Here is a 144,179-nt window from a genome sequence, read left to right on the forward strand (position 1 = left end):
TTCCTGAATGACTGCTATGATAAAACCCAGCACAGTATAGATTAATTTTACTATATGTTCACAGGATTATTCTTATAAATTTATGAAGCACCTCAGTTCCAGTTGCTTTATAGAGTTATACGGACGACCATCAGGCATCAAACCAGCCTTTGAACTATCTAGAGAGCTCCAAAGATGCCTGCAGTGATGTGAAATTTCTTATTTCAGAGATTCAGTATCATCACGCTTCTCCATTACACACACTCACAAATGTCCTCAAGTAAATTGCTTAACAACGCAGTGTGCATACAGTATTTTTATACAGAATATATTTTTCTCATGGTCGAAAAAAAGATAAAACGATCAACCTCAGTCGGACAGTGGTGGTTTGCCCACTGTGTAGGTGTTTTAATGTTTTAAGGTAAAATTTGGATGTAATTCTTTCCTTATTCCTTTTTATTATTATGCATTCCTTACCTAAAGATATTACATTTTCTTAATTGGAGTATCGAAAGTAAAAACAGGTATTTTCTCATTTCATTTTATTCTTTCTGATGGTCAAACTCTGATAAAACTCAAGAAAAGGTTGTGGAAAGCTTTGAAACAAAAGTAGTTACATTAGTTAATTTGATTTAGTTTTGGATATTTTAGTTATCTGTATATTTTGATTATTATTAAATAAATTATTACTTTTATAATACTTTAGGCATTGTTGAAATACCAGTCCAATTAATTTTGCACAGTCGTGGCGTGTTCTTCACTAATGGTGCGTCACCACTAGAGGACGCTATTACTCTGTACCTTTAGTCATCACAATCAACGTCTTTCTTGTATTTGTAAACCTGCTTCAGGCGAATGGAGTTTCTCCGTCAAATTTTCCATTAACAATGAATCCATTATTTTTAGTGCCATTATATTATGCAATTTTTCCATAATGTTGTGTTAAACAAAGTTAAAACACGAGTTCCGTACAGGTAGAATGAATCCTTCTGATTTGATAGCTTTCTTAAATGTTTTTATTTGTACTTTTTGTGTATAGTTTCAAATTCAGTCAGTTTTCTTTGACAATGTTTCATTCCCACTACTGGCTCTTCCTAGTCTCTTTATCTCGATATTATCACACAGATCTATCTAATTTCGATTTACCTATTTTCTTTTGTCTCTCTTTTCAAGACAGTCAGGTAGAGTTAACAGTTATGAGGCTCCTCCTCACAGTCGTATGATTGGTGTAGTGTTACGCCAATCTTCATGTAGCCTGCGCTCTGATTGGATGGAGGCGTGGCAGTAGTAGGCGGGGTTTACAGCTGTCAGTCCCGCTGGAGTGAAACCGTGCAGTTTCAAGGCGCGAGTGGACGAGTGGAGACAATTGGCTGAAACACGGATTCGGTAGTAAGAAAAACATCTGTATAGTACTGAAGGATACAGTCGAAACGTTTCACATGGGGTTCTAAAGAACAAAATGACGTGTATGCGTTATACTATGTTACTGTTCTCAGTTTTGGAGTTACTGTTGTTTGGATACACAGCTGGTTTATTGAACGATGAGAACGCGTCTCCAGGCGCGAGACTCCCGCGTGCTGTGTTGGATGATACGTTGGAGGCGACCACCATCCCAAATCACTTACAGGAGGACGACAGGGACTCCAGGTTTTCACCTTTCACCTCCACACTGACCATCACATCCAGGGACTTCAGGACCACTGTTGAAACTAACAAACAACAGTTCTCTTGGTTGACCACCACGGCTGCGCCTCAGACCAAAACAATGGATGCTACCTCCAAACGCAGTAAAGTTAAAGAAAACTCCACGTTTACCACAACACTAAACATTACAGTTAAACCTACTACTTCCTCTCCATTAAGTAGCACAAAAACCTCCACACCACCTGCTCTGGATACTGGAAACAGTTCATGGACAGTGAAAAGCACCTCAGAGCCTCCTGTCGTGACCACTGAGAGAGGTAGGGTCAGTTCTCATTCTGATCAGTGACATGATGTCATCTAGTGTGCAAGTTTATAAAACGCATATTTTCCAAATGTTTGTTCAAACTGGACTGTTCCTTTGCCAGATACAAAAAACCAGGCCACCTATAGTGTGTCCTTGAATTTTGAGGGGTTGCAAGAGGTTTGCACCTGTACCCGCTGTGCTACATTTATTATTGTGCGTTCATTACAGTATACAGACAGAATGTTGCTTATATTTATTCCCTAGGTCACTGAGTGCAGATTCACACTAAAAGTGTTTACATTCACAATATGTTGTTCGTGTTCACTGCTTCCTAAAGATCAGTTTTAAAACAAACCAGTACCGTCTTTCAGTACACTCCTTTGTTTCACTTCACTTTGTAGGTCTTGTGTTAGTGCTGATGATTTGATCAGCTGTGTCATAAAAATGAATTGACAGATAAAATAAATCCTTCCCACAAACCTCAGTTCCTCAGTACAGCTGTGTATATGAAGGACATTTGAGATCAGGCCAGTTGCACAGACACAACCTTCTTAATTGCTTTAATGTGATTAATTACCATCTGACTGCCAAAAGAGGAAAACAGTGATAAATCTCAAACCCTCTACTCATTTATCTTGAGTTACATGATGCCAACCTGGCTTGGAGAATAAGGATGATTAATTTTCATTAAGGTCATATCTTGTAGTCACCTTTATGTCTGCTTTATCTGTTCAATAGAATGACACATTAAAATGTCTGCTTCATAATCTTTCATCTTGACAGTTTCTTTCTTTGGAAAAAGGGTGTGAAATTCCTCATGGTACCATTACATTTTCTTCCTCTGAACTTGGACATATTCAGTGACAGCAGTGGGATTAAATGCAGTTAAAAGAAAAGTGAACCAGCCATATGGGGTATAATCAAAGGTTCAGTTAAGTCTTTATATGATCTGCAGCCCCTTTGGAGTTCATTGGAAGTGATTGTACTGCAGGGGGACAGGTGTTTGGGATTACAGTAAATAAAATCCATCTCATTCTATGTAGTAGCCCAAAGGCAACTGGCTCTGTGTCTGTTTGGGATTTGTTTCTGGATTTTTGCCCTTTGCTGTTTACTGCAGGTCTTAAATCACTTCTGCAGAAAAGATATGTGTCACATTTAACCAACTGATGCAGCAGCTTAATATACATATGAAGAGAAAATCAGCATCATCATATTTTAAGGCCTTTGTTGCTTTATTCTGTTTTTTTGTCTGTTTGTTTTTTTTTGCCTTGGAACATTTGTTGCGATTTATATATTTTATGAGTGAAGAGAACATTTCAGATGCTGACTACAAAAATAGCTGGTGTTTGACTTTTGTTTCCAGTGAGGCAAGTTCAGTGCCCTTGTTTCCCCAGACATCTTTGACACCGTAATTTCTGGGAGCTCTTGTCTTTGACCCGGATAACATCTTATTAGAAAGCTTAACCTAAAATAATGACTGGAGTATTCTGGATGCTCTTTCAAGTCATTGTGGTGTTAAGCAAATGTTTTGTTGTAAACGATTGCACAAGAACATTTTTGGGATTCTGTTCTGGCAGCTGCTCTTTTTGATCAACTGTTTGTGCATGTTTAATGTTAGCAGTGATTTGAGGAACCCTTAAAACATTCACCTCATTCTGTCACAATATTAATTCAGACTCAGAAAAAACACCTACACAAGTTACTATAGAAGCAAGAATCAGAGCGTGACACCTTAAGTTGCTTTAACAATGTGAATCATCCCACAGACCAGACTTTTCATTATTACAGATTTTAGTGAATTGTGTTCTTTGTGTTCCTTCCCACAAAGCATGATCATTAATCAGATCCTGTAAACCCATTGATGCTATATTATAGCTGTTGGACACACTGGTAATTGTCTCATTTCAGTTCCCTCTATTATGTTTTCTTCTTAGCTCTGTAGGTCTATTTCTGGAATGGTGTATAACAGACGAGCAATAAAAACAGAACTCCGATTGTGTTTCTGCATTCAAGGAGCATCAGACATTATGTTGTGCAGAAATCAAGTTCATCAGAGAAGTGGGCATTAAAGGGGTGATATGATGCTGCTATAAATAACATTATTTTGTGTATTTGGTGTGATGAAATGTGTTTATGCAATTTTAGGCTCAAAAAACGCATTACTTTCCACATACTGTACATTATTGTTTCTCCTCTATGCACCGCCTTCTGAAACGCAGTAATTTTCACAAGGCTCATCGTTCTGAAAAGTGGTGTGCTGTGTGCTGTGATTGGCCAACTACCCAATGCATTGTGATTGGCCGAATACCTCTAGCGTGTGACGGAAACCCCATTATAAACGTTATATAAACATGATTTCTAGTCGTGTCCTCTTTTGGAAGGAAGTTGTTTCAAACAAAGTAGTTTCACTTTCCTCAATGAAACAGTGTCACACAACACGGCCTTGAGAGAGCAGAGGCGCTGGACGCCTAGAGTGAGCGGAGGCCGGCTTGAGAACGACACGGAGAGCCGATTTTACGAAGGAGCTTACGGCAACCACATGTGACACCCTTCATTTTCTGCCAGACTGGACACGGCTTTGTCCATGATGAAAGCCAATCCGGCGATCCATAGTGCAAAGTTGATGTATTTCCTCAGCGACCAGCATGGATCAGCTCCAGGCATGACAAAGCAGATCGTCTTTCGTCATCGTCTTTTTTTGGAAGGCCAAACAAAGTAGTTTCGCTTTCACAGTGAAACATACAGTGTCTGTACGACATGGTGGCGGTGGCAACAACAATACTACAACAAGAATAAAAGGTACGCCTTCTTTTTTCGCTTGAACATCTTGGCGGCGTTATGCAAATCTTCTCACAAAGTGAAGCAGAGATGTGGGGGTGTGTTTGAATGAGCCGTTTTAGGGGGATGTGGACGAGTCTTACATTTTATAAAGAATATCTCTTAAGATTTGAGACTTTAGTCTTTGCAACTTTACAGATCTTCTTTTTGGAGTGTTACAAGAACTTGTAACACTCCAAAGAGAAAGGAAAAATTTAAATCGCATCATATGATCCCTTTAAATTGCATCACAACTACAGTTGTTAGTTTATCTTAGAGACAGTTTGAATTTAGCCTAGAAATGCGTGACAAAAGTGGGGTTAATACAGTGTGTAAAAAACTATTATCATATAGTCTACTTTAGTTATGCACAGAACAGTATGTAATGGGTTTTTTTCTCAAAGATTTTGCATTCATTTAATTTCAGACATTTTTATTGTTGAATGTCAACCACCCTATTAAAGATGACTAACAATTTACAAGAATGCAGTTTACAAGCAGATTTAAAGATTAAATAAGACTTATAAAATTGACACCTGCATTGACGCTTGTTTACAAGGGCAGAATTAACAGTAAGACAAAACAAGAAAATGAGCTAGTATTTTTCCAGGCAGAATTTTTCATTTGGCCTGTCCCAATTTCAGAGACTCCTGTAATGTGTTGCTTTTATTGCAATGCAGTCAGAGAAAATCATTTCCCAGTGATGTTTGTTCAAGCTGTGGTGGTCGTAGATGGGAGTCTTTGTAATAAACATGAAGGCACTTCATTTGGTCAAGAGTATGTATCATAAACATCAAATGTGTTGTGAACAAAACAATTAAATGAAATACCTTAATAAGATTGGTTTATTGCTTAACTAACTCAGTTATTTAGCATACTGATAATGTGGTAATTTTTATTTTTTGAATTGCCAACAGATCATTTGTTAATTGCAGTCCATCCCACACCACCAGACAATACCTGAGATTCAGAGTTACACTGTAGCTCATACTGCATGTCATATTGTGCTCTGTGTGTGAGCAGTGTGTGGCTTATTAAAAACACAATTCAGACAAGGACAGTGAAAGTCATTTCATAAATCCCTAGCACTGGCGGACACACAGGCCTCGTCCGATGGCTGTTTTTCAGCTACCGCGCTGTCCTTGCTCAGCAGTTTCATGAACGGGTTTGAAGTAACATGAGCTCAAACTGATTGCTACCGTACACAGATTATGGACTTTTAAAGTCTTCATCTATGTGTTACTATCTCTTACTGTCCAGTTTTTGACTAGATTTTTGTAAGACATGCTGTAGTAAGTTCAATATGTGCTGCATTTGCAAGACAAAACCCGTTGAAACAGTTAAACATTGAAAGCCTCTATATCATGTTCTGAATGGAACATATTCCGGTGTGTTTTGCTTGGGTTTGGCTGTTTGAACATTTCTGTGTCTGTTGATATTAAACTTCAAGTAGTTTGTTTGATAACAATTTGTCTCAAATGCCAAACTAACACCATCCAAATTAAATGAATTGCAATGGTACAGTATGGTGATTGTAGTAGTGACTAAATACTATAGCTATTAATTTAGTTTTCTAATGTGCTCTGTAGCACATATTGATTTGCACCTTTCCATGAATTCCCATCTGGGAGTTTTATAAAAGCACTGCACTGCTATTGCTTTAACTGCCATTCTTAATAGAGCTCTGGGCCTACAAACAACGTAAATCCAGGTCCTTTGTGAGTAGAAGACACTTCTAGACTTCAAAGATTTATTTTTCTGGCTGATTAGAAACTCTCTGGAGTCCTAGAGCTGTAATACACAGATAACTGCCCTTCTGCTTGTGCTTGATAGCCAAGCTATCAATATCTTCTCCCTGAACAATTTGAAAGTCAAATAATTATAATAAAATAATGTAATATTATAATTCATATATAATGTACTGGAATAGCAGGCATGCAGCATGAGTCTGTGTTTGGTTTGACATTGCTAAAACACAAAGCATGTTATAACTAAATATCCTGAAATTACTTCCCTGTGCTATTTCTTTTATACTGTATGCAAATAGTATGCTAACTCTGAAGTTTATTTTGTCTATGGTATTAATCTAGTCATTGGAGCTTGTCATTGTTATAGCTGAATTTATCTGCTGCAACTCTTATATAAAATATGCAACCCTAACCATCCAACACTGTGCATTTCTGTGTACTGTACATATTTATTCATTCATGCATTATAATTAATTTCCTTTCTACCACCAATCAGATGAATATCTAACAGTGCACATGTAGATATTACTTAGCTGTTTATCTCCATCTCACACTCTGCTCGTCAGCACACTTAAGTGCTCTGATGAAAATGAAGAGTGTCAGTTTGTGGACTAAGCACGCAACAAAGAGCAGGAGCAAGAATATCAGCACATGCTTAACTCAGTGTACATTTACAGAGCTTTCACAATGTGTGCTTGTCTTTGTGACTGAACTGATACCACACCCATGCATCTAGATAATCCACTTCCTCAGAAAATGAAGTTTAGGACACGTTTATACTTGTCAATGTCATTTCTAATCACTACTAATTCTTATTACAATAGTCATGCAGTTTCTATCTGATAAATTAGTTATTTTTAGCAGATTAGCTTTCTCACGGAACATGTGACCGTATGACATGTTTTCCTCTTCTCTCTGTGAGATGAAGCCAGAGCTCTCACACTCTCAGTGGTGCCACACAATCTGGCATGTGGGTGGCAATGCAGGGTGACAGTGGTCTCATCACCCATAACAACATGCTGCTCACCCTGAGGGTCAGTATGTCGTCCCACAGGCCTGTACACTCAATATCGTTATGTAAGTGTCCCATAAATTTCCTATGTAACTATGCCAAAGCTACTGAATCTGATCATGGGAATTTGCCCAAACATGTTGCAATTATGTGTGACATCCCTACATATCACAAACAAGGGTTCACCTTTATTGGAAATATACATCTAATGACATCTAATGATCTTTTTTTTGTCATTAATCACTTAACCCCATGTCGTTTCAAACCCGTAAAAGCTTTGTTTTTCTTCGGAACACAATTTTAGATATTTTGGATGAAAACCGGGAGGCTTGTGACTGTCACATAGACTGCCAAGAAAAATACACTGTCAAGGTCCAGAAAAGTATGAAAAACATTGTCAGAATAGTTAATCTGCCATCAGTGGTTCAACCACAACGTGTTATCTCACATTTGCTTTTGTTAAAACAATTGGTTAGGTTTAGGCTGGGGTTTAGCGTAGGTTTATGTTATTTTTAAATGTGACTCCCTGGACATTTAATTTAGAAATTGCTGTGATGCATACAATACTCAATGTAACAAAACATTCCCAGATTCATGGCCATCTGTTTCAGATAAAACTGAATGTGCTTGTAGCTCCATCACTGGACATTTCACTTTTTAAAAATCTCATGAAACATCCAAGAAGCACATTAAAAATTAGTTTGCAGAAATGTCACAATATGCACGTTTACAATGAGCCTGTGCTGAATGAACAAAAGTTACAATATTTTCTTTTTATGTTATTTTTTTACAGAATTTATTCGTCTTTGTTTTTTCAAATTCTAAGATCAGGGAGCAATGTGTGATTTAGCACAGCTGATCGCTTCATTTACCATCTCTTTGTCAGCTCATTGATTAAGATGAGTCTTTAGCACCTTCAATGATAAACTTCATGTCTGGAGCTTACCTGCAGTCTGCCATTAAAGGGGTTATATGATGTGATTTCAAGTCACAATAGAATGTGTATTGGGCAGCACGCCAAATACACATTCTATTCTTCTCACTTTATTATCTGCAAGGCGAACTTATGAACGTGGTGTCTGTTACTATAAAGTAGGACAGTTCCATATTTGCAAGGACAGTCTGGGCTTCTTACTCACAGTATGTAAGTACGTTTACATAATTAAAGGATTTGCCCCTGATGATGTTTACGCAGCGTGATACGCAACGCTTAATAATACAGAGTCATTATAATCAGTATTTATGTCCTTACTGGATGCATCAGATGCCTCTTTTGTAATGGGTTTTATTGTTTTTGTCTTGTCATGTAGGGACACACGTCATCACATTATGACGAGGGGCGTAACATTTCCATCACACGATTGAGCCAATCAGCCAATCACAACACGCTGGATAGCCGGCCAATCAGAGCACACCTCGCTTTTCAGACCGATAAGCTTTGTAAAAAAACAGTGCGATTCAGAAAGGCTGGCATAGAGGAGAAACAATAATGTACAGTATGTGGAAAATAATGTTTTTTGAGCCTTAAACCACATAAACACATTTCATTTCACATACACCAAATGCACAAAATAATGTTCTTTTTAGCCACATCATTTAACATATGACCCCTTGAAGGTGTTAAAAATAGTAACTTGATGTCTATCCATATTGCCACAGTAAGACCCTCGTGCAGATATTTAAATCTACTTAATATTTGGAGCAGGAATTCCCATGAAGGTGTCAAAGGTCAATTTAGGTCATTGCTCGCAGCCATTTAGGATATGTAGCCAGTAAATGAAAACTTTAATCCTTGTTCAACTGTAACAAAGCTGTGACCTTTACATGTTTGTGTAAAGAAAGCCAATACCTCATTGTCAGGTTTCTTGAGCTGACTTGATTTCCTGCATGCACTCAATAAGGGAGGATCAACCTGTCAATGTTCTACCACAAACAATTAGAGTCTTTTCTTACCATGTTTATGATTGTGTCAAGCAGATAGGCTTTCATTTTTCATCATTTTGTCCATATAGACCATAATACTACCATGAAGAAGGGATTTTTTAAAAGAGATGTTTGTTATACTCACCAAATCTGCAATTATTTGATCAAAACTACAGTGAAATGTATTTTTTAAATATTATGTTATATATTATTGCAATACAAATATATATTTTAAAATGCAATTTATTCCTGTGATGGCAAAGCTAAATTTTCAGCAGCCATTACTTTCAGTGGTCAGTTTAATCATTGATCCTTTAGAAATCATTCTATTTCGCTTATTTGGTCCTTGTTTCTTATTATTAATGCTTAAAAGCGTTTTTCTGATTAATAAATAAATAAATAAAAAACATATAATTATGCATTTTTCTCCCAGGAGTCTTTTGTTGAAAAGTGATTTCCAAAGAACAACATCTTTTGTAACGATGTACAGTTGTAATTGTCATTTTTGATGAATTCAGTGGGTCCTTGCATTAGGGAAAAACAACAACAAGAGAAAACCCGCGAACCTCAAACTTTTGACCGGTAGCGTATCTGTATTTCTATTAAATTATGCCTGCCCTCACGGGACTGTGGGAAGTAGGCTAGGAGTGAATCTTGTAAGACGATACAAGACCGATAAGATGGATGCTTGTAATTGTTCCATTAAGAGACAAGTAAAATGTTTTCTTTTTGACTTTGTCTGGCAGAGCTCTCCTATTGTGTAATCTGATCTTCAGCAAGGTCACCTCTGATTCAGATCAAATTGCCCCCAGTCAGCTATGGGAACTGTACACGCTGAGAGCTTCTGCTAAATATATCACAGCGCTCTATTTCTCTCACTGCGTCAGTGCACATGTGTATATGTTTTTTTCACATGTTCACATTCACAGGTCCGATGGGAGGTCACTGTAAAACAATGATGTGCTGCAAGAATGGCCCCCTCTGGATTTAGCCATGCAATATGTTATACAGCCAGAAGAAAAGGAGTGTTTTCTGTTTTTAAACCACCAGATGTGCTCCCTTATGGAGCAATGTTATTTTAACCCATCAAAATGTGGTTCTTGAGATTTGACTAGTGATCCAGGGCTTGCCTTTGGCATTTTGTCAGGTAGGCTGTACAAAGAGAAAAGAAAAAAATATTTTATCCTTAATTTTTTTCCTTACCCTCCCTTTTCCTCCCTCACTCACATCTCATTGAATCTATCATCATCGGAAATCACAGCTACTGTGCTTCTCCTCAGGGAGAAAGGACCTGCTCCCTTTTTATTTAGAAAAAAAACCCCACAGATACACCAGATCTGAACACTGCATGTATGTGATATAGTTTCTCATCAGACAAGCTCTAGGGTTGCTACACAACACGCTACTATTACAGCACAGTCAGAAGAATGGCGCTTTAATAATGAGGCTTCTTTGTTTCCGCTCTGTTTTCGACTTCTGGGAGCAAATAATTTAGCTGACAGCCTCTCAGTGACCTTTGTAATATTGCTGATCATATTAGATGTGTAAGGTTACTGCTGCTGTAGGTGCTGGAGGCTTTCAAGTTACTGAGCAGACTGTTTTTATAATAAAAAACTGTTTACAAAGGTGTTGACGTACACAGGAGAGAACAACTTGTACTGCAAGAGCTGATAACAGGACAGGTCCGGCTCAAGTCCTCTCTAAATCCTACAGAACATTCCTTGAAATAGTCCTTGAAGGCAGTAGCTAAGCACAGGCTGTATTCATCAAGCTGCTGTATTTCAGTGTTCTCTGTGGCACCCCTGAGGTGCAGTCGCCCCACTGGTTATGTGCACTTTAAATATCATTTCCATTAGGTGCACTACTTCAATTATAATGTTACTGTTTTGCTCACACAGTTTGTTTGAGAGAGATTTTCAGCACCATATTTTCTGTTCTCAAGCTATTCCCTTATTGTGCCAGCACTGGAAAGTAGAGATATGATGGTATAAAAGTTTCATGTTGCAATTAATTGCTAATGCTTTTATCACAGTATACAGAATTATCACGATATTGGCCTTAATACAGTATAACAGGTTTAATAACTTTTTTATTATAACAAAAATAACTGAATATTTAAATACAATAAAGCAATACAGAAAAATATTTAAAGTTTTACACAGATTAAAGTCCAAAAGAACTACCGTATAAAGACCAATAGGTATCATTTTACAATAAGACCTCATTAGTTAACCTTAGTAAATGCATTAACATTGACACTGAGCAATAGCTACATTTTTTACAGAAGTTATTAATATTTGTTAAAAAATACAAGTCTTAGTTCATGTTAGCTCATTAAATAACACAGTTGCAGCTTTCGTTTTTAAAAACGTGTTATTAAATATTGGAATGCCTAAGATTGATGAATGTTAAGAATAATTTTTCATTGGCAGTTCATGTTAACTAATGAATTAACTAATGTTAACTGATGAAGCCCTAATGTAATGTGTGAATGAACAATAAAGAATTAAAACACTAGTCCAGATTAAATAGAAAAAGTTTTTTTAATTTTTTTTGAAAATGAATAGCCTATTAAGTCTAAATATTTAAGTATTTGGCGCTGTGAAGAGCACCATAGCAAATCCACGAATCTGAATGGCTATTTAAATCAATTTCTAAATAAGAAAGTAGCAGCTGCTTTATTTATGGGGTTTCCAGGGTAACGGCTGCATTTTCTGTGGTTTAGCTGCTTTCATTTAGCTCTCATGTGTTCCCCCAAGTGCTTCTCATGTGTGCTTGTTTACATCAGAGCGACACACGTGTCTTTCAAGCAGCATACAGCGGTGTTGTGCATTTTGACCAGTTGATGGGAAAAGTATTCTTAAAATGCATCCCAAATTCGGGATAATTTATAATGTATTTAGGTGTCCACGATAAAAATATCGTACTTATTCACTACCATGAATTTTCTAAACTTAATTGTGTTTATGGGGTGCAGTCTAGCATGTGTTCATGCTTCATAAAAAAACATTGTTTTTCACATAATTTACCTCTATTCCACACCAATCTGTCCTTTTTCTGACAAACGCTTCAATTTATTTCCTGTTATTAAGAAGCCACTCCCTCAGAAATACACGATGGGCTGAGATTGGTCAGCTGGCTCAGTGTATTATCATTTACTAAACCGGGTCGAGCGCGTCTGAACATCCCGCCCCTCTCAAGCTCAGAATGTGCTCCGGTTGTATTGTAAACAATGACGTCCTCTGTATTGCTTATCAATTTGAGCCTGATTGAGACGCAGAGAATATTGAAAAAGAGGATCGCACAGAACCTGTACAAGCATGGCTCTTAATGGTTTGTTTTTTTGTTGTTGTCTCATACTTTTAGATACACTGTTGTTTGTAAATGCTACTGCTTCTGTTAGCTTTTTATTTGGAAACATATTTTTATTGAATTTTACAGCACATTTAACAAACAAATATAACAAAACGTACATTTCAATTCAAACATACCTTATTCAAAACCCTCCCCCTCCACTATAACCCTGGCAGTCTTTTAATAAGTATATATATACATATATATATATATAAACACATAATATATATATATATATATATATAATATCTCCCAAATATCATAAAAATCAGAAGTCTTCCCCTTTATTACATATGAAAGCTTTTCAAGGGCCAAACTGGCTATTAAGTTTTTTAGCCAAAGCCCAAGGGATGGATGGCCAACACTCTTCCAACCAAGGGACAATCGAACGCCTTGCCTGTAGCAAACACAGATCCACCAGTTTTTCTTTCTTTGGCGGGCAGAGAGCAACTATCCTCATACATACCCAATACACATATTAAAGGGTTTAAAGGAATAGCAGAGGAGGTAAATTGAGATATATACTGAATTACCTTACTCCAAAACATTTGCATCTCCTCACATTCCCACCTACAATGAAAAAATGTACCCTGAAGCTTATTACACTTAAAACATAAGTCAGGAATACTAGGGTTAAATTTATTTAGTCTCACAGGAGTGATATAAGTTATCATTATCCAATTATATTGTAAGAGTCTCAATCGAGTGTCTATAGTTTGGGTTTGCGCTTTCAAACATATTGTACCTCACTCATCCAATGAAATGTCTTTATTTAAATCTTGCATCCATGCTTGCCTTTTGTTTTCAGTACTTTCTTTATAATTCTGTGCCAGTATTTTGTATAACTGGGCAATTCGCCCTTTACTGAAACAGTCATGTGTAGAAAGAGTTTCCAATGAGGATAATGAAGGGAGTTGTACAGAATTTCGAAAAAATAAAACTTCTAAGCTGCAAGTATTTAAAAAAATGTTTGCGAGGTATATCGAACTTCGACACCAGATTGTCAAATGACATTAATCTTCTGTTAGCTTTTAATATAAAGTTTTATTCTGATTAAAGCTTTAATACAGCACAGCAACCATATGTGTGTCCATGTAACACTTCTCATTGCTTTGTGAAAATGAGTGTATAAATGGAACCGAGCTGGAGCTGGAGCTGATCTGACGATCTGAATGAGAGAGAGAGAGAGATGCAGAGCAGGGCGACATGAAGAACAAGATTGAGAACCGCTGCTTTAGAACATTGGTTTTGAAACTTGTGAATCTATTAGAATCGTTAGAAGACAGAATCGTGATTCATATATGCACAGAATTTTGCATTTACCCCCCCCCCCCCCTAGTTTTCTCTTCCTCTTCTCTAAAGCAGCAGAACATGTTCCAGGGCAGGGTTTATCTGGGTTTGTGATGTAACGGACCTGGGTAGAAGCTTGTTGTTGTCCCTAACTAGCCATATTTGTAGGCATTAAACTGCCAGAATAAAAAAAAAAACACGATATCTCCGTTTGCATTGAACTTTCAGCGTCTTAACTTTTTTCAGATATTGTTTATGCTCAAACAGCAACATTTACAAACTAATTAACGTAAAAAAAAAAGTCAAATCGCAGTCAACCACCCCTTTAGTAAACAAATGTTATGCATCCATGCTGATAGTTTTAGTATATATAAAAACAAAAAACTTACTGAATTCCCTTTTAAAAACCAGTTGTTGTCTCGCATGATTCATTTCAGCATCTGCTGAGAAAAATTGTCACCAAGATTGAAAAGAAAGAAAAATAAAATAAAAAATAAATAAAAGCTAACATGTTAATCTTTTTTCTTTCTTGCTTGCAGGACATAAGTGCAACTGTAGTGCTGAGGGTTCGGAGGACCAAGATACCTGCGACTCTGTCACAGGCCAGTGTTTATGTCTAACTGGATACACGGGGCAGCGTTGTGATGAATGTGCCGATGCATATTTCACCAATGGAACCGGCGGCTGTCAGGCCTGTAACTGTGACTCCCTTGGAGCAGTGAGTCAGCTCTGCAATAGGTGAGTATCTGCTCTTCTCACATCAATCACATCACCCTGGTTTCATTCAGAACTATGGATATCATGATGACTTGGTGGATAATTTCCTCAGCAAGGATTTGAATAAAAGCATTTAATAGCATTATTCCCTGATTTATAATATATTCCTTATATGTCAAATGTGGTAATTGGCATACACTCATAATAATTCAGCCTGTTAGATAAGCTTCACCTATCTGAACTATGAGCTGTTGTCTAGTTGCATTTCATGTTTTGTTTCTGATTCTGGCTCATAGTGTAAAGCTGTACTTTCCGTATGCCTCATGTTTGTCCTTAATTTGACATCTACATGAATGCAGTCAGCAGGCATGGAGAAATCATTCTCTGCACTGCAGTAGAGTAGCTGCTAGATTTTCCCTACCCCTCGACTTTGTCAGCTTCCTGCCAAACTGCTGCAACCATGTCACGCTTATTGTATCATCGTAACAGGATGTCACCTGTCAACCGTCTGTGGTTTTTCCCAGTGAGGCTCTTTATGATAAGAGTCTCTAAGTAACCTTCCCCGACTACATTCCCCTGCATGTATCCTGTATGAGCGTGTTTGTGGGTGTGTCAGTCTCGTACCTTGTCATTGACTGTGTTATTTTGTGCACCTGTTGTTCGTATTAGATGGTAGAAATACAGTTGGGGCACAGCAGTGTTTATTTTGTAGACATAATCATAAAAGCTATGAGTTTGGAAATTTTAGAGAAACATCATTACATCACACTGTAACTAAACCCATAAGATTTTAGCCAACTAAACTTACTGTAGATTTAGTCTAATAAAATCTTATGATATTAATTAGACTAAAACTAGACTAAAACTAAAAACAGTTCAGATGACTAAAATATGACTAAAACCAAAGATCATTTTAGTCAAAAGATTATGACTAAAACTAAATCAAAATTAACACTGTGGCACAGAAACCAGATATTGTCTTAGCAGACCGACACACATTCTTATAAATATGACACTTTTTAATCGACAACATTACACTTCATCATATTACATAACCAACACGGACAAGGAAATACAAATATTTGAAATATCTATCTATCTATCTATCTATCTATCTATCTATCTATCTATCTATCTATCTATCTATCTATCTATCTATCTATCTATCTATCTATCTATCGCACCAGCTGACCCCCCTAATGATGGCCCTGTGAGACAGTGTCTCACTATGTACATAAATCCGTATGTGTAAAGCAGACTTGAGAGTGCAAGGGTAAAGTTAGTGACTCCACACGCTGAGTAATTATAGCTTTCCCACAGCAGACGGCTGCGGATGGAAACGGAATAGCCGCAGTTGTGCGAGAGTCAACCATCCGCTTGTGTTTGATTTGGAGTGGGCTCAAAGACTGCAGCCCCCCTCTGCTTCCCCTGACATGGAGAAAGGCATCATAATTCACAGCATTCCCACTCCCTCTCTAAGCACTGTCTGTAGAGAGCTTCCATTACAGTACCCAATCTGTCATTCATAAAAGCTTGCTGTGTCTACTGTGTTTAAGTAGCATGTGTTTTTAAGGGTCAGAAACATGCAATTGTGACAAGCTTGAAGGGTCTAAAATGTTAAGATATTCAAGAAAATTGCATATGAATGTTTGTGTCATTTGCTACATAGTGATTAATGAGTCCATGCTGAGAATACTTTGGCGTACTTAATCACAGATCACAGCATCCATCAAAATACAGAATAAAAGTGACAGGTCATTAACCCAAAGTGCTATAGATGTATATTTCATGCTGTAGACTTTGATGTTACACACACAGACATACAAGACACCCTAGAAGCCCCACAATGAATGGGGCCCCTGACCCTAAGTGCCACTCATGACCAATTTTATTATGCTGTAATTTGCTATGTAGAAGGATTCTGCTTCCCATAGAAGTCACATAAAAGCATCAAGTACACTGTATGCAGCCTAAATGCATTTAGAGTAGCAAGAAACAATCAATACATCACACATTTTAACGTTTATTATTGATTCACACAGAAAACAAGAACTACACTGAACGACATGACCACGCGGCAGTGTGAAGACAGCCTTTGTCAGTCCAACTGCTTCCCTGTGAAGCAAAGATTAGAGAACAGCGTTCCATTCTAGGATTGTGTCCGTCTTGTTTGTATCATGTTTTTTTTGAGTGGTTTAACATTTACATCGCTTGAGCATGACGTCACTACTTGTGGATAGGGCCCCATCTCATGGTTTGTGGAGGAGGGGGAGCCCACGATTTGTGGTACACTACACAAGTCTAGATGTTACCATATGACAAAGGAGCTGTGTCTAGTTTAAGCTCTGCATTTTTGGACAAATTGTCGCAAAACCGCATATTATTGACCAGTAGCTGCTGAAAATGTTGCTCTTTGTCTGAACACGCCACTTCACTTGCTCCCTCATGTCATATCAATAAGCCTTTTATATTTTGGCCATTACATCAGGACATTTTCTACACACTGGCATTTGTTTTTGCCAGAAATACTTTTTGTTTTTATCTCTTCTTTTCATTAAGGCTAATGCATGTCATTAAGTTTTTCTGTGTTTTTTTTTAAAAAAACATACCACAACGTACTAGTGTGTAAAATGTTTAGAATAGCAACTTATGTGGCAAAAGTGAGTTGCCACTCCACATTTACTCATGACAAAATGACATTTACTGTTTGTAACTCATGACAGAATTGACAGAATTTGCCGAAGCTGAAACTTTGTTTAATATCAAAAGTAACAAAGCACAAAACTTATTCCGATTATTTGATGGCATGCACATGCACAAATAATGTTTAGTGAAGTTCTGTTCTCAAATCAACAGAAAATTGCATAGACCACAGGGCTGATCTTATAGATTATCGATATTGGGGTAACACTTTAGTATGTGACCAATTCTCACTATTAACTAGTTGCTTAGTATCATGCATATTACTAGCTTATTGGCTTTTTATTAGTACTTATAAAGCAATATTTTGCATAACCATACTATACATCCTTAATCATACCCCATACCTAAACTTAACAACTACCTTACTAACTATTAATAAGCCGTTATTATGAGTTTACTGAGTCAAAGGCCATAGTTAATAGTTAGTTAATAGTGTGAATTGGACCTTGAAAAAAAGTGATGGTTCATCAAAAAAAGCTTGAACAAAATTAAGAAATCAGTGTTGTCAATCCATGGCCTTAATTTATTATTATTAATAAAATTGGTCATAATTAGGAAAGCTAAATAGCAGACAATCATAGCTGTGTACAATTTTCATTCTGCATGTAATGTATGTGTGTATGTATCATGTTTCTGTGTTAGTCATTTGTTCTGTTGCAGTGACTGAAGGCTGTATAGCTTTAAAGAGCTCTGCTCTGGTCATAGTCCAAACCTCAAGCTATTTACTGAGCTGTAAGACCAAAGGCAAGCTGAAACAAAATAAAGAAAAACTACTAGCCCTGATTTGGATGTGGAAGTCTAATCCTGTGGAAATTGGTAGTTTTCACATTCCTGGCTGCCCCGGAGCATTTAGGGAATGCTGATTGAACCAGAGCTTGTGCTTTACTGCCACTCACACTGACTCTGGACCAACGTCCTCATCCCAGTCTGTGATTTCCACCATTGTGAGAAAAACCACAAAACTGCTCTCTTATCAGCCTGTATTTAAAAGAAAACTTACAGTGTGTTGTTACTACTGTACTTGCAGCGCTCCACTTTCTAACATGCATTGCTGCCATTAGGTTATAAGTGACATTTTTAACCACAGTGAGCCTCAAGTCATTATATTAAACTCTACTGATATTGTAAGGACACACACTATAATTAGATGTAGCCCATATAGAGCACAGACAGAGGAAAATCTGCTATCCGAGGGGGCTGTGGTATGCTGTTTACCAGACAGATTAAGAAAGTAAAGAAAACCTCCCTGTAATTCGGTCACATTGACAGCTGTAAAGCTGTGTTCTCTATAAAAAAAAAAAGTCTCTGGACTGAAAGTGGTTGTTGTTCAGTACAATCGAAGTAACTTTAGATTTTCAGCAGTCCTCTCTGCAGACATTATTTTTCAATTGATTTTTTTCTTCTCTCTCTTTTTTAAAATATAGCCTATCTGGGTCTGTTATGCAAAAAACTATGCTGTTGTTGATATGTTTTTTTTCCCCTCTTTGGCCTGTTTTACCACAATTTAGCCTGCTACTGCAGTTGTCAAAGAAAAAACACCATTCAAAGCTAAAAAATGTCTTGTATCAAAACCAGTTCAGACATTTAGTAACACTAAGACGTTGATGTGTCACATCTTATTATTTTTTTTGCTTCACCGACAAGTATGCCAGAACTCCCTGCTTTTTTGTTGCTTATGCCAATGTCTTTCTGATGGCAGCGACCCTTGTTTTCCTCTGATGAAGGTGTCTTGGGACATTTTTTAAGTGCCAATTCACATTTGCCGGAACTGACTGACTGTTAGTGGTATTGCAATAACAAAAGCCTTCGAGCCATTTGTTCTCATATCCTTCTGCATTCATTCCTCCCAGATGTTTACAACCACTGAATTATTTCCTAAGTTTCACTTATTAGAGTATACATAGACAAACATTGAGTCTGTTTGGCTGTTTCTGTAAATAGCAGCAGGGGAAAAATGGTTCTTCTGAAGCTACTTAAGAAGAAGGCAACACTCTCAGGAAGTTGAGACACACATACACACACACACACACACACAATTACTTACTCCTAAGATTTATGTACATGCAGATCCAGAAACATATTCATAAATCATCATTCCGTATTATAATAAACACAGAAGTAGCAGAATTCAGTGTGTTTAATCCCCAAAAAATAAATTTTTATTTATATAAATGACATGCACAATTAAGTCCCGCCTGATAGCATGGAGTGAGTAAATGAGATGAGACCTGCTCAGTATCGCCTTTGGCACTTGGAGAGACTTCCTTGGCCCATTATGTATACAGCTTACCTGAAGCCAGACTTCAGCTGAAAAAACACCATAGAAGGCATTTGTGAAGGAGAGTTTGTGCGCTGTTTTATCATGTGTGTCAGGGGAGAAATGGAGAGAAAGATCAATGATTGCAGTGCATATTTGGACTGTATGTTTCCTAATTAAAAAGTATTGCATATGATTTATTGGCACAGGACACTTAATATCGGTAGAAACGCATTTGTTGAATAGCAGCTGAAAACCCTTCAACCCGTGAAAAAGATTCAAACAGGAATAGAGTGGAGGTCACCATCTATGAGAGAAGTATTTTCAGCAGTGTTTGGCAGATTGCGTTTGTGTGTATGCATCTTATTGAGGAATGGAAAACAGGAACTTGAATGTAAATAAAATCTGGGCCAGAGAATGAAATTCTAACATGGTTTGGCGGTTAATCGCAACCCCCCTACCCCGAACGCCACAGAAATCTAATGATCGCGTGCAGTTTGTAAATTAACATGGAAATTAATAATAATAAAACAGTCTGTCTTCTTTATTATTAAAATAGCAAATTATATTAACAATAATTAAATAAAATTACATTTATTTATTTATAATGGAAGAGTTTTTGTTTTCAATTTGTTTTGTTTCTTTAAGTAATCATTTAAAGCTTTCTATAGATCAATTTATCATGTCTGTGAGGCATCTCTTCAATGATTTTTGGTTCATTTTTGTTTTCTGGTTAAAGACAAGATGGAAGAAAGTGCAACATGTTTGTTTCCTTATTTTATGAAACAACAACGTTTTGTTGATATTATGAGTGCACACAAATAAAAGTAGACCCTTTGCAGTTACAAATGATTACTTTTACTTTTATGAGCAAAAATGACAGCATATCCACTGAAAAAAATGCAAGTGATCACGCTGGCTCCATATCATGCAAAGTGTCCCTGCACAAACTATTGGATATAGTGCACATTTATCTTGGTTTAACGTTTAAACATTGTTATATGCTTGAACTGTTTTATATCTATAGATTTTATTTAAGGGTAGTCATGATGATTTGAGAAGGCTAAATTGATCGAATATAGGTTATGATCAGCTCTCTGTCTGCTGCTGGCTGCTTGGTCGTTACTTTAAAAAAACTAAAACTTATATTTAACGATCAAAAAATGCTCCAAACGTTTTTCTAAATTAACTTAATAAAAAAATAGAAATACAATCACTTTGCTATTAGATACAAAACTGAACTATTATAATAGCTGAGACAGTAGTATGAGCTGTTTAGGGAGAAGGGGAAAAAAGGACGGGCTTGGGCCAGTAATCCTTATAAGCTGTCGGACATTGACCAGGCTAGGGCCTGAGCATCTCAGGCATAAATTTGAGACCTGTGCAGGGCTCTAAGCCTGATTATCCCGCCACCAGGCAAGTGGAACAGAAGTGCAGATCAAGGGCTTCCTCCTGCAAATACCTTTAGGCTTCAGTGTCTGCAGAGATTCTTTTTGGGACCGGATTGGATAGATTTTGTGTATTTATTGAACATTATCTGTTGACATGCTGAAACCTAGCCTGGTAATTAATAACAATCAGACACACACACAAAATAAACCTCCCAAAGCTTCTATATATTTTAACATGCCTGTGAGGCAATTCCCTGAGTTTAGGTTCATCACTGTGAAGTGCTACTGTTCAAGCCAGAGACAGCAGAAAGCATTTGTTTTCTTTATTTTATAAAAGCACAATGTTTTGTTGAAATTGTGAGTGTACACAAACAAAAGTAGACCTTTACAGTTTGGAATGATGTGTTACTCTTACCTTTATGAGCAAAAATGACTGCCTACTTTAAGCTGTTTCCACTGTTGGAAAAAAAAGTGATAGCCATGTCCTGCAGCTTGGATATGCATCTAACAGCGCACATTTATCTTGGTTAAATGTTTAAACTAACATTGTGATATGCTTGAACTGTTTTAAATCTATAGATTCTATTTTAGGCAAGTTGTGATGATTTTAGAAGGCTAAACTGATCAAAACATAAGCTTACTGTCTGCCGCTGGCCACTTGGTCATTATTTTAAAAATCAAAAACGTTCGTTTAATTAACAAAAAATTGCTCCAAACATTTTTCAAAATTAACTTTATAAAAAAACGAAATAAAATATAATAACTTTTCCATTACATGCAAAACTGAACTATTTTAATGGCTGAAACAGTAGTACATAAGCTGTTTTGGGAGAAGGGGAAAAAAGACTGGCCTATATTTTAGACCCGTGCAGGGCTCTAATCTACTTCATTCAACGCTGTTTTGTTCTCTGTTGTTTTCTGTGAGCATGCTCTTGATATAAGCATTTATATAACTTTCACTAGCAAAAAAAACAACAACAAAAAAACAAGTGCGGTGATGACCTCAACACCATGGTCTGCATCTAATTACTGCGGTTATGTGGTAATGCGGTTATCATCACAGTCCTACACTCAAGCATGCAGTTGGGAGTAAAACATGCTAAACTCTTTGATCCTATACTTTAGTTGCCTCTTTCTTTGATACTGTTTGATAAATCTGATGGCATGTTGTGAATTTAAGCTTTTGCATTGTTACATTTTTCAGCTTATGAAGTTTGTCATATCACCAAAAAAACGGTATCTGTATGCTTAAGTCAAATTAAAAATGTATGAATTTCTTTGTATTAAAAACAAACTATTAAAGCAAGTGTGCACATGATTCTAGACCATTTTCCAGAACAAAGTTTGGTTTTCTGGGCCATTTTGGTTTTGACCTTTTGAATAACTGGTGTAAAGGGCATTTAAGTAGTTGTGCATAGCTCATCATACAGTATCGTTTCCAAGTACACCAAATTCAAATGAACACCTAAACTATAACTCTATTTTATAGTCAGTATAAACTTTTTTATGCCTGAGTTTAGCTTGAAGTGTGTATGTCTCCCTGTAAGAATATAATCACCACTTGTTTTTCTGTTTTGTTATAGGCCTAAGGCTTATACAAAGACATTCATACATTTTAAGTGTGGTGTTGAAAGAACTAGTGCTTTTTCATGCTTACATGTTTGAGTATAAGAGTATGTGTATTTGAGTCAAATATTATCACAGTGCAATATTAACATACTGTATTGACAAAATCAAAGACTTTGAGGTTATTATTATTAGGTTAGAAATTTCAGGTTATAGAATATTGAATTTATATGTTGTTTAGTATGTGTCTCCATCATGTTTTAAATGCACGTATCTAATTTACTATTATTAATGAATGAATTAACCCAATTTACAGTTGAAGTCTTGGGTGATTTCTAATTAGTGTAAGCAAACGTATAAATGTACAATGACAAGTGAATACGAGTATGATCTCCTTGGCTATTCCACTAAACACAAAGGGGTCAAATGAGACTCAAAGCGTGTGTGAGCGTGTGTGTGCTCTTGTTTTTGTGACATATCAGGACACAACTCCGTATAATGACATGGGTATGACACAGGTATTACAAGGAGAGGGTGACTTATGGGGACATAACCCATGTTCCCATTTTTCAAAACGCTTCTAAATCATACAGAATGAGTTTTTTTTGAGAAAGTAAAAATGCACAAAGTTTCCTGTGAGTGTTAGGGTTAGGTGTAGGGTTGGTGTAGGGCAATAGAATATACAGTTTGTACAGTATAAAAAGCATTATGCCTATGGGATGTCCCCACTTTTCAAAAACAAACGTGTGTGTGTGTGTGTGTGTGTGCGTGTGTGTGTGTGTGTGATGCCAGTGATTAGCTGGGCATGACACATCTCTATGCTTAGACAGATGTCCAGACAGTGGACAGAATCAACCGCCCATGACCCACATTCACACACACAGCCATGTTTGCCTGTGGGTATCCTGTGGGGAGAAAGTCTGCATGTTTGAGTGAATGAATGCACTCAGTGTTTCTGGTGTGGATTTGAGTATGTGTGTGTGTGTGTGTGGGTTTGCATTAAATGTACAGAAATGTTCTCAAATCATGAAAAGGAACTTTGAGGGTTTTTTAAATTTCATTTAGTGTTTATCTTTGTTCATATAGAAAGCTTTATTTCAGTTCTGTTTGGTATACTTCCTGTGCACACACACAGTCTGATGTGGTTAGCTGCAAAAGTACCAAAAAAAACCTTTGCTAGGACCAAGCTAAAGTTAGAAAATCTCTTCTTTTTTTTTATTCAGTAAAATGTTAGGTGATCTCCACTACAAGATCATTGCAATTATATGCTATTATACAGTACAAATATATTAAAAAGTATACTGATAATAGTGCTGGGTAAAAATATCTTGATATAAATCGATTCTCTTTTTTACAGAATGATATAGATTCTTCCCATCCAATATATCGCAATAAGCATTGTGCTTTGATAATTTTAATATGAAACAAAGTCTCAGATTTCAAATTATGTCCATTGTATTGCAGTATTCAAACAAATGCCATTTTGGCGCTATTTAATGTGGAGTGACAGATCACTGTAGCGCCTCAGTTCAACACGTGAACCAATCATCTCCTCCACATTAATACCAGTTTAACATCTAAAGGTAAGTTAAAAGAAAGAGTACAACTTTATGGCATTTGTTTGAATATATATATATTTACATCATATTTACATTATATTTACATCCAACAGTCATAATTTACATCATAAGAAAATTTGGCATGTACGGTACCTAATATATATTTTTAAATAATCTGTATTGAATCGAATCGAATTGGCAAACAAATTAATTGAAATTGCATTATATGTAACCCTGGGCCACATAGTTTTTTTTATTGACTTATACAGTACAGACCAAAAGTTGGGACACACCTTCTCATTCAAAGAGTTTTCTTTATTTTCATGACTATGAAAATTGTTGATTCAAACTGAAGGCATCAAAACTATGAATTAACACATGTGGAATTATATATGGAATTATATACATAACAAAAAAGTGAGAAACAACTGAAAATATGTCATATTTTAGGTTCTTCAAAGTAGCCACCTTTTGCTTTGATTACTGCTTTGCACACTCTTGGTATTCTCTTGATGAGCTTCAAGAGGTAGTCACCTGAAATGGTCTTCCAACAGTCTTGAAGGAGTTCCCAGAGATGCTTAGCACTTGTTGGCCCTTTTGCCTTCTGTCTGCGGTCCAGCTTACCCCTAAACCATCTGGATTGGGTTCAGGTCCGGTGACTGTGGAGGCCAGGTCATAAGGCGCAGCACCCCATCACTCTCCTTCTTGGTCAAATAGCCCTTGATGCCTTCAGTGTGACTCTACAATTTTCATAGTCATGAAAATAAAGAAAACTCTTTGAATGAGAAGTTGTGTCCAAACTTTTGTCTGTACTGTACATCTAAAAATAAACGAATAAATAAGCTTTCCATTGATGTATGGTTTGTTAGGATAGGAAAATATTTGGCTGAGATACAATTATTTGAAAATCTAGAATATGAGGGTGCAAAAAAATCTAAATATTGCGAAAATAGCCTTTAAAGTTTGATATACTGCATTTACGGTAGGACATTTACGAAATATCTTCATGTAAAATGATCTTTACTTAATACCTTAATGATTTTGTCATAAAAGAAAAATGTTTAATTTTGACCCATACAATGTATTTGTGGCTAATGCTGAAAATATACCCAAGCGACTTAAGACTGGTTTTGTGGTCCAGGGTCACATATGACCCCTTTAACACACTGCTGGCCCATCTGGATATAATGCCTAAATCCTAGTGTGATAACTACTACCACACTCAAATGCACAAGAGACATTTGTGTTTACTTGCCATGATTTATTGTGTTGCATTGCAGAGAAACTATACTCACACAACAGAACATTACATCAACTCATCTGTTTCATGTATTCATTTGGAGGGAAATCAAACTGTCTAAAGACAGAAAGTCCTTAGTCATTCTCTCTCTGTGCTTTTTTCCTTTTTGGATAAATGGGCTCATTTTTATGTGAGGCCCATCTCACAGTTTTCTCCGCTCCAGCAACACGTGCATACACACGTCACACAATACATTTAAAAACCTCACTGTAGGTAATCCACACTTCCTACTCTGCCTAGATATTCCTGAATTCCAGCTTAGCCTTCGCCTTCACTTCCTAACCTCAATGGAAATGTATCTTCTGAAAATAAGAAGCCAATTACAGGAGCCTCACTCAGCCGTAGCTCATATGTCAATCATCTCAGCCACCCCAGCAGACTAAAGTCATAATAATATATCACACTGGCCGGTCTTAAATGGGGAAATTTTGTTAATGCAGACCTTACTCTCACATATCTAAACTTCAGTTTATCAACGTAACCTCTTGTCCACAACATTCTGTAGTTTATTTGGTTCAAAGCCGCTCACTTAGACAGGAACAGGCATATTAAGCATTCAACCATTACATTTATTCATTTAGAAGAAGTTTTTAATCAAAATTGGAGACGTTACACAATAACAGCCTGGGGTCTCATTTATAAGTGTGGTGTACGCACAAAATGGGCATAATATATGCATACGCAATTTTCCACGCACATATTGTGATTTATAAAAAATAAACTTGCCGTAAACAATGATATTAAACTCAGTTTTTTATGTGAATATACACATTTACATTAAATATTCCACTCACATTAAAGGAGATTAACACTGAAATAACATAATTTTACAAACAATATGATTACATAATTTCATTAACAATAAACATAATTTTCCTGTGATGTTATTTTTTAATGACAGCGAGGAGTGCTATAGGTGCACAATAATTAATCTTTAAACTAAACTACAGATTGCAGGTGAGGTTATGCATAGTAAAACTAGGCTTTGTAAGCTCCATACTGTATATGGTAATTTCGAGGAGAAGTCAAGGTGGAGATGCACGTACGCGCACAATCTTCCCCTGACTGGAGTTTATAAAGAGATTTTTGAGCAGGTTCTGGTGTACACATGGTTTTATAAATCCGAAAACTTCTGGGCGTACGCAAAATCTAGCTTTTGTGCTTACGTCAAATTATAGGATGAAATCTATGGAGAGTTTTATAAATGATACCCCTGGTACTTTATATACATTACTTTAATTCCTGACCTCTCGTCATGAAATTGTATTATCAGGTTTTAAATTTGCATTTGAATCTGAATCATAATCATGTTGCTGGTAGGACAGAAGCCACATGACATATTATTTATTGTGTGATGGACCAAAGTGTAGCTAATTATGTTAGTTTGTGGGTTGCAACATAGTTCCTTTTTTATAAAAGTAGGTTATATGACTGTATCTGACTCTGTTCATGTGAAAAAGGAAGCATGTTTTTTGAAAATAAAAGCTAGTGAGTCTAATTTAGTTTATCTCTTTGTAGAACTGAGAAGACACCGCACGTGAGTTCAAAAATATATTTTAATCAGGGGATTTAAACGACAACTCTGTCCTGATATAATCTTGTTAGGTTAAGAGACAATAAAACATCATCTGAGAAATGCTGCAATGCACAAAACAGCAGCTAGTCCCCAAGCTGCACATTGAGCTGATGGATGCTGAAGTATGACCGATTACCCACAAAACAGGATTACACATCTTATAGTCTCAATGTAAGAACGGCTGCTCAGAGGGCTTTCTAGTAGAAATTACTATGGCTAATAGTCTATTCTGATTTCCATTTGCCCTTTTAGGCTTGCCTTCAACATGATGATTTATTGATACAATTAATGCACAATGTTGGACATTTCAAATAGAAACTGTGGGTAATCTTTTATTATTTTTATTACAATGAATCAACTTTTCAATTTTTGTATATATATATATATATATATATATATATATAAAATATATTTATTTATTTATTTACTTTTTTTTTTTTTTCAGAAAAAGAGCTTTCCCAAATTTAGGAAAGAGTGGCTGAAGTTTATTTTATTATTTAACCTGGTAATTTTTGTCTGACATTTGTGTGGTGTAGTTAACATGCCTATAGGTTGTTTTGTGTATACCACGGGCATAGCAAAAATGGATAATCAATAATAATAATAATAATAATACAACAAAATAAAACAAGACGGCAAATTACAGAGAAAGTGAAGCTGAAAGTTTCTTAAAAATTGTGTGGAGTAGTTCTGGTTTGGTTAATGTGAGGAAAAAGTTCATAATTCATGACAATTCCTGTTTGTGACTCCAGTCTGATGATAGATTTTATTGCTGTTACTGTATGGCTCTCTGTGTGTGTGGTGAAGACTGAAAATAAGAAAGAATGTGAGGCAGTGTTGTGGTGAGTTTTTGTGACTGTGCATCCAGTGTCGCTCTAGTATTTATAGCAGAGGTCAAGTCTCTGCTGCCTGATAGTATGGTGTCACTTCTCGAGTAACCGCTCAAAAAGTTCCCTTTAGCGCAACACCACATCCTGTTCCCTTCTTATTACTTTTCGTTCTGCTTCTCTCTTCCAATTTCTCTTTCCTGTACTCTCTCTCCTTGTCGTTGGTCTGCTTGTAAACAGTGGTTTGCCTTTTTAATTAGTTTTTTTTTTTCATTAAGCTTACTATCAGAACAACAATATGACTGAAAAGTTAAATTAAAAACTTACCATGTAATTATTGTATTTGGTAATGTGTTTGGGTTGTCAGCTTTTTGATTAAAAAAAAAAAGCTCCACTCAAGCTACATTATATTTGTGTCTGGTCATCATGTTCTTCAGCATAATTTGGGATGAAGAGCATCTTGTACTTCAATGGAAGCAGGACCATCTGACCATCTGTACAAAGAGTCACATGATCAATGTTACAAATGTACTTAGTTCATTAGTGAGTTAGAGAATCATATATTTCTTCTCTGTTTTATGTTTAACTTTTTTTACATTTATTTACCGGTTTAAGCTTGATTTTGAATGCTTTGATTTGGATTTCCAGCCCTAATCTGCTGAAGTACACAGGTTATATTAGACTTTTACATAGAGGACAAATATGTCACCCTTGTAGTGAATCAGCTCTCCCTGCCGTTCCCCAGCAAGTGCAGCCATCAACACAACACATCCCCTTTTTTTCTCTCTCTCTCCAGCCAGCCTTGTGCTCCAGGCACTGCAGAAAAAGCAGAGGGTGGGTTGGAGATTTGTGCTGATCGGTTACCTGGGGATTATTTTGGAGATTCATGCTAAATCTGTGATAAATCAATCAGACTCTGGGAAACCCAATGAGATCTCACTTATTTTGTGCTGGAAGCACAGTAGATGCACTAGACTGGAGGTAATACGGTAGGGATTATATCTGACAGCAAAGATCAAGTACTGAGGTGGATGCACAAGTGGATTGTGGGATAGCAATAGACCATTTAGAACCTCTCAGCTGTATAGCCATTTCAAGACACTCAGTTAATATGGTAATACATTTTCTTTATCTTTAATGATTAAAGCCACCCTTAATATGTTTGGGGTCAGTGAGACCGAAATAAAAAAAATACTTTTATTGAGCAAGAATGCATTACATTAATGAAAAGTGCCAGAATTACATTTAATATAAATGCTGTCCTTCTGAACTTCAATCAAAAAATTCTGAAATATACACAACATAACTGTTTTCAACATTTTTTTAGTTTTTTTTTTGATTTCGGAAGGATCATGTGACACTGAAAATTGCAGTGACAGATACTGAACATTGGTGACTTTTGAGGGGGTGGTGTGAGAGTAAAAAGAATGACCGCAGCGTAGACTGACCTAATAGGAGTTTGTTGTGGTTTAACCAAAGCCCACTGTACTGCCACTGTCTGGCAGATAGCAGTGCAGATGTCTGCTGTCTGTTAAACACTATTATCAGACTTGAATTTCACACATACTGTATATTGTATTTAGAGTAAATGTTTTGGAGCTTAGTCGTAAGATGTTTTTCAACACATATCACCTGAGATGGGGAAAAACAGGACTGCTTAACGACACTAAACAACAGACGCATTAGCCTTGTGGTTTATAGTGTAGGTATTACAATGATGTCATATGTTGCTGATTTTCCTGCTCTGCTGCTGTTTCCATTCAGTGGAATATCTCTTCCTATGAGCCACATCCTTGAACTGCATCATTTATCTAGCTCTATGACCAGCTAAAGCACCTTTGATGGTTTTCTGATGTTTCTAGAGGCCATTCTGGCAGCAGGTCATGAATCCATGACGGTTAAAGTGGATCATCATGGCCTGGTTTTCATGGACAAATGTCTCATAAAGCACCTTGACTTAAATCATCAGTGTACCTCTATCTGCCTGTAAGTAGCTGTGACTAAATCAGTTTGCTTTGATCTGATTTATAGACTTATTTCAGGCACAACTAATCTTATAATCAAGATTATACAGATTATATCATCATATAAAAATGAATAATGTTGATTTAATCATCTGCTGTGGCAGCTAAAGATTTTGGCTAGTGGAAATGATGGCAGAGGCAGTCACAGAGGGTTTAATGGAGAACTGAGCACAAAGACTGGCACAGCAGAGAAGACTGAAATCCCTCCCACATAATGCCCCTTCAGCAATCTGTCCCCATTCTTCTGCAGCATTGGCTAGTCATGCTCCATCAGCATGTGGTTTATTGGAAGAAAGAGGAGAGGAAACAGAAAAATAAGAGTGAGAGAAAGCATTAGATGCTGTGTGTGATACCATCTCTGTGTCTGCTGGCAGGATCTAGTGCTGGTGCTTCTACACAGCAGGACAGCAGGAAGCCAAGCAAGAGTCTTTGAATACAACACAATATACATATACACGTGACAATGCTGAATTAAGACTGCTCAATTCAGAAATAAAATATAATGCATTGATAAAAGGGTTTTGGATTAAAAAATAAAAAATGCAGGATTTTAATACAAATTTAGAACTAACTGCAGTGGGGGTTTTTTTTTTCTCAAATGCGTTTCATTTTATCAGTATGAATTACCCATAAACTTGTAATTTGTTTATTGTAAATTTGTAATGCCACCTTATAGAAATGTGTTATTTAATTAATATATTTACATTTAAATATTTATTCATTTTTAAGCCACTACCCCAAATCCAACTATTAATTAATATTAACTAGCCCATCAAGGAAATGATGTCGATAATAATGTTATTGAAGCCTAAATATAACCCTAATACAGAACCTATCTGTGAAATCTATTTGTGTGAAGTTGATAGGAATGTTGTTCCAGGACCAAAACGAATGTTGATGCAGGAATATGTCCTGCTTAGTAAAACCCTTTAAGCACTGAAGGAAATGAAGAGGAATATGTCCAGTAAAGTGATTAAATCTGGAATTCCATTACACTAGTCACAATTGCAGTAATGTTTTTGGAATGACAGCCTCATCATTTCTTGAGGGCTTTACATGTTTTCTGCATGTGTCCTCTCACCCCTTTCCAGTTTTTGACATTCTGACCAATATAGGGCTCACTTTTCCTTTTTGTTATGGTCCTACTATATATAGACATAAACCCTTTCATCACATAATGTGCACATGTTTGATAGAGTGGCTGTTTCTCAGTCAAGTAAGAACAGCATGCATGGCACACCAGGTGGAAACATTAGAGTGCGGATGGTCTGTTTTTTTCTTGTGTGTTCTGTGGGAACACTGACTGAGATGCAGGTGCTCTGTGCCGGAACAGAATTGAGGCATTATACCCAGGAACACTCTGTTCTTCTCTTAGAGGTTGAACCTCTATTTTTTCCCTTATTATCTCTGTTGTTCCTGAAAAGATGCAGGGAGTAAATCTAGTGAGGAAAAAAAATCTCTTTCAGAAAATAGTTCTTCTGCTCTTTGTTTGTCATATAGACATGAAGAGTCTTATTGAACAGCAAAAATATATGTATTTTAGGTATATGTTATATATACGATATATCTAAACATACAAAATATAAATTAAATTAATAAATACATTTATATAGAAGTATTTTTTTTCTTTTAAATCTTTTTAATATTTTCCAAATAGTTCATCAGTCATAGACATATTTACATATAAACAAATTTGTCTGTAATATGATAATATAATGTCTATAAGAATAATATCATTTATATTTGCATTTTGCATTTACCCAAAATGTATTTTCTTGCTTCTTGAAGTACATTTTGTACTATATTTTGGCATTTGTAGGTTTAATCCAATATACTTTCAATTAGAAAAATTAAAATAAAAAGTAAATAAGCCATGCTGGTTACAACACATTCATTATTTATATATATATATATATATATATATATATATATATATATATATATATATTATATATATATATATATATATATATATATATATATATATATATATATATATATATATATATAAATATATATATATATTTGTTCAGTATTTACCTTGTAACTATTTTTGGTTTATTTTCCACTTGACAATCATGTTACATTTGGAAATGAGCAGTAATAATGTCCACATCTGGTAATCCACAATCATGCAAAGTCTCTTGAAATGAGTCTATGTCAACTAAATATATTGGTCTATCAGTTGTCAGCATCATGTCTATTATTCTTTCTCTCCCTGTTTCTCCCACTATTAATTGTCCATTTTGGTTCAAACTGCAGTGAGGTCTAAAGACTCTATTCATGAGCCATAGAGCGGTAATGGTGTGAAGTTGTATGATGGCAGCTCCAGCCCCTCGTCCTACAGCCTGGCCTCTTGCCGGCAGCAGCTCTCTGTTCTCTGGGTGTAAGCGATTGAACAAGCCCTGTTTGATAGAATCTGAAAAGGCTTTATTCATGCTAGAGGACAAAGAGAAAGGACTGGTCAAGACATGACCTTCCAGGAATTGTCATCCAATCAGAGGGCCCTGTGTGCATGGCTTCAGAGGATGCGATCCAGGCAAGACGTACGGGGCCCTGGTGGGACGATGCACTATTATGCCTCAGTTATTGCTTAGAAAGTTCCAGAAGTATGAATCATAATGCATGACATTTTTCATAATTAAATCCATTATTTTCTGTGTTACAAATGATTTAATTTTTCTCGTTGTTTCGCACTATTGTGGGCAAAGTGTTTTATCTTTCATTGAGCCATCATTAGAATTTCTCCTTCAGATAATCAATATATGACATAGTCAGACCTTCGAGAGCTTTTAAACAAAGAGCAGCACGTTGTTTAACTCCATGTGAGTTGATGACTGATTACTGGAGTCTGTTGTTCTACTGTAATTATAGAGATGAGAAGTCAGTTTGTGTCTTAACTACACGTTGACATAAGACAGACCTTATATTTGGGAGAATTTTGTGACCTCTAACTAAATCAAATGTAACTGTCTGAAGTTCTGGACAGATTAAACCGATATTGTAGTGCCAAAGCCAGTCAAGATGGCCATTGGTATAAAATCAACACTGCCAATATGCAAGGATGCTTAAGGCTTTCTGTTCCTTCACATTCCACATGCAGACCAATATTTGATCTTGTGGGTGCATGAAATAAGATTTCACTATTCAATTATTCAAATGATATTGACACAGTTCTTGCTGGCCTGTCAATCATTTTCAAAACCTCAAAGATTTCTTACTATATTGCCATGCTCTACTGATAAATTTTGGATGTTGCTGTTGATCTGGTTCAGATCAGGTTGTGGCATAATGAATTGAGCCATCACTTAGTCCAAAAGGGCAATGTCTACCCAGGGTGTGCTGAAAGATTCATAATTATAATTTATACCAGCCTCTCTTCACATTTGATTGGGCTTTTATGTTCAAATGATTTGTCAGTAAATTGCTTTCACTGTATTCCAGCTTTCCAGACTGGCTAGCCTGTGTATGCAGATGATATGAAATCAGGAATTACTTTGAATGAAAAAATACAAATAAAAAAGGGTAAAAAGGAACCTGTCCTGACTCATCGTAATGCATATCATATAATACTCCACTATAAATAACACAAGTTTATGTAATGCAAACTATCTATCTATCTATCTTATGGATATTCCTTTCAGTTATTTTTCCTAACTCTACAACCGGCACTCATTAAAACAATTATTAACCATTGACCAACAATTTTATTAAAATTAGAATTGAATTAAATTAGAAAGTATAAGTGTCTGTGACCTGTAAAAAATATTAACAACAGAACATGAGGATTCACATCGTCATCATACCAGATCACGCACCTTCAGTGCCTCAGCGAGCAGAGAAAAGCATAATAAAGCAATAATTAGGAAAAAACACTAAAAATCACACTAGTAAAATCTGTACCATTAAGCATTATCAATGGGATTTACGTGGATATTGGAACATAAGTAAAGTAAGTTTTTCTTTATTTTTTTTACTGACTTGTTCACTTGCCTTTACTCATGTTTGAACTTACTCAAGACTATAGTTTTTGCTGTGGTATATAAAGAAGTACTTAAAGTGTATGTAAAGTAGGGCTGCAACTAACGATTATTTTGATAATCGATTAATCTGTCGATTATTTTTACGATTAATCGATTAATCGGTTTATGTACTTATATTTTAGTTTTTTCAATTTTTTCCCCAAGTAAATTATTAATAAAGGGTCTTTATCATTCAGCATAGATTTTTAAGAGATTTTAACCATTTTGCATTGTCATATCCTCATCAAAAATATACCTGGAGTTGTTTTATTATGTTAGTAATCCTTTGTCGAACTCTTCTGCAATCAAAACACTGACCCATACTCTAGCAAAATTCACAAGGAGATTTCAAATATTGTTTTCACCATGGCAGTCCTTAGAGCTCCTAAAGTAGTTTAACATCCCAAACAAAGCTTAAGGAATCTTTGAGAACATATTTTCACGAAGTATAAGGATAAAACAGAATAAAATTGCAGTGCATTGTATTTTATTATTTACTGGGAAAAAGCTTTATAGCTTATGCTGTGAAATTGTAAACAATCCTTCGAAAAAAAGTGCCAATGGCATGAAACCTGAATGGAACTCACAATTTAAAGTAAAATCCATCAGAAGGTTGTCCAGAAAAAAAAAATTGGGACACACACAAAAAACCTGCTGTGTGAAAAAGAGCAGTGAATACTTAGAAAAGAAGTGCATTTTAAATATACTCAAACATTTACCTCTCTCATTCAGTCATAATTAGGCTGCAAGTCTGAATTATGAACTGGTAAACGACAAACTGATCACATAACATGTTTGTAAAGCTTTAAATGTTAACTGTTAAAAAGCAATGTTATCAGCTTTTACGACTAAACATTTGCAAACAACCTTGTACTGGAGAATCTGCACAAATAAAATTCTTAGGGGCCGTTCACATATCGCACCTAAAAACGCGTGGAAAACGCTAGTCGCGCCGCTTTCTCCTTCTTTCCAAAGCGCTCGGGCAGAAGCGCCCCTGAGGCGTCTGCCTTTGCTAAGTAACTATGACGTGCTCTCCATGACGTGCCCTCTCCATGGAGACCCGGAAATTTCAGCAAAGGATAAATGGATGCGGTGTGGACGCGCCTGGAAAAACGGGCGCATCGCACCGCGTGCGTGTCGCGACCGCGTCGCTTCCATTATGAGAGTGCATACTGCGCGCCTACATAGGAAATAACGAACTTGAGCACGCAAAAGACACGATATGTGAACGGCCCCTTAAACAGTTCAGTAGTGCAGAGTTTACAGGTTACTCTTCATTTTGAAGGCTCAAAGTAAAGTAGTACTCCCACTTCCCGCTGAATGCTGCAGAGACGCTGTTCGGGAAGCACGTGACATAAAACGAGGCCAGCTATTGGCTATTCGCTACTTCACCTGCTGTACTGGCTGAGTAAATCCTCCGGTGGCTCATTACTGCCACACTTTGGTCACCGCAGATTTGAAATATGCACGAAATGAGCCGCTTATGGCAAATAAAATTTATTTAGCGACGAATCGATTACTAAATTAGTTGACAACTATTTTAATAATCGATTTTAATCGATTCGTTGTTTCAGCTCTAATGTAAAGCAAAGTCACAATGATATAATATTAACGTCATTCATGTTTATTCACATTGATGTTAAAATTACATTTTCTGATTTGTGACATTACTTTTAATGTACTGCTAAAACACTGCTTGTCACTTTCAGAAGTTGTACTGATTCTTTCTTTTCCAAGAAAGAATGTGAAACAAGTTGGTTATATAATTATATAATTTTTAATTTAATTACCGTGTATCACATTTGTTTTCAGTATCGCACAGCCCTAGTGTGTGTGTGTGTGTGTGTGTGTGTATAATGTCTAACAAGACAAATTGGACACACTGAGGCCTGATAGTCTGTGAAAAGGGTAATGGGAACTGAAGTCCACAACAAACAGTCTAGAGAGAATGGGCACACCAGCAGATGGCTAAAAACATAACCCCCTCCTTTAAGGAGCAGATTCAATAAGCTCCACCAAATGCCTCCCTGGGGGAGGTGGAATGGAGGTGGATCAGGGGAGGGATGGTGGGCCGGGCTGTGTGGTACATGAGACCAAAGATCCCCACGGCAGAGCAGATGACCACCACAGCAAAGCAACAAAGTGGAGCTAATGGAGCTGAGGACCACTTGAGTGGAGCTGAAGGTGGAGTAGACCACCAAGATTTCTTAGATTGGGTTAGAGAACACAGCGAGGTTCCTCTGTGGCCGTAACAGGACAAACAGAGAGTTCAGGAATGACCTCTTTGTCCATGACAGGGCACATTGAGAGTTCAGGACTGGAGCAGCCTCCTTGGCTCTGGAGCGAACTCCTAAATGGGAGCGAAGTCTGGAATGCCCTCGTAGACTTGAGTGGACTCTGGACTCAGCAACTCCTGAACTGGAGCAAGCTAAGAAATTAACTCATAGACTGGACTCTGGAGCGTACTCGTAGACTGGAGCGGGGTCGGGAGTAAACTTGTAGACTTGAGTGGGCTCAAACACTGGAGTGGGCTCTGGAGTGGAATTTTAGGGCTCCTGCACTGGAGCGGGTTCATGAGTTGGTTCATGAGTCCTCCAACTCTACCTTCACTTCTCAATTGGAGTAAGAAGGCCAGGGCTGGTGGGAAAATCCCTGCAGAGGGCTTCTGCTAGGCCTGATGTTGCACTCTGATTCCTGACAAAGACCCAGAAGTCCAGGATCCGCAGTCAGAGGAGACTTATGTATATTAATATAAATAAATAAAATCAAATAAGGTTAACTGAACACAGCTGAAAGCAATGAGGCCTGAGATTCACTTATAGTCTATGCAAAGGGTAATGGGAACTGAAGTCCACAATAAACAGATAACAGTCAGGGAAGAGTGCCCTCTGGTGGCTGTCATGGGCACACCAGTAAGTTCTGCTGTGGCTGTATATGTTATATTTTCATTGGCAAAATTGAGCAAAAACAGGCAATACAATGTCTTAAATATAAGACAATATTAAATTCTTATTTATTGAACTGTATAAAATCTATATCAAATTTGTACTCCTATTGGGAACACAAACAGCACTTCTGTGGAATTGGACTTGTTGCTTACGAGGTATATTGCATAACTATATATTATATGTTCTAAATTTGAGACAAAAATGTATATAGGAGCTTTTTTGCCCCAGTCTTTTGAATTTTAGGGGCAAATAAATCCCGGGACACACTAAGCCAACTGTCAGCCGTAAGGCAATATCAAGTGATTTTTAAGTTGATCGGCATTAGTGTTTTTGTTGTGTTCTGCACATCGGCAGCTATATTTTGGCCGTTTTTTTTTATGTTGAATAGCAGAGTACATTGGTGAGAAAATGAATTCTGATTGGCTATTCACCTTAGCGAATGAGCATACAAGAAAAAAATATGAAATTATGAGGTTTGGGAATATCAGCTGTGTGTGCTGACACCAGCAGTGGATCCTCCACACTCGATGCCAGTCTGGGATACTGAAGATACCTCGAAGACATGGCTGCAACAGACAGGACAGCTGTGGCCTGAGGTGACTCTGGGATGACCCTTGTGATTCGACAAGGCTCTAGATCAGGGATCCTCAAATCTGGACCTCGAGATCCACTTTCCTGCAGAGTTTAGATCTAACTCTAATCAAACACACCTGAGCATGCTAATCAATGCCAATGAATGTCTTTGGGATCATTAAAGAATCCCAGGCAGTTGACTTTGATCAGGGTTGGAGCTAAACTCTGCAGCGCATTGGACCTCCAGGGCAAGATTTGATGAAGGGGGCTCTAGATGATCAGCTGTAACTTGACTTGACTCAGGAAGATCAGCTTTAGGAAGATCAGCTGTGTCTCAGGGAGATCAGCTGAGACTAGATGAGGCTCTAGAATGGCAGATACTGCATGAGTGCCGTCTTCCTCCTCCACAACACCGACAGTATATGCAGAGCCGCTTAGTTGGAGTGCCAGATCAATGTAAAACTCCAGAGTCCAGTGAGGATCATGCAAAGGCATGAGTGAGCTGAGTGGCTCAGATAAGCCACCACAAAAAAAATATTAGGCATACCTTGCCATGCTAGTCAATTGTGCTAGCTCAACAAAGTCCATCAGCTAGTCCTCGATGGGCAGATCTACTTGATGGAGACACATAATTTCCACTGCTGCTGGATCCATATTGGTCAGTCTTTCTGTAACAAGTCAGTGCAAGGAAGAGACTAGGTAGGATCCAAATGCAATCAGTGGAAGTTTTAATAAAACAAAAGGTAATCCAAATCCAGAAACAAAGAACCAGACACAGAGAGAACCAGGAAACAGAAACAACATGACACAATTTAGCAAAGACAACGACAAACACCGGCCTATTTATACACAGAGAAGATAACGGGATGACAAGGTAACAAGAAATACCCGTGAAAGCAATCAAGATGACTTATGAAACAATAGGACTACAAGTTGACTACAAATGTCACTCAAACAGGAAGTCCAAACACAAGACAGGGGAACATGAGCCAGATCATGACAATATCAGTCGACCACTATACCACACACAATGGTGGTAGAGCCCAGTTGCACTTCTTAATAATCTTGTTACAGAGGATTTAATTCCCATCCAACCAGAAGTGTAAAGAAACTGACACCCAGCAGCTTGAGCCTAACTAAACAAAGCTATAGCACACCGTTAGAGCACTGTTTAGTTTAGTGTATGAGATTACTTTTTCTTTTTTCCATTTGCCATTTTCCAGTTCTGTTTTTATTTGGATAAGTTAAAATGACTTGGCTGCTGATATCTCTAGCCTGTGAGGAGGATTAGTTTAGCCTGCTGTGTGGCCTAATCAAAAGCCAGGCAAAAAAAAAAAAACATGATGCTTGCCAAAGGAAAAATAAGATCTCTGCAATGCAAGGGTTTATATTTGATTGGGAGGAAAAAGCACACCCTACTAAATGCTTCTGTTCACTTTTGTAGAAATAAGTTTTAAAGTGGGTGGGAACAAAAGTGTTTAACTTTCTTCTTGTCTAAGCCTAGTTGGTTCCTCAGTGTGCTCTGATATCTGGGCAGACATTAGAAAATTGTGGAGAGAGAAAGCACTTATTCTGTCTGTGGGGTTTGCACAGATAAATGGGTTCAGATCCAGCTCATTCACTGTCCTATTCAGCTTTATGAAAAGCTGCCGCCCCTCAAACCAGCAAGAACCTCAAGAAGTCGAGCACTGTGGCATTAATGCAGAGCACCCAGCAGACTTTAATCTCACATAAATTAAACATTCAAATAAAGGTCCCCTCACTGAGTGCCTCCAGGTGAGTGCAAATATTAGAATGGAATTTATAATACAAAGTTTTTCAGGGAGAAGAAATTTTAACTTTGTTTAACTTTCTAGTGTGATCCTCTCAAATTGTATAATGTGTAATATTTGTGTGTGTGTGTGTGTGTGTGTGTGTGTGTATTATTATTATAATTATTATTAATATTATTAAATATAATTTAATTGCGTTCTATGACCCAACACAAAAAACTATTTGCATTTTTTAGATAAAATTTAAAACATTTGATAATAGGTTTATCAAACGGTTTATTCATTTATATGCTCTTGATCATCAGTAAAAGTCAACTTCGACCCCCATTTGATGATCACTCATCCACTTCCTTTCTATAATTGCTTTTTAGTCTTCTCATTCTCTCCTCGGCGGCTCTTTGTGGTCATTCTCGCCAGCTCTGGCCTGTAAGCAGAAGAGGTTATTAAAAGTCTCCAGCTCTGCTCCAAGCACAGTGTGGCTTTGTTCTGTCAGGCCTCCCTCTGCCCTCCACACAATCAGCATTTTCACTGTGTAAACAAGGATTTTTAAATCTTTCGCTTTTTTTATCAGGATGGTTCCTGTACTGGAATATCTCACACTCCCAAGTCTCTTGGCTTGTTACTTGTATTTCTGCTGGTTGATGGTGTTTTCCTACTATTGGACAAACAATGTTTGGCTCTTGGTTGTGGTCCAGAAGCTTGGATTTGTTGCTTCAGATCAAATGGCTAATATTTTAAAAGAGATAAACTGTTAACTGTTAAAAGAGATAAAATGCAGTTTTCGTTGAATGAGGAATAAATGACTATATAAAAAAACAATTAAATTAAACATAAAGTGGGGCCATGTGCTTTTCCTGTAAAGCATATTCTTCTTTAAAGGACAAAAGATTTAGGCTATTGTATTTTTCTTTTTCATCACTTTTAGGGATTTTTATAAAATAAGAAATAAGCTCTTTATAAAATGCACAAAACATTTATGTATATCAAATTTTCCCAGCAGATGTTGTTAAAAAGGAAGTTATATTTGTTATTGTGTGTTTGGGGAGGGCTTATAGACCACATATCAGCATCACAGTGGCCGAGTCCATGTATTTTATGTAACTTTGGCCTTCTTTTTTTGTTAAGTTGCGTTTTTTGGGCTTATTTTAAAATTTGTTAAAAAAAACTTGACAAGCAACTTTGTTTCCTTACATTTATGGTCACCCCTCTTTTCCCAATATATTGTTGACACTGTCTGCTCACAGCTAATGGCCAATCAGTGCAATAATAAATGTGCTGTAGTGTTATTATTCCTCATTGCATGTCTCCTCCCCCTCATTGGAGTAAAATAGTGATTAACGTGCAATCCAAGAGAGGATGGATAGTAGATGTAAATAGACAAACAAGGCCACCTACAGAGATGGAGGAAACTTGGGAGAATGTGCAAGGGAGGAAAGGGACCTAATTTAATTTTTTTTATATTTTTATAATGCATTAATCATTAAATAAGTAAATAATTGAGCAGTAATAGCCTACTAATAGTATAGGCATATGGTTCGAGTTTATTTTATTATAAATATGATGCTATTAAAGCTCCCCCTTAGTGCTCGTTTTGTTTTTTTTCTTCTTTTCCATATCCAAAACTATTCTGCTCGCAGGTAATTGGATATTATGTGTCCTCCCACTTTGTCGCAATTAAAAATGTTATAAAATAACTTCTGTTTTTGCTCTTCAAACTCAGAGTGGTTTCAGTTTACTGTATTGCATGCTCATTTTTTATAATAAATAATATAATAATATTGGGCTTGTTTTTGAAGCTGCGTTTGCTTATTTATCTTGGGAGAGTTGGCAACACCGATCAGCGTGATCTTTCGGTATTTCCTTATCAATTCTTATGTATGCGTGGCTGTAGTTTGTGGACCAGAGAGAGTTGTCTGCGATTCTTCCTTTTTTAAAGTCATGCAGTGTGTAAATTCCTGTCACCGATCCATCGTGCAATCACTGCCTTGTGATCACAGCAGCAACTGAATGCTACTCCAGATAGTTGTGCAGTGTGAAAACAACGATGATCAAATGAATTTGAAAATCATGCAGTGTGAACTCTGCATTTTTATTTCCAGAAACTCAAAGTATTTTTGGAAGAGATTGTGGCAGGATAATGGCATTCAATGGTGAACAATCACCACAGTCAATAACAGAGTCAATTAAACAGTATTTAATTTAAAGGAGATGTATTATGCCACTTTTTACAATATATCATATAAGTCTGCGGTGTACCCAGAATGTGTCTGTCAAGATTCAGCTCAAAATACCCCACAGATCATTTATCATATAATAAAAAAAGCCTTTTTTGAGTGGAAGCAGAAACACGCTGTTTTTTATTCCTGTTTCTTTAAATGCAAGTAAGCTGCTGCTATCCGCTCCCTTTTCCAGAATAGAGCTGTGCCATTACACCTCAGACCTGCTAAAAAACATCTGTTTTGGTTCTGATTATCACGTTTATCATGCTGAAATCATGCGTTTTAAACCATATTAGTTTAAACTTCTGATATACGGTTTTCTGAGTGCACACATAAAGAAAGTGTCTGTCATAGCATGTGAGCACTAAACTAAAGCTGCATTTACACTAGCAGAGACTTTTGTCGCTGAATGTCGTCATGGGCTGGCGATGAAGTTGCTAGTGGGCGTTTTCAGTACTGGTTGTCTTGACTGCAAATCAGGTTTCTTGCTGCAAAGTACAAACATTTTGGAGGCAAAAGATTAAATATAATCTAAATTAAATCCATACATACAAACAATAATTAATGAGAATCAGATCCTAATTTTTTCCATTGCGTATGTTTATCTATGCTAAGAGGAGAACGATCACATGAGCTCTACCGTCTTCTTTACTATTGGCTGTCACTCCTGAAAGTCGTTCTTCATTTGTATAAAGTTGAAGGATTCTGAACTTTGTACATCACTGGACATGCCCTATTCGGTCGACCAATGGTTGCTGTCGCTCGTGTCTCCATTGAAATGAATGGGATTGTGTCGCTTTGTTGTTGAGTGTCGTTTGTAGTGTGAATGGGGCTTAAGTGCCTTCCATGGCTGACACCACAGCCGTCGGTGTATGAATGAGTGAGTGAATGGGTGAATGTGAGGGAACTTGTAAAGCGCTTTGGATGGCCATTGGTCTGTTGAAAGTGCTATATAAATGCAGTCCATTTAATCATTTACTAATATTACTACTACATCACTAGGGGAGCGAAACCCTATCTTGAAATCACCCTCAGTGAAGCTGAAAAGCTTTTCTTATGGCATGCCCGACAAGGATGCACTTCAACTGAACATGACAGTCTGCTTTAGCACCACTGAACCATAGGACGCCAAGAGCTTTCAGAAGGTTGTTTGACTGCACTGAAAACCTTTCATATAACCACCATATAATTCAGAGATCAGCATAACCCACTACCGCAATAAAACTGGGTTATACATTAGAGGTTCCAAACCACCCAGGCCTCAAGCCACACTGCCCTTAAATAGTCTGGAAGGAAGTAGCCAAGTGCTAAAGCAGTGACCACCATTAGTTTTCCCTGGATAGTGTGCATGAATGTCAGCTACAAACTAAATGGTATTGCACAAATGGATTTCATTAAAAAAGCACTTCCCTTAATAACCAACATGAGTATAATGATGCACAATAACAGTGTGAGGATTCACAAATAATTGCACTGCAGCTTTTTAATAGTTAATATATATTGGCTATTCTCCCCATAATGAGTGGGTATGAACTATGCTGTGCCATTGTGCCATCATCATTTCCACAATTTGCTAAAACGATTCATTAATTAATCTTGACAAGTGCAAAGGCCGCATTATTTAAGAAAGGTTTTAAATTTGCTTACACAGCATGGTAAATGCTTGTCTTTTCTTAGAATTGTTGCCCTGGTGATTATACTGTAATAGACTTTCAGTTAAATCACAGTGGGGTACTTTCTGGTGATCTGAGGTGTTGTTGCCAGGGAAACCTCAACATTCTTACAGCCTCAGGGTGAAGTCGGCTAGTGTATTCTCGCCAGTTTTTCAGAGCTTGAGTTTGCGACCAGTGCAGTTCTAAATTGTGTGATTCGGCATTTTTAATGTTTCCTTTTGTTTTCGGTAGGAACATCTCATTTGTGTTGCTTTTGTTTTGCTTGTTTCCAAGAGGGTTTTTTAGAAATATATTCTCCATCTTCCATTGTTTAGGAAAGCAGAGAAGATAGTCATTTACTGAGCAAAAAGTAGACATTGGTTGACTCATTTACTTATTTTGGGAAGACATTGAAACTCATTGAAATTCACAGGACATTATACAGCCCATGACAGAAGTGTGCTTCTCAAATGAGTCTCTTTTTCTTCCTAGACATTAGATGGGTTACAGTCATGGCTCAGTTCTCTCTAGACATGGCTGTGAGGCCAAACATCAAAGTTATTGACTTGTGCTGTGGAGGATCATGGTGTCAGCTTACAGCTTAAAGAGGCAGAATGAAAGTTCTTTGAGATGCTCTTTCTCAGCACACAGGGTCTGCTCTGTATGATGCTTGCTTTTACTCTCTCTCTCTCCCACTCAATCGCTTCTTCTCTTTTTGCACATTGCACTTCAACAGATTTCATCCAGTAATAAAAAAAAACACATCAAGACTTTTGACCATTTAGTTTGTGTCTTAAGTCATAGCTCAAGGGTTTTCATTCTTAAAGTGTGTTTTAATGAATGGCTGTGCATGTCAGCAATTAGAAAACAATGCAGACATGGAGTGACGAGGCATGATTTTGTGGGAGTGTGTGTAGTGCATCCAAAAAAAGTTTAATTTGCTCAATACTTACATGCTGTCCCCAGAAGTTGATGGGACACTTAAAGTTGATACTTCAAATAACATGTAATAAAAAATGGTAATCCACTTTTCAATTCATGAATGCGTGTATAACAGTTGGCCAGAAGTAATGTGATTTTGAATTATTTAATTTATTCATGCATGCATGTATTTATTTACTTGTTTACTTATTTACTTGCATACTTCCTGTTTATATGGTGGGGTAAGCGAAAATGTCTGCAGAAATCCTGATAATATTTTGGGAAACACATGGTCTTAGGTCTAGTTGCAGTTGTTATGTGCTTTTTAAAATTAATTTTAGTGTAGTGGCTTTTGCTCTAAATTATGTATCCTAGTGGAACCGGTAGGAATACTGATTTGATTTAAGAGGTTGAGTTCAACAGAACCGACATGTCAGGGTTATTTATCTCAGGAACTGTGAGTTCAGCATCAGTCAGAATAACAAGTAGTCTAATTAATCTGAACTTCTTATTGTACATGTGGAGAGTAAAGTTACTGAGAGTGAATTGAGTGTGAGTGTCTGTGTGAAAAAAATAATTGCAGATATATCTTCATAGGTTTCACAAGCCTTTCCCAGAAGAAATCATCCTTCTGCATTTCTCATTTGCGCTTCAAAATCAGAAGTTTTCTCATCTCAGGGAGTTTCGGTTCCTTTTCATTTTAAATGCTCTGATATTGTTACACTTTAATTTCTAATGTAGAGCATATTTACCCTTCTCTGTTTCTCTTCTAGCAGTACAAAGAAATTGCATTACAAGCACAGGCACTAATGACATTTTTCATGTAACCCAGGACAGGAAAGGGTCTGGTGTACTGTATCCTACCTGCTGCGAAATCCAATGCAAAGCAAATACATTTAGGTATTTGTTGTTTTGTAAACCTCATTTCATATTAGTGGTTAAACATATTGTAATTGATCTGTGATCCGTACGGACCAAGTCCTACAGTTTGGCACGCACAGGCCACACACACACATGAAGGGCGCACATGCGTTTCACAGGGCGCGTGAACACCGAACTGAATCCTCTTCTTTATCCTCTTCTTAATCCTCTAAACAGACATATAGACAAATAATTATGACAAAATACCCATCTCGACAATCATTCAGGTAAACACAGTCAGTTATGCCTCAAGTGAATGAAAACAGCTGAGAAAGAAATCAAACTTAATGTGTATCATAATATCGGATCCGTGCATCAGGTCTTAAAGGGACAGCATCCTATAATTACTGCTGCTATCATAAATGATCATCAAACAATAAAACAGCTGTAAAAAAATCTGTATTTAGTTTATACAGTGAAAATTCTGCAGTGTTATTTTCCCGAATTATTAAATTTCTGTATTTTAATACTACCATCCTTATTTTATTTGTAACATTCTGTAGAATTTATCTAAGCTTGTAATTTGTGTATTTGTTCTTATTTTTACTGGCTGTTCTCTTGTCTCTTTAAAGGGACAGTTAACCCAAAAATGAAAATTTGATGAAAAATTGAAGTCATTTACCGCCAGGGAATCCAATATGTAGGTGAATTTGTTTCTTCAGTAGAACACAAACAAAGTTTTTTAGCTCTAACTGTTGCAGTCTGTCAGTCAGTCAGAGGGCTCTATTTTAATGACCTAAACGCAAAGTTTAAAGTGCGCGACGCAGGTGCACTCAGGACGTGTCCAAATCTACTTTTGCTATTTTAACAACGGAAAAACGGTCCGTGCCCCGGGGTGCATTTTTGGAATGGGTTGCCCCTATTTTCTTAATGAGTAATGGGAGTAAAGTTCAATACACCAGTCAGAGTGTCATCTCCCATTCCCTTTAAGAGCGAGATGCGCTCGCACCATGGCGGATCGCTATTTACATGGCGGAATTTGTTGGCGGAAAAGCTGAACGCTTCTCGAGCCATGAAACCGATCTGCTCTTGCGCACAGTTAAAGCTCGTGAGCAGATCATCTACGGGACATGCAAGAATCCACCAAAGCTTCCCGAAGTGAAGAAGGCGTGGGATGAAGTAGAATTTAATTCATTATAAGTAGTAATATGCTGAATTGCAAATAGGTAGCCTAATTCGAATACACGCAATTACTATCCATCATTACATTTTTATATTTATTTAGATTAGACAATAATATTCTTTTACACTGTAATCCTTTTGTTTTTAATATTTGGTATGTTGTATGTGTGTAATAAGTTAACGTGCACTGTGAAACCGCCCAGAGGTGCATTTTCTACCAACAAAAAAATATTGCGCCATTGATTTTAGACTTTAGACCAGGTTTGAGTTGGTCTGTGGTCTATGGAGAGTATGTCTATTTTCAGCTCCTTAAAATAGCAATGCCTCTGGACACACCTCTTTTTTAGACCAGCATGCCCATGGGCGCACAAATAGGCACAAATGCATTTTTTTACGACTAATTATACGACATGGCGCTGGATGGGAAAATGCGGACAGTGCCGGACTGAAACGAGCAAACACACTTGCGCTACATCTTGAGTCGTTGTTAACTAAGAAGATGCGCAAATAAACGCTGAAAATTAATTTGGATTTGCGCAGCTTCTCAGTTAACAATGGCTCTGTGTAGTAACAGCTGCTAGATGTGAAATCACGCACCTGATGGAATTTACCGCTGATTAGAGAACCGGCTTTACTGACGAGATGCGCATAACGATCGGCCGATCGTGATCGGCGCACCCCTAACCTTGTGTCACATTGCGCCGGGTGAATGATAGGGTCCAGAATCAAAAGCCGTAATGTGATCCGAAACAAGAGATTAGTGATCCATTGAACCACTATTTCATATTATTTATGCCTAAGTGTTACTATAATTGATAAATTTGGATTTTCATCAAAGATCAATGCATCCCAATGTTTTTACGCCTCTAGTTTACAGTATTACTTCTAACAGATGTTGCTTCAGCTTTCATGGAGTGACTCTATTAACATGTGATGAATGGGAAGGAGCAGCTATTCTGGCAGTTCACAGGAAACCTGGTGTTTGATGTGGACAGAGGTTGTAACCTCTCTGGGTCTGGCTTTGGAAGGATACTGTACGCTTTTTAAGGAACAATGTGTCTTTCTTTCTGTGCCTCTGTAACTCTCTCTAACTCCATGACTGTTTCTCTGTATTTTTCTGGCAGTTCAGGCATGTGCATCTGCAAGAGTGGAGTCCATGGGGACAAGTGTCATGACTGCCGCCCAGGCTTCTCGCGGGCGAACAGCACTGGGTGCCAACCATGCCAATGTAATAATCATAGCAGCTACTGCCACCCACAGACAGGTGAGCCACCCACATGCACACAACAAAAGTAGTAAAAGAAGCCAGAACACTGTTTGCATTCATTTATCACACAGAGATCTCTGTTTGGAGTGTAGTTGAACCTCAATCTCCAGAAACTTCCTGTTATCTATCTAATTAGTCATATAACTGATGCTTTTATCCAAGTACATTTATTACAGTGGCAAATCCCAGAACCCCTGGAGCAAATTTAGATTAAGTGTGAGATTAAGTGTGTATGTTCACGGATCGCCCCTTGCAAGGATTTAACTAGTAATGTATTGACTAATCAATGGTATCAGCTGATTTATGGTCATTTACTGTGCAGATTGCAAATTTTCTAAAAACATACATTGATCAGATCTGAGTATTTTTTCTGTATGTACAGGGTATACAGATTTAAGCATTTACTAACCTGGGAAGTATGACACATGTCCTTAAACAATTACTAAACAAACTGAAGAAGAAACACACACACACACACACAAAATTAATTTGTTTTAAATGAACGGATTGTTTCTGACAGCACTACAATAGCTAGTGTACTAATAATAATACACCAATAATACATCTAGCAGCTGTCAGCCAGTTTAAAATTCAACACCTGTCAAGTGCCAAATGCAAGTAAAAAATTGGTTGTTGGTTAGTATATAAAGGAGTATTACTCACCATTTGGTCCAATTATCAAATTGCATGGTCTGCGTTTTAAATAAAGTATACACTCTTAAAAATATGGGTGCGTAAAAGGTTCTTAATAGTAATGCCATAGAATAACCATTCAGTCAAAGTATCTTTAAAACAATCAGAACCTTTTTTTGCCACAAAGAACATTTGCAAAACAAAGTTTCTTCAGATGTTAAAGGCTCTTTATGGATCCATTTAGACAAAAATGATTCTTCTTTGGCATCGTGAAGCACCATGATTTCTAAGAGTGTACAATCTGATGCTCTGCATGCTTTAGAGTAGCATGCGCCATTGTGTTACTTGCGAGGAGCTCATGAACCTTTGATTTAGTGTCTCTGAGTGTCTAAATGAGTTTGGGACATTAGAGAAAATCTTTAAGGTCTCCAAACGCTTTTATACGTCAAAATAAAAGTTTGTTTAACATTTGAAAGCAAGAAACTGAAGAAAGCCATAAAAATTAACAATTGTAATTTTACTGTAAAATAAATTAATATTAACTTTTATTATTTTTTTATACAGTACAGTAGATGGTGGTTGGTTAAAAGTGATAGCAGAGTTCCAAAACATAACTTTTATAAAGTATGCATAAAAGCGAGCAATGCAAAAATATTACAAGCCTCCAATTCCATTATATTTGTTGTTATATCACAAGAATTGTTTGCATTGTTTCTTACACCACCTTTGTTGCCCCTAGAGACTGTTCCTATTATAAATTATAAACCATTTATATAAAGGATATAAAAAGGCTTTTGTTGTGTCAATCCACTGCAGTAACCAAAGACGAGTGTTGATGCTGATGCGCAGCAGCCATGTCATCACTCTCACTAATCAGCTGCACATAAGCACTTCCTGCTGCTGTATGCACTGACAGCACTGCAGAGCTTTAACCCATACTGTATCTCTCTCACCACACAAGCTCTTCAGTTTTCAAACACACAGGGGATTTCAAACTTATTTTCTAAAATGTAAAGGCAGGGATTTATTTTCTAACCGGGATTTTTATAAATATGTGCCTGTGGCTTCATTTCTGCAAAATATTACATGGCTTCTTGCACGTTTAACATACTTTCAAAGTGAAATGTCCAGTGAGTGGAATACATATGGAGCTGATTATGTGATGATTCAATGCAGTCTGGTAAATGCGTTTTGAGAAAAAAATGGAATTGCATGAAAATTTGTCTTTATTTATTGATAATATGCCCTTTAATCAATATAAAGAAAAAGGTATATGTACTATTTTGGAGTTTTGAAAATATAGGTATAGGTATGTATTTGAGCCTGGGTTAGTACAGAATAAACCCCCTCCCTGAGTCTAGTGGGTCCCTGGACTCTAATTTGAAAATCCCAGTCTTCAGATACTTTCTGTATCCTCCAGGCAGTTTTCATATGTAATGAAGATTGTCCAGTAATCGCTCACTGTGTTTTTAAAGGCTTTTCTCTTAAATATATATATATATTGTGTCATCATTTACTCGCCCCTCATATCATTAAAAACCCCATCATTGGCAAACCATGAGGGTTCATATATAATGACAAAATTTGCATATTTGGGGTGAACTATCTCTTTAGGAAAGACATGTTGGCTGATGAGAGGTTTGAGCATTGCTGTACAAGAATCCATCAAGTGTCATTTTGCTGATGTATTTTTTCACTCTCTCTTTCCATTAGCTGATTTTCTGTCAGATATTTTGCTGTTCAGTGTTCGCTTTACCAGTCTGATATAATTTTCTAATTTTCAGTATCTAGTGTTACCTCTAGAATTAGCTTTTTCCCCAAAATTCTGGTTAAGTAGGAACATAATTTTTATAATGACAGTTTGGAACAGAAGCCTTACATCTAATATATATATATATATATATATATATATATATATATATATATATAGCTATAGCTGTCTGTGCTTTTTCCCTAGCATCCATTTGTGCCACTCCAGCAGTGTTTAATGTTCCTGTCAGCATGCCCTCTGCTTTCTAAAAGCCAATAATGTACATACGCAGACAAGCACGGAGAGCCTCCATTACCTTTCTGCCATTACGTCAGATACCACAGCAGGAGTCAAACTGTCCCAACCAGTGCCTCCGAGCCAGTGAATCTTGCCAGTCGTATGTCCTTGCAGTGAGACGAAGGGATATTGTTACATTAGTTCAGCACAATTTGAGCTATTGAGGAGAACCAGGACCTCTGAATGTGTATCTTGTCTCTCTTTGGTCTTTTCTGCTCATCATTCTTAGCTTAAACATTTCATCTTGTTACACCCTTTAGACCTGAAATAATCCTGTTTCCTGCCTGGTTTCTCAGATCAGCCATTGTCAGTACATTGGTGCATTCAATTTACATTTCAGCAGCAGATGTTTCATCTTCAAAATTCAAAATCACTTTCCTGTTCACTGCGATGCAAAAAGCATTCACTGCTAGTTGTATTTGATATGGCATTTGTGACCCAGGACCACAAAACCAGTCTTAAGCACTATTCGGACGGGACTAGTTTTCTAAACTACGTTTGAGTTTTGATTCTTACCACCTGACGTCTGTGATTTTCATGTACCAATTCGGACGGGACTAGTATCTCCGTGTTTATTACAGAGGTGGGAGGGTCTGATTTGTGCATCTGGGCGTCACAGATCACGCGCTCTGTATGCGTGCATTGCATTCATTCAGAATGATTGCCATTAGTATTATTACACAATAAATACTAAATGGCTAGTATAACAAAACCATGTTAATGTGTGATTCCTTTAGTTTAACTTGTTTTCCTTCTTTTTTTTTTTATTAAATGTAATTAAAACATTATGTAACTGAGTGCATAAATGAACGTGAGTAATCTTACCTGATGCTGATATTACAATAGCCGGTATTAACAGTTTACGCGATCTTGCACTTGATTTTATTATTTGTATTATTTTTTTATTATAATTTATTTGCCGCTAAGCAAATATATCAAACATCCGCGCGGTAAGATTATCTACGGTAATTCACGTTGGCCAAAACACACAAGGAAACGCGTTGTGAAATAAAATATCACCCGCAATCACAGACATTCGCATTCGGACGGGATTAGTTTTCTAATCTTCACTGAGTTTGCTGAAAAACGGTAGGTAATTTGCTCTGGAATTATCACAGAGGTTGTGTGAGAAAAACACAGACGTGGCAGATTCAGACGGGATTAAAATCACCAAGTACGCCTGTGAAACGCAGATTTCTCTAACGACCCCCTGTAAAGCTAGTCCCGTCCGAATAGGGCTTTACAGTAAGTCACTGGGGTATATTTGTAGCGATAGCCAAAAATACATTGTATGGGTCAAAATGATTGATTTTTCTTTTATGCCAAAAATTAATAGGATATTAAGTAAAGATCATTTTCAATGAAGATATTTTGTAATTTTCTACTGTAAATATATCAAAACTTGATTTTTGATTGGTAATAATATGCATTGCTAAGAACTTAATTTGGACAAATTTAAAGGCGATTTTCTCAATATAGATTTTTTGCACACTCAGATTCCAGATTTTCAAATAGTTGTATCTCAGTCAAGTATTGTCTGTAAAAAATATTTATACAGCTTTCAGATGATGTATACATCGTAATTTAAAAAACAAAAAATACCTTTATGACTGGTTTTGTGGTCCAGGGTCACATTTGTCAACAGCATGATAAACATTTATATTTTTAGCTCCCTCAGGTCTTCTGGTGAAGTTGGGGGATTAACCACAAGGCTTTTAAAATTGTAACAAATGCTGTTGATTATATGTTGAAATTTTTTTTAGATTTAAGTTGAACAGTCGAGCTCAGGCTTTGTGCATTTATCTACAGACCTCTCAAACATGAGGACTTTCTGTGCTGACTAAATCTAGCAGGTGTGGCCTGTACTTCTCTCACTAAGTTTTCAAACAAAGCTGTGTTTAGTTCAATCAATAGCTGCCTGATCAGTGAAATTATTCCATACAGCTTGTAACTACAGTGTTGACCCATTCAATTCCATTCATTCCAAAACACATTTTCACTTTCAAACAGTAAAAAAATATATATATTTTTTTTTTTAGTTTTCAGTGCATGTCGCAGTATAGAGTCTGCTCTTCTAAGAGTCTTTAAAGATCTTTTTGTTGTCTGTGAACTCTAAAATCTTTTCTGGACCTTAACATTGCTTTCGACATAATCATTCATGCAATTCATTGTATTGTGATTGACATTCATTTGCTCCACTGCAATAATCCAACATTACACCTCTTGAGATCTTCAGACAATCCCAGTTAGACTTGAAGAGTGATTGTGTCCTTGCTTCAGGACTGTGAAGCATTTCAGAGTATTTTGCCCATTGCTATTGATTTATCTAAAACCCTGTCTATGGATAACCTTCACTCTTTGGTCTGTGCAAGAGCTTTACTATTGAATTGAATGTGTTATGTGTAATACTTTGTCTTATTGTTTGTTTTGATTTTGACTTATTGTTATTTTTGTATACTGTAAATATCATAATATTTATTGATGTTTTGAATTTGCTTATTTTATTATATTTTGAGTTATTTTTTTGTTTATTTTTGTTGTGTTTTTGTCATTTAGGCTTTTTTGTTTTTATTTATTTATATATCGCTTTAATTGATGTTTATTTAAGTTTTGGTTTTATGTATATCAGTTCTTAAACTTACATTTATTTCAGTTAATTGCAGAGGTAGGATTTCCCATTTTCGTTTTAGTTTTTTAAAGGTAAGTTTGTAGTGTAATAATATGGTTTTAATAAATGTACAACATTTTATTTCAGCTTTATTTCAATTACCAAAAACAATTTAATAGTTTTAGACCCAGTCTATCCAATTTCACTGTCAGACAATGAACTACACTTGGGTAATTTCACATGTGCATTGCTTTTGCTCCGTGTTTTTCCGATTTCTTTAATCTGACCCATTAAAGGTGTTCAGTCCAGGCACGTGTTCTTAGGTTAATTAGGTTAATTGAACATTCTAAATTGTCCCGGACGTGTGTGTAAAGACAAGACTTGTGTATGGATTGACTTGTGTAACTGGTTCTCAACATGAACATAGCCATAAATGCTGGAATGGCGTTAAGAAAGAAATAAACAAGCAAACAAACTTTTACTTATTTACAGGCTATGCATGTGTTTGATTTTCTCACACTTGTCTTCATAATCACACTCATGCATACACCGACACTCAAACTCATTAATGCGGCTCATTATTCCTCCTCCGAGTTCAGTGATTTCCTAGCCAGCGTCATAATGGTGATTTGTGGACTCACACTGTATATTAACAGCTTTATTTCACCAGTGTATCCTGTCCGTCTATTCAGTAACAGTGCTGCAACTGCCGAAGAAGTTGTATTTGAGCTAAGTTGACAGTTTTCAGGCTTAATTGAGTGTGATGAGATAAAACCGACCAGATCGCACACAACAATACAAAGCAATAAACCGATAACACTCTTTCTATTGTATTGTCTTTGCTTGCTACACTGCAACCAGTGTAGTATGTATGATTCACAAACCACCAGCTATGAGCCAGTTAAATGATCAGCCAGTCAAAAAGACGAAACAAATGACTTTGAATCAGTCAAACTACATGCTCAGTCTGTGAGAGCAATTACTATTTATCATCTGACACACTGACTAAATGTGTGTGGTTTTTAGTTAAAGATACACATCCACAAATAGGTTTTATTATAATAAATTGTATTTTAATAGTATTGTTGGTTTATTAAGGCTGCAAAACACTGTAGGAAACATTGCATATATTCTGTTCATGATAATTCATCTGATTCAGCTATCGTGTTAATGTAAATACTTTATCATTGATTGTTTTCCTGACTTTCTGCCCTTGCTCCCTCTGACCCCTGTGTCAGTCTCCTGTTATGAAACGAAAGAGGAGTTAGAGCTGGACCAGGGGGATTGTTTGCATAAGGCTTCATCTGTGGACACACATCCTTCTTCAATACAGGGAACAGCATTTGAACACTAATGATCCTGCTCCTGCTTTACTGTCTGGCCCTGGAGAGCCAGTGGAAAAACACATAGTCACACACACACAGTTGAGTGGGTCTGACAGCAGCCCATCTTTTCAAACAAGGATACACAGCCTCTTTGATCTGTGTGCTTACAGCCCTGAATTGGAGCTCTGTAGTGTTTGCTTTATCTTGTTCTTTAGGAATATGTTTCTGCTTTCATCCCTGAAGATTTTCAGGCTCTTGCCTTGTGTCAATAGATGGACAGATGCTTAAAGTCATCCACTGACCCAGGATATTGTGATTTTATCTGATATTTGTGTATATTTTGAGATTAATTCAAGTAACTTTAAATAATTACATTGTTTAAAAGTTATTTATACTCTTAATTAGTGGTGTTTTCTGAAATCAAGTTAGTCGTGTTTGTACATCGCTTTTAAAATGCATTTAGTTTCAAGGAAAAGTTCTACATAGAACTCCAAAAGATGTTTAGATGAAGAGAAAGAACAACCTTGGTTGAAATCATACCTGGTTTCGTGGGGAGAGGCTATGTCCTGCTGTAAAAGAAACGGATGACAATAATATGTGTATGTCTTAAGAGGGTCGCACACTGGACGAGAAGTGCGGCGACGCATCTAGGACAACTCAAGGTATCGCACACCGGACGCGCACATTCTATACTCACGAGTTCAATTTCTAATCAGATTCTGAGCAGCAAGATGAGTGAGTTTTAACTTCATTTATTATTAATATTTTAAATCTGAGTTTTGAACGGTAATTAATGAAAATAATCTGTGTTATAATTTAATCTCAGATTTTCATTAGAATTCATATTAAGCTAGATTGCTATTCATCAATTATTAGCATTGTTTTGTAGTATTATAAGCAATTTCAACATTTCTTATGCTATAGCTAATAGTGATTAATAGCCAATAGTGATTTGTTTGCTTAATGAAAAGAAAAATATTTTGCGTATGTAAAAATGTATCAAGAGAAAAAAATAAAATATTAAAAGGACTCTGTTTATTATACATTTAATTATATATGTTTACATTTTATTAAAGCTATACAACTGTAAGTAGTATTTTGCAGCAGTGGTATTTTGGTATAATGTAAAACAACGATTTGAAACAAATATGATGTTATTTAATACAAAATTATGCAGATGTCGCTCTGAATTTGAACAGCGCCGTGTGTCGTAGCTGGGCTCCGCGTACAGACACCGAATGGTGCCGCCGGTGTGCATACACTCCTAGAAAACAATGTGTTTGAATATTAAAGACGTGGCACTTTTATTCTCGTCCGGTGTGTGACTCTCTTTAGAATGTCTAGCTACATATGTGCGATGCTGATCATATTTCATTAAATAAATTGAATGATTGAATATGTTAAAACGATTAGATAGAGAATTCATGCACAACATGTTTGTACTACTTTTTAAGGAAGTGGCACACAGAATGTTTGTACTGCAGACAGGAATAATACAAAATCTTAGTGAGGTTAGACTTGTGTCTTGGAACAAAAATATATTAGAAAATGATTTTTGAACAATGGCATTGTGTTGTTGAGTTTCGAACAGCCAAGCATCACTCACTCATTTCTTCAGGAAAAACTAAAATCTACATTGGTTATGCAGCGTATTTGTGAAAAGTAATTTATATTTTGACTGCACAGCAAGTGGCAGATGAGACAAATGATCCTGAAGAAAAATAAGTCACCTCGTTGCCTGACTGTCTATGATATTGTTGTGTCTGATGTGATGAAGTCAGTCAGTTCAGATATTGTCATCTTGTGCAAAAACACAAAGGCTGCATTCTTTATCATGCAGAGATGATCAAACGAGCGTAAATGTTCATGATGATGACAGCTGTACAGAAACTCATAGTCAGCTGATTTCTAGTGTTGCTGCCTACACCTGTGCAATGCAGTTTTTCTTTAATTTTGACTGTTGCTTGGTTAATTTGTGTCATTAATCTTTCTCTATCTGAGGTAATTGCTTACTGAGCACTGCAGCGGTCCCAAAACGTATTTGGACATTGATGCCGCAATTAAAAATGTATGAATGTGATGAATTGCTTATGCTCCTCAATTGTAAGTTGTTTTGGATAAAAGCATCTGCTAAATGTATAAAGTAGAGCTGCACAAGTAATCATATTTTGTTGTATTTCTTTTTAGTAGTTTGATATCTAATAAAGTGACATTAAGACATATTTTATGTACAGGATTTGGGCCAGAAGTGTTGCTTTGTTTAAAAAAAAAAGGGATAAAAGAACAGCAAGAACAAGAAGGTTGCTGTACAACAGAGAAATCTATTTTGGACATCAGTAGCACAGGTGTTCATCAGCATGTGAATCAGAGGATCACTGTCACATGTGAAAATGCTGTTAGATCCTGTTCCAGCTCCAGAACAACACCTCAATCCTCACTCAGTCTTTCTTCTGCCGTTTCATCCCGCTCATTTATTCCTGTATAGTGTATTTGCTTTTTCTCTCAGGTTCCAAGAAGGAAATCATGACTCATTCATCACCTCTGGTCACTTTTCCCAATTAGAAACTGCACTATTGATGCACATGTTAGGTTGAGCTTGTTGCATAATAATCAGAGGAATGCCATGCAATGCGTGTGTGTGTGTGTGTGTGGTTTCTCGTACTTCCTCTGTGATTATGCAATCGCTTGTTGAAATGTTCCCTCTATACTTGGCTTTCAAACACCATTTCAAATCAATTAAATAAAAGCCCTTCAAACCACTGAACCCGTAAAGAGTTCACTTGAATATCATTGGCACATACAAAAAAACTCATTAAAGTTTTAATGTGTTTTCACAGCTCCCTTTTAGTGTTTTAAAGTTTACACATGCTCTGGGAGGGTCTGAGGAAGTTCTTTCCTATTTTTCATGTTTTGCAGTCTTGCACGCTCACTAGATGTATAGGTTTGCTTGATTTCAAAATTTTATTTTTTAATATAACCAGGTTTGTTATGTCTACCTTGTTTAAACTTGGTTTCCCTCTCTTCAACCTTACTGGACCAAAGTCCTGTCAGTCACAGCTGTGTGTCTGTTTACTCAACCCTTTCTCCCTCCCCCTGTTCTTTCAGGCAAATGTGAGAACTGCCAAGGCAACACCGAAGGATCCAGTTGTGAAAAGTGCAGGTATAATTTCTACCGAAGGCCTGGTTCTCCTGTGGCAGAGCCCTGCATCCCCTGCCCCTGCTCCAGCGTCACCTCCACAGGCAGCTGTGAGCTCGGTGAGTCCTTCCCACATGCACGTCAGGCTTGTGTAGCCCACGATAGCATAGCCTGCTAACTTTATTATCAAGCTCTTATTGGCCACTGCTGTAGGAAATTCAGAGGAGATTTCCACATCTGGGATACGTGGAGTACCCCGCTCTCATCTGTTTTGGATTATGTGTCTTGCATCATTCTGGCCAAGCTACTGCTGTCTGAATTTCTGGGTGGGTGGACTGAGACTTTTAAGAGAAGAGAGGATTATTTTAAGTGAAAGTGAAACTGGAAACTTTTTTTCTCTCCTCTATGGGCCTCCACTCTGAACTAAACCCTCACAGGATATGTTTATGAAATGTACTGTAAAGGCGTGAATGAATGGGGGAGTTTCTGGTGTCTTATTCAGAAAGTGTTTTAAACAGTCCTGCAGTGCTCTGTCTCTCTAGGCTGATTTTATTTGCCATGTTTGTGAGGAAATGGTGTGTGGAGGGGTTCCTGGGTTTGCTGACTGCAGCAATGTTCTTGCAGCCTTGCAAGCTGATGTAAGGTAGGACCTGACAATGGATAAATACCACATGGACCAGCAAAAGGGCAGGTGTGTGTTCAGTGTTCCCAGATAATACAGTGGTGTACATCACAAATGCAGCCATACAGTGTAGCTGCTGTTTTGTGTAACAGGAGAAACATTATAACATGCACTATAAGAATTACTATCAAAATTTTATTTTTTATTTTATTTTAGTAAAGATTATTTTTAAAGATTATAAAATTTATTTTTAGATGAAAAAAATAAAAATTAAAACTAAGATTTATTTTATTACTATTATTAACTACCACTCAAAATTTGGTCTTGGTAAGATTTTTTTTCCTAACCAAGGCTTTATTTATTTACCAATTTATTTAATCAAAAATACACTAAACAGTATACCAAGTTTTCTGTTTTAGTATATTTTAAAATGTCATTTATTTCTGTTATGGCAAAGCTACATTTTCAGCAGCAGTTATTCCAGTCACGTGATCCTTCAGAAATCATTCTGATATGTTGATTAAACGCTAAAGAAACATTCATTTACTTAGAAAACACTTTATAAAACAGAATGTGAAATACAAATTCTTAATAATAATTTGTTAATTTAGTTATTTGTAAGTTGTATTTTTTTATATTTTGTAATTTTGCAAGTTTTGTAAAAAAAAAAAAAAAAAAAAATATATATATATATATATATATATATATATATATATATATATATATATATATATATATATATATAATTTTTTTTTTTTTTTTTACAAAACTTGCAAAATATAACAGTTTTTCAGACAACTGTTATCCAAGATGACAGGTAAAGAATAATTGACCGTATAATTGGCCGTATTATTATAAAATAATGCACACCCGAGGTGGTGATGTGGCCATAATGCGAAGCGGAGTACATTATTATATATCAATATATCATTTAATGGACCTAAATCAATTATTCCACTTATTCTACGGTTATCGTATATATTGTATTTCAAGACATTCGGCAGGTTCTAGTCCTTAAAACGCTTTACTATATTTAGATAGTTCACTATATTTATTTATTTGGCCATGTCGTTGTGGTTTTGGTTTCACTGTTTTAGGCTGCACAGATTTTTGGAATAACTGAATTCATTAGGTGAAGTGATATGGACATGTAATATGGTCAAGACCTGCCTTTAACTACTTTAACCATGCTTTTCCCTGAAAATAATTTCACACCTTAGAACATTCGTCAGCCAATCAGATATAAGTATTCAACAGCACGTAGCATGTAATATCTTAACCATTCATATTTGCACAACCATTGTTGTCTTATTCTACTAAATAGAAGTACAGCTGTGTAAACAATTTCATCTTAGCTCTTGGTGTGTATTTAGCATTGCAACTGAATTAGCACTGTTTGCAACTGGAGAACATAAATTTTTCTTCCTGATAGAGCCTTTCTTAATCAAGTAAACTAGAAATCATTTAGAAAATATATATACATTTTAGAATTGTCAGTTGGTTCCCAGTTATATGTATGGCTCATCAGCATAACTCAAAGCACACATATAATAGAAGCTGTATTTGGGCTCTTACATGTGATTTAAGAGCAAGCCAGCATGCCTTGCCAGAGCACTTTCTACCTCTCCCTCTTTTCCAGTGTGTCTGCTGTTGATTAGGAGTAGCAACTAATAAACAACATTTGGAGATTATACATCCTCTGACAAAACTTAGCTAATGAATAATTAATGTGGCTTGACTCCTCAATCAAAAAGTAAGGCTTCTTGTAATGAGAAAACCGTGTGAAAAAAGAGAGCGTGTTTATCATGCCTGTATCCCAAAAGCGGCCCACACTGAAATGGGAACTACAGGTTCAGCCTTTGAGGATTAGTGATTATGGTAATGAATGCTAATAACCAGCACAGTCAGGACAGTGGCTGATTAGACGACAGACCTTATTTTATTCTGCCTGTAAATCCCTGATGATGCAGCCTGATGAGGTACAGGGGAGCACGCCAGTGTTAAATGAATTCCTCATTTACTCATCAAGGCCACACTTTTATTAACATAACTCCCTGAAGACTGAAAATACCATCAGCCGGCCTCTATATTACACTGCAGGCTCACTGGATGTCTCTGTAGTGCTTACTGGGGGAACTGTGTTTTACTAGGATCTAAACAATGGAAATATATCGTAATGTCAAGCACCAGCAAGAGGACAAAAGTGATTAATTCACGCATGTGCTGCTGTAAAGGTCAGCACAAGAGCAGAGCACATGGCTTAGATCATTAGTTTACATCTGATATTTCACCATGGGAGGCATTAGCTCTGCTGCTGTTATTGAAGGGTTGCTGGTTCAAGTCTCAGCATTTGAGAGACTGATGTAGCTCTAGGTGAGCAGTTGCACCCGTTTGCACGCTTCCTGTCCTACTGTAGCTGTGTTTTTGAAGAACAAACTGCTACTGTATAATGAGTGCCAGTGCCATAACCCAAATGCAAGATTTGAAGCTGTGTCTTGGCAAACATTATACTGCTCTTTTAAGATTTATGTGATGGATCAAAGCCAGAATGGTTCTTTTATCAAGTTTTCATCTGATGTTTTAATTGCCCTCATCATAAAGATAGGATCAGTGTAATTATTAACACTACAGGTTTCTGCTCTGGGATGGTGTGATATCATCATTTAAAAGATCAAATGTAAAGCACAGCTGTGAAATCAAACACCCAATATTCAGTATTAGTGTGAGAGTGGGACCAGAAGACCACTCATAACACAACCCCTGTTTGACTTATGTAGTCCAGTTTTAGTCACCGTCCGACCGGTGCTCAGGGACTCTTTCTCTCTTCCTCTCATTGTGTCCGTGGTCATCTACAGTCTGGATGCATCTCTCAGCACTCACAGCCAGAAGCTCTTTGCTTAGATCTCATCACAGCAAACTCTCATGCCAGTGTTCAATGTTGAGTGTAAATATGCTAGTTTGTTTCTTTCCCATGGTGCCACATACAGTATAGTATTAAAAGGATTGTGTTTTTGTGTAAGCCAGCCTGCCATAGAAAATTTCACTATAATGTGTAGATACAGTTTTAATATCCTCAGAGAGATAAGAAATTAATAAATGCTTTACAAAAGATTTAGATTTCAAATAAGTGGAAATCCTGTGGGGAAAAACTATCCCTGTTTTCATCAAAATATGAGTAGCACAACTGTTTTTAATCGTGATAACAAGAAATGTTTAGTAAACATAAAATCAGCATATTAGAATGATTTCTGAAGGATCAAGTGACACTGAAGAGTGAAGAAAGACTGGCACTGAAAATGCAGCTTTGCATCACAGGAATAAATTACATTTTAAAATATTCCTTGCTCTGCACTTACTTTTTTTTTTTTTTAAGCAAAGAGGCTATGATTATGTTTACGATACAGTATGACCTTGAGTGCCTAAACGTTTCTATAAAATGGCTACAACATAAAAAATAACTAAATAAATGTTCTGAGGATGCATTGTCATTATATTGTCAGAAGGATAAGGGCCTCCATGGGTGCAGTGATACACACAGTAGATAGGTGTCATACAGCAGCCATTGTGTCTTGTAGTTTCACTGGAATGCTGCAGTATCTGAAGTAGTTTTTATTTTATTTTTATGCAGTCTATGCATCAGCATGTAAAAGATTTTGAAGTTGCTTTTCTGAATTCAGGTCGTGTAGTGGAAACACTCTGAGGTCAGTTATTTGATCTCTCTATATAGCTGGATTTGCTTTGCTTCAGTAATTCTGTTTGTCCATATAGCACTGTCTGATTTAACAAACGTACTGTATGCTGTCTCACTGACTGAGTGAATTAATTGTCCTGAACAGTGAAAAAGTCCTTATTAGCACCTCCTGTTGTTACTACGAGATGGCCTTTACACTTTCTGTTGTGCCTTGTTAAATCAGAACCCTTGAGGTTTCCAAAAACACACGATTTAGTGTTACCCTGTAGGTAGAGCAAAATTGACAGGCACAGATGAACCTCTCATATCTGCCATTATACATTCAAGTAGCATTAATAAATTCATAGCAAAATAGCATGCATCTTCTTAACACAAAACAAAACAAAAAAAATCAAAAAGTTATGCTTTTGTTATGTATATAAAAACTTATATAAGCCTATATAACACACCCTTTAATAGTCATTTTTAAGTTAAGTTATCATGGCAAATGGTACACTACAGTGATTTAGCAGAAAGCTGCTAAAAGCTACACAGTCACTGTAGCATTAAACTGGCATGTGAGTGTAGTTTAGATTCTCAGCTGATATTTCTCCAGCAATTTGGAATGTCTTTTTTCTTCACAAGTGGAACCTTTAGAACAGAGTCTCTCTGCTCTCCTTGCCAATGCTCAATTTCGTTAGTGAAATGCATGTTTGATTTGCATATGCTGGCTGAATTTGCATTGGAAATGACCTAGCACTGGTTGGCTTGTTATCTGCCATGCCGTGTCAGTTGCTATCATTTTGACTTTGATTCAGCAGTCTGTGAAATGTCTGCTGTTTGCCACTGCTATTTTCTTCATGTCCACCCTTGCGATAGAGTTTGAGAGGGTGAAACATGTAGCAAGTTGTTAAAAGATTAAGACTGGAAATCTTCATATATTTGTACTGTATATGTAGTGTAGAATGCAGATAACTAATTTGACTCGTTTACTCTCCATTTAAGTTTGTTACTGTATTATATTATGGTACATTATACACTCTTTATTCTTCACTGTATCTTCGGTGTGTATTTCTTTTGTGAGTTTTTACTTGTCTTACTGTGGTCAGGAAGTGTAAAAACTGTTGGAACGACTGAAGCCCTTGAGCATGTCCATACCTGTTTGAGCTCAGTGCGTCAAACGTTGCGTGCGTCTGTGTGTACGCTCATGACGCTGAAAAAGCAACAAGGTTAAAGTCAGCACACTACGGAAGCTTCTGCCAGCGATACAATTATGAAATGGTTAAACATTGACTAGGCTCAATTCATACATTTTTGTCACGAGTCCGAGTCGCAGCTACATGAGTAAGCACATCTTTTGTGTCGCCGGAAATCTTTGTATGCTCCAACATGTTGGGACATATATACTGCTAAGCACTCCTGAATTTTTTTGTCAAGTTTGCTGTCACCAAATGAAGCGGAAAACGACTTTCCAGAATAAACACATACAGGTGAGACCAAACGAAAGAAGTCTCTGTGTGTGTTTATATTGATTTCACTCTGTCCACCAACAGCTCAGCTTTTTTCTGTTTCTCTTTGTTCTTTCATTCTCTTGTTCTTTTAATTTGTGTGAATGTTCTGTAGTGAAATTATCATTTCAAGTTCAAAGAGCTCAGAGGAGCTCAAGCTCTTTGTCCCAACGTGATTTTGCTTTTACTGTTGTAAGGATATATATCTAAATGGGCTTTTTTTCTGCCTCTCTCCATCCTTTCATTGTGTCATTATCTTACCATGATGGTTATTGCCCTCATGCTTGAGAAATGTGGAAAATTGGTCCTTCTAGTGTAATATTCCCTGGATCTACATCACTGCCTGGAGGTTTGGGTTTTATATCTTGCTGTTGGCCATATGCATGTGCTGAGTCTGGGCAAAAGGAGATAGGAGCGTCATAGAGCCCCCTGATTCACTGCCTCACTCTGTATGTAACACACAAATTGCCTCTCTGCTAGATATACTTGATTCACAGCAGGTACTGCGTACAGTCTGTCTTATTGCGTCTCTCTCTCTCTCTATTTTTGTATGGCTCAACATAATTTTGCTTTAACTGTACCTTTCTTCTTTCCTCCTCCTCCTCCTCCTCAGTTCCTACCTTTTACTTTTTCTTTTACTTTTACCTCTGCTTCATTGGGCCAGGTTATAAAATCGGTTCCTTCTCTAGTTCTGAACTCATGTATTTTTCCATCTATATTTGAATGGGCACCATATTTTTTTGTTGTTGCTTTTTATGGAGGAACAGTCCCCTTTGAATCTTGCATTCATGTCCTTAACTGTTATTGTTTAGAGATGCACTGGTGAAACAGGGCTGTCAGTGATTGCAAAGCCATCCTGTCATTCAAAATGTTATACACTACTAGTTTTAGCAGTCAGTCATTTTTAATTCTGCAGTCAGTACAATTTTCGTTTAAAGAAATTAATACTTTTATTCGGCAAAGATGCATTAAATTAATTACTTATAATTTTACAAAAGATGACCAACAAAAATGCTGCTCTTTTAAACTTTTCTATTCATCAAAGGATCCTGGAAAAATATGCTTTTAGGAGAGCAACTTCAAATTCTCCCTGAAGAAGAAAAAAAATCAGTGAAGAAAATGCAAAAAAAAAAAAGTTTACAGACTCTGTCTGGCCATGCCAATTATTTCTGCCAAAAGAAAGAGAGTGAGAGAAAAACATGTTTAGTTGAGGCTGCTGTGCTCATTAATGATTTTAAAAAAGGGTCTCCTCTGGATCATCTCTTCTTTTTTTCTCCACAGAATGTAATCGCTTCTTATGAGCACTAGATGACAACTAATTTCTTTAGTGTCAGAAAATGAAATGTCCCACAATGTGATATTGCTCTTGAAAATAATCTTGTCGGTTGCATTGCAATTGCAAGTACTTTAGAAAACACATACAATGCACTATATACTATATATAGTTGTCATTTAATCATCATGCTGGTTTTATGATATCATATCTGGTTGCAAGCATTTTAATTGCAGTGGCAGGTCACACTATATACTGAACATCTACTTTCAGCATCAACCCTTCATGTGACATTTCTATCCAAGGAATACAGAAAAATGTAACATTGTAGTGTTTTAGTTAGCTGCACTAGAAATGGAAAAATGAAATTTACAGTATGCATATACTCATTTTTTTATTCCACTCTATTACGTGACAAACATCAGTTGTTATCAGACTAAATGTTTATCTGTTTATCTGCAGTCATCCTCCAGAAAAGCAGGTTTTGAAGGAAATGTACTTTTGAAGACTTTAGGCAGTAGTTTATTTCTTTGTGTGCATGAGGAAGAGTGTCTTCACTTTTTTTTATTTAATCTTACGAAATCATCAGCCCTTTTCTTAGGCCAGATTTGCCTGTTGTTTGAGTACTTGGTCTGCTATCAAATGCAAAGGAAAAAAAACTTTGTGATAACATTTACAAAATGATTGGAGGTTAAAAGTTCATCTGACAACTGAATATAGGCTAATATAAACGAAGACTTCAGTTTCTCCTCACACTGCCCTCAACATCTTTAGAAAGCTTCTGCCATCTCGTGGCCAAATGAAACATGTTCAGATGCCTGTGTCATAGCTGAAGTATTTTGGTTATTTTACTGAAAATACCCTGTGCTGTACTAAGAAGCTGTCTGCTTTGTAATCCATTCTATTTTGACTGAGTGAATCAAGTCTATAACCTTAAACTTCTTTTGTCTCTTTATGTGTTTAGACTCAAGTGGCCAGCCTTTCTGTGTCCAGTGCAAGCCAGAATACCAGGGTCCCAACTGTGAGCAGTGTAGTGATGGCTTCTACAACGCCGACAGCATCTGCCTTCCCTGTAACTGCAGCGGGAACGGAGACCCCCGCATTTCCCCTCGGATCTGTGACCCGGACACGGGCCACTGCCTGAGCTGCATCAACAACACTACGGGGCCACACTGCGAACGCTGCGCAGAAGGCTTCACAAGGGACGCGCTCGCCAGGAACTGCACTCCTAAAGGTGAGAGCCTGCAGTAGTAAAGCTTCTAGTGATTTTTTTACCTGCAGTTGGGTATCATTTATTGATATATTTTTTCCATTCGCATTATTGCGTCTGTACTTCGCATTCTTTTTTTATTACGTACATTCATATAACTTTCAACAGTTCAGTTAAAGCTGTGACTCTGAAACCATCCTTTGTCAGTGCACTTCAGAACCGAAGAAAAGTGAAGTGAACCAATCGAGAGGTTGAAACTGATTCCACTGATTAACTCTTTCTCGTGGACACACTGAGTCGCTTTCTCATGCATTTGGTGTAGTTTCGGTTGTGATTCACTTACGAAATTGCAACATATTAAATGCATCATGCTGATGTTATCCAGTCATACGCTATAGACCGTGTTGAACAGGAAAGACCTGAACTTTTGATATTAATATATTTAAACGACTATTTTAAGTGGTGATTGGAAAGTGATTTGCATGTTATTTGACTGTGGTTTTTAGAGAGGGGGAGAGATGATGTGTTGTAGAATGACCCAGTTCTGACTCAGAACATCCGTCTGTGTACACTGCTGATTCTATCAGTGGCATACTGTAAAAAGGACAGGCCGTACATTCCCACAGGCAGGCTGACTCAGGCTGCCAAACAGTAAGCTTGGACCTCAGGGTGAATATATGAAAGAGAAAGGAAGAAAAGAGTGATTTATCACTCCAGTAAGTTTGCCAGATCCTCACTCACTGTTCTTCAATTTTTCCACTCAGCCAACAATAATAACTCCTTCTCTTCTGGCCTGTCTGAGCTCTGCTCCAGATGTTCTGCTGCTACAGAACACCCATGTTCCCGCTCACTGATAACGTTCCATTATAGAGGGAGCTGCAGTAATGGAGCTCCAAAAGACAACATTATGACTTTCGGTACTGACTTTCCAACAATGGCTGAAATGTCTCTGATAAAGTGTTGTTATTCTTAACATAAAACGAAACTCAAACTTTTCCGTTTTTTGGTAATTAAAAATTCCAGCTGTCATAAAATAAAATATATATATTTAAAATAATAATAATAATACTTTTATTTTTAAAAATGTATTACAAAAATAAATTGCCTTGGCAACTACCTAAAATGAAAACTAAAAAAATATTTTTATAAACATGACTAAAGCACATACAATTATTAAAACATGAACTAAAAATAAGATCTGAAAATATAAAACTTGAAGCTAATAGGAAAAATATGAATGAATACTTTAATAGTACATAACTAAAATAACGATGATGATGAACCTTACATGTTTTGTGAGGTAGGTTTTCACTGCGTATGGTCTGACTTTGTCTGTTCTACTGAACAGATGGAATCGCTTCTTCCTGTGTACCTTCTACCAGTATGCAGCATCTGTTCTCTACATTACACTAGATCAGGGCTCCACATGGTACTGTTTTGCTGCTCTCACCCTTTTTCATTCCCTTCCTCTTACTCTTTTTCTTCATATCCTTTACTCTTTTTTTGCACTCTCTCTCTATCGGTTTTCCACATGATGATAACTCACAGTTCAATAATAACTCTGTTTTGAGTGAGTCAGATGTTCATTCAGACTGATTCAAAGAAGTAACTTTTTTTGTATTTTTTTTAATGATTAAAAAAGTATAATAATAATTTGCTTATTGTTCAGATCAAAGCTTAATTTGGTTATCTGCATGCAGCCCACAATCTCATTTTCTTAGCAAATCATGCTAAAAAGTTTTTTTTTTCCCCATTGCATTCAGTAAACTCAAATTCACAAATGATATTCTGCAGCAGTACAGTAATATCACTGGACAGTCACTGGAGTTTAATCAGAATTTAATTCATTTGGATATGATGCATGCTGTCTCAAACTGTTCTTCTCTCTCTCTCTTACCCTGTCCCTAGTTGTCCACACTACTCCTTCATCCACTACCCACTGGTTTCACTACACCACCATGACCTCCAGCCCCAATGCAACAGCACACTTCACCACCTTCTCCACAACTCTGCTGAGCAGCCTGGGCAGCTCCACCACCACAGTGTCTCCGCTTCCATGGAACCAGTTCAACATCATTGTCCTGGCTGTCATCATCATAGTTGTCATTGCTCTCTTAGCAGTGGTAGGTGGTGTGTACACTTACAGAGAATACCAGAACCGTAAGCTGAACGCCCCATTCTGGACCATCGAGCTGAAGGAGGACAACATTAGCTTCAACAGCTATCATGACAGCATTCCGAACGCAGATGTATCGGGGCTTTTAGAAGATGAAGTTAGTGACATGGGCAATGGACAACTTGCTTTAACCGGTCCTGGTAGTTTGTATAAGGTCTAACTGATGTTCGTTCACAGAACCTGGCTTGCTACGTCAGTGCTGGCCTGAGGTTTGGCAGAGTGGACCTATGGATATGTGGACCCCTGATTTATTTGTTCATTTTATGCTGATGGACCACGGACAAGGTTTTCCCACTGGACATAATGCAAACACTCACACAAGCACTTCAGAGCAAGAAGACAAAGTAATGAATAAGGAACTGAAAGCTGAAAAGCCAAGTTAAACATCCTGCCTTGTTGAAGGCCTTGGCCAATTCCCAGCTGAAACATGTTGCCTTGCTTTGAAGAAGAGATGCAGAGACTAATTCACTAATGTGTGACAGAGTACTAGACAATGGAGCATGTCTGACTGAGTATTAATACAGCGACAATGAGACATGCATGATGTTTTATCACACGTGGATAGATCAATCAAATGCATCTGCTTATTAACATTATTTGCATACTTGCAGTTATGTCCATTCTCACGTTCCCTTTGTAAATGCTATTTCAAATGCACAGAGTGGACCTTGTTTTTTTAACAAACGTTTTATTTTGTTGTTTTTTTTCTATGTGAGTGTGTGTCGCTTCTTCCATGCTATTACAGGTGCAGGACTTCAGGGGGCGCCTGGCGTACATGCTAAATGGCAGAGGCTGATTTTTTTCTGCATTCTTTTGCATTTTTCTTTCCGGCAGGTGCTTTCTTGTCAAAGCAAATTGCACGAAGGGATGATTTGTTTTTATAAGGCCAAAGAGGATCTGTGTGTCAGCCTCAGATAGAGAGAGCCTGACTTATTCTCGTCATGGTTTTACAACGGCAAAGTGGATTTATAAGACTGTTTCATGGTGTATAGAATTGTACTAGTTTTATTTATTTTCCAGGAATTTTCTACTTAGTCCGCTTTTCCTTAGTGACTCATCATTGGCGACCTGTTAAAGGTGCCATGCCTTGTTGTGTGGACTTGACACAACTTGTCAGACTGGGAGAGTTTAAGTTTGGTTAATTTATTTAGACGAACCTCTCTCTCTTGTATTTATGGTTTAGGGTTTGTTTGTGTGAGTCGCAGAGGGGGGGAATATATATGATAAGGTGAGCAATAATGCTTGATGGGTCCTACAGCCATACTGGACAGTAATCAATCACTGCCATTTGTGTAGCACAGGCTAAAACAAGTTGAGCAACTGGTTCAGTGATGAATAAGTGCACATGATTGACTGTGTGGGTGTATGTGGGTTCTGAGAGAGGTAATATATTATTATTTTTGGAATTGGATAAAAGAGTACAAAACGTCATGTCAGTCAGTAAAATAACACATGGGGTGTGTATAAATGAGTCTGTTCTGCATAGGCGATTCCCTGTACTTGAAGACAAGAGCAATAGTTCATCTGTGATTGTACGTCAGATGACTCTTGGGACATTTACTTTTAGCTCTCTCCCTACTTTCACCATCCTGAAGCTGTCTTTATCAGAGGTGTGTTGGTACAAAACTTTGTAAATATTAGATGTACAGAATGGTTGTCATGAGGAGGCTGCTATTGTATTGGTACATATGACAGTGAGTCCTGTTTCTGTGACTAGCATACACATGTGCACACAGAGAGACTGATGTCGTAATGGTGTTTTAATCTTGCATATGTTTTTTGTGCATTATGCATGGTGCACCACATTCACAACTAACTCTGTAAAAAAGAAAAAAGAAATTCAATAAAAGTCGGTTTTCCTATAACATGTGCTTTCATTATTATAATTATAATATCATCAATCTGTTTCCTGACCAGCTGGTGCGTAGTGCGTTCAATAGAATAAATGTTACATTTCACTATTTTATGTTGGATGCAAACATTTTATATTTATGTGTTACTAGGCAACTGGTGGACACTGTAACACATTTCAATTGTATGGAAACAAGTATGGTTTTATTTTGGGCCAGAGCGAATTATGTTTTTATTATTTGATTTAATAATATGTCGAATTCATGTAGCTATTGTCTAATAATTCCATGAAGTAGGTGTACATTTCAGACATCATTATTTATCGTAACCTGAAGTAGAACTGTGCAAACTCATTCAGTCTGATTTCTATTATGGCATCCCTACAACTAAAAAAACAGACCATTTTACTATGACGTCATTCAGATGTATCTATTAATTATTCATTATCTATATTATTTTGTTTTTCAAACCAAACTAACCAAACTGCATTTGTCCAAATGCGTGAGCATAAGTATTTTGCATTAATGACATTAAGGTGATATCATTTTAAAGAAACTAAATTAAATGATACCAGATGCATTTTTACATACTCTAGAGAACTATGACCTCATTATGTACATCCCAAAGTCATCTGTAAATACTTCAGTTTGCAGAGTTCCTTTGGTGAGCCCACAAATATCAAGCAAAGGTTAAAGCATAACTCCTTACTTTTATGTACAGTAAACTATATTGCTCAGATCAGTTTCTTTTTTTCTGTTCAGTATAATCATCACTTTCATCTAGACCATGTGTTTCTGATGGCATCATCTGTGTAAAAATCGTGATGTAAGATCAAGTAATTGCCTGACTTCAAAGGTTTTGTTTTCTAATATGTTTTAACATCTTTTATTGCATCATTTCAAATATTCATAGCCCTCCTCCCTTAGATAGCACGTTTGAGTTTCAGCAATATGCTGACATGCCATTCAATAGCTGAGCTTTATAAATGGTTTTTGTTCTTGTATGATCTTGTCAATTTCTATTGAGCAAAGATTGTTAGCAATAAGTGCCACAAAAGGAGTTCTGTGTTTAGAATCCCATGCACAGTTTCTAAAAAACATTCCAAAAATGTGATCTAAGTCTGTACTTGGTAGTGGCTGCCCCCAGGTTGCTTGTCTTTGAGTCATACTGCAATCTTCTTTAATAGTTCTAATGTACAGAGTGCATGTTTGATCACAGATACTGGATGACACCATTTCTATATCATTACTTTTGTTCTGAGATGAATGATTTGCTTTTGCTCTATCCTGAAAAACAATCCAAAAGCTATAGAAGCCCCCCACCTACCTAAATGTACCCTTCTTAAAGGTCAGAGGTAGATAGCTGGGGAGTATTCCTGCAATCGCCCACAGCTTCTGGGTATCTATTAAGGGGTCATAATACAAATATCACCGAATCTGAGTCACTTTTTTTAAGTCATACTAAGTACGTGCTTTAAATTTATTCATTTTTCCTTCAAAGCAAATAAAAAGCATCCTCTTGAAATAAATGAACATCTATAAAGAAGCAAAAAAGTCATTTGCTGTGAATTAAAACAGAACCAAGAATTATTGTAGCCGTTCGTATAAAGCCTGGTCAAAACCAAATGAAAGCTGTTGAACGCTCGTCAGTGGGCGGGACTAATGTGCAATTCTGTAATTTCATTGGTAATGCTCAACCTTTGGTTACAGCTTATACAGCATATCAACTGAGAAAGGACGAGAGCAAAAAGAGACCGCTTTGACTACTGTAAAAAAATTTTGTTAAATACCAACAGATAAAAGATTTTACATGTAATTAACATTTAGCATGTTCTTAAACTCTTACCTCATTGTTAGTCATTTTTCACAGAAACAATGGAGAAATGCACTCTTGAAACCATAAAAGAGGTGTTATTGTACACATTAGTACACCCCTGCATTTGTCACCCGCTCCCTCGTATAAAAAAGGCTTGACGTGTCATACAGAAATATGATGATAATGTTGATTATGTTTCGCGATATTGTGAACACAATGCAGACTGGCTGTGGTTGTGATTGAAAACACGACTGGTTTTCACTTATCTCCCGTCCCAGTTAACACTGCATTTTTCCATTTTGCTAATGGAGAGCATTTCAAGTGGAAACTAACTGCTGTAGTAGTGAGAGTCTTTCGTATGTCTCTATTGCCTACCTGGAAATACCGTTGTCATGACAGAGATGTTGAGGTTCTTGTCGAGATCATCCTTCAATCCCACAAACCCTGTAGTGACAGAGAAAATAAACCATTTATTAGAATATCAAGCTCTGATATTAGCAGGATATGTCAATCTAACCAACACAGCCTCGCTGCTCTAATTCTGCACTTTAGCCTGAAATCATCGCCCTCGGATTGTTCTCTAAAATCAAACAAGTCGGTTACTTTGCTCAAGTAATCAGTAATGACAAAACAGATGTGTGAATCGTTATTGCACATCAAAAATCCCGAGACATTTAAATTAATCAGAGCACATGATGGCGGAAATCAACAGCATTTAGCCAATCGAGTGCTGACGAGTGGAATCTGATGTCACTGTGGCATCACTGAGCCATGTAGGCCTTCGAAATGGAAGACATTTGAGGGCATTTTCTTTTACTTACTTTGATATCATCTGGGAAACTGCCCTCTTTTGGAAATTTAACTTGAGTTCTGTAAATAGAGTAACCGATAAAAATGAGTCATATAAAAGTATATATGTGTGTAAACATAACTGGAAAAACATAATCTGTGTCTGAATCAAAAGTGAGATGCTCACAAACAGACTGAATGTCCCTAAAGCGCCACCAAAACCTTAAAATGCACAGTGCGTAGCGATTTTTGCTGATGCTTCTGCTAACACCCACACCCGACGGGAGCACACATATATACATGTGGTGACCTTGTTTGCATGATTGATTACAGATATTTCTTATGACTTCCAGTCAACATTGTGGGAAAATACCAGATGGGTGGTCTATTAAGTACTTGAGGTCTAGGTTCACACTTAAAGAGATAGTTCACCCAAAAAAAATCTAATTCTGTCACCATTTATACATGTTGTTCCAAACCTGTCACACTTTATTTTGCAGAATACAAAAGGAGAAATGTGGAGGAATTTCTTGGTCAGTGGTTTCAGTGCAATGGCAGTGATGATGTAGACTGAAAAAAGATGCAAAATCACGCTTTAGGTCTTGTGAAGACATGTGATGGCTTTGTGTGAGGAACAGTTGAATTTGTAGTCGATAATAGGGACTTTAAACAACAGCTACAAACTTTCTATTTTAACTGCTACTTTGTGACATTGTACTGTCACTGTTAACTTTGGGAAAATAGCTAATTCCATTAACAGATTAGGTAAAGTGTGAGGTTTGGTCACAGTTAATTATAATTTAACACTAAACGCAATTTTTTTGAATAATACTTTTTTTTATCATTTTGATAAATGAATGCTACTTTCTACTGTCCTCACTAGCTGCTTAGTGATTTTTACATTATGTAGCTTTGAAGGTTAATAGTTTGCTTCCAGTTGCTGATGCATAGCCTGTAATTAGATCATCAAATGATTCAATGAGTTTTATTTGAGAACCATGAATGAAACATTAAAAACTTTTTAAACTTATGACAAATCACTAGATGATCTGATTCAGACAAATGATTACTTCATTGTTAAACTGCAACACAATCCTCACAAAATTGCTACCATGTGGCTGCTCTGGAGGATTTGGGATTTATTCCACAAGAAGACTACTTTGTTATTTTTACAGTAATTATTGCAACCATTAGAGACTTGATATCTTCTTTCGTTGTTTTAAATCACGTTCTTAAAGTAAATTACGACTAAATGATTTTTTTTCTTGGTGAACTGCCCCTTTAAGATTTCCTTTCATTGTGGCTCTTTAGGACCTTTTTAGATTAAAGATTTAAACTTCTGTCTTTTAAAACACACGACTGTTCTCCATCCACCAATCACTTGACCTTGTTATAGTATTGATAAAAGATTGAAATTATGATAAAAGATTGAAATTACAAACCGTGCTAATAAATCAAATGAAACAAGATGTTGGCTCAGATTACAAGATATCGGAGCAGGAGGGGGGGTGTTTAAAAGCATGCGTTACAAAGTGAAAGCTATGAGTTTTCTGTTATCATGTTCGCATCCACCCTGATCTTACCCACAGGTGATGTGGACTTAATAGCGCACCGTTGAACGCGTGGGAGAGACTCGTAGCCTATCTGATTACAGCCGACTTCATCCGGTAAAAAGGCATTCTTGTGTGAGACTGCAGTTATTTCAACTTCTTGAGGAGCAGGAATGGATACAGCGCGGGCAAACAGGGCGCATATTATCTGGACATCGATAGCTTTGGGCTTTATTTTAATCGCGTCGTGCTTGACGTATGTCTTCATGTCGAAGGTAAATGTAACTGATCTGCAGCCTCAGAATGTCAGATTCTTCATCTAGAAATTGTTATCTTTTACAATAAAATGACCCGGTGTTAATGATTCTGTATATGATTTGATTGAATAAAAGTATAGTAAGATAGTTTACCATTCTAGTAAATATTCGGTTTTAACATTTTTATGAAAAAAAAAAATCCTATCCTCAGTTAACTTAGGCTAGGCTAGGTAGACACAGGGCAGTGAAGTACTTCCTTGTTTTCCATATTAGAGCTTTCTCCAGCATTTTATGAGGATAGCTAATTCATGGATCTCATATTGCAGAGGGCGTGTTTGTAAACAACGAATGAATGCATTTATGCGATCTCTTTACGTAGGCTCTGTTTCTGTGCAGCCTGTCTACTCTTGAAGTGACTGACACATGTCTTACTGTAACTCCAACAGGTGTCTGGTTGCAGAATTAGCATCGTGAATGGTAAGTTATACCTATTTATATCATGTGTAAATACTGTGTATTTTGTCAGCGACTGTTCGCGGCATATATTTCTATTTTCCTTCACGCTACATTTTGTTTATAACTGTATTCTATCTGATAAATCTAAGTGCATCTTTTTAGGTTGTATATGGTTAGTGTGTATTTTAGTTCGGTGTATTTTGACTTTGTCCTCTTTATGTCACTGTATTAGTCCATTAAGCCACGTCCAGCGTTTTAGAATGTCCTTGTGATGGGCGCAAGTGGAAATTTGGCGGAAAAGTTGTAAAACGAATAATACTTGAGAATTTGTTATATATTTAAAAAAAAAAAAGATACTTAAGAATTCTGTTACTACGGTAACCTCCTCACCGAATGCGACTCATGTTGAAACTACACGTTCTGACTAACTTGTCATTTGAATTTTGTCGTTACTAAATAAAGCGTTCGAAACCCCATTTAAAAACGCGTGGCCTGTGTTAAGCCACAATATTAAGGTTATATAAAGGTTATAATTTGACATCAATAACCATTCACAAGTAGCTAAGAAAACTGAGAATGATTTAAACATAGATAGGCTTCACCGCGTGTTTTGTTGTCAGCGAAATAAACCATTCAAATTGATACCTCGACTAATATAAAAAGAAAACTAGGCTTCTGCAAATGGTAGAAAGGTCCTGAAAGCTCTACTGTTTGAAGAATCTCCATTCTAATTAATTCTAGTTTAACTGTAGTATAGTACATGTGGTTACTACAATGGTAATGGTAATGTATAGCCCAACTGAGCCAGTGGTGCTTTTTATTTTGCGTGTGTGTTAGTGGGAGTCTGCTGTGAGAATGTTTGGGTGGGGAGCCGAGTTTCTCTCTCTGTTATGTTGTCATGCATTTTTGTGGTCTGCTAGATGTGAATTACATGTTTAGTCATACAAAAATGTTATTTGTCATTTGTAACCAGCATTTCTTCTGCGTTGGAAACCTTGGAGATCCTAACTTTGTTTTTCTTTTCTAATCTCACAGGCTCTATAATAGAAAGTATGTTCTCTAGAAAGTATGATCATCCAATCTCTCAGGAACACTGGCTTTTGAAAGGTGATTGTCCACAAATTTGTTTCTAAATGAATGACATAACTTAATATAAACCTGTGATGCTATAATGAAACTTCTTGCTAACATGTTTGATTTCTTCAAGCTCGGGGTTACAATCAGACAAATGATTACTTGATCTGGGAGGATGAGTGGCACGGATACAGGAATAAGAATGAGAGTGTTCTGGACCACACCAAGATGTCGATGATCGTTCGAGAGAAAGGGGTCTACCTGGTCTACATACAAGTTAACTTTCAACTGGACCCACAGAAGATCACCGACTCTACTGTAGAACTCAAGATTTTAGTGTATTTCACTTCTGATGGGGAGGAGCAGCTATTTGCAGCCGCACAAGACACTCAGGTGGTGATTGACTCCGATCTTCAGGACGCCAAGCTCAACACTTTCCTTCTGATGAAGATGCAGCCAAAAAGCCAGTTATCAGTGAGAGTATTTCCGAGTGAATTTGTAAACTGCAAACCACAACCCTTTTCCAGCTTCATCACTATCATAAAATGGGCAGACAACTGGTAGATTGTTGCAGAAGCTATTGGCTTTCCAGGTGCAAACCAGATCCATGTCCAGTTTTTACAATGGCGGTTGTTCTTATATTCTTGTTAGCTTTAAATGTGACATTTCGGAAGAATGCGGTCTCAAGATCAGCTGCTAGAACACCTGAGATTTTCCAGCTGTTGTACTAGGAAATGCTCGCTGACATTAACAAGGATTGCGTGGGGGGTTGTGATACTTTCTTGGTGTTTTTCTTCTTCCTTTCGAAATATGAAGATCACATCTCATGATCTTCTCAGAAGCATGACACATTTTCCTCTCAACAGATATATGAGTTAGGTTTGTTTTGTTTCAGTTTTTTTATGAGTCAAGATGAAAAAGGGCACGATATACTGTTAATGAGCATTGACTTTGAAGATTTTCATGTATTACGTACATAAAACATGTCATAAGTGCCTGCAAAACAAACACATTTTTTACTAAACAACAGTAAGTTAATTTGGAGCAAGTGGGTATTTTTTCAGTGAAATGCATCTTCCTGTAAATATAATCGTAGTTTTTAATCATCGACAGCTGAATGTAAAAACCTCATAACGACCTATCTTTTTCTAGTATCAGTGCTTGATATAAATGATGATTGTATCAAAAGCTAGCAATATTTTATTGTATAAATATGTGCCAGCATTTTTCAAAGTTCTTGAAATGTGGAGCCAGTTTTATCTATAAGCAGATTTCTCCAGCCAAAGAAGCATTTATTTGTTCATACACGGAAGTCATGGAATTTATATTTCTTATGGAGGTGACTAGGGGTGGGGGGGGGGTTCTACATAAAAAAATACCACTAGTTACACTAATCCAATCAGTCAAACATGCCATTTGAATCTGAACCACATCAGCTGTTTTAATAAGTGTTTTTCTTTTCCAGCGAGTGGGAAAGTTTCTTTTTCAAAACCAGTATTTTTTTTCAATCAGGAAAATACCATTTATGATGATGCATACTTTTTTGTATTCAGATGACTCAGACCTGCTGGCTAAGTCTTAAGCATATTTTTTTAAATAAGAGACCAAATGCAATTATTTTTTTATTTTTTTCTGTATGAAAGTGTTTGTTCTTTCACAGCTAAGCCCTTACTTGTGTCGTAACTAACAGGGTAATCGTTCACACTTTGTGATTTCAATTGACTACTTTTTTTTAATGTTCTCAAATATGCAAACAATATTATATTTATGTAATTTGTAATATTTTTATTTAAAATAATAATTATAAATAAAGTAATATGTTTTCCCTCTGCATGCCTCAGATATCGTGTATGTAGCCTTATATTGTTATCTGAAGTCTTTTGTGACCAGACAATGTTTTATTTTGACTTGTTTCTTATGTAAATTTCTAGGTATAAAGTACAAAGAAAACATTCAAGTTAAAGAAAAACATTTCAAAATATGACAGTGTGATCGACATAAACTTGTCTAAAAATGTCTGAGTTATTTATTTCGTACTTGGGTAGAATAGCAAATTAAACAAAATAAAAAAGGTTTATAGTCTAATTATTCAGAGAGAATGCTTTTTTTATGTCTTTCAAACTGGCAGAACCATAAACCAACATTACTCTGTAGGAGATTTTTTTTATAAAAATTGAAATGTTATTAGAAATAGATTTGATTTAAGTTTTGTTTGTTTACAGCCATTAACTATGATTCCTACAACATTCTGAGAATCCAGAATGTTTAATTGGCTGATGCCTTTAGTTGTGTTGCCCCCTTGTGGCGGAGACTTTAAATCTGACGTGAGTCAAGTCTGAAGCTACAGGGTTTCAGTTGAGTCATGTTGTGAATTTAAGCTTCGAAGTGTTGCTAATGAAGAAATTGTGAATGAATAAATCACGTTTTTCTAACCGTCCTGGCTGAGTAAATCCATAAATTGCAATACATCAGCCTACATGGCCCAAAATGCTGGCACAGGCTCCTGACCTCCTGTGACCCTACAGAAGAAAAGCAGTATGGATGGATGAGTAGATCGTAATACATTATGGACAAATGTAAATAACCCTTTTAACATGAAATAATTCAACAAATAAAAAAAAGTAAATGTTAAGCTGTGGTTCTTCTTTAATTTTAATATTTTAGATTTGTTTTTATCATATAGAAAGGCTGTTAATGATAATACATACATATATATATATATATATACACACACACAGTACAGACCAAAAGTTTGGAAACATTACTATTTTTAATGTTTTTGAAAGAAGTTTCTTCTGCTCATCAAGCCTGCATTTATTTGATCAAAAATACAGAAAAAAACAGTAATATTGTGAAATATTATAACAACTTAAAATAATAGTTTTCTATTTTAATATACCTTAAAAAAACAATTTATTCCTGTGATGCAAAGCTGAATTTTCAGCATCATTACTCCAGCCTTCAGTGTCACATGTAACATCCAGTCTATCACATATTCTGATTTATTATGAGTGTTGGTAACAGTTCTGCTGTCTAATAAATTTGATGAATAAAAGGTTAAAAAGAACTGCATTTATTCAAAATAAAATAAAAATTATAATAATATATATTCTAATAATATATTTTCTTTACTATCAATTTAACACATCCTTGCTCAGTAAAAGTATCAATTTTATTTAAAAAGAAGAAACAAAACAAAAAAAATAAATAAATATTAAGCAGAACTGTTTCCAACTTTGATAATGAATCATCATATTAAAATGATTTCTAAAGGATCATGTGATAATGATCCTAAAAATTCAGCTTTGCATCACAGAAATAAATGATAATTTAAAGTATAATAAATTTAAAATATATATTTTAAATTGTAATAATATATCACACAATATTACATTTTTTTTCTGTATTTTTGATCAAATAAATGCAGACTTGATGAGCAGAAGAAACTTCTATCAAAAACATAAAAAATTATAATGTTTCCAAACTTTTGGTCTATACTGTAAATATATATATATATATATACACACACACACACACACACACGTTTTTCCAGCTAAGAAGGAGTTCATCCCACTATCTGATGTGAACATGAGTACTGGAACAGTTGCTGCACAGAAGCTGTGTCCTGCTGCATTAATTCTTCAAATATTAAGAGCAGGGAATGTGTCTTATCAGTTATATCCATTGCTTCTGCATTCTGAGTCTCGATCGATCATGATACCCACAAACCAGAACAAAGATGAGGGAGCTGACTCTGAAAGAAATGCAAGCTATTTGGATGCAAAAAGAAAAGAGGAAGTCAATTAGAGCTACAGCAGAAATAACAGGGGATTGCACACAAGGGATATGCAACTAAATATCCGCTTTTAATCTTTCACATCTGCCTTAAGTTAAGATAAACCATGTGTACACTTATGAGTCACATTAAGAGGAAACTAGAATGCAATCAGAGAACATTGTTCATTTTCCTTTTGTCAACATCTGTATGGAAAATTTTTATAACTACAGGCCTACACCCCTGTTTTACAAGCCCCTGTTGCGAATAGGTCTCGGGTCCTTTATATTTTTGGTTGCCTTTGCTTCTCTTTTTTGTTGTTGTTGTTGTTTTACACTCAGAAAGTCAACTGGCCACTTTGCAAAAAACAAATATGTCTGATTAATAAGAATATAGCAAGTTTACATCTGTTAAATGATTTATTTGTAACTAAATTAAGAAACAATCAAATGACAAAATCTCACTAGTAAGTCACTGCGCATGCTCAGCACTGCGTGCGGCGGGAAGTTCGTGAGCACGTCATCACGCCATCATGCAGTGAGTGGAGTTTTGTGAGCCGTTTGTACCATAGACAGTAAAAGAAATGGACACAGCGACCCCATTGGAACTCAATTGAGTCAAATGAAGCCCAGTTTTAGCGTTTTTTAGCACTTCCGTTTCTGACGCGCAGACTCAAACGAAGCTTGACGACGTCAGCAACCTGTCTGACAGATGTAAATCTTCTAAGTGGCTGTGCGTGCAAACTGCCATCGTTAATCTTGCAGAGACGGCGAGCTTGAGCGGGGAGTTCTTTGTTGTGAGTGAGTAGGAGTAAGTATTCTGATTAATTATTTTGTATAGTATTTTAAAATGTAACGCCAGTACGCCATATTAAGTTAATTGCCTGCGAGCTTCTCCTCCTGTCTGTACGGTAATGCGACAGAGAGCCGAGTGGTTATGACGCAATCGTTAGCCTATTTTTACAAAAACTGTTTCTACGGGGCCATAATGTAACATAGAAGGTAATGGAGCCCTTTATACATTGTCGTGTATCTTTAGAAATAAATAATGGACAAACAGAGTCTTTAAACGCCTCAGATGTAAAGTTATTCGCTGTCAAAGTGACGCCAAAATGAATGGGAGTCAATGGGAATGCTAACGCAAGTGAAGTTCTGCTAAAAGATGGCAGCCCCCACCCGACTTCAACTTCCGGTCGAGTTCCTTGCCCCTTGGTTTGTACCATGCGTCAAATCGTTCTGCATCGTTGCAATTTTAGGGTAAGTACCGTATTTTTCGGACTATAAATCGCACCTATAAGACGCATCAGTCCAAAAATACGTCATGATGAGGAAAAAACATATATAAGTCGCACTGGACTATAAGTAATATTTATTGAGAACCAAGAACCAAGAGAAAGCATTACCATCAACTGCCGCGAGAGGGCGCCCTATGTTTTCAGGGAGAGGCTACACGCTTATACAGGAGCACCGAGGCTACAAATCATTGGAGTTTCATGTGCAGTTCACAAATGGATGGGATCAAGAGCTGCAGATCATAAAGCCCAGGAATACAGTAAATGGACAAAGGTAAACTGCGCTCCCCCTAGCTGCTAGTTTAGTAACCGTTAGGGATAACAACCATTCACACATGTACTTTTAACTATGTGTTTCAAAAGTGTAGTTAGTAGCTGTCAACCCTCCCGTTTTTTTTTTCGGGGTTCTCGCGTATTTGATCCCTTTTCCCGATGTCTTCCCGTTTTAGTATTTTCCGTAAAATATCCCATTAACTTAGCCCTTCCATCGGACCTGTCAGTCTCTGTGCTGTTGTCAGGTTGCTACCCCCTTGCCCTTCCAGTGAAACGGATGTTTTCAAAGCATAGTTTTGCTTACTTGAAAGCAACCTTAGCGTGATGTTGGTCTTTTAAAGATAACAGCGTGGTTGTTGTGAGAGCACGATTTCACGCCAATCTGTAAGCAAAGTCACGTTTTGCTGTCAGCAGAGGGATAGCAACAAAAAGATGAATGTTGAAATTTTCCCATATTTTGGATGAGTAACCCAGGAAATTTCCCTTATTTTCAATGTTCAATGTTGACTTAAGCTATATAAATGAATATTCAGATGTTGTACTTGACCTGGTCTCCGTGATCGCGCCTCCAAGTAGGAAAGCTGTGGTTTACCATGGTTGAAATAGATTTTCAATTAATCAAATTAATACACATGGCTGAGAGGGAGTAGTCCGAGTAGCAGTAAAGGATGCCAGAAACATGGCGGCCACGCGAAGTAATGACACCACAACACCCTATTTAAGACATGAACAGAACTGAAAACTCGACTCTTTTTTTTTTTTTTATAGATAAAGATCAAATTCATTTAGCTTTAGACAAAAATCGTTTTTTCCCTCTGCTTCTGGTTTATGTCTTAATATCCATAAATGTGAACTTTAATCTATAAAAGAATCCACTGATGTTACAATTTGTGACATCCAAGTCAATCTGAAGTTAAATATCTAGGTATAATTATATGTAAAGATCAGAAAAAGAGATCAAAGCTTAATTTTGAACCTCTTATTCTCTCTATCCGACGCAAATTAAATTCTTGGTTACAGCGTGATCTGTCAATCACAAGTAGAGTGTTACTTTCTAAGGCAGATGGGTTATCTCGGGTTATCCTGCAATGGTATTGGATGTTTCTGTGGAAATCTGTAGGATGCTGGACAAAATTATACTTTTAGTCAGCCAACTTTTAGATGATTGTGGTGTTTTTTTTACTTATGAACAATTTATGCAACAATTCCCTTTTCCAGTCCCCCCAAGGGAATATGCCATTGTGTTTGGTGCAATTCCTGATTATACCTTTAATAAAATCTGGCCCTAATGGCTCGTTAGACTCTCCTCTTTTTGACAACACAAACTTATTTGTTGACCAAAGTCTTTTCAATACCATGTCAAACAAAGACATTCGTTCAATTATTAATATATCTCAGATTTCTTTACCTGCTTGTGTGAGTTTTTGGAATAATATATTTAGTGATATAGAATTGAAAGAGTTTTGGCTTCTTCGACAAAAAAATCCTATGAGGGTTACAAACAATACTCCAGAAGCAAACTATGCTAGCTTATAAAAATTACACAATGAGTCTTACATGCAATAGAATTATTAGAGTTTCTTAAAGAGTTTACATGCAGATCAAAATCTTTCCTGAAAATAAAAAGTAGGGAGTTTTCTTTGAAAATGTACACAGGAAAGAGTTTGGCATTTTTTTTCCTTAATAGTATTCACAAGATGTGTCAGCACTGAAGTTTGAGTTAATCTTGTCCCCACCCCACAGGATGACACTATACAAGAGCCTGTGATTATTTAGATAAATCATTATAAATGAATAAAAACAAGAAAAATAAAACCAGCTCAAATGTATGATTGCTCTCACAATTTGCATTTGAGGATCATTAGATCCTTCATAACTTAATTTACTCTAAAATAACTTCATTAACATTTAACCAACCCCTAAACCTATGTTATTAATTAGCCTAATAATAGTGCTTGTGGAATTCTACTGTAACAAGAAACTACTGTTAGCATATGAACATTTGTTTTAAGTTATCTGGTAAAATGTTTTTTTTTTAGGTATTTCATGTGTACGCATAAGTGGAAATCCCAGAGGGTCAGGCGGGGAGTGAGAAAACAAAGTCTACAGTGGAACTCCCTTATAGTGTTAAGGCTATTCACTTAAACATAAGTGATTATTGCCTCTTTAATACAGATGATTTCAATGTATTTTTCAATGATCCGGTATCATAGCAATAATTACCTGCTTGACGGAATGGGTTGCCAGGTTTTCACAACAAAACTCACCCAATCGCTACTCCAAACTAGTCCATACTTAATGCATTTAGAGCAGGGATCCTCAAATCTGGACCTTGAGATCCACTTTCCTGCAGAGTTTAGATCTAACCCTAATCAAACACACCTGAGCATGCTAATCAATGCCAATGAATGTCTTTGGGATCATTAGAGAATCCCAGACAGGTGAGGTTGATCAGGGTTGGAGCTAAACACTGCAGTGCATCGGACCTCCAAGGCAAGATTTAAGGAAGGGGGATTTAGAGGGTCCCCACGGTGAAAAAAATAAATAAAAATTGTTCTGGAGGCTAAAATACAGGTTACTGTGATTGCTTCAACCAGCGGACATGGACAACAGTGATAAAGTATCCCAGTTCCAGGGGAAAACCGTGGACTTGGCAACACCGTGACAGGTGTACTAATGTCTTAAAAACTGACACGACCATAACAGCTTAACATTGTCTAATATGGCAGCTTCCTATTCCTTTATGATGATTTGGCCTAAATTTGGGCCGGATATGTTCCAGTACCAAACCGGATCTGGGCCAGCTCATTTTGTATTCAAATACAATTAGTTTATTTGTATAGTGCATTTTACAATACTTCAAAAAAGCTTTACATAAAATACATGTTTCTTTCTTACAAATAAAAAAGTAATGTCCATATGCAGCAGTATTTGAACTAGGGCTGCACGATATTGGGAAAAAATTACATTGCGATGTTTTATTTTTCTGCGATATATATATTGCGATATTTTTTCTTACAAACAAAAATGGGGTGAGCACACTTACATTCTCATTTAAACATCGAAACCATTGTGTCAATTGATTAATATGCGCGAGGGAGAGAAAGCAAGACAGCTCTCGTGTTGTTTGAAGACGGCGCGCTCTCTCTCTGTCTCTCTCGCACGCGCACTCTCTCTCTCTGTCTCTCTCGCATGCTCTCTCTCTCTCTGCCCTGTTAAACTTGCATGTGTTTTTCAGTCCTGCCATTGATAAACTTTCACTCTATGATGGTTAAGCTGTGCAATTAATCCGCGAATCACATTCATTAAGGGCCGGGGAGCAGCTGGCCCATACAGTTAGTGAATAACGGATCAGCTACGACAGCCTACATTGCGCATCCTGCGATGTGACTATCGTGGATTCGTACATCGCGATACCGATGCTTAAATGACACATCGTGCAGCCCTAATTTTAATAGTTCCCGGATAATACAAACCATATAAGTAGATTATGACTGTATTTAAGAATAAATTATTAATACCATTAAAAGCAATGATTACAAGAATCTTACATAATAGAACAAAAAGTTTAAAGTACTGTTTTAGATGTATAGACAATTACTGTACTGAACACTCTATTAAAACAAAATTCACATTACAAAAACTGAATTACTACAAAAAAAAAAAAAAATGCAAAAGGTGTGCCACTGTGGATCTTTGATTTCATAAAAAAAATTCACCAAAAAAGCAAAATTAAAGTTTATTTAATACACTACCCCAAGTAGTAGAAGTCTATTCGTCTAGATATGAGATTTCATTTAGATTTTGTTTCACCAAAAAAGCAAAATTAAAGTGTATTTAATACACTACCCCAAGTAGTACAAGTCTATACGTCTAGATACGAGCCAATAATGCAATTTATCCTGTTATTGTATTGTCATATCACCCAAATGTATGAGTCCATAACTTCAAAATGCTACAGTAAAAATGTCTGCAAATTTGCATGTTGAAAGTCAAGAGCCTTTGGAATAACACCACATTTGATTTTTTTAAAGCACCCTCAAAGGAAGTTGAGACATAGCGCCACAATTTGGTTCAATAATGCTATTTTCCATTCACTGTATTATGTCAGCCCCATTTGTGGGTCCATAACTTAAAAATTCTACAGTATAAATCTGAATATGTCTGAATATGTGTGTGATTACAGTCAAGTGTACTTAGAATATGACCTCAGTGCAACTGTTAACGCAACCTCAAAGGAAGCTGAAAGATAGCGCCACCAATTGGGCCAATAATGCAATTTCTCCTATTGTATAGTGAGTCATATCACTCGAGAACGAGTCAATCTTTTGTTCGTTATCTGGCTCGGCTGTCTGGCTCATCTTCAGTTCTCTCTTCACAGCAGTTCAGTCAGTATACTGTTTGAGTACAGGAATTACTCCGGGATATTGGTTTGTTTGAACTCGGAGGGAGTTTCAGCCACATTAAAAAGGTAAACAGCTTAAGTCATTTGTGGAGTAATGCTAATTGGAGACGTGAACCGTTTTAAACGAATCAGTTCGATTTGGTGAACTGGTTCAAGAAGATCCGGTTACATCGAATGATTCGTCTACAAACCGGATAGCACTACACAGTTTTGAACTCTCTCACAACAGACACGAGAGAGTTTATTAATATTTGAAACGTCATTTTTGAGCAATTTTGACAGCCCTAATGGACAGTATACACAAATATTCAAACTATTCGAACATCTGGTTGCGCATGTTGTCAATGACGCGCATTATGTCAATAACAGGACAAATAATACAAAGAGACATAACTACTTGTATAGATAGTCTATTTAAGTTTAAACATATATGAAAACGTATTACCTACACAAAAACAAGGAAATCAACTAATGGCCAAGACTGCAGACCTCAAGCTCTCTCACCCTCAAGTTCTCTGCGCATAATGGTTTAAATCAGTGGTTCTCAATTCCAGTCCTCGCGCCCCACTGCTCTGCATATTTTGCATGTTTCTCTTTGTTAACACACCTGATTCAGATAATCAGCTCGTTAGAAATGAACTCCGTGCATGAACTTTGTTCCAGTTGTTCATTGCTTCCAACTCCCTGAGCAGGGGAAATCCGTTGAAGTTTACCTCACATCGAAACATTTATTCACTGATTTGTGCTGTGCAGCGTCTTTAAAGCTGCAGTAGGGAACTTTTGACGCTCTAGCGGTTAATAAACAGAACTGCTTGCGTCTTGCGGAAGAACATCGTAGCCGGAACTACTTCTCTCTGTTTATGTCTATGAAGAATCACAAAGGTACTGGGTTACTCCGCCGCGGTACCCCCGAAGCAATCTAAAATAGTCCGAATATAAACACTTATTATAGGTGCACCCTAGTGATTCAGGACAAGCTAAAAACACAGTTTGGAAAATTCATGGATTCATGGTGTACTCGCTTATTATGTTCATTTTTCTACATTTTGAACACAAACAAAGTTACGGACCACAGCTCTGATTGGTTGTTTTTTACCGGGAGCGATGGAGTTTCTGCAAATGGCAATAGGACCACTGGGAGGAGCCAGAGGAGCTTGATTTTTTTTCACAGATTATGTCTCGTATTCTACTGTCAGGACATAATGACTGGTTTAATAAATATGTAAAAAAATATATATTTTTACTAAAGTTCCCTACAGCACCTTTAAACATGGTCAACTGTGACATCATATACCTCTGTAAATCAATACAATATAAATTCACATCTTGCACACTTCAATGCACTTTGATTGGAACATATAGCTACGTTCACTTCCAACTGGAATCATGGTTGAATATCCTGTGATTTCCACTTCGCATGGCACTTATGTTCGAATAGAACAAATGTCTGAAGCGCCAAGAGAAACGTTCAAAATGTGCAAAGCAGTGCGGCGCCAGGACTGCAATTGAGAACCGCTGGTTTAAATGAACAAACAAATTTTTGTGCAAGCAATGGTCGCGACTGTTGTCCCAAATATAGCAGGCTTCATTCAGTGATTGAAACAAATATTATTAATATTAATTGAAATTTTTACAGCATATAGAACTGACATTGAATGCTCCGAGCGAACTGTGCTGTGGTAAACATGGAACTTTTCCTTGACATGAAACGATAAATAATCAAACCTCAGATCCATTGCTTGACAGAACTCCCCGAAGCATGCAACATCCGCGATACTGATCGGTCTCATGTCCTTACAAATGAACAAAATTATTTTATCCGTTATGGCCTCTTGTCGTGTTGCAGACAAAGAGCTTGTGGCGGGCGATTTAAAGTAACGTTAAGTGTCAAGACATGACTGTTTAGCTGGAGTTCCACACATTATGCCATGCTCATTTGGGTGTACATTTTTTAGATGTGACCATGTTGCTAGTGGTCGAATGGTATGCTAACTGTATCTTAAATAGCTTGCATACAACTTTATCTCGCGGGTCAACAATTTTACCTCACTTTCTCTGCTGCGGTCGAGTTTGGCTCTGCACTTGCTGGCATCTTCCATGAAGACGCGTCAACTTTCAGCAGTGATGCTCTGACAGACAGTGTGACTCCTGTGACCTGTCCCTGAACCCTCAGGCGCGCTAGCGTGCCCACTCGCCAAGCAGACAACCACGCCTCTACTACCGCAGGCGTTTTTTTTCCCACATTTTTTTTTTAATCCTCAAATGTATTTAAACATGGATCTGATCAGCCAGCAGCAAACACCGCTACTAACAGGCGCTCAAGGACGAGCAGACAGCGGCTTTCAGCTCAGAGCGCAGCCGAGCCAAGGACTCTGATAGTGGGTGACTCTGTTATCATAAACATCCGTAGCAGGACTACAACAACATGCTACCTTCCTCAAGCAACGGTCTCTGATGTGAACAAGGAACTTCAGAACATTCTGACGAAGCACAAGACTGCAAATCAAATCATCATCCATGTGGGGAAGAATGATATTCGGAAAGAGCAGTCAGAACTCCTTAAGAAGGACTTCATTGAAGTCTTTGAAACACTTCAAAGACTCAAAGTTCAGTCGTTCATCAGTGGACCACTCCCAGCAAGGGGAACAAATATGTTTTCATGGTTGCTTGGGCTGAACACATGGCTACAAAGATCTTGTAATATAAAAGGAGTAAATTTCATCGACAACTTCAATCTTTTCTGGGGCCATAGACAATTGTTTAAACCGGATGGCCTCCACCCAAACCAACTTGGTGCAAGAGTGTTTAAGGACATTATCTTCTTCTCCCATGTCATCCTTCAGCAGAGTGTGTCAATCCATTCAGCACACACACACCGGGTCCGAGTCATCATGTGGTTGACATATCCCACAAGGACACTGATAACACCACGCAGCCAAAACAAGCACTGCTGATAGACACCATCCCTGCTGAGCCCTGCCAACAGAGCTCCTCACACACTGACTGTGATGTATCAAAACAGCTACAAGATTCACCACCCAAGTACGACTTTCTGGAAAACAGCCAGGGAAGCCAGGACAACACATCACAGCCACCGGATACACCAGAGACACAGCCCATCTCACCAGACACATAATCCCTCTCTCCAGCATCTCCACTTCTGTGCTTCTCACAGAAAATGGAGGAATTGGTGTATGTTGGGACTAAACTCTCCCACTCATTCGCTGCTAGCCTGCAGATATCAACTAAAAAACGGCGGGCCCCCCAACCACCAAAACCTGTGGGCCCTGTTCCTATGAGAGCTCTCAGACTGCTGCCACAACGCCAGGGCCCAAACCCTCTATCTGCTGAAGGTGAACGAAAAACAACTGATAGCAGCTCTCAGTGATATGTGTCGGGTCCCCGCTATAATAGCAGCAACATTGACAAATGCCTACTGAACAAGCGGGAACCCAGTGTGCCTGTAGCTTTCTCTATTTCAGTTTTATCACGTGATAGAAAGTCTAAGGCCTTCTCAAGCCGAAGGGCAAACTCATCTAATCTGCGGCCTATTATGCATCAAACTAAGATTGATGGAAAGACACAAAGCACTGATATCAAGTTAACACTTTTAAACATTCGCTCACTAAAAAATAAATCATTTCTAATCAATGACTTTATAACCACAAACAATCTGGATTTTATGTTTCTAAATGAAACATGGCTAGAAGACAGCTGCAGTGCAACAATCCTAAATGAAGCAGCCCCTCCTAACTTCACTTACATGAGTGTTTGCAGGACTGTTTGGAGAGGTGGGGGTGTAGCTGCTCTATTTAAATATGTCTATCAATGCAAGCAAGTGTCATTTGGTCAGTACTTGTCTTTCGAATATTTAGGGATTGTGCTGAAAGGTGCTCCACGCATTCTGTTTATTATTATTTACAGGCCTCCAAAATACTCTCCAGCCTTTGTTGAAGAGGTCACAGAAATTTTATCAACAAATTCCTCAGAGATTGACTGTTTTGCAGTTGCAGGGGATTTTAATATTCACATAGATAATGCAGAAAACAAAACTACAAAAGAAATGATAACGGTTCTAAACACCTTTGACCTAATTCAGCATGTGCATGGACCCACACACAAAGATGGACACACTCTGGATCTAATCATCAGTAGGGGTCTAAACATTTCATCCATTGTTATTAAGGACGTAGCACTATCTGATCACTTCTGTATTTTCTTTGATATATTGATCTCTGCTACCACTGAATCTAGATCTGTCTGAAGTGTACTATTTATGGAGGCTATATCTTTAACATCAAGCATTTCTGCAGACTCTGTTGATATTCTCCTTGATTCCTTCAACTCAAAAGTTAATGTTATTGATGATATTGCACCAATAATAGTCAGTAAGAAAACAAACAGACAGAAATCAGTTTGGAGAAGATCAACAGCCCTTCAGACTATGAAAAGACAATGCAGAAAAGCAGAGCGGATGTGGAGGAAGGTGAAACTTGAAATTCACTATAGCATCTATAAAGACATCCTTCATGCTTTTAATGTGAAACTAGCCATAGTTAGACAGAACCTCTTCTCAAACCTAATAAACCGTAACTTAAATAACACTTGTACTCTTTTTGCCACTGTTGAGAGACTGACAAACCCCCCAAGTCAGATTCCCAGTGATATGCTATCAGAGAGCAAATGCAATGAGTTTGCTTCTCTCTTTTCTGAGAAGATCATAAATATCAGCAAGGCGATTAGCACATCCTCAAATAATGCATAGGTCAGACAGATTCGGCCAAAATATCAAAAAGATAATATGTCTATTTTTGAAACAATTTATAGCAAGATTCTGGAATACATAGTGCAGCAACTAAAATCATCAACCTGTTGTCTTGACACACTTCCCACATCTTTTTTCAAAAGTGTGCTTGACTGCTTAAAAGCAGATCTCTTAGAAGTGGTGAATGCCTCACTTCTTTCTGGGACATTTCCAAACTCCCTAAAAACTGCAGTTGTAAAGCCCCTCCAAAAAAAGACCAATCTTGATAACACAATTTTGAGCAATTTTAGACCAATATCTAATCTTCCTTTTATAGGCAAAATTATAGAAAAGGGAGTTTTTAATCAGCTGAACAAATACTTAAACTCAAATGGATCCCTGGACAATTTTCAATCTGGTTTCCAACCACATCACAGCACAGAGACAGCACTCATTAAGATAATAAATTATATTCGCTTAAATTGTGACTCTGGCAAAATATCGGTGCTGGTATTGCTAGATCTCAGTGCTGCGTTTGACACTGTCGATCATAACATACTACTAGAGAGATTGGAAAACTGGGTCGGGCTTTCTGGGATGGTACTCAAATGGTTCAATTCATACTTAGAAGGAAGAAGCTATTATGTGAGTCTAGGAGAGCATAAGTCTAAGTGGACGTCCATGACATGCGGAGTCCCACAAGGGTCAATTCTTGCACCGCTCTTGTTTAGCCTGTATATGCTTCCACTAAGTCAAATAATGAGAAGGAACCAAATTGCCTATCACAGCTATGCTGATGATAACCCAGATTTACCTAGCCTTATCTCCAAATGACTACAGCCCCATTGACTCCCTCTGCCAATGCATTGATGAAATTAATAGTTGGATGTGCCAGAACTTTCTTCATTTAAACAAGGAAAAAACTGCCAAGGAAAAAAGTCATTGCATTTGGAAACAAAGATGAAGTGTTCAAGGTGAATGCATACCTTGACTCTAGGGGTCAAACAACTAAAAATCAAGTCAGGAATCTTGGTGTGATTCTGGAGACAGACCTTAGTTTCAGTAGTCATGTCAAAGCAGTAACTAAATCAGCATACTATCATTTAAAAAAACATCGCAAGAATTAGATGTTTTGTTTCCAGTCAAGACTTGGAGAAACTTGTTCATGCCTTTATCACCAGCAGGTTGGACTATTGTAATGGGCTCCTCACTGGCCTTCCCAAAAAGACCATTAGACAGCTGCAGCTCATCCAGAACGCTGCTGCCAGGATTCTGACTAGAACCAGAAAATCTGAGCATATCACACCAGTCCTCAGGTCCTTACACTGGCTTCCAGTTACATTTAGGATTGATTTTAAAGTACTTTTACTCGTTTATAAGTGACTAAATGACCTAGGACCGAAATATATTGAAGATATGTTCACTGAATATAAACCTAACAGTGCACTCAGATCACTAGGATCAAATCAGAAATACCAAGGGTTCACACGAAACAAGGGGAGTCTGCCTTTAGTTACTATGCTGCCCGCAGTTGGAATCAGCTTCCAGAAGAGATCAGATGTGCTAAAACACTAGTCACATTTAAATCTAGACTCAAAGCGCATCTTTTTAGCTGTGCATTTGTTGAATGAGCACTGTGCAATGTCCAAACTGATTGCACTATATTTTCACTGTTTTATTATTATTTTTTAATGTAAAATCATTTTCTGTTTTTAAATGTTTTAATAATTTTAAAAGTTTTAAAATTGCTTGTTTTATTTTTGTTATTATTTTTCTTCATGATTATTTTACTCTTTTATGTAAAGCACTTTGAATTACCATTGTGTACGAAATGTGCTATATAAATAAACTTGCCTTGCCTTGCCTTAATCTAATGTTAATTTTTACCTTCGAAATTCGTTTTTTTTTTAACTATTCGAATACATATTCGAATTTAGAATATTCGTTGACCGCCCTAATGGACAGTATACCGTACACACAGTTTCAATGGAGGGACAGAAAGCTCTCGGACTAAGTCTAAAATATCTTAAACTGTGTTCCGAAGATAAACGGAGGTCTCACGGGTTTGGAACGACATGAGGGAGAGTTATTTATGACATAATTTTGATTATTGGGTGAACTAACCCTTTAAAGCCTCTAATTAAACTTTTAATGCACCCTCAAGGACAGCTGAGATTTGGTGCCTCCAATTGGTGCAATGGCCTATTCAACTGTATAGTCACATTTGTCATAATTATAGGTCCATCTTCTGGTACAGTAAACATGTCTGATACGTATAATGATATATATAAAATTGTATTTATATTTTTCATTAATTTATTTTTTTATATAATGGACAAGCACACTTGGTATACCTGTGAAACTTTCAACACCCTCTGAGACAACATGGTACAGTAACAAACAATGCAATGGCTCATTCAGTTTATTTCATTTTTATTTGTAATATGCATTTCACAAAATATATTAATTCAGAGCACCTTTACAGAAAATGCAAAAATTACAATAAGTTTTTTTTTTTTTTCTCTGTTACCGAACCAGAACATTCTTTATAGGAGTGGGTATCAGAAAGAACTGCTGAAGTCTAGTACAAATTATATTTACAAATACCATATATGCATTTAAGCAAACTTGAAAAAAAAAAAAATGGAAATGTCATAATTTTGTATCCGGAGTCCTCTATTAAAAGGTGCTGGGTCACATGAAGTATTCATAAGAGGCTATATTTGAAAATATAAATAAATACAAAAAATGACTGAACTCAAAGGATGGCATGCACGTTCAATAATTAACGTATAATGTAATAATAATTAATGTTTATAGACCTTTTTCGCTCTTATCTCCGTGTTATTTACGTTGTAAAATATATTGTTCGTTTCTGAAAAAGAGACCCAAATAGAGACCGTCCCTAAATTAATAAGCTACAATACCTATATAGCAAATACCTATAATTACCACGCAGCAATCTTAAACAATAAAAATGTATAGAAGCAGTTAAAATCACTAAAGTTTAAATTACGTAATTACGTAAAAAAAAATCATTAATTACGTATAATGACAGACCTTTGGACGTTTTGTTCATGTTAGCAAGTCCCCTGATAACATGATATGCCTAACATTAATTGTTAGCCAATATTACAATCCGACACAGATCTAAGGATCAATAAAAAAACCACACACCTTTAAGTTATCCAGTGCACAGCATAATAAGACATTAATTTATTAGTAGCCTAGAACAATTTGATCGCACGTGTGACATACTTTGGTGAGGTTTTTGAGAATAACCGCGAGCAGTCTGTATCTGACCGTCTTGACGCCCTCGGTTCTGAACGTCTGAAGAAGAAAAAAAGCGCTCTGACTGGACCCGTGTTACAGCACTGAAGCGGAACGCGGATTTGCAGGTTTGAAAAGAGATCCGGCGCTGAGTCAGCTGCTGCCTGGGATGGAATCTGGGGCTGGTTGCATAAACTGTTTAGACTCTTAAAAAGTTATTCATCTATTTATTTACTTTCTTCAAGACTAGTCATATCTTTTAAATGTCATGCAATTGGCCCCTGATCTCTGCCTATGTGCTATGATTGTGACTAATGCATTGCATAGTCACCCACCCCCACCATGCAACTGAACGCTCCTCTCTAAAGGAATATTTTTCAAAGAAAATGTTCAAACAAATGACGAGTCGCCGTCTTTAAGTGTGAGAGGGAAACCCGTGAACAAAAGCTGTTTCCCACGGTTTGATGCATTGACTAACTTTAGCCGGATGTCTAACGCGTTTGGACATGCAGACGCGCGTTGAGTAACGGTGTCTCCCGACGGGATCAGAAAGGGCGGTCCGTGCTCAACGTCACATGAACTATAAATAACAGCGACATCGACAGCCTGACAAAATAGCGTAGTTGAATTATCCGTGAACATGGCTCAAGCTGAGACGTTGGAGTTAGGCGTGGAGCAGGGACAGATGCTGCTGATCTTGACACGGCACTGTCAAACCATGAAGCGTCAGGAGACACGACTGCGTCTGGCCACCGCGCTGCTCCTTGCAACGTTCTGCGCGACTTTGGTGTGGATACAGTTTCACCAGCAAAATACTACGGTAAAATACTAGTCGAAATTCTTTGATTTTGATTTTAAACTAACAAAATGATTAACAGCCACACTATCAACCAGGTTAAATAAATATAATAATTAAATGCATCCAGTAATCAGTCAAAAGGGAGGAATTGAAGACTGTTTTTTTTCTACATCTCAGGAAGCATTCTCAGATGCTCATCAAGAGGATTTGACAACTACAGATTCACCAACAGGACACTCTGTTCATCTTGAACGTACGTTTGATTAGTGTTAAATTAGTCAAAAATCACTTCATGTAGCCTACTGTAGGCTAATCATTTTAAGTGTCATTGTACCACCAAAAAAGTAGTGTCACATGAGATGTTTGTTTGAGAGATCTTGTCTGATCAATACTGTGTAATTTAAAACTCTATGTCTTCAGAAATATCATAGGAAAAAATGTTTTTGTGACCTAGGGTCAAGTTACAGTGTTTTGTCTTTTTGTCCTAAAAACAGCTTTAAGACAGATGCATGCTTGTTCAGAACAACAGCCCATTGAATGGTTGGAAGTGGATGATGGCTATGACTCCCAAAATTTCAAGCTGGAAAACCATTCAGTCCTCCACATCTCCACAGAGCGACTGTACTTGATCAATCTGAGGATCTCTTACCGTGTAGCCCATGGCCAGTGTGAGCCTGGTACAGAATTGACTTTAGTGGTCAATGTCACACAGCAGCATAGAAACTATGAAAAAGAGAGAGAGATTATAAGTGCTAAGGAGTCTATGGTTTGTAGAGATTATTGGTTTCAGTCGATCACTATGAATCGAGCAATCAGGTTAGAAGCTGGCACTAATCTCCGGGTGAGAATTAACCAAAAAAGTTGCATGTTTTTCAGCTGGGTTAAAAACAGTCATTTGGATGTCACTTATGTCTAGAGTTGCTTGTTTTTTTGATAAATGAGTTTTACTTCCCGATGGCATAAATGCATATTTGAGACTAGTTAGAAACAGCTTTAAGCAGGTGTTTATTTTTATTTGTTTATTTACCTATGCTATTATTTAGGTGCTTTAAGATATACCAAAATGTTTAACCACTTGGTTAATATTTTCAGGTTTATTGAGAAGCTTCTCTTATTCTTTATGTTGTTATATTAAATTAAATATAACTATCCACAAAAGAGGCAGATTTTGAATATAGTTAAGTGTTGTGACGGACAAATTGCACCAAAATGTTTTATGTTAAAACTTTTTAAATGTGCATTTCCGAACTGATTCATTAAGAGTTGTTTGTCATTTGATTTTAAAAATCAGGTCTATTAAGTTTAAATATCTAAATTAGAACCAGAACCCATCATGTTCATTGTATTTACCTCTAGGTGGCAATCGCATAAATGTGCATTTCAGAATGTAACATGTTTTTATGGTTCACTCATAAATCTGTAGACTTGTCTTGAAAATAATTGTTTCTAAGTTTCAATTTATAAAGTCGTTGTCAACGATTTAAAGGTAAATCTAGAAAAAAACAGTGCAAAAAAACTTACAGAATTCACGAAAACCCTTGTTTATTTGAGGTTAATTAGCTCTTGATTTGTCTGTGTGTGTCTCCTTGATTACTGGGTCAGGAAACATGCTGCATTTTCTCTGTACTGCATCAATAAAAAAAACTTGTAGTTGAGAATCAGTTTTTGTGTCTGCTTTTGTTTATTGAAGATGTTCTGACTATTTAGCATGGAACAGATGCAGTCTGTAATCTGACAGAGCAAACCCTCTTTGGAACAGTGATTTTGCTGAATACATGAATAGATCATCAAGACCAAGATTCAGGATAAACCAGACTGGACTGGGTGCTTCCAATGAAAGCGAAATCCTAAAAAAAAAAGTGAAACTCTTAAACTGAGCACCTGTGCCAGAAAAGAATTGCCAGGGGCAGTGTGTATTAACCACATACTGTTTGGAAAAGCACACATTAATGACTTTTGAAAATAAATGACATCTTTTAATGACTTCTGCACATTAAAAGATGATGCTGAATGACAAGACCACATTCATCTGACACATCCCAGGGGAAGAACCTATTGTTTATGACAACTTTAATACTTCCAGCTTGTGTTTAACGACTTGGTTTTGTGGAGTAAATTCCTAACAGTTGAAATTCCAACAGCAAATAGGGTGATACTGGAACTGTATATTGCATGCAGATGGATAAGCATGTCAAATCAAAGATATTACTTATTGAAGTTTTATTTTATTTTATTTTCCATCCCTTAGAATTCTGGATCACTGGAAGGGGCTTTCCAGTCTAAGGATGTGTAGATGTTGTAGTATGGTTTTGATGGTACACCGTAAGTTTGCAGTACTTAGTCACTGGCTTTCTAAAAAGTATAAAGTCAACCAATTGAACATGTAAGGAACAAGGACAAAGGGATGTAAGGACCAAGTAAAGTGTCTCCAAAGAACTCAAAGTACAGCAGTAGTCAGTGTGATGGACTGATTTACACCTAAATGAGAGTCATGATTGAGCACATTTATCATTACATTTGAAATGTAATATTTAGTTGTGCCAGAGAGAGTCAGCTATTTAAAGTGTTTGTGATATACTAACATTATAAAAAAAATTTTTTGCAGGAGGTGGAATTTAGTTTTTACAGTGAAGGTTTATATTTGTTCTAAAATAAACATTCCTCTTATTTAAAAGTTTGAAGATTGTTTGAATAACAAAATCCCTTACACTGATAGGTTGACGTTACAAATGTGAAAGAAGGCCACAGATTTTCTTTCTCTTCATTCTTCTGTTAAAACTGTTTTGAATTTATGTAAAAAGCTTTATTTTTTTATGAAATATGTTGAACTCTATTTAATTTGAATATATAAGAAACATGAAAACTGTAAAATGTGCTTCAGTTTGTGGGAAGTGCGACCAAGGAGAGGTTGATGCTACTCTAAATAAAATATGGCCCGAGTAATTCCTGTTGCTTAATCCTATTCATCCATACATATTTTCCTATCCATGTTTATGTCTCTTAACAAATTTACAGGTTAAGTATTTCAAAACATTCCTGTAAGAAAAATCCCTGGCTCTCTCCAAATGTATAGTAGTATTTGTTATTAGGCCTCTGCTTGTTTGCCAGGTTTCCTGTTTGACTTGATCCTTCTGATCCTAAGTGCTGTGCTCTCCCAAATTCAAGAAGAGGAAGAAATAGTTTGACCTAGATTTGACAGCAAGACTTTGACCCTGTCACAGAAGAAGCAAGAATTTCTGGAATTTAAGTGGAGTGTGTGAAAAGCAAGGAAAATCAACTCATGAATGAGCGTTACAACTACTTACTGAAGCTGATGTCATAAGAGAAGGAATACAGGATGTGTTTTGTCTGAAGGTTGAGTATTAGGGCCCAATAAGAAGACAAAAAAGACATCAGTATGTTCTACCTCAGAGCATGGAACAAATGTTTTTACATGGCCTTCACAATCTTGCTGGTAACCAAGTACAGGCTAGAATAATTCTTGTCTTGAGATGCTCATTGCCAATAAAGGAGATAGAGGGGAAATAATTTTGGCAGATGGGAACCTACTGTGTACACAATTGTGGATAATGACCTTCATACAGTGGGGGAAATATTTGATCCCTGCTGATTTTGTAAGTTTGCCCACCTACAAAGTAATGAAGGGTCTGTAATTTTATGGTATGTTTATTTTAACATATATAGGCAGAAAAACATTATATAATGGTTAGAAATTTATTTGCATTTCAATGAGTGAAGTAAGTATTTGATTCCCAAGCAAAATATGACTTATTACTTGGTGCAGGAAACCTTGTTGGCAAGAATGGAGATAGTTTTTTGTAGTTGGTCACCAGGGTTGCACACATTTCAGGAGGGATTTTGATCCAATCCTCTTTACAGATCCTCTATAAATCCTTAGGTTTCTTGGCTGTCATTTGGCAACTCCAAGTATCAGCTCCCTCCACAGATTGAGATCCGGAGACTTGTAGGGCCACTCCATGACCTTAATGTGCTTCTTCTTGAGCCATTCCTTTGTTGCCTTGCCGGTATGTTTCAAGTCATTGTTATGCTGGAAGGCCCATCCGTGACCCATCTACAGTGTTCTGGCTTAGGGAAGGAGGTTTTCATCCAAGATTTTACAGTACATGGCCCCATCCATTAGCTCGTCAATGCAGCGAAGTCATCCTGTACTCTTAGCAGAAAAACAGATCAAAAAGCATAATGTTTCCACCTCTGTGCTTGACTGGAGGGAAGGTGTTCTTGGGGTCATAGTCAGCATTTCTCTCCCTTCAAACACGGCGAGTGGAGTTAATGCCAAAGTTTTGGTCTCATATGACCACTGGAATTTCTCCCAAGCCTTCTCTGAATCACTTGTTCTTTGGCAAAATTAAAAACAGTGCCTTTCTTGAGCAGGGGGTGCTGCAGGATTTCAGTCCATTGCGGCGCAGTGTGTTACCAATGGTTTGTTTAGTGACTGTGGAAAATGTTTCCCACTGTACACAGGAAGAATGAAAAAGGACACATTAAAATGGTACATTGGAATGTGTTCTTAGATATCAGTTTCTTACCAGTGACGTCCTGAGGACGAAACGTGGATCAACAGCTTGATTGATCAGATGATTTACAATGTGAAAGCCGATTGGATGAAGACGAAGATGAAGATCGAAAAAAAAAACAGAACAGGTTCTGTTCATGTCTCACAAAGTTCAAACCCTCTTAATATGCTGACAGAACAGGAAGAGGACGAAAGTGGTGACACTTACTATTAATCCTGTTCAAGACAGTCCAGGCCAGTCGCTCCCTGGTTAAGTAATTTGACTTAACCAATTCAGATGTTATTAATTCTGACTTACCTGTCTGTGATGTGTCAGTGTCAGGACCTATACAAGCACAAGGGGAAATTACAACACGGGCTGGTAAAGAAGTAAAAAAGTCTAATTGAGACAGACTGAGAAGAGGCGAGTTGCGCTGATATGAAATGAGTTTTATTTTAATAATGCATGTACATGTAATTTTATTATAAAATGCACTTTACTCTTATTTTAACATGTATGAAGATTGTGTGAATAATATGAAGCATGTGTTTTTGGAGAGAGTTCATTAAGTAAGAGTGTGCAAGCTTTGTTGTTAAAATAATCCCTTTCACTGATAGGTTTTGATTCTGATTTTTTTTTACATGAGAAACATGAAAACTGTAAAATGTGCTTCAGAGGAGAGGTTGAATTTACAAATGTCAGACAAGGCCAAAGATTCAAGCTTGTTTAGATTATTGTGTTCTTTCATTCATGCAGAATAAAATGTGGCCTGAGTAATACCTGTTACCTGGTCCTGTTCATCCATACACACAACGCAAAATGGGCACAGATGGGTGAATGGAGCGTAGACGTGCTTCTTCACCGTGAAACACATTTTTTATAATTATGTATACATGATGTTCATGTTTACATGTTTATTTCTGTATACGTATGTGTTAATATAAAACAAAAGTTTTTTTTGAGCAGCTGGGAGGGTGCCCCCCGGGAGTTGGTTCCCTACGCAAACTGTGTACTCTGCATATGGAGCGGTGGTACTGGACTTGGTCCTTCCGGTCTTATTCATTGTCAAAATCTGTTTTGCATGATCCAAGACAGCTGTTCTTTGCCTTCTAAAAATATCTGGTTTTAATGTGTTTCAGCGTATTCACATTCACATTTAAAAGTTTATATATATATATATATATATATATATATATATATATATATATATATAATTGCATTGTGCTTGGAGAGTTTTTAGATTAAATATTAGGATGAGTCAGGGTTTTATCCTGCAATTCATGCGCTTCTTAGCACCTTCTTATGTATTGAATTCCAGAAACATAATTCATTAATGAAGCAAATCAGTACGATAAAATCATTATCAATGCATTTGAGATACAGTGGCAAGAATACGTTTGTGAAGCCTTTGAAAATATCCGTGCTGTTTAATAAGCACGCCATGATTTCCATGAATGCCACAATTATAGACAAACACAATCTGACTTCATTAATTACATAAAAAGCAGATAAGAGTTCATGAGGAGTGGGAGTTCATGAATCAGCAATAAGTAGAGGATTTCCTGCAAAGGAAAATAAACTCAAATGTGCCTCAAGGCATTTATCAGAAAAAAGAACATATCAGTAGTTCCGCTTAAATGGACAGGTGACCTGGAGAAGAATTGGTGAATAAAATCTTTTTTTTTTTTTTCTTTGCACACAAAATGTATTCTAGTAGATTAGTAAAGTGACCAACCACTGATGTCACATAGACTATTTTAATAATGTCCTTACTATGTGTCTGGGCCTGGGAACCTTTCCGTAACATTTAAGTCTATGCAGGGCAAAAAAGCATAGTAGATTAAAGACAGAATTTTTATTTTTGGGTGATGTATTCCTTTAAGAGTGAAATAAGTTGACAAGTAAATCAAGAAAGGCTGAAACTGAAGAAAATATGTTTTCCTGAGTCTAATTCTGATGTGCAAGGCATCACCTTAAAGAGTTACGTGATCAAGACAACCAAGAAATACTGATAAACCAGTACAATTCAATGCTATTGCCATAGTGAAATCTTCAGTAATGAACATAATACATAAATTCAAGATGCATAAGGTAAAATATTGAAGAGCATGCTGTATTAAACCAATACAGTGATTATTTTCAAATTGGAAACTGATGGATAAGGCTTATCTTAGCATTACGCCTGCCAGACATATTATTGGGGAAATGAAGCAAGTACACTATCTGAACAAATATTTGAATGAATCACAAGATGGGCGTCCAGTAAATTAGATGGCAAATGGGAAAATAGTGTTTGATCAGTTTAATTTTAAATACTTTATTAAGGTTTATTTTTGGAACCTTTGCATAACATTGTTTGACATCCCTTATATTATAGGCTTTAATATAATATTAAAGCCATCACCTAATCATATCTTTATTACAGTCAGGTTCTACACCTTCAACTTTAGTACTGCATATAGCAAAAAGTTCTGTACAACTTTATAGAAAAAAAGAGATGAGATGAGGTGACATTAATCTTGTGACTATTTGTACATACCGTTAGATGTTCTGTCTCTGGAGCTCAAAATGCACCTTTTTATATATAACAGGTCAATGTACTATGAAACGTCCTGTACTTATCAAAACTCAAATCGTTCTCTTTATTTTAAAAACAGCATTAATTATAACTAATGGAATGTGCAACTTTATGATGTCATAGTGTGGCTAAAAGCTGCCTCCACAGAAGAAGGACAATGCCTGCTTCTACATGATAACGCACTTGTATTACGAGTGTAGGAGCCATTTTAATGCAATTATATATTCGTCCATTGGGGGTGCTCTGACATTGGCATATTAGGAGCACATTGGTAATTAGACAACAGGTGTATTGGTAGTGGGGAAGCACACAGTTTTTGACCGTGTTAAGCCATGTACTACGTGGAATATTATGCTGACCGTGCTTCTAAGATTGTGTTGGATTGAATTTAATGGTGCTATCACTGTTAAAGAGTGATGATCAAGGACATATGGAATATGGACAATGTTTGTGTGCTATATTATGCAAGGTATGGACTTTGATTCTTTGAACAACAAAGAATGAGACACTACAAGAAGCTAACTGGAAGCAACGTTAATCAATGAGAGCACAATAAATAAAAGACAATGTTGCCTCTTACATCTGTATTCATGGAGTTTATACGCCTTGACTACTTGCTCACTCCTATTACCAGTACAACAGCAGCTTAATGAAAAGCTGTTACATTAGTCAAAAACTTCTTCCAGTGGACTGTGAGTATAAGCTAGGATGCCACTTTAGAGACGGAGGCTTAGTTTAGTATGAGTTCTTCAGCATCAAGGATTCGTTTAATGGATATTGGATTTCGTCATGGAAATGTGATTCATTGTTCCAGTTGGATTCATACTGGATTCACTGTTCCTGTTGGATTGTTTGTTGCTGGGACAAGGCTTGATTGGGCAACGGATTAAAAGGTACTGTTGCAACAACAAATGTTTAATGGCCATTGACTCTGTGTGCACACTTGCCAAAGGTTACACATTTATTCTTTGTACTGCATGAGGTTTTGAGTACTGTGTGCAATATGGATGAGCAGTGTTTGGCCGCGGAGGAATCCACTGTGACAAAGGTTTGTAATGAAAATGAACCTGAAATGCAAAAAAGGACAATTAAACTCACAGCAAAGGCTTTGGTGGAAAGACTTGATTCATTACAAAAACTGAGAAAGGCAAAGCTTAACAAAGCACAAAAAATGATTGAGACTATTAAAAGTTTGATGCTAAGTAACAAAGAATATGAGTCTGAAGTACGAAACATGTATGAAAACTTCAATGATTTGTGTTTAGGAAACGCATGATGCATTGTTGACTGTATTGCCTGACAATGAAATTGAGAAACATGATATATGGTTCAAGGCAAAACTGATTCCGATTAATGAGTTCACTGAACATGTGAACGTATGGCTGTCTGTACCTGTAATATCTGAAGGGGTTGATGTAAATGTTAATGATGATGTTGTTCTGAGGACAGTGTTTCAAATGCATCAAAAGTTACCACTGTATTTAGTAACTGTAGTTCAAGCAGCAGAATTTCTTCCATTTTATCAGCATGCATACAGGCAGAGGCAGAGAAAGCTGCAACTTGTGGCACGTGCCACTGCATTAAAAACTAAACATGCAATTGAAATACAACAGGAGGAATTGAGAAAAAAAATGGAACAACTGGAAGTAGATTCTGAAATTGCAGCATCTACTGCAAAAATTGCTGTTTTTAGGACAATCGACAGTCATAGCAAATGCTCACGTACTGGCAGTTCACATTCTAATCGAAAAGGATCAACAAAGGCTCAGATTTCAAGGGATGTGGCAGGAAATTAAGTTCTTTATTCCACAAGACCAAAGGTGTTAAATCCACAAGTTATTGAATATGTGCCAATGAGTGAAATACCAATGGATACAGCTGGAGTTATCAGCAGCATTCCAACACAATCAGTTGGTGCTTCCTGTAACAGCACAAAACGATCAAAATTAATGCAGCCTAAAAAAGTGTTGAACATTCAAGAAAGCAGTACTTACCAACAACAGGACTCATGTTCTTTTACTCAACGTTCCAGAGATAATATAACAACATCTCAAGCTGTGAATTGTCTTCCATCTCAAGGTGAACCCTTGTATGAGATTCTGAAAAGGCAAGAAGAATTGGCAACATATCTGGTACATCAAGTTCAACCTCAAACGCTTCCCAAAAGAGAGATTCCAATCGTTGATGGTAATCCACTTCAATATGTGCCATTCATTAGAGCTTTTGAGCACAGTGTTGAAGAAAAGACTCGTAGTAAAAGGGACTGCTTGTATTTTCTGGAGCAATTCACGACATGACAACCCAGAGTACTGGTTCAAAGTTGCCAACATCTTGATCCAGAAGTAGGTTTTTTATTAGCCAAGAAACTTCTGCAGGAGCAATTCGGTGATGAATTCCAGATTGCAGCTGCATATATGGAAAGGGCTTTGAGTTGGCCATCATTAAGGACTGAGGATGCACAAGGTCTTCATGCATATTCGTTGTTTTTGCGTGCATGTTGTAACATCATTGATAATATCTCTTATATGCAAGAATTAAACATGCCAAGTAATATGAGAACTGTGATAATGAAGCTACCTTTCAAATTGAGAGAACGCTGGAGAGAACGAGCTTGTGAGATAATGGAGTTGAATCAAGGTAGAGCAAAATTCTCACATATTGTGGACTTCATCGAACGACAAGCAAAGATGGCATCAGATCCTGTGTTTGGATGCATTCAGGATAAGCAACCAAGTGCAGTTAGCAGGACATTCAAGGGAAACAGTTTTGCTACAAATGTTACAAATGTTAATTCAGCTCTGAGGGGATATGTAACATCACAATTGAGAAACCATTCCGTATACAAGACCAATGATAACACAACTTGCTTGTTCTGTCAAGAAAATCATGTTTTAAAAAAGTGTGAAATTTTAAAAAATAAGTCCCAACAAGAAAAGCTTGTCTTTTTAAAAGAAACAGGAGTTTGTTTCAGCTGTTTGAAGTCTGGACATATGAGTAGGGAATGTGACGACCGCCTTGTGTGTGAAGTTTGTAATCAGATACATCCGTCAGTGTTGCACATACATCACAAGCCAGTTGTGGAGGACAAGGGGCAAAAAAGTAGCCTAGTGTCTGCGCAAACTTGTGGACATACAGGGGCCGGTAATGAAAAATGCCTTCTGTCAATCATTCCAGTGCAAGTAAAATCATCCAAAGGCGACAAAATAATTAAAACTTATGCTTTTCTGGATACTGGGAGTTCAGCTACATTTTGCTCCAAGCAGTTGATGGATGAACTGAACATCAGAGGTAAAAGGGTTAAGGGTTTTCTGCGCACTATGGGACAAGAGCAGTCTGTATCTTGTAATGTGCTAACTGGTTTGGAGATAAGTGGAATCAACAACAATAATTTATTTTCCCTTCCGGAAGTGTATACTCAGAAGAAAATGCCTGTCAACTCCGATAACATTGTAACACAGGAGGAAATTTTCAAATGGCCATATCTGGACAGAGTGAAACTTACACACATTGAGGCTAATGTTGATTTACTCATTGGAGCCAATGCGTCCCAAGTGATGGAGCCATGGGAAGTAATAAATGGCTATGGTAATAGACCCTAGGCCATTAGAACCTTACTGGGGTGGGTTGTTAATGGACTTTCAGAGAGGAGTAGTGACCGCAGGAATGATACTGGCACACCTTTTGTTACTGTCAACAGCATTTCTATTGGAAAGCTTGAGAAATTGCTTCAACATCAGTATAATTGCGACTTTAATGAAAACATGGTGGATAAGAAAGAGATGTCCAGAGAGGATCTGAAGTTTATAGAAATAATGGACAAGTCAGTTAAGCTACAGGATGGACATTACAATCTTAAGTTACCATTTCAAACTAATGATGTGATATTGCCTAACAACTTGTGTGTCGCCAAGCAAAGGTGCAAAAGGAAATTTGAAAAGAACAAACAGTTTCATGAGGAATATACACGTTTCCTTTCTGATGTTCTATAGAAAGGTTATGCTGAGAAGGTGCCAGAAGACCAGTTAGATCGTGATGATGGTAAGGTTTGGTATGTTCCTCATCATGGAGTGTTCCATCCAAAAAAGGGAACATTGAGAGTTGTATTTGATTGTGGAACAACATTTAAGGGTGCATCACTTAACAACCAACTGTTGCAAGGTCACAACCGTACAAATTCACTTCTGGGAGTTTTGATACGATTCAGGCAGGAGCCCATATCATTGATGGCTGACATTCAAGCTATGTTTCATCAGGTTAAGGTGTCTAAAGAGGATGTTGACTTTCTTCGGTTTCTATGGTGGTCTGATGGAGACTTGAAACAGGAAGTTTCTACTTACTGAATGACAGTTCATCTGTTCAGAGCTGTATCCTTTCCAAGTTGTGCCTGTTACGCATTAAAACAAACTGCAACAGACAATCAATCACTCTTTTGGCAGGCAGCTGTCATTATTTCATCAAAAGGGTGGGTTTTCTTTGATCAAGTGGATCAGTAACAGTCGCAAGGTACTGCAATCAGTTCCAGAGGAATCCAGAAGTAAAGACGTCCAGTGTTTGGATTTAGCTAAGGATAAGTTACCTGTGGAAAGAACTTTGGGTCTTCAGTGGTGTACAGAGGTGGATGTGTTTCAATTTAGAATGCAGTTGAAAGCACAACAATGTACAAGAAGAGGAATCCTGTCTACTGTCTGTTCTGTGTATGATCCTACTCCTACAGGAGATGTGTAGACAGAATCTGAGTTGGGATGAGAATATACCCCCAAGACTTCAAACACAGTGGAATAGTTGGATTTCTGATTTGGATAAGTTGTCAGAGTTCCAAGTGGACCGATGTCTAAAACCCACAGATTTTGGACAAATCATGCATGCTTGTTTACATCATTTTTCTGATGCCTGTGAAAGAGGATATGGCATGGTTACTTATCTCAAGCTGATCAACAGTGAGGACAAAGTGCATGTGACATTTCTGCAACTAACAGCAGCTGTACTCGCACGTCCTGATTTTGCCAAGTCCGATGTGTTCCTAGGTCAACATATTTTGTTGACCCTGGAACAACATTTTACTCCAAAAATATATTCTTAACCATATCCCTACACCTAAACCTAACCTTAACCATGAGTAATCCCTAAAATCAGAGGAAATGATAGATGAATGACACTGATGTACAAGCACCAAACACTGATTTTAAGCATAAACTTCACAAAATCTATAAACTGGTTCTTCAAATCTGATTGGTTAATCACAATGTTGTTCCAGGGTCAACAACGATGTTGTCCCAGGAACATGTCTCACTTGGTAAAATCAGGTTAGGCGCTGTACTCTCTGCTAAAGTGGACCAAATGCTGAGAACAGAGTTCAGTTTTTCGGACTGACAGCCAGACTGTGCCCAAGTACATCAAAAATGAGGACAAACGCTTTCAGACTTTTGTTGCAAATAGGGTCTCTTACATAAGAGAAAGGACACAACCCCAGCAATGGAGATATGTTTCCACAAAGGAAAATCCTGCAGATCATGCTTCACGTGGAATGCAGATCAAAACCTTTGGGCAAAGCAAAAGATGGATTGAAGGTCCTAGTTTTCTTTGGACATCAGAAGATTATCAACCACTTCCAACAGAAGAACACAACATTCAGGAGGATGATCCTGAGATCAAAAGAGAGCATAAGGTAAATGCTTTTATTCTACAAGGTACATCTAATTTTAACAATTACTTTATCACCTACTTCTCAGAGTGGAAAAGACTGAAAGTGGCAGTTGCTTGGATGCTCAAATTGAGAAAAGTGCTAGATAGGCTATGACTCAAAAGGAAAGAATAACTGGCATTGAATTGCAATGTTACTACATCTACCTTGGATGGACAAATGAAGTTATTTAAAGCAACACAGGGTGGACTGTCTTTGTCATTGGAGGATCTCTGTGAAGCTTAAATGGCTATTGTTCGCTTCAGTCAACAACAACAATTTCAAGATGAAATTGAACAAATGAAGAGTGGTTCTAATGGAGCCAAGATGAATAGCAGTCTATATAGACTGGACCCTGTAATGGACAATGAACTCATAAGGATAGGAGGAAGGCTCAGGAAGGCAGCTATGCCTATTGAATCCAAACACCCCGTCATATTGTCTAAGGGCCCTATTTTAACGATCTGAAACGCAAGTGTCAAAGCGCGAAGCGCAAGTAACTTTGTGGGTGGGTCTCGGCGCTGTTGCTATTTTCCCGGCGGGATAAATGGCTCTTGCGCCCGGCGCAAATCTAAAATGGGTTGGTCTGAAGTAGCTTCATTATTCATAGGTGTGGTTTGGGCGTTACGTGAAATAAACCAATCAGAACTTCATCCAACATTCCCTTTAAAAGCAGGTGCGCAAGTTCCATTATGGATTGCTATTATTATGGCGTATTTACCAGGCGCACGCCAGGAGCAGTTCACAGCCGAGGAGACTGATGTTCTTGTAAGAGCAGTGAAAGACAGAGAAGTTGTGTTGTATGGGGATGGGAGAAACCCACCCAAAATAGCGTCGGTTAAACAGGCGTGGGAGGAAATAGCCACAATTTGTCAGATGTCCTTATATACATATATGTCTTGCCACTATTTGGCCAACAGGTCTGATCCTTAATTACTACAATTAGCCTGAATAATTTGTAAGCTAGATTTATGCCTATTTTTTCTCATCTTGGTGGCACACCACAATGATTTCCGTCATCTCACGTGTTAATATTTTTTAGTGTAACAATTTATGAATTGCAAAAATAACTGTTGCATCTGTGTAGATTACATGAGCAAAGTGTATGCGCGTTGTGCACGCTATACATTATGGTCAAGCATGCGCCCTTAAAATAGCATAATGAACAACGCGCAACGCGCCACTGACTTTAGACTAGGTTTTTTCTGGTCAGTGGCGCAATTGTTTAATGGAACAGCAAAATAGCACCAGGGATCGTTTGCGCCAGAACACGCCTCCTTTTTTGCGCTAAACCACCCAGGGAGCGCAAGTTCATTCACTAGTTTAGCGACGTGCTTCTGTGGAGGGAAAAGCGCGCTTTGCGTGGGTGCAAAATAGGAATGACACATGCGTCGGTGTACAAAGTCAATTGCGCTGGGTGCAAGATAGGGCCCAATGAGTCAGCACATTTCACATCTTCTACTTCGTCACATTCATGAACTATTGGGCCATTGTGGTAGGAATCATATCTTATCCAAGTTAAGACAAACATATTGGATTACTAATGCAAATGCTCCTGCAAGAAAAATCATATCCAAATGTGTTGTATGTAGGCGTTATAGAGGGAAGACAGGTGAGCAAAAGATGTCAGACCTTCCCCTTGAACGAATTACCCCTGATCTTCCACCTTTTACAAACACTGGAGTGGATTACTTTGGTCCTATCAAAGTAAGAAGAGGACGTAGTAATGTAAAGCGATACGGAGTAATTTTCACTTGTATGGCAACTAGAGCAGTGCATTTGGAAGTAGCTTACTCCTTGGACACTGATGGATGTATAAATGCTTTAAGGAGATTTGTTGCTCGAAGAGGTCAGGTAGCTCACATTAGGTCTGATAATGGAACAAATTTCATTGGTGCCAACAGAGAGTTGAAGGAGGCTCTTTCTGTGTGGAATATCAAGCAAATTGAAAAGGAGTTACTTCAAGTAGGGGTGCAGTGGAGCTTTAATCCACCAGCAGGCTCCCATTGTGGAGGTGCGTGGGAGCGCATCATTCGCATGGTGAGAAATATTCTTTGTTCTGTACTTCGCCAACAGACGCTGGATGATGAATCATTCCATACTATTCTGTGTGAAGTGGAATCCATTTTAAATGACCGTCCGATTACAAAGCTTTCTAGTGATTCCAATGATCTGGAGGCCCTCACCCCTAATCATCTTCTCATGCAAGGCAAGCCTGCTTTACCACCTGAACTTTTTGAAAAGACCGATCTGTACGTGAAAAGAAGATGGAGGCAAGTTCAGTATTTAGCTGACCTTTTCTGGAAAAGATGGATATGGGAGTATCTACCTCTGTTACAAAAACGTCAAAAGTGGACAAAGGAACAACAAAGTTTTGTTCCTGGTGACATTGTTCTTTTACTGGATCCTACTGCACCTTGTGGATCATGGCCACTTGGTAGAGTCCTGGAAACTTTTCCAGATGATAAAGGTTTAGTACGTACTGTAAAGATTAAAACCAAAGGTAGTGTTCTGAAACGACCTGTTGGAAAGCGTTGTCTTTTATTGGAGTTAAATGATTGAGGTGACAATGGTTCAATAATGTCCTGAATTTAAGACCAAATGTCTGTATATGTTGCTTTAATTGTTGTGGCTCCTTTATGTATGTTTCTGTAATTATGTATTCCTGCCATGAGCAATTAAGGGGCCGGTGTGTAGGAGCCATTTTAATGCAATTATATATTTGTCCATTGGGGGTGCTCTGACATTGGGATATTAGGATTACATGGGTAATTAGACAAAAGGTGTATTGGTAGTGGGGTAGCACACAGTTTTTGACCGTGTTAAGCCATGTACTACGTGGAATATTATGCTGACCGTGCTTCTAAGATTGCGTTGCATTGAATTTAATGGTGCTTAACCATGCTTCACTGTTAAAGAGTGATGTTCAAGGACATATGGAATATGGACAATGTTTGTGCGCTATATTATGCAAGGTATGGACATTCAATACTTAGTAGGGTGATATCAGCTAAATTGGGCAGACTTTTTGTAAATCGTTTGGGACAATAATACAATACCATATGCCTATTCCATGTGTATTTATGATTAATAATGACTGTTTATTTATGTTGAATTTTGTGTTTAAATTATGAAATAAAATTTACAGTTCTCGAAACATCAGTTGTTCCAACATTTTTTGCATGAGCAGTTTCAGGTAAAATGGGTCGGTCAAACTGTAAAGGGAAATAGTAATTTATCATCCAATTATAATTTTAAAACACAACTGCTTATACAGGCACATAACATTTAAACTGCATTAAACAACATATTTAAACGTGCAATTAAAAAATTAAATTTTGGAACAACATAGATCATTGAACTGATGTCAGGAACATGGATCAGTTTTTACCCATTCCTCATTAGCCTTAGGGTCATTTGGGTCACCATAGTGGGTGTTGCAGGCTTTGCAAGGTGATTTGCTTCTTTTGCCCTGTTTTTCCTTTTGGTTGCTTGCTGCCTGGGTACTTGCTGGCTTGCTTGGCTGGTTGCTTGCTGGATTACTTTTTTGTTTAAGCTCCCTTTCCGCCTCCTCTGGAAGGTAGGGCTTCCGCTCTGACGCATGTTCACTTCCGGTCACCTTTCCACTGATGAGTCTTTGCAGTATGGATCGCGGCACACCCCATGCTCGTGATAAGAGGTGCACACTCACTGTAATTCCTTTCTTCACTCCCTTCCAGTATTCATCTAAGGCCTCCTTCATCCTCTCCTCTTTCCACAGATTATAGTTGTTTGGCCTTACTTTCCCTCCCTGTTTTATCTTTGTATCCTTTCCTCTCTGATTCTTGCTCCTCCTCTATTTTCTCTTTCTGTCTCCTCTCATTTCCTCTGCATTCCTTTCTCCTCAATTGTTCTCCGACTTCCTGTCTCCTCTGCTTGTCTCCTCTCTCATCCTTCCTCCTCCTCTCACTTCCTCTCTCTTTCCTATTCCCTCTCTCATCTCCTCTCTCTTACTTCTCGTTTGCCATTCTCACTGTAAATAAAATTATTACTGTTGGGGGTTATGGTGACACACTCACCACGACCCCCCAACTGTAATAATGGTAGTATATATTTTATTTCCACACACACACACTCAAACACATGTGTATGTGTGTTTGTGAGTGACACAGATGATGGACCATTTTAGCTGAAACCATGTGGCCCATTTTACCTCAGTGGGTACATTGGGCCACCAAGAAAAACATTTTAGAAAAATATGTTCCTATACCAAACTAACAACATTATTTCTAATTGATGCCATCAAGACAGATATTATGCAAAAAAATGTTATGTGCATGTTTTATATATATATATATATATATATATATATATATATATATATATATATATATATATATATATATATATATATATATATATATATATATATATAGATTTAAACAAATATAGCAAAAAATATATAGTAAACACATGGACGCACAGTAGCACACAAACATGCCAAATATTAAAAATTAAAGGATTGCTCGCACACTTACAGCTCCGTTTCATCTCGGAAACACGTTCTGTCTTTGTGCTTGCCAAATTCCGTCGTGTAAATAGAAAATCCGTCATTGCACCATCGCAACTGGCTATTAAAGGGAATGGAAGATGAAACTAGTTTATTTCACTCTACGCCCAAAAAAACACCCAATACTCATTGAGAGAATAGGGACAACCTGTTTAGACCATGCGCCCGGGCGCGCCAACCGTTTTGATTAAAATAGCAAAAGTGGATTTGGACACGCCCCGAGGTCACCTGTGCCGTGCGCTTTACACTTTGCGTTTAGATCATTAAACTAGGGCCCTTAATCTATTCCTGTGATGCAAAGCTACATTTTCAGCATCATTACTCCAGTATTCAGTGTCACAAGATCCTTCAGAAATCACTCTAATATGCTGATTTATTTTCAGGAATGGAAACAGTTGTTGTGCTGCTTTATATTTTATTTATATTATATATATAAAAAAAGAAGGACATTTCTTTTAAATATAAATCTTTTCTAACAATATAAATATAGTAATTTTTTATTCTTTCTTTTTAAAAAGAATTTAAACCTTTATTCAGCAAGGATGTGTTAAAATTGTTAAGTGGTGATAGCAAATAATAATAATTTGTCTTTTTTAAACTTTTTATTCATCAAAGAATCCTGAAAAAAGTATCACACGAAAATATCAATTGGTAGAGCATTGCACTGCAAGCGGAAGGTTGGGGGTTCGATTCCCCAGGAACACATAATAGGTAAAAATTGATAGCCTGAATGCACTGTAAATCACTTTGGATAAAAGCGTCTGCTAAATGCATAAATTTAAATTATATAGATATATAAACAGCACAACAGTTTCCATCACAGGATTAAATTCGATTTTAATGTATATTTCACAATATTACATTTTTCCTGTATTTTTGATCAAATAAATGGAGCCTTGATGAGCATATAAACACCTTTACAAATCATAAAAAATCTGTCTGATCCCAAACTTCTGAATGTTAAGTGTGTGTGTGTGTGTAAATTATATAAAATTTGATTTTGCAGATTATTGTATAATTGGAATTATGCACACAATTTCCAATTCTCATCAAAAGTTTTTTATTTTCTTTTTTTATACACTACACCCAATACTGTATGCTAAAAATCATGCTAGGTAATGTTTAGAGAAGATTCCAAAATTCCTTCTGAGTGATGGTATGAAACAAACAAAAAAACTTGCCCTGTCTTGTACAATCACTGCAATTTTTTCCAAAAGTTTTTCCAAAACTTGTCAGTGGAGTAAAGTTTCCTGCATGTCCCTCACAGTTCATTAGTAAATCACAGCAAACACTGAACTAGTCAGAAGTAAAAACCAGTCATTGATAACATCTCACCGCTAAGTACTTCAGACGACAAGCCCCATTAAAAAAAGACAACGTCAAGATTAAAACCCAGTAAATCTCTCTTTATTATATATTTCCATTGTATTTTTCAATATGCATTGCATTTTGCAACAAGCTAAGAACACAAAGATGAAAGTGTGGAGGTGATGACGGAGCAGATGTGAAGTACCACCACTTGACTTAAAGAAAATCAGTCTTATGAATGAGCAGATCACAGTTAACCACATACTTTACATCATAACTGCACCTAATACCTTCACGATCTTCTCAAATCACAGACAAAACACAAAATTCTGCCTTTGGAATCAAAAGTGATGATATCAAGCAATGACCGTATAAACATACAAGCATGGTGAACGAGATCACACACAAAGAAGCAAAGCCTAAATGTTTACGGTCTTGATGATCGATCACACACACGTGCGCACACACACACAGACTCAGATCCAGCTCCAACACAAAAGCTTTTCGGTTTGTTTTCTTCACTTGGAAAAATATAGCAGTCACAGGATCACAAAGGAAATAAAATCCTTTACTTAAAGAAATGCATTAGGCAGGACAGTGTTCAACTGAAACAACATACACATAGAACATATAAATAGGGCCTAAAAAAATAATAATACATATTTATGTACAGTAACATGACAGACCTAAAAAGAAAAAAAAAGAAACCAGATAAATTAACTGAGTGTTAAGGAGTGCTTGATTATTTGTTCATGCATAATTCAGTGTGACTCTGTATTTCTAAAGAGGACGAGGCATCTAGCTCAGCAGCTCCAGGTATGTGACAGGCACTTTGCCTTTCAGGTTGCCTCGCTCTCCAATAAGCCAGTCCGGGTCCATGCCAGGCACCGTGTAGACAGTAATAAGCTACAGAATAACAAAGAAAGAGAAAGAAACAAATTAAACAGACATTTTGCCATGGACTGTCTGTGGTGCAATGCGCAGACCCGTTGAATACATTCAAGTTTACTTTAACAACAGACATGTATAAACAGTGGTTTACAGACGTGTATTAAGAAATTCTAATCTGCAGACACCCCCTTGGCGTCTTTTGAGGATTAAGGTTTATAGGCCTGCTATCCGAGACAGGTCTGTGAGGACAAAATAAAGCCATTTATTTAAAAAAAAAAAAAGGGGTATAAAATATATTTTAAAATATATTTTATAAAAATATAAAAGATCTGTTATTTATATTTTTGTATGATAATTACATTAGAAATAGTTATAATAAAAAAAAATACATTTTAATACAATAAAAAATTTAGTTTTATTGGTTTTATTTAACACATGTATTTTTACATTGATGCATTATTCTGCTTGTATAAGGAAACAGCTGAAGAAATTGTGCCGGCACACGCGCACGCACACAACACATTTCAGTTCCAGCATTGCTAACTAATAGTGCAGTGGACCAACCCTTTAACAATGGAGTCAATGTTATTGTCCCGCTTCAGGTCCTGAGAGATGGCAGTTCCCGGGAATCTGGGAATTGCTCTACTGCAGCCACAGTGCTGTATATGATGGTGAGTGGGGAGAGTGCAGGGGGCTTTCTCCTGAAGGCCACTAACATCTTCACTGTTTTGAGCATGTTCAGCTCCAGGTTGTTAAGACTGCACCAGACAGCCAGCTACTCAGCCTCTTGTCCTGGATGAGACCGATGACCATGTAGTGTCATCTGCGAACTTCAAGAACTTGAAAGAGGGGTCTTAAGAGGTGCAGTCATTGGTGTACAGGGAGAAGAGCGGTGGGGAGAGAACAAATCCCTGAGGGGCACCAGTGTTGGTGGTTCAGCTGTATGACATGAATTTCCCCAGTCTCACTAACTGTTGCCTATCTGTCAGAAAGCTGGTGATCCACTGACAGATAGATCTAGGGACAGATAGCTGGGTTAGTTTGATCTAGAGGACTGCTGGAATGAAGATGTTGAAAGCCGAACTAAAGTGCACAAACAGGATCCTGACACAAGTCCCGGTTTGTCCAGATGTTGCAGGATGAAGTACAGTCCCCTGTTGACTGAATCATCCACATACTGTTTGCTCAGTTATTCAAACGGCAGGGGGTCCAGTAAGGATACAGTGATGTCCTTCATATAAGTCAGAACCAGTTTTTTGAATGACAGATGTCAGGGGACACAGGTCGTTAAGTCCTTTTATCTTGGGTTTCTTTGGAATGGGTATGATAATGGCACGACTGAAGCAGAGATAAGTGAAAAGACGGGGGGCCAGCTGGTCAGTACAGGTTTTCAGACAGGCTGGTATCACACCATCTGGGCCTGGTGCCATTCTTCTTTTGTTCTTCCTGAAGACCTGGCACACATCATCCTCACTGATCTGTAAAACTCATTCAGGACTTCAGCAAGTTGTTGATTCGCCTCAGTGTTTGGGGGATGGTGCCTTGTAGTTTGTGATGGCTTTCAGACCTTTCCACGCTGAAGCGGTGTCATTGGAAGTGAACTGATCTTCCAACTTTTTAGCGTAGTCTTTATTCAGTGTTTCCTGGCCTGATTGTACAAGACTCTGTCCCCATTTCTGTAGACATCCTCTTTGGCCTGATGAAGATGTCTGAGTTTTGCTTTAAACCATGGCTTATGGTTGTTGAATATTAAATAAGTCCTGGTAGGAATGCATATATCCTCAAAGAAACTAATACATGTTACACAACCGCACGCAGTATACCACACATGCAAGTAAGTTGTGGATTTTTGATTTACGAAAATCTTACATATTGTGCCTTTAAAGTATAATCTGTTCTTCTGCTGGCGGTTATCAAACAGTGTTGCATTACTGCGGGCGCCCCCTTCTGGATTGAGGATGAAATGCCTGTATTCATTTAAAGGCCTCATACACCAAACAGAGGTACACCAGTACTAATACATGTATCATTACACCTACGGGTGTAACTATTCACTAAAAAAGGAAAAGGGATCACATTACCCCAGCGCTGAGAAACTTACACTGGGTCCCGGTAAAATTTAGGGTGGATTTCAAAATTTTTATGTTTGTTTACAAAGCATTATCTGGCCTCGCTCCCAAGTACATCGGTGATCTTTTACATCCTTACTCTCCGACTAGAGCACTAAGGTCCTCTGACCAACTGTTACTGATGGTTCCTCACTGCCGCTATAAATCTAAGGGTGACCACGCTTTTTCGGTGAGGGGTCCGAAATTGTGGAATAGTCTTCCTCTCTATGTGAGGTCATCTTCATCTTTAGCCATTTTTAAGTCGTCCTTGAAGACATATCTGTTCTCTGTAGCCTTTGAATAGATTATAAATTATATGTTGATGTTGATAGAATTGTGTGTTGTTGTTGTTTTTTAACTGTTTTTAAAAAAATTATTCATTTGTAAAGCACTTTGGCTCAACCTCTGTTGTTTTTAAATGTGCTATATAAATAAAGGTTGACTTGACTTGACTAATTTTCTCAATGCATATGCATCGATCTTGAAATATTGATTTTGAATCGATAATCATCGCGCGACAGTAATGGATTTAAAACGCTAAGAATCTAATGAATCACAATTTCTATAGCGATTCAGTGATATAAAATAAACATATTAAATTACTTGAAGTACAAATTAATGGAGACCTTCAACAGTGTTCGTGCCCTCGCATCTCTCCTTCACGGGCGCCACTATTTACTGTCTGTGACTGTCAGGAATGCGCTCTTGCTCCGTTCGTCTCACTGGCAAATTTTTTGAGCAGCTGATGTGTGATCTCTCCTTAGTAGCCTACTTGTGGCTAGTAATGGAGAGGAAAAGTTAAATACTATAGACCCTTTTACAGTTGGTAAACAATGTGACGTATTTGTGTGGGCGGGGCTTAGCTGGAGGCAGAAAGATTCCCCTCAACACTTGAACAAACGGTAGCTAGCGAGTTTTCTTATCTTGTTTTTTTAACAATGGCTGGAGAAAATCTGAATATATCTGCTTTATCTGAATATTTAAGGTCACTCACTGTCTGGGACCGCTATAATTATTTGAAAAAGTTAACTTTAATGGACGGAACCAGATTGGTCGACCAGTACACAATCACTCATTGGATGGACGATCTGACAGGATTACCTCCGATTGAGTGGCCTGACATCTACACTTACCTGATAGAGAAACCGAGCGTGTATAGTAAAGAGAAAATGAGGGCGTTTAAATCCTTAGATTAAATAAAGAGTGACATTACAGTAAAATTATTATTAAGATGTAATTAGTTTCTAGAAATAAAAATTCTGAAGACTGCAAATTAATTATAAACTTTCTGTATTTATTCTTTCTTACCATGTTCTTAAATTCCGGTCACAATTAATCACAACAATGTATATAAAATGTTCTCCGTCGATTCTGGCAACCAACAACACAACAAGACGACATTTTAAGCTCCTTGAGTAGCCGACCCTGTGTTGGTTTGTATTAGCCGCCTCCAGTTTTCCGTTTGTTTTGCCTCCAGCTAGCACCGTGACGTACCTCTGACGTCTGCGCAAAAGGGGTCTATAGCATTTTATTGCATGAAAATTAGTTAAAAGTAATTTTCGCACTGAAAGAAAAGTGATCTCACACTCAAACAACTTAAGACGTATGCAGCTAATCTGAATAAAATCAGAATGAACTGATAAAATGCTTAAACAATAAACACAAATAAGATTTATGAATGATACAGTGCTATTTGACGTATCATTTATTACAGTACAGAAACTATAAAGTATAGGCCTATTTTCTACCTTATTCTGTGCAAATATAAATATTTGTTTGTAGTATTTAAAACAATCATAAAATTGCTATTATGCAAAATTTCTTTGTAAAAATTTAATTATAACAAAAATAGGCTACATACATAAAATTATTATATTTGAAATTTCTGTTGCATCTGAAATGATGGCTTCAACCCTGATGTGACAAAATGTTAGCCTATATGTTATACATTTAAAGCTCTTTTTTTAAATCTCGGCTTACATTCATTTCTTCATATGCCATAGCATCATTAAACTTGCATCTAACAATGGACAAAAGTGTTTTGTTTTTAGTAAGTGTTTAGTTCTCAAAACATAAAGGCTGCTGTGTAAGTAGCCCCCTGACTAAGCATTTAAAGAATTTAGGGGAAAGATTTAAATAATCCTGTTAATGTATTTAAAGAATGCAAATTTGAATCGTTATTTGAATCAAATCAAATTTAATTGTGAATTTAATCAAATTGAATCATTCTGAATTAGCAAAAAACGCTCTTGAATTGAATCAAAAACCTATGAATCATGAATCAAATCGTTTCACTGTCTACCCAAAGATTCACAGCCCTAGTTACACCCCTACTTATTATGTATTACATATACATTATAGTATACATTATTATATTGTTTTTGTTTATTTATGATAAGAACTGTTCAGAAATTCACACATTAGATGAGATTAGATGTTTGTCATTGGTGTTCAGGATCTGCAAATCATTCGCCATCATCCTGCCAGACATTTCTCTTTACTCTGGTAAGTGAACTTTCATGAACTGTAATGCAACAGGCTAACGCTAGAAAGAAAATGCTAACCTTTTAATGGCTTCGTAAAAAGTGTTATTTGTTACACGCTTCGTCCACACCCCTAACCCCGCACAATGTTTCACTGTAGACATCGTCCGATGCCAGTTTGGTAGACATCACCCAACCCTAGTAGCTAGCTACTTTTCAGAAAGGTAGCTCAACTACAGCTTAACTACTTTAAGAGTAGCTTGTGTCTTATCAAGCTACAGTTGCAGAGTAGCTACCCCAACACTGGTTACAGACTCTTAAAGAGAGTAAACAGACCTCCTCATGTCCTACCTCATCAGCGAGAAGGGAAAGTTCACTTGTATCTGCAGCATCATAGTCATACAGCACTTTGGCCTTGCGAGTGCCAGTGGAGGGAGGCTTCACCTCCTCAATCTTCAGTGTGCTGGACTCAAGGGCATTGGAGGGGTTTGGGGGACGACTGGGTGGAGAAGCCCCAGGTAGGGTGGCAGTGGAAAGGGGAGAAGGGCCTGCTGACACCCCTGACGTGGAGGCGTTCACAGCAAAAGCATTAGGAAACCTGGAACAGATTCACAGATTCAAAAACATAGTGTATGTGAATAAATATGAACATCTAGCTGTTGCTCACACATGACACAGATATGATATAAAAGATGAAAGACTTAAAATCACATGAATGTAATCATTTATATTTAGTGAGCAAACTTTCTTCTTTTTTCAGTGTGATGGAAAAAGTAACTTACGTATCTCCGCTCGCACTGAGAACAGGAAAGAAAAAGCAGAAGGAAAAATCAGCACAAAGATGATGTCAAGAAGTAAGGCATGGTCTTATTTAAATACAATTGCTTTAGGACAGAAGAACAAATAACGGTTTGTGTTTATTTTGAAGTTTGCAGCACCTCACTGAAGTTCTCACCTGCTCAGCTCTTTCTGAAGATCCTGCATGTGCTTGTGACACTGTGTGTAATAAGCAGCCTGGGCCTCCACAAACTCATGCAGACAGCGCAAGTGGTTCACCTGTGTTGGAGATGCACAATTTTAAAAGTCTCTTTTCTCACTTGGAAAGAGATATAATCTACTGTTCAAAAGACTGGGGTCAGAATTTTTCAAACAAAAAAACAGACAATAAACCACCAAAAACATTAATACGCTGAAAAATATTAAGATATTTAGTTTCCCTTTTTTACACTATATTTTAAAATGCAGCTAATTCCTGTGATGGCAAAGCTAAATTTTCAGCAGCCACTGCTTCAGACTTAATTGTAGAACGTTCCTTTAGAAATCATTCTAATATGCTGCTTTGGGGCTCAAGAAACATTAGTATTTTTAGCAATGTTGAAAACTGCTCAATATTTTTGTACAAAAGAGAAGCTACGACAGTGAAGGATGAGAGAGGAACAGGCCTGGATTTTATTTCCTGTTTTGGTTTTTGTTTTGTGCTTATTTAATTATTAAAGTTTCATTTGAATGGTCGCCGGTTCCCGCCTATTTCTTCCTGTTTCACAAACTCTGTTACAGTGACGACGAACAAAATGAATAGTGATTGGTTGTTTGACATGTTGGTCAAACGGCCTCATGGGCGGGCCTTGGCCAATGAAAGCTGCCCTAGATTCCAGACCTTCAGCCGTCAGTCTGAAGGTCTGGCTGAGCAAGACTAGATTTTGAGTAACAGATACCACGGCAAAAACTAGTAGCATATAGGGATGTAACGATTCACTCAACTCACGATGTGATGCTATGTGACACTATTCATGAGGCTGATTTCACGAGACAATTTTCTCACAATTTTGCTTTTTTTTTACAAAATTACATTTAAGTCAAATTATAAATGAAAACATGTCCTTTATTATTTATCCAACAAAATGTTGCACATTTCTTTGTGAAATTTTAATTTCAAATAATAAAAACTAACTTGAAATTTTTAAACAAATCCCAAATCAAATAACTAAATAATGCAAATAAAAAATAAATGTCTTGGCTGTGCTTTTTCCATTTAAAATCAGAGGCAACCACTGCATTTTAATCATGCTCCAAGAAAAGATGCTAAATACATTATATTTAGACTGCAATAAGATTATTTAATTATTAATAATAATAAAAATAAAAAAAACGACTGATCTGATTTTAGCTTTGTGAATAAGATGCAAATGTTACTCTCTGACAGGAGGTGGCACTAATGGAACAGCAGATATTTATAAGCTGCTGCCCCTTTAGGACCGAATGCACAGATCCAATTCAATGATGCACTTGATTTTTCTTTCACCATGGTTTACGTTCACTTAAGACATAACTGACTGTGTTTAGAAGAATACTTGTCAAGTCAGATATTTTGAGATCATTTTGTGTGTATGTGTTCATTCAGATGCATGTGCCAGTGTGAGAAGCACAGGTACTCACGTGTGTGCTGCTGATGCCCTCTAGCAGGAGGCGTGTGACCTCTGCCTGTCTGTCAAACTCAGTCTGAGCCACACGCAACTCGTGCTCTGCCTGGCGGAGCCACAAACAAACAAACAAAACAAAAAAACTCGGTTTACATTATCCGCATAGCTCAACTATACATTCTTGTCAAAGCAAATGAATGATGAGCAGTTAAGTCTGATTGACAGATGTGTACAGATAGAAATATAAGCAGTAGGAGCAGAAAACTATCATTAGGCACATGAATTACATATGTTATTATTAGACACTTCAAGAGATGAGGCATGAGATCGGTTCACGGGAACAAATGAAGAGTGCAAGATAATACGTACAGATCAGTTTAAAATTGAAGCGACCATATTTCAACTGAATTAAATGTTTATTTATTTATATAAAAAAGCAAACCGATAGTGGAGGCATGTAATGAAAACACAGCGGTGGCATCAACTATGCTTATTTCACACTCACTTGGAGACACTCTGTCATGGCAATATTGCGAGACAGCTTTTCACCTCAATGTGAAATTTCGTGACAAGATCTTGTCACACCCCAGTTATTATGTAAACATTTATTACGTACATCAATATGCAGTCTATACAGCAGCAAAAGAAGAAGTGGATCTTTGCCCAATACTCACTTTATCCACTTCCTCACTCCACAGCTGGAACATGCAGCATAACGACAAGAGAAGAACAGTGATGACAACTTAACACAAAACACTCTTTACAGACCACTGACCAAATTTCACATATAAATGTAAATAGCTAACATAAAAAAAAAAAATGTGTTTAATGTGTTGAACTGTTACACGTCATGGGATCTTAAGATGGAAAGAGACAGTCTAATGTAATCATCAGACAAATAAGCAGTACAGGATCCTGAACCCTTTTTAATGTCTCTCACTCACACACACATAAAGGTGAAAGATAGAAAAAAAGTTTCCAACCCCCTGCATTCCACTGCAAATGTTCATCACGGGGGATTTTCATGTTTTGACTCATGCAAAAACATGATGTTATCATTTTTTCAAAACATCAAAAGCAAACTATATTACAGAACCTGTCAAAAGTTTGGACATGCTTGAATCAGGATTTTTTTTTACCATATTAGAACGATTTCTGAAGGATTATATGACACTGAAGACTGGAGTTACTAGTGCTGAAAATTCAACTTTAACATCACAGGAATAAATGACAAGGTCTTTTCAAATGGAAAACTAATAGAAAAATATTTCACAATACTACCGTTTAATCTATTTCACTTTATACTCTATTGCAACTAATCAATAAGAACTGAGCATTCCAGAAAGTTGTTTAATAAAATGCTTGAATGACTTTCCACACTTATAAGTATAAAGAAGGAGTAGCTGTGTCCAAAATTTTGAGCTTTACTGTACATAACATATCTATATGAACACACACAAACAACAAAACACTATTATGTACTACTGGGACTAATCGACTACGAATGCTTCAGCCGTCCCCAAAACATTAAACAAACACACAGGCACACAACACTGCAAGAAGGGAGACGGAAAAACAGAAAGTGATACTGTGGTTAACTCACAACACTGACAGAATGGAAAGCAGGACTAGTTTTAAACAAAGGGTCAACAAGAAAGGAAATGTTAATGTCCATCACTGAGCTGTGCAGACAAGACACACAATAAATGCTGCTTGTCTGGAAGTACACTACTCTATGAGGGGTTTATATGATGCTTCACTTCAGATTAAAGTTCATACAACCTTTTCTCTGTCAATCAGAGATGAATCAACTTCACTATCCAACTGCGTGGAATAAAAAAAAAAAATGATTGGATGATGGAAAGGTTTCAGTGAGGCCCTTTTCACACCATCAACTGCAATTTTCAACCACCTCTAATTCCAAGTAATGGAAAAGGGAAGAGGATGATGCTTCTGTATATCTGAAGTGCTTTAGCTGATGATTTTTGTCCACCATAACAGTATACAGCTATACAACCCCCACAGAGAAACGACGGTCAGAGGGCATCCTGCTAATCTAAATTTTGGTGCAGATATTAGTGGGGAAATTAGTGTATAGTGTACAAATCAAGGCCATGTAGAAAAAGAGAGGGAAAAATAAGTGTGTGTGTGGGGGAAGACTTCTAATGCTAAGGGTCTGCAGCCTTCTTACCGCAGATGCACTGGCCGACAGAACATAATTGCGTGGCCTAGTCTCCTGAAAGTCAGGCGCAGCCTACAGGTGGAGGGGGGAAAACAGAGTTTTACAAAGAACTGACCCAGCAGCAACACTATTTTCAGATTTACATACAAAAACAGAAAACAAAAACACTTTACAAACCAGCCTGTAACTTCTCTCTCTCACACACACACACACACACACACAGAAAAATTTGGATGGCAGCTGCAATTTTTGGTATTACTTCATTGCACTACAAACTAAATACTAATAATAAGAGAATAAATCAAAATCGTCATCATTTATTTCAGCATTTTCCACAAATAGCTTGTTTTAGTGCTTAAGGGTTAAAGTAAGGTACCCATTACTTACCATAAAAAGCTAATTTAATTGTAATTTGTCGCTGTTTTCCAGGAGTATTATAAACAGTAAGGTTTTATCTTAGTACAGATGTACTGTATAGAGCAAGAGCAGTTTTTTTTTCTGCATGTTTTGGTCTCCATGCGCCATATTCTTGTAAAAATCAAATGCGGTTGAAATTAGCCAAAGTCGACACGATTTTAATATAACAGATAACAGAGATACATAAAATGAGTTATTAATAAACACATGCATACAATCCAAAATATGTGCGTGTACATTATATTATACACACTAAAACCATACACACTATATAATTAAATTTCCCTTTTTTATATTTGGCTTAAAATAGCATAGGATTATTTCCCCCCTCTTTTAACTTTTCTATCATTTGTATTTCACAAAACCCCTCCACTACCATCATATGGATTTTATGGACATTCAGTTGGGAAATGCTGCTCTATAATATACAGTACATTATGAGAAAACAAACAAACAAACAAACAAATTACATGCAGCCATTTAATGCAACTGTGACTTCAAAAGGAACTGATTTTGAAAAGGCTTTTCTTTTTTTTTGGGATCAAGGTACTGCAGAGGTGGTTGTTACATGTAACAACTTGCAGGAAGCAGCCATGGGTGAAAGGCAGTTGAGAAATCACACACAAACACACACACACACAGATACTCACATCTCCCTCACACTTTGCAAATGACAACAGAGAGAAACATGATAGTGAATACATGAAAAATGAAAAAATTCCACACAGGGCACACAAGTCACTGTGCACACCTGCTGACTGAGTCATAATTGTATTCAACTGAACACACACCCACGCACACACACACAAATAAACTACTAGGTTCCTCTTGGAGGTCAAAGAGGTAATAATAGTCTGGTTACGCCCTGGAAATCTCACCTAAATAGGTGTATTAGCAAACAATCTCATTGATATAGGAAAGGACGATATCGAAACATGATAAAACTGCATGTGACGCAGGCCTCTGTGTAAACCTCAAATTATTAAAACACTGAAAGGGATAAAATGGAGAAGCAAACATGTGAAAGGAGATGTCATTCATGAATGATGTTAACTTATGCCTCCTGACTCAGAGCTTCCAAGACGGTGGAACTCCCTCATAAATATCCTTCACATAGCAGATAGTTCGTGGGAAACAACCTTTTTTTCAGTAATGCAAGCAGAATACACCAGGAGCATTAACTTTGTCAGGGATTCTCAAATTAAACAGGAGCCACTTTTGGAAAACGTAAGGTGACAAAGGGCCAGTGAATAAAATGATACAGTAACTGGGTACCACTATACAAAAGGGATTCCTTTGTAAACCACTATAAGTTCAGTATCAATTATTATAAATCTTTTACATTTTTAACAATTGCTGTTTTATAAAAATAACAGATCAATAAATGCTGCACAAATATGTTACTCATCGTTGGATAACGCATTAAAGGGGGGGTGAAATGCTCGTTTTCACTCAATATCCTGTTAATCTTGAGTACCTATAGAGTAGTACTGCATCCTTCATAACTCCAAAAAGTCTTTATTTTTATTATATTTATAAGAGAAAGATGGTCTGTACCGATTTTTCCCGGAAAAACACGAGCGCCTAGAGGCGTGACGTGTGGGCGGAGCTAAAGAATCACGAGCGCCATTAGGCTTTTGAGTTGAGAGCGTGTGGAAGCTGTGACACAGATCCAGAGGCTGAAATTTAACAAGAGCAGCATCAGCAAAGGCTTCTCTATGTGGTATGTACTGAAACTGTATATATTTGCTTAGCGGTTTTGGAAAATGACTAAGTTCTACTTTATGTCGTCTTTTTTTTTTTTTAAGCTGTACATGTGGAAAGTGCAGTTTGATGACAACATCGCATGTTGTTTACTTGATGTGCTTACGCGCTGAAAGCTAAGTTAACAACACAGAGATATTTGAAGCAGTTTTACTCACCGCATGTGGTTCCAACACACAATCGTGACCCTTTTCCGTTGGGACTGCATTATCCTTAAGAAATAAACGATGTGCAATCCGAAATGCAGGGAACAAACAAAAACACTTGCACAACTCCGTTGATGCTCTGTAAAAATAAACACCATCCACTGGTCCCTTAATGCTGTTTTTCTTTTGGTAATCTGTGCAGGGTTGTCTTGCCCTGGCAACCAAAAACACACTCCTTTTTGTGACATTTCGCGACGCTCTCGCTGTGATGAGTGATTGTCTGTGCACAGCCTCTCTCTGCTCTGCTATACGGGAGCGCGCGCTCTTCCGGCAGAAGAGCGCGCACTTAGGACCCATATAAGGAAATTCCGCTCCATCTAATGTCACACAGAGCCATACTCGAAAAAAACTTTCCGAAACTTGTGACAAACCGGAAGAGGTTTTTTTGGAACAAAAATACTCCTTCAAACGTACAACTTAATTTTTGAAACTTTGTCCATGTTTAGCATGGGAATCCAACTCTTTAACAGTGTAAAAAACTCAGTATGCATGAAATAGCATTTCACCCCCCCTTTAACTAACGTCATCAAATGAGAACTAAAAAAGTGTGCACCACAAGCCACAGAATTGACCTTATAAACTCGTGGTGTGGATTCGAGCTGTGGTCATACTTCCTGAAATGTTTCTTTAGAGATCCGAATTCCCTCTTAAAAGCTCATAAGTGGTTTGTGAGTGGAACGTGAGTGGAAGGCATGTGATGATGGTGATAAAATAAGTCTAAATGAAACTCACAGCAGCCTTGGCCTCTGCTAACTTTGCCTTCTTGAGCCGAGCTTTGCAAACGTCCAAGTCAAGACGTCGGTTCTCAAGTAGCCTTCTCTCTTTCTGAAAACAGAACATACAGATTATTGTAAAGAAGGAAATATTCAAGTCCACTTGATTATGCATTTGTAGTGTATGTCATATATTAAAAGTATATTTTTAAAAAGAAAATAATAATAAGCCACTTGAGTGTACATAAAGAGAATACGCTTGCATGATAAATGTCAAATTAAAAGTTTGACTTTAAAGTACATATTAAATCAAATAATCTTTTGTTGTGCTTTGAAGAGTTGCACTTAATGTATACCGGTATATATTTATAATGTACTGAATTGTAACTTCCAACACAAATGTTTATTTACAAATATATTTAAATGCATGACAATGTTTCAATAGAAATCACATTAAAGTATATTTTAGATTGCATAAAAGCATGTCAGCCATTCATTTTGTAACTAGCCATTATCAGCTATTGTAAGTTGGCTAATATATCAGAAGGATGTGAAGCATCTGAGACCAAGATTATGAATTTCACTTACAGAAATGGTTTTCCAGTCACCCTCTAGAAAGTTCCTCAGTGGTGTGAGGAAGTTAATCGCTGACATCTGTAGGAATTCCCGCTCTGCTCCACCCAACCTCCTCTGAAACTCTCCAACAGTGATTAAAGTACTACCTGAAAACAGAGGCCAAACATTCACAAAGCATTATGTACAACTTAACATCGCACTGATGTTTTCAATCTTTTTCTGTCAAGTCATCTTCAAACACATTTAACTAATCAATGGGTTTGAAGGTATCTTCATCAGAGACCTAAACTCATAAAATGAAACACTCTGCCTCACATAAGGCATCTTTAGACATACAAGTGCATCTAAATAAATTATAATGTCATGTTAAAGTTAATTTATTTCAGTTATTCAACTCAAATTGTGAAACTTGTGTATTAAATAAATTCTATGCAGACAAACTGAAGTAGTTTAAGTCTTTGGTTCTTTTAATTGTGATGATTTTGGCTCACATTTAACAAAAACCCACCTATTTACTATCTCAACAAATTAGAATACTTCATAAGACAGATATAAAAAACTGAACTGTTGGCTTTCTGGAAAGTATGTGCATGTACTCAATACTTGGTAGGGGCTCCTTTTGCTTAAATTAGCACCTCAATTTCGTCATAGCATGGAGGTGTTCAGTTTGTGGCACTGCTGAGGTGGTATTGAAGCCCAGGTTTCTTTTACAGTGGCCTTCAGCTCATCTGCATTGTTTGGTCTCTTGTTTCTCATCTTCCTCTTGATAATACCCCATAGATTATCTGTGGGGTTCAGGTCTGGTGAGTTTCCTGGCCAGTCAACACCATGGTCATTTAACCAACTTTTGGTGCTTTTGGCAGTATGGGCAGGTGCCAAATCCTGCTGGAAAATGAAATCAGCATCTTCAAAAAGCTGGCCAGCAGAAGGAAGCATGAAGGGCTCCAAAATCATGTATCTTTTTCTTCCAAACTTTTTCCTTCCACTCAACTTTCTGTTAACATACTTGGATACAGCACTCCGTGAACAGCCAGCTTTTTGGCAAAGAATGTTTGTGTCTTACTCTCCTTGTGAAGGGTGTCAATGATTTTCTTCTGAACTGTCGGATCAGCAGTCTTCCCCATGATTGTGTAGCCTAGTGAACCAAACTGAGACCATTTTGAAGGCTCAGGAAACCTTTGCAGGTGTTTTGAGTTGATTAGCTGATTGGCACGTCACCATATTCTAATTTGTTGAGATTTCATTAAATGTGAGCCAAAATCATCACAATTAAAAGAACCAAAGACTTAAACTACTTCAGTCTGTGTGCATTGCATTTATTTAATACACCAGTTTTACAATTTGAGTTGAATTACAGAAAATAAATGATTTTTTTCCACTACATTCTAATTTATTGAGATGCACCTGTATGTATGATTCTCTGTAAATGAAACATGGTTTCATTTGTTGTTGTTTTTCATGTCTTTAAATGCATCTTATTTACCTTGGCAGTTTTCATGATTTTGTATTTATTTATTTTCTTTCTTATAATTTATGTTAATTCAAACTGAATGCTAAGAGTGTGATTATCATATAAATCGTTTTCAGCAACATTGCTATAATTATAAATACAAGCAAATGTTATATCTCATAATAGTTAGGAAAAAAATAAAAAATTACTGGATCTAATACACTTTTCCTCTGTAAATTCTAACCTAAAAGTATCCATGTACACCTATGTATTTGTCAAAGAGAGAGTGCGCCATCTAGTGAAACAAGGCATGAAGCTGAACATTAATTTGATTTAGAGATCTGTATTATAGCACTGTCACAGCAAAAAGAGAGAAGAGAACATGTGCAGCTGCAATTCCACCTCATATGGTGCATCACATAAATAATAATAGTTAAAAAAAAGTTAAACTGGTATGCACAGGCTTCTAGTACAGACTTCTATTTTAGATAGATTAAAACAATCCAAAAAAAAACCCCTACGAACCATATGGAGTTCCTGCCCCAAATTCCTTTGCAGCATCTTGCATATACTGTCCCAGCAGCTCTGCATTGGTGATTCTGGATGGGATCTTTCTGTCCAATTTCTCATAAAAAAACTCTTCAATACGTGCACCTAAAAAAAGAATTACATCAGACGTTATTTAGGGTTTACTCCAGTAAACTTAAATCAGGGACCACACAATTTTGCACAATCATCCAAACCAATAGTTCACAATCAGCAAATTACAGGTACGAAAATTGACATTATATATAATTATATACAATATCACACATATTGGTTTACATTTCTTTATGTATGAATTTAATTTATCCAAATTTAAAGCTTAAAATGCATGTTACCTTACTTGCTTTTCAATATCTAATCGTAAAAGTAAAAAAAAAAAAAACATTTCACTAACCATTTTCACATTTTCGGGATAATTTCATTGTAGTATTTTGAACATTGTTCCCAGAGACCATAAAGCAAAAAAAGATAAACGAAACATGGGTCTATGATGTAAACATCACAGATGAAAACGTGCGTTTGTAATTTTTTTTTATTTTTATAACAACAGTTTTTGACCAATCATTGCCAGCGGGATTTGAAGAGACCTCACAGATTTGATGACTAGATCTGGTTAAGATATTCAGATGATTGAAGAGCTGTTTCAACTGATGGCTGGATAAACCACAAGACATTCACCCAAACTCAGCTGCAAAGGATAGTGCTACCATGACAAAAACATTGGGTCTAATACTAAACATGGGCCATTTGAGTTCAACTGAAGACCTAAAGCACAGTTCACGGGGAGTAGAGACATACTCACCAGTTTGGTCAACTGGAGCATGGAGAGGGTTAGAAAGAACAAGTTAGTGTTCTCACTAGTACTAAAGCTTAAATATGTACATGAAAGGTACTGCCATCAAAGATGAGCTTTAAAACATCTGAAATCTGTGGCCTTATCAATGATTCTGAAATGATAACCAGACAAGTATTAATATAAAATGTTTCATGTTGTTTATTCATTTGTGAACTGCGAACATAAAATGCTAATTTTACAAAGTGCAATATACAGTAGTCAACATCTGAAGTAGATTGAAAAAAGTTTTAAAAAGTTGTCCTAAGACGAGAACGTATTTTGGTTCAAGTTTTTAGGACAACTTTGATGAAAGGTTTTAATCCACCAAATGTTGACTACTGTAAACCACTATAGATTTTTTTTATGTTTTGAAAGAAGTCTCTTATGCTCACAAAGGCTGTGTTTACTTGATTAAAACACTATAAATCTGTGATATTGTAAAATATTAAGACCATTTGTTTTTTAATTCACTTTTTCCTGTGGTGGTAAAGTGGAATATTCATGCAGCAGCTATTACTCCAGTCTTCAGTGTCACAGGATCCTTCAGAAATCGTTCAAATGTAATTAATATAAAACAAATGAACAGTAGTGTAAATAAGCAAACGTTTGTAATCAGACATTTTTAACCAAAGTGCCTTGCAGTACAGTCTCCTATGATAACAGCTCAGATTTCTACTGCTACGCCAGTTTGCTGTACATCTCAACACCCTTGTAAAACATTTGCTGACTCTTATAATAAGTGAAACTACCGTAGCAAGAAAAACAGAGAAAATAAAAACCCAAAGTGCAAGACAATACAGTACATTCACATAACGTGACACCTGAGTACCACTGCTGTTTTAAGATGGTTGTTAGGCATCATATTTCCCTGGCTGCCCCTACAGGAATATTTAATTTCTCAAAATGTTCACGCAGATGCAGAGTGGTGTAATCAAGCAAATGGTTACATTAAGGCAGATTGATATCAACAAAGGGATGTTCCTGTTCGTCGTGCCAATGGTAAATGTCAACAACATGAGACATTTTTCAGCATTTAGGGGACAAGACCGCACATTTCAAACAATATCTAATGATAACGAAATATTTTCCTGAAGAAAATGTAATTCAGAGGCTTAGGTAGATGCAAAGCATAAGAAGATTTTAAACGTATATTGTCCATATAGATTCTTACTTGGGTTGGGTTGAAGCAGCACCTCGGTCTGTCTGAAGATCTTTTCGGTCCAGTTTTTGGTGCAGTCCGCTCGAGCGATCAGGTTCTCCAGATGGGCATCAAGTTCAGTCTTCTCTGCCTGGCCAAGCTTCTCCTCTGTGTACTGGATAACATACAAAACAATTCAGTCTGTCTGTAAGAACATCACGCCAAACCAGACATACAACAACACAGGAAATATTAACTGAATAAGAATATGCATGCATAATTTCCCATAAAATGTTGTCTCAGCTAAACAAAACTCATTAAATAATAATTAAGCAGTAATCTTGAACTATTCAGAGACTATTCAGCAAGACAAGGAGACATACTCTTAAAGCTATTCACACGATATGCTGGCATTATGCCATTGCTCTTTTGGCTATATTATGTTTAGACATATATATGTTTAGACAGTGTTTCACAGCCCACATCAAGCAGCACATACTGCTATAAATCACACATTAAGTTAGAGTGCAACAAAAACATCAAGTCATTTTCTGACAAAAAACATTTACAGCACATGGCAGGTTTTAATCCAAAAAGCTAATATGATTTAAAGCATGGATATTGTTACATCTGATGTGTGAGCCTGCAGTGAGTTGCTACGTTTAACCTAAAACCATTACATTATAGGCTAGATGATTACATTTAATTAACTATTGATTGTTTTACAATTACAGTACATTACTAATTATAAAACCTTTGTGAAACATGATCATGTAATAAAAGGCAATATAATAAAATACAAATCAATCAGTTACAACACTATTAAATAGGGTGCTTTAATAATAATAATAATAATAATAATTACACTATTGATTTTTTTAGGAGGAAATCATACTTTCATTCAGGATTAATATTTATTCATTAAATGGATAAAATGTGACAGTAAAGCCTGTAAAGTTGTTAAAATAATGTAATGTAAAAAATGATTCTGTAGAATCCTAAAAAACAGGTGATGTGCACTGCCTCTGACTGCAGTAACTCCATGACAGAACTGCGGCTTTGAGTGATAATGATCTGCTCCCAGGAAATCCCTTACAGGTACAGTAGTAGTGATTGGCTGAGCAGGGACGCTTATCTATGTCTTCAAAGGTGATTGGCTGATAGGGGACATCCCCTCCATCTGCTCCCTGGTTACTCAGACTACAGAAGGCAAACAATCTTGTTTTGCGTTTTCCCAGGGGAGACATAACAATAAACAAGATTAGTTAATGAAACTGGAATTAAATGGAAGAGGATCCGACAGGTGAATGGCACCGGCCTGTTTGTGCCTCTGCAGTTCATATTTACTTGATATCCAAATATGCTAAAGATCAGTAGAACAAATGCCCTGTGACTCTGATCAATAAACAGGAGGCTTCTGGCAAGGCCAGTGGACCTGCAGCAAAGATTTCCTCTGACGAGGTGAAAAAATATGGGGCTGGTGTTTAATATTTCACTTACACAGAGGGAAGACCCCTGCTGACGCATAAAATTCAGGCCTGAGGTGAAAGAGAAAAAAAAACTAAATCACATTCAGCATGAAGGATTCCCTCTACATCTGCAGTTCTGAATGTCAGTCATCCATGTGGCGAGAATATGGGCAGTCATAACAGATGAGCTATCCTCACACTGACACAGAGGTGTCTTGTGATATCTGGGGTCGTGGCACCACTATGAATAAGACACATTAAGCTTATTCATTACATATAGTAACAGAGCATCTGTTGTGTTCCACGGAAAAAACTAAATCATACAGGTTCAAAATACCATGAGAGTGGTACAATAATATAACTGAGTATATTTTTCACACTCGGTTACATTTCGAAAGCCTGGGCATTCTTGGACAAACGGTAACATGAGCATCCCCAAGCATTTTGGAAATAAACAAAAATAAAATAACGGTTTGAAGTAAACGGGCCTCGTCTGTAGGCGAGTGCTGTCACATGAACAGCCATTAATAATGGATGCGGGCTTGGATTGCGTTTATCGGCTTACAATGGCGAGGAAAAGACAGATGATCGCAACATGACAAACAAAGACTATTCGCTTTAACAATGACAGAAAGCGAGGTTTCTGAGTGTTCGCGTGAGGATCTATAGTTAAGGCCAACAGAGCGAAGCAGTTCATTCATAGACTGGAGCCCGCTGATGCTGCTGCGCACATCCATCCCCCTCAATTCACGCGCTGCACTATGGCTCAACGAAACTACCGTGAAATAATCAGAAAGCACTGGATCATTTCATACCTGTACAGCACGAGTGAAGAAGACACCTGCATCCGACGCTAGTTTCTTGACATTGAAATCCATCGTGTCAGCGTTTTCTCTGTGTGCGTTTGGGCAACATCAGTTTTGTTGGTTGTTCCTCCAGCGGAATCGATTGTGCAGGACGAGGCGGGATCGACAGCGCAACCTGGAGTTACCATCAGTTACATCGGCCATCATCTACTCATCCTTGCTGGACGCTCATATTTAACTCTTCTGTTACCGTAAACGTTTGTTTTGGGTGTCCTAACCATTTAAAAAAATATTGAATACAATAACGCTAATTAAAAATAATTTTAAAAAGTATCCTTTGTGGTCTATACAAGTAAACTGTATCATTCCTTAAATATTCAATGAATGATAGATAGATAGATAGATAGATTCACAATGTAATTTTCCTTGCTTCCCTCCATTATTTTAATATATATTTTAAGCACACATTTTAGTTTTAATAAATTAATTCTATTCTGATTCTAGCTCCAGCAATATAAATTGGTAAATTACAAATAGCGCAATACAAAAGCAGCCTGAACATTATTTATCCAAAATCACTAAAGAAGAAAATATGCAAATATCAAACATAATATGTATTTTTTATTATACTGCAAAAGCATTTGAATGCCCACTTGTGTAGTTCCACATAACAGTTTCTGAACGTGACAGATAGCAGGAAGGAAGTGACCCCGTTTTTTTTAACAGTTGTAAGTCTCAAAAGCTTTTCTGTCTGGACAGCTGGCAATCAAATGTTAACAATGTACTTTTCATACTATTCATGTTTTCATAATAGGTTTCATTCCTATGCACCATCATTGCTCTGTTACTCTCATTTTAAATGAATACAACTTTTAACTTTTGCATTTATGAACTAGAGTGTTTTAACGAGTACTTGCATTAGCATCGTCTGTCGTTGCATTAGCAAACAAAAAGCTATAAAAAATTTCACCCTCAAATGTACATTCAGATCCATTCCACAGTGTTTACATAATGAGGTTTGCATGAGTCAGGTGCGAACAGTGGTCCATCTGTCATCCAAGCTCTCTAATTTTATTTGGTATGGTCCTGAACCCACTGGCACAGCCTGTGACAGTAAGCTGGAGGACTGACTGTGGAGAATGATTGTCGTGGGTGTCTCAGTCTTTTCCACAGATGCTCAAGCCTCTTTTTGAAACCATAAACAGTGAAGATATCAATTATCCCAATGAAGTAACGCTGCTCGGATCCATCAATGACATGAAGCGGGTTTCTGAAGTTAGGAAGCAGTCTCCTGTTCTGGGAGTGGAACGTTTGTAGATCGGCTGACTCTGTTCCCATCCTACTTTGTTGCTCAATTTTGTCTTCCTCAGGACTTGCGATGTCCGTTGAACAATTACCACTGTGCATTTCTGTTACGTGACCTTGTGCTGTATTTAATTCTGAGGAGAGGAGTGTGGAGTCTTCCTCTGCCACTGTCCCGGGAACAGTTGGTGAAGTGGCATGTGTAGGACTGGATGTTGCATTTACTGACCTAACAGCCAGTCAGAGAGGAACACAGAACAGAGCAAACAACATTAACCTACTGAATGATTCTCGTTCAGTGAAAATATGTGGCTGTTGCTTGTTTCTGGGTTGAAGCTCTGTTTTTCTGCAGAATATTATTACAACTGAACATTCCATGCAGTTAAAGGTATAGTTCACCCAAAAATGTAAAGTCTTACTTCATTTACTCACCCTCATGTCCTTCCAAACCCATGTCATTATTTTTTTGCGTGGAACATAAAAAAAGATGTTTTGCAGAATGTTCAAGCGTCTCTTTTCAACATAATGAAAATGGACATATTTAAGTCATATGTTAACTTTTTGTGAGAAACAGACTGAAATTTAAGCTGATGATTACTGAAAAGTTTGACAGTCACTATTCACGCACATTATATGGAAAAGAGCAGCTTGGACATTCTGCTATTTTTCCTTATGTGTTCTATGGAAAAGAGAAAGTCTTAGGGGTTTCAAAATACATGAGAATAAGTAAATAAAAAAAAAAAAGAGACTTCCATTTTCATTTTTTTTGGGTAAACGATTAGTTTAAATGATGGATAAATGCAGTATATGAGATGATATCCAATGACTAATGGAATGGTAGTAACAAGTACACGCATGGTTATTATTTTAGTTTAGTAATTTAGTTTTTGTTATGTCTTTGAGACATTACTTTGAAAATGACATTGAAGCTAGATATGATAGCTACATGCCTGCCTGCCAATGGCCGTTTGGAGAAGAAAGAGAAGGATCTGGAAACAGAGGTGAACATGAACATTCACAGTCAGGGTAAAGCCTGTTATCCTTAAATACTGAACTAAAATAGAGAGAGGAGGCAGCAGAAACATCGCTAACACTTTAGTTTAGGGACAAATTGTCTTGCTTATTAAGCATTGGCTGTTTATTAGTAAGCTATAGCACGTATTCTGCAAGACCATATTCTACAATCTACTACCTAACTAAATAAGCAAATTAGGAGTTTATTGAGGTAAAGTCATAGTTAATGTTTTGTTAATAGTGATAATTAGACTAAAGTGTAACCGAAATGTTTTGAAGAAAATATTGTCTCTCAGAACATTTGAAACATGAGCAAACATTAGTTTTCTGCATGTAATCATCTAAAGTTAATCACTATATTCTGCGTGCGCCTCAGCAGTCAAGCATGAGCAGTTCATTCAAATGACTGTGTGTGATAGCGGTGACCAACCAAAAGTATCTGCGTGCCGTCCAACTGTGTCAAGAGTAGAGTTTTTATGCAGCTATAAATGTCAGACACCACCAACCTTGAGACTTCACTAAAATGTGTTTTTACTACTATTGTGAAAATAAATTCATCCTCACTCTCCACTGTTTGCTATTCACCATGCATTTTTAGGTACAGAAATACATTTAAGGACAATATAATATTAACATCTAGTTTTAGAAAGTTTCCATTCATTATAAATAAACCATCGAAAGTTTTGTGCTTGCATCTTGTTTTGACCACACCTTGTATGCGGTCAGTTTTACCAGTGTTACTTTTGTAATACTAATAACACGAACTTCTCTTAAGTAGTAACATTAAATTGTGTAGTTTGTGGAGATTGCAGGTTATTTTGATCATATTTACTCAATGGACACAAACAGACTTTCATTAAAACATCTTTGTAAATGTCTATGGATGTTTGTCGATGACTATATGCATGATATGCTAAAATGATGCTCACTTTTTGGCACGCATGATGAGAGTTGCGAAAGAAAGACTCTGGCTGAGTTCATCCTGGTGCAGGGGCTGATGGGCAAGCAGGAGACTGTAGTCCAACACATTGAGGGTCTGAAGAAAGGCAGTATCAATCTCCACCTGACGCAGGAGCCAAGGGCGTTGCTGGTCTGTCATATAAACAAGGAACCAAAGGACTGAACGTAGTGTTGCAGATGAAGTCTAAATATCATAAAAGGAACTTAGTTTACCTAACTGAATGAACTGTCCTTCAAAATTAAGATCCTTCAAAACAACAATGATCTGGCTGCCTTCAGGGGCTGGGTCTGTCCACCGGCTCACCTCACAGCCTTTTATATCATACCTTAAACATTGAGAGAAAAGGGTGACTGTAAAACTAGGAAGGAAGTGTAATGGAGAAGGAGGTGGTAGTAATGGATTGGATCATTATTCAGCTATATTATAAAGTTACAGCTAAAAGGCAAAGCAATTTAATAACCAATAATTGCAAGGCTGTGGATTTTAGTAAGCCAAGATGAGATTAAGTGATGGAGAGATTAGAAACATTAAATATTTATATGACTGATAATGGATTGATCGTTAACACTTCACAATTTCCATTTATAACATGCAGTAAGTCTTACCTCGCTGTGATTCTGTCATCAGGGTAAAAGACACTTTGCATCACAATAAAATACTTCTGCACACAGAAAACAACATGCACCCTCAGGGTTCATAAAATAATCATTTTAACAGGAAATTGAAGACATAAAGTGAAATAATTACCATCCTCTGATGTGCTATTTTGATCCTGTGAACACCTGTCCATGAAACAAGCAATTGCTTAAATGGATGCAATAAAGATAAGCATTCAAGGTTTCTACTGTATTGTAAATCATCGTGAATTCCCCCCTTCAAATTCATTATGCCTTAAAACTGGTAGATAAGAAAATGTTTGTCCTGTAAAATTTGTTGAAAAAGTAATGTTCAGTTAATAGCTTCATTTTTCTCACCTAAAAATTTGACAAGCAGAGAGTGTGGGTACTTCTCCAGATGTTCCATGTAGATTCGTAGGTTAGACAAGAGAAATCGCACTTCTCTTTTACTCTGTGTCTTTAAGAAGAACCGCTTGTCATTACTAAACAGAGAAAAGAGAAATGCTTGTTAAAGGACATTTGGTTTGATATCAAACTAAAATAATGTATTATTCCATAAAAAAAAGTTTGGCCAGTGAGATTTTTAAATGCCTTATATATATATATATATATATATATATATTCACTTTTGGCAAGTTGAATTTTTAGCAGCCATTTGCATCAGTCATTAGTGTTACATGATTCTTCAGAAATAATATTCGGATTTCCTGATCAAGAAATATTTTTTCTTATTACCAATTTAACACCGTTTTTTTGTATTTCTGTGGAAATCATGAAACATTTTTCTTTGGATTCTTTGATTGATAAAAGTCAAAAATACTTTTTAAGATGTTACTGTCACTTTTGATCCATTTTATCCATCCTGGCTGAGTACAATTTATAATGAAATTTTCTTTGTCGAGTCAGACTTCCGATTTTTTGTAAGTGTGGCCTACCGATACAGATTTTTGCCAATTCCTATTTTCTTTCTAAACACTATAATTGACAACATATACAAACAAAAACATAAAATTATTAAGCATTACAATTTCCCCAATCTGGACAAAGTTACAGTTGTTCTCTCATTTAAACAACTCTCAAAATAAAGTGCTCTGTGACTAGAAAAAAAAGGTAAAAATAATGAACTGAAAAGGAGTTGCTGTACTGTTTAACAAAACAAGCCATTTCCCAATGTTTCTTAAATAGTAGTTTTTTCACTAACCTTAGTAAATGTGACATCTTTCACATCAAATTCTTACATTGTTTCAGTTAACCCAGAACAATAATAAGAAACTGTAGAAACTGTTACCACTCGAATGAAATCAGTAACAACAAACTCCATCTTTTCACTGCAGGAAAAACAGAACCTGCATCTGAAGTGGCATGCGTTGTATTTACACAGACTTTTTGGATAAAGCTGAAGTACCATAAATGCATTTACACTGCAACCTTTCGAATGCATATATATATTTTATAAGATTTTAAATATTTTGAAACATACAAATAAAATATGTTGGGAAAAATGCAATGATAGTTTTAAATATGAAACCACACCAGTAGGTGCAGTCAAATGACTGTTTGAACTATTGGATCATTGAGTCCTTTATTTAACAGATTCAAATGGATTTTTCATGACTTTATGAATCACTGACTCACTTGAATCGTTCAAAAACGAGGATTCATTCAGTAACGAAACACTGCTGTGTTGCTCGGAGACACACAACAGTTCTGCTGTGGCTTTAATTGGAACTATTTTCATCATGGAAATTGAACAAAATCGTCAATATTATGTCTAAACTGTTCGTCACTTAATTTTAACTTGTTTATTGAACTATAGTGTAAAATCACTTTGCAATCGTGTTGAAACATTTTGTTTGTGCAATGATGCTTATCTAAATAATATATTAGAATTATTCTTTCTAAGAGTGTTGTTGTGCTCATTTGTTTTGTTTTCTGCCCCGGTCCGGGACGATCACATAGAAAACAAATTCTGGACTTTTTTAATTTTCCCCCCTGGTGGAATGACCTGCCCAACTCAATCAGAGCAGCTCCTTAGCCAACTTCATGAATCGGCTAAAAACACATCTCTTCAATCTTTATTTGACCCTCTAAACCCTTGCTTTCTCTATTCTTTTTCTATTCGATCTGTTTTCTTTTTATTTATTATATTATTTAAAAAGCCCTTGCTATTTGTACTGCATTAAGCTAACTAGGACTTGTTTTAGCACTTATATATCATTGCTCTTTTGTTGATTTTGATTGTTTCCATTTTCATCATTTGTAAGTCACTTTGGATAAAAGCGTCTGCTAAATGACTAAATGTAATGAAAATAATGTGTGTGTGTGTTTGTGTGTGATATGTAATAGGTTACACATTACAAAATGTAATAAGTAGTGTAACTATTTCAATTACTTTATTAAATTAATGTATTATATTATTATATTTGATTACTTTTCCAAATTTCTAATGTTTTCAACTGTTAATCATTTTCAAACATGGCAGGTAAACCAGACAGGGTTTCACCTTTGTTTCTTCAGTAGAACACAAACAGATTTTTAATTCAGACCGTTGCAGTCTGTCAGTCTTATAATGTAAGTGAATGAGAATCGCGACTTTGAGTAGGGGTGGATCCTTTGGGATCTCTGATCGGCGGTCTCCAAAAAGGCAGATCTCGAAAAACAAGGTTTGGCACGACATGCAACATAACAGTCTCCATCTCTGTCTGGAGCGTGTCAAATAATTAGAATGCTGAAGGTGAGGTACAATTCATATTTGCTTCATTAACTCAAAGTAATTTGAAAACTTTCTGTGAGACGTAATTTCACAAAATGTGCAGGTGAATGACCGGGCACTCTCTCTTTCCCTCTCAAAATGTGCAAATGGCTTCAAACCTCATGTTTGCACTATAAGCGAGTTGCACAGTTGACACAGGAATTGCCACTTGCACAGTCGAGGCAGTGTTGCATCATCACTAAAATTTATTTAGCAGTGTGAAAAGTACACTTTTAGATAAACAAGGCAATATGGATGGCACATGTGGAGGTAGAAAAACAATGTTCTTTATGAACCGCAGGACTGCTTGTTATAAACATTTAAATTAAAAGGCAGTAGAGCGGAGTCAGTGGTCCTGTAAGTTTTAATTTAGAATGTTTTTGATAACATATGAAAAGTAGTTTAAATGTTTTGCCACTTACTTAAGCAACTGTGTTGTGCTGTGTGTAAGCTATTGTGCAACAATTGCATGAGTGTAAAAACAAAAATGCACTTCATGATCAAACGCTGAGGTGGGATAAATATATTTTGTTGATTTTTTATTTTTTTTTAACCCAGCTCCCGTACACCCCTAAAAAAAAAGAGAAACTTATCACAAGAGTCACCTATAAGAGGGAAATTCCCACCATTTAAAAAAAATTGAATTCAGACCCTGAAAAATCTAAAAAAATCCTGAATGTAGTATTACTATAAATGATTCCACATGATAAAAAATAAGGCTTTAAAAAGATCGGTATCGGTGGTCGGCTCGACAGTTACTGCTTTCGGTTTTCTTCTCAAAAATTCTGATCGGAGCACCCTAGCTTTGAGAGTCATAAAAAATACGCAAACAAAATCAAATTAAACCATATCTCTCAAATGGGGCATTGACACTCCTAATTAAGATTCTAGACAGAGAGTCAATGGTCAATTTGAGACATAGGTAGCGGAAATGAACTTATAAGACTTCGATACACCGTAAAGCAAGAAGAAGACGTGCACGCACTCAGGACAGTTCAGAAATTGCGGTGAAAATCAGAGGTAAAAAAACGATGTAAATACTGTTCAGTTTCTTGCACAGACCGATCGTTCAGTGTCTTTACACATCAATGTATCGCCCGAGTCGCAGGGTTTAATTAGTTTTTTTTTTCTGTATGTTTTATGACTGCCGTAATTCCCATCCACTTTGATTATACTGCTGACATACTGCAACAGTTTGAGTAAAAAGATCTCCATTTATGTTCTACTGAAGAAACAAAATCACCTACATCTTGGATGCCCCGGGGGTAAGCAGATAAACTTCATATTTGCATTTTTGGGTGAACTATCCCTTTAACCTTACAGTAACTCTCAACACTGATTACTAATCACTTTCAAATTCCTTTATCCCTTGAATTAAGATTATAATAATTAGGGGTGCTCCGATCAGGATTTTTGAGACAGATCACCGAAAAGCAGTATCTGCCAATTCAATCACCAATATCGATCTTTTTAAAGCCTTATTTTTATCATGTGGAATTATTTATAGTAATACTCCAATTAAGATTTGTAGACATTTTTCAGGGCCTGAATTTCATTTTTGGAAATGGGGATTTGAATTTCCCTCTTATAGGTAACTCTTGTGATCGTGAAGTGCATTTTTGTTTTTACACTCATGCAATTGTTGCACATAGCTTACACACAGCACAACACAGTTGCTCAAACAAGTGGCAAAACTACATTTTCTGATATTCGGTACATCCTATACTATATTCTAAAATGATCTGATATTAACTTTTGCTTGGATTTTATTGATAAGTGCTTAGGCTCATGGAACCAGAAGTTTTAAGTTATATGAATATGCTTTTTAACTCATGGGTTTACATTATCTTAACAAGCAAAGTAATTCAACATTAATTTTCTGGGTGTGTCTGTGAAACATAGAGGTAGTTTTGTGTGCACATGAACATGTAGGGTGACCATATTTTAGTTTTCCAAAAAGTGGACAGTGGGTGTGGGTGTGTGTATAGGTGTGCGGGGCTGAAGTGTGGTTGGTTGGTGGTTAAAGTAGTGCCCAAAGTAGTGCAATCACCATATCCCAAATATCATAACAGCAAATGTGTCATTTCCATACCTAAAATACATATTTTACAATCACCTCTAAAAACCTCTAACAGCTTCCTACCAGTGGCCCTCCTTAACATCTAGAACAGTTTTATCATAGGCAGAATGCACAATGAAAGTGAAGTGAAAGTCGTGAAATTTGCCATGTATGGCAACCCATACTCGGAATTGGTGCTCTGCATCCATCCATCCAAGCATTTATGCATTTAAACCATCCAAGTGCCACACAGACACACAGAGAAGTGAACACACCGTGAACACACACCCAGAGCAGTGGGCAGCTATATCCAGCAACTGGGGTTTCAGTGCCTTGCTCAAGAGCCCCAGATACAGATCCCCTGTAAAGACCTTGTCTCAGAGGACCGTCAGGACAAGACCACAGGAAACAGATGATTCTTCTGCACAATCTGACTTTGGTCTGGTCAGAGGAGAACTGGCCCCCCACCTGAGCCTGGTTTCTCCCAAGGTTTTTTTTTCTCCATTCTGTCACTGATGGAGTTTCGGTTCCTTGCCGCTGTCGCCTCTGGCTTGCTTAGTTTAGGTCACTTCATCTACAGCAATATCATTGACTTGATTGCAAATAAATGCACAGACACTATTTAACTGAACAGAGATGACATCACTTAATTCATTGATGAACTGCCTTAACTATCATTTTGCATTATTGAGACACTGTTTTCCTAATGAATGTTGTTCAGTGCTTTGATGCAATGTATTTTGTTTAAAGCGCTATATAAATAAAGGTGATTGATTGATTGACTTCAGCCATGGGTATTGAGGGTTGAAGAGAGCGCTGTTCATTCACTCCCTCCCACCTACAACTCCTGCCAGCACCGAGACTCGAACCTGCAACCTTCGGGATACAAGTCAAACTCTCTAACCATTAGGCCACAGCTGCCCCAAAATGTTTCAATACAAGCATTTTAGTAAAATCTAATTAAACAACATTTCAAACCTTTAACCCAAAGGAAAAATCAACCCATTAACAGTTTAAAAGTAGCCATAGAAAAAAAAAATAATGCAGACATTCAACACAAGCTGCAAGAGTCAGATTTGACTGATCATGGATTGAGGAGAGAGAGATGGTTGATTCAAAAGAGATTTAAATACTCTGCGTATTAGGGGTGTAACAGAACGTGTATTTGTACCGGACCGTTTTGGTACAGGGCTTTCGGTACGATGCACGTGTGTACCGAATGCAATATTTTGTTGGCGGAACATAGTTACATTTCCGTGTTTCCAAACGAACATATTAAGTGGCGAAAGTCTCCGCGTTCAGCGCAAATCCCGCCCTGCAGCTGATTCTAATAAGGCCTAAGGGTTTCAAAAGGCATCTGGCGAATGTGAACATCACTACAACTAGGGAAAAAACTATTGTAATTCGAACGCAGCTCCCGTCGTCATTTAAACAGACCTTTGCTCTTAATTCTGATCGGGTAATTCTTGATGCTGCACTTTACACTTTGGAAAAGTTATGAGACTGAGAATATTTTATTTAATGGATAACTTTGCAGCAGTATTTTATTTCTTATTCTTTTTTTATTTTATATATATTTTATTAAAAAGTTTTTTTTTTAAAGTGTAAATAAATTGTTAAAAAAAAAGTTTATAGTAATAAACAACCAGCAGTTTAATGTTTGCATTTCTTTCCCTTTCTGTACCGAAAATGAACCGAACCGTGACTTTAAAACTGAGGTACGTACTGAACCATGATTTTTGCGTACCGTTACACCCCTACTGATTATTGATATCAGCTCCCTGATGCGCAAAAATGATGCAATATTAGAATGTTTGCAGTGAGCGGGTGGGATTGGACAGAAAAATCATGGGAGCAGGCAATAATCATCAGAAATTCAGTGGGAGCAGGATTAAGATACAGTCCCTCCCAGCACTCTAATACAAAAATGCACTGGTGACTGTAGAAAGCAAAAACAGAATCCCCGACATTTTGGGGCGATTCAGAAATCCCGGCCAGACTATTTTTTTAGGTCCAAAAAGAGGACATGTCTGGGAAAAGAGGAAATATCGTCACACTAATGTCAAGGCAACGTACAACACAAAGACACTTTACATTATGCGTAAATGCGCGTAACTAATGCAAATAAAGCAAGCTTGTATTAGGCCTCAAATTGTTGTCGAAATAACACATTAGCGGACCAGAGGCAATAATATGGATTTTTTTCCAGAAAACTTCTTGCACAAGATAAATTCAAGCACTTTCAAGGCCCTGTATCAGTTTATTTTCAAAAACTTCCCAGGGCTTTGAATTTTTTTTTCAGATTCACTAACTTTTAAGGATTTCAAAGGACACGTGGGAGCCCTGTTTTAAGCACAACCATCACAAAATCAGACTTTGAGATCATTCTGAGGTTATTTTAATACAGATTTTTCATTTAAAAAGTATGATATTAATTCAGATTTTTAATAAAAAATGTACAAAAGAAATCAATTATTAATCAAACCCCATTTTGTAATCATTACAATTTTCATAACTTGCTGTAATTTAATTGCACATTTTTTCTCAGTAACTGTAACTGTGCCTTATACTGTGCCTGGTGCATATGCTCCTGCATGTGAAGCATTTGTGCTGACTCACGTTAGGAAGAAGTCTGCCTTGCTCTTAGAATTGCTGATGAATTGCAGGTAGCTGCCTTCTGACGAGAGGGACTGCTGATATTCCTTCTCTGTCATCCCCAGGGAGCGCCGCAGACTGGCAAACACCGGCCCAGCATACGTCTCCATCCTGAAGTCCTTCACACAGTCACAAACACAACAGAAGACATTCAGTACAAATTATACATAATTATCTTGAATGCCGAAATTATAGTAAGAAATGTTGGCTTTTTCCTTTAA

General features: G+C 37.0%; 5 protein-coding genes across 10 annotated transcripts in view; 3 read left to right on the plus strand and 2 right to left on the minus strand.

The window, feature by feature from the left end:
* The first annotated feature begins 1,290 nt into the window (after positions 1 to 1,290).
* On the plus strand, positions 1,291 to 69,481 carry LOC113049256 (multiple epidermal growth factor-like domains protein 9). Its single transcript, XM_026211436.1, has 6 exons — positions 1,291 to 1,940; positions 14,611 to 14,809; positions 47,266 to 47,405; positions 57,127 to 57,276; positions 65,195 to 65,464; positions 67,349 to 69,481. Exons 1-6 carry the CDS (start codon positions 1,439 to 1,441, stop codon positions 67,774 to 67,776), a joined length of 1,689 nt encoding a protein of 562 aa, XP_026067221.1. The 5' UTR covers positions 1,291 to 1,438; the 3' UTR covers positions 67,777 to 69,481.
* Positions 69,482 to 73,456: 3,975 nt separating this feature from the next.
* Positions 73,457 to 76,954, plus strand: LOC113049257 (uncharacterized). The gene is made up of 4 exons (XM_026211438.1): positions 73,457 to 73,896; positions 74,325 to 74,355; positions 75,370 to 75,441; positions 75,542 to 76,954. The coding sequence occupies exons 1-4, from the start codon at positions 73,795 to 73,797 to the stop codon at positions 75,970 to 75,972; spliced, it is 636 nt and encodes a 211-aa protein (XP_026067223.1). The 5' UTR covers positions 73,457 to 73,794; the 3' UTR covers positions 75,973 to 76,954.
* A 16,699-nt stretch (positions 76,955 to 93,653) lies between these two features.
* Positions 93,654 to 95,626, plus strand: LOC113049258 (uncharacterized). The gene is made up of 3 exons (XM_026211439.1): positions 93,654 to 93,986; positions 94,143 to 94,218; positions 94,460 to 95,626. The coding sequence occupies exons 1-3, from the start codon at positions 93,807 to 93,809 to the stop codon at positions 94,879 to 94,881; spliced, it is 678 nt and encodes a 225-aa protein (XP_026067224.1). The 5' UTR covers positions 93,654 to 93,806; the 3' UTR covers positions 94,882 to 95,626.
* A 17,051-nt stretch (positions 95,627 to 112,677) lies between these two features.
* On the minus strand, positions 112,678 to 132,851 carry LOC113049259 (endophilin-B2-like). 6 transcript variants are annotated; one of them, XM_026211440.1, is made up of 13 exons: positions 132,608 to 132,851; positions 130,357 to 130,498; positions 129,153 to 129,164; positions 128,330 to 128,458; positions 126,367 to 126,500; positions 125,798 to 125,890; positions 122,688 to 122,750; positions 121,171 to 121,194; positions 120,513 to 120,602; positions 119,032 to 119,132; positions 118,859 to 118,873; positions 118,428 to 118,674; positions 112,678 to 113,500 (listed from the first exon to the last, which is right to left on the minus strand). In XM_026211440.1, the coding sequence occupies exons 1-13, from the start codon at positions 132,668 to 132,670 to the stop codon at positions 113,393 to 113,395; spliced, it is 1,221 nt and encodes a 406-aa protein (XP_026067225.1). In that variant the 5' UTR covers positions 132,671 to 132,851; the 3' UTR covers positions 112,678 to 113,392. The 6 variants fall into 6 exon arrangements, with proteins under 6 accessions (XP_026067225.1, XP_026067227.1, XP_026067226.1 ...); XM_026211442.1 differs by lacking the exon at positions 121,171 to 121,194; XM_026211441.1 differs by lacking the exon at positions 129,153 to 129,164 and having other exon boundaries at positions 132,608 to 132,849.
* A 797-nt stretch (positions 132,852 to 133,648) lies between these two features.
* The window catches only part of LOC113049260 (phosphatidylinositol 4-phosphate 5-kinase-like protein 1), a 14,450-nt gene continuing 3,919 nt past the window's right edge, over positions 133,649 to 144,179 (minus strand). The window contains exons 4-10 of the mRNA XM_026211447.1: positions 143,923 to 144,077; positions 136,850 to 136,974; positions 136,623 to 136,657; positions 136,481 to 136,536; positions 136,088 to 136,200; positions 135,844 to 136,006; positions 133,649 to 134,129 (exon numbers count right to left, since the gene is read on the minus strand). Of these exons, the coding sequence (XP_026067232.1) occupies positions 133,670 to 134,129; positions 135,844 to 136,006; positions 136,088 to 136,200; positions 136,481 to 136,536; positions 136,623 to 136,657; positions 136,850 to 136,974; positions 143,923 to 144,077 (1,107 nt within the window). The 3' untranslated portion in view covers positions 133,649 to 133,669. The remainder of the gene's footprint in view (positions 134,130 to 135,843; positions 136,007 to 136,087; positions 136,201 to 136,480; positions 136,537 to 136,622; positions 136,658 to 136,849; positions 136,975 to 143,922; positions 144,078 to 144,179) is intronic.

The sequence above is a fragment of the Carassius auratus genome, chromosome 30 (assembly GCF_003368295.1).
Source record: "Carassius auratus strain Wakin chromosome 30, ASM336829v1, whole genome shotgun sequence".
Lineage (NCBI taxonomy): Eukaryota > Metazoa > Chordata > Actinopteri > Cypriniformes > Cyprinidae > Carassius > Carassius auratus.

Bases quoted from the DNA above. Each gene is read 5' to 3' on its own strand.
- LOC113049259 (XM_026211440.1), bottom strand. From the start codon at position 132,670: ATGGATTTCAATGTCAAGAAACTAGCGTCGGATGCAGGTGTCTTCTTC. The intron at 126,501-128,329 runs GTTCGTAGGGGT...CTCTGTTTTCAG, and splicing joins TGGGGCAGGAACTCCATATG to GTAGTACTTTAATCACTGTT. The intron at 122,751-125,797 runs GTGAGTTTCATT...CTCCACCTGTAG, and splicing joins TAGCAGAGGCCAAGGCTGCT to GCTGCGCCTGACTTTCAGGA.
- LOC113049256 (XM_026211436.1), top strand. From the start codon at position 1,439: ATGACGTGTATGCGTTATACTATGTTACTGTTCTCAGTTTTGGAGTTA. The intron at 57,277-65,194 runs GTGAGTCCTTCC...TTATGTGTTTAG, and splicing joins CACAGGCAGCTGTGAGCTCG to ACTCAAGTGGCCAGCCTTTC. The intron at 65,465-67,348 runs GTGAGAGCCTGC...CCCTGTCCCTAG, and splicing joins CAGGAACTGCACTCCTAAAG to TTGTCCACACTACTCCTTCA.
- LOC113049258 (XM_026211439.1), top strand. From the start codon at position 93,807: ATGGCTCAAGCTGAGACGTTGGAGTTAGGCGTGGAGCAGGGACAGATG. The intron at 93,987-94,142 runs GTAAAATACTAG...TCTACATCTCAG, and splicing joins TTCACCAGCAAAATACTACG to GAAGCATTCTCAGATGCTCA. The intron at 94,219-94,459 runs GTACGTTTGATT...TCCTAAAAACAG, and splicing joins ACACTCTGTTCATCTTGAAC to CTTTAAGACAGATGCATGCT.
- LOC113049257 (XM_026211438.1), top strand. From the start codon at position 73,795: ATGGATACAGCGCGGGCAAACAGGGCGCATATTATCTGGACATCGATA. The intron at 74,356-75,369 runs GTAAGTTATACC...CTAATCTCACAG, and splicing joins CAGAATTAGCATCGTGAATG to GCTCTATAATAGAAAGTATG. The intron at 75,442-75,541 runs GTGATTGTCCAC...GATTTCTTCAAG, and splicing joins GGAACACTGGCTTTTGAAAG to CTCGGGGTTACAATCAGACA.